The following is a 144,179-nucleotide window of genomic DNA, read 5'->3' as shown; positions in this document are numbered from 1 at the left end:
TAACAAACTCACAAGAACTAAGGTTTTATATATATATATATATATATATATATATATATATATATATATATATATATATATATATATATATATATATATATATATATATATATATCAAAAGCTAACAAGAATGAATAAATCACACTAAACCTATCAACACAATGTCAAAATTCTAACTTAAGCTACTATTTTTCTTATTTTTATCAATTTTAATTAACCTAAAATCACTTAACATTGTCAAAAATAGTAATAAATTCATAGGATACTCACTTAATCATATAAACAAAGTTAGGCTAGCACATAGTCCTTTTCAATTACACAAGCATCATAAATAACATATAATCATAACTTAAAAAGAAATAAGGGATGAAATCTCTTTTTCTTATTTTTATCGATTTAACTAACCTAAAATCACTTAACATTGTCTAAATCAAACTTCTAATTTATTTTCATTTTTTCAAATAGTAATAAATCCATAGAATACTCACTTAATCATGTAAATAAAGTTAGGCTAGCACCTAATCATTTTCAACTACACAAGCATCATAAACAATATATAATCCTAACTTAAAATGAAATAAATGATGGAATTTTTTTCTTATTTTTATCAATTTAACTAACCTAAAATCACTTAACATTGTCTAAATCAAACTTCTAATTTATTTTCATTTTTTCAAATAGTAATAAATCCATAGAATACTCACTTAATCATGTAAATAAAGTTAGGCTAGCACCTAATCATTTTCAACTACACAAGCATCATAAACAATATATAATCCTAACTTAAAATGAAATAAATGATGGAATTTTTTTCTTATTTTTATCAATTTAACTAACCTAAAATCATTTAATATTTTCTAAATCAAACTTCTAATTTATTTTCATTTTTTCAAATGGTATCTAATTCACATAATATCCACTTAATCATCAAACAAGACTAAGCTAGCAAAGAATTATTTTTAACTAATACAAGTATCATAATAAATATATAATCATAACTAGAAATGAAATAAAGGATAGAATCAGAGGTTACCTTTTAATGGGGCAACCTAAAGATCAAAATGAGGATTGGTTCAATCTTCTTCAAGCACCAAACACTTCACAAATCTTTAAACTCCTTTTTCTTTTATTTTTTTTTCTTTTTCTATATGTATATCTTATATTTGTATCTTTTGTTGCTAAGATTTGAATATATAAATCAAAATTTAGCCTTTAGGATGCCAAATTTGAACTCTTTTTTTTCTTTCATTTTTTCTCTTTTTTCCTTTTTTTTTTCGTTTTTTCCCCCCTCTTTTTCCTAAAAATAGAAAAAGAAGTCCCCCCCCCCCCCCCCCCCCCGCCCCTTTCTTTTCTCTCTCAACAAACGTCCCCCCCAAAAAAAATCTACCTAAAAAAAGCTCTCTTTTCTTAATGTCCATCCTTTCTATTTGTAGGTAAGCCAATTTAGAATTCTATGGACAAAAATAGGCCATGTGGCCATAGCTTTTCCCCCCAAAATCCTTATTCAAAATTTCAAAAATCATCTAACTAAGCAAGTAGAATTCTATGGACAAAAATAGGCCACTTGGCCATAGTTTTTCCCCCAAAAATCCTTATCCAAATTTTCAAGATCATCCAACTAAGCATTTAGAATTCTATGGACAAAAATAGGCCACTTGGCCGTACTTTTACACCAAAAATCCTTATTCAAATTTTCAAGATCATCCAACTAAGCATTTAGAATATAGGCACTTGGCCGTACTTTTCCCCCCAAAAAGACCTTATCCAAATAGTACCAACAAAGGTACAAATGGATAAAATCCCCCCCCTTTTTTTTTTTTATAAAAATATAGCATAGTTTTTATATAGTTTTAGGTTAATTAGACTAATACGCCCCTCATAAAATAATATTTTGACGAAATAAAAATTATGATACGTCGTTTTAAAATACGAGCTTCAAAACGAGCCCAATATTAATATACTTCCGAGAAATATTCAAAAATGTGAAAAAATTCGGTTAAAATGAGCCGTAATTCATACGTCATCTTTAATTAACAATTTTTTCGAGTTAGACGGAGCGGGATATGTATCTTCTTTCAAATCACCTTTGTGAAAGTAAATAACTTGTAATTTCTTGTAATTGTTAATTTTTATGAAAATAATAATTAAACGTCAATTTTTGCAATTTTCTTGGGATTTTTAAATTTTTAATTTTTTAAGGGCATCCTAACTCCATCTTGAACTCAGGAAATTTGAAAATTAAAATACGCATTTTATGAGGTGAAAATTAGGTGTCAACAATCTCAGCTGCACATGTAACCATACTTCTGAACTCTGCCTCTGCTGAGCTCCTCGGCACTGTCTCTTATTTCTTTGACTTCCAAGAGATCAGTACTCCTCCAAGTTTTACTAAATATCCAATGACCAATCTTCTAGTCTCCAAACAAGCACCCCAGTCTGAGTCACAGTAGGCTAGAAGTTGATTAGTATCTTCTGCTGGCATAAACAACCCCAGTCCTAGTGCTTCCTTAACATATCTAACAACTCTGAGTGCAACCTCCATATGTGAAGCTTTTGGACAATTCATATTTTGACTCAACACTTGAACTGAGAAGGCCAGTTCTTTTCTAGTCATGGTCAAGTATAGCAACCTTCCTACCAACCTTTATTACTTGTTGGGATCCTGTAGCTCCTTGTCTTCCTTGACTACTTGATCTTTCTTGTTTCCTTGATCATCTTTGGTACTACTGCTTGAAACACATTGATCATATTGGACTGATGTTAGTTTTTTATCCAGCTCAAGTGGTGTGCTAGCAGTTTTAGCTCCTCCTAGGCCAAACTCAGCTATCAACTCCAATGCATATCTTCTTTGTGACTACATAATTCCTTTGCTTGACCTTGCAAATTCAATTCCTAGAAAGAACTTGAACTCTCCGAAGTCTTTCAGTTTGAACCTTTGTTGCAAGTCTTTTCTAGTTTTGCACAATAGTTGAGCATTGTTGCCAGTTATCAGAAGATCATCAACATACACTAGTATAATGACAATGTCAGTTCCAGACTTCCTTGTAAACAATGAGTAGTCAAAGTGACTTTGTTGGAATCCCATTTGCAGTAAGAACTTAGTTAACTTCAAATTCCACTGTCTAGGAGCCTGTTTCAGCCCATAGAGTGACTTATAGAGTTTGCAGACCTTAGTAGTCTCCCCTTGTCTAGCAAACCCTTTAGGAACATACATGTACACCTCCTCAAGTAAATTACCATTGAGGAAAGCATTATGAACATCCATTTGGAAAATGAACCAGTGCTTCGCAGCAACTAAATCAATCACTTAACTGACAGTCACCATTTTGGCAACATGACTAAAAGTTTCTCCATAATCAAGGCCCTTCTTCTGGCTATACCAGTTGGAAACTAACCTAGATTTGAAGCTTTCCACTTCTCCATTGGACTTGTACTTAATCTTGTAAATCCATCTACACCCAATGGGTTTCTTTCCTGATGGCAAGTCAACCAAACTCCAAGTTTTTTTAGCTTCTAGAGCTTCTATTTCTAACTGCATTGCAGCAACCTATTAAGGGTCCTGAGATGCTTCTCTAAATGTAGAAGGCTCAGTATGATTAGAATAAGCAGACAGTACTTACTGATAAGTAGGTGAAAGATGAAGGTATGACACATGGTTAGATAAAGGATATAGACAGGAGTTGCGTGTGGAACACATGACATAATCATGCATCCACAGAGGTGGCTTAACTTGTCTGGAAGATTGTCTGGTGGCAACAGGATTAGGGGCAGGTATGTGAGGAGGTGAAAGTGAGTCACTAGAATCCTGTGAACTTTGTGAAGATGAACTAGGTGTAGGTAAGGGAACATATGAAATTGATATAGGACTAGGTGGAGCTGCAAGAGCATCATCACTAGAGGGATCATGAGAAGGAAAAGTAGAATACAGGTTAGGGGTATAGGAGCAATTTAGTTCAGGTGAAAGTAAGTCTAGGATAGGAAAGATTGGATTTGATGAAGTGTGCATATGCTTGAATGGAAATATATCTTCTTGGAACACCATATGTCTGTTTACAAAGAACTGTTTGGAGTGCAGATCATATAAGACATATCCTTTTTGGTTAGAGGAATAACAAAGGAACACAGCTGGGATGGCTCTAGGTGACATTTTGTCAACTATTTTGGGACAGGCAGCATAACTCAAATAGCCAAAGACTCTAACGTGCTCGAGAGAGGGAGGGTGAATGTACAGGAGTTCAAAAGGAGACTTGAACTTGAGTATTTTAGAAGGAAGTCTATTCAGTAGATAAACAGCAGTTAGAATACATTTACCCCAAAATTTCAATAGAATGCAAGCTTGAAATCTCAGTGCTCTTGCCATATCAAGTATGGTTCTGTGTTTCCTCTCAGCAATGCCATTTTGCTGAGGTGTATACACACAAGTTGATTGATGACATTTGCCAAATTCATTCAACAAGGTCTAGCATGCATTCCTAACAAACTCTCCCCCATTATTTGTTCTCAGAGTTTTGATAGATGTGGAAAAAACTTTCTTAACTTGTGTAAAGAATTGCCTCAACGCTACAACAGTATTTGATTTGCATGTTACCGGAAAAATCCAAGTATATCTTGAGTAATCATTCACTATAGTCATAGAATATCTTTTATTACTATGAGTAGGCACTCTATAAAGACCCCAGATATCACAATGAACCAATTCAAACACAGTATGTGACATATGTGTACTTAATGGAAAATATAGTTTTGTCTGCTTTGCTAGAGGACAAACAGTATAATGTGAATGATCTGCAGGTTTTAACATTCTAAAACATTCACGCTTCTTTATTATATCAACATGAGAATGCCTAAAGCTTCTATACCACAAAGAACTACTAGACACAGATATACTACTAACGACATTGACAACTTCCCTTATTGGTTGAACTGATGCTTGAGCTAGTAGTTGATAATGTAACACTTGCAGTGATGGTTGATTTACTCCTTCTCTTAGTATAGAGGCCATATTATTCTCTACCAATACCCCTGACCTGTCCAGTGTAGAGATCCTGGAAAATACAAAGGTCAGGAAAGAATGATGCTGAGCATTTGAGTTCTTTGGTGAGTTGTGACACTGATAGCAAACTATATTTGAACTCAGGAACAAATAGCACATTAGTAATAACTTGATTGTTACACCTTGTAGTTTTTAAATTTAGATTCGTTGTACGTTAGTTGTCTTAGCTTTGGACATCGGGATTTGTCTTCAAGGTCATACGAGGTTGGACATGCTTAACTTATGAGTATAAGGATTTAAGTTCATGTTTGGTAAGTTGCGGAAAGGATTAGAGAATAAGTGAATCGAAGCGGAAAGGCTTGTCAAAAGTTGTTTCTGAGAAATATAAAATATGGACCGTATAATATGAGATATGATCCGTATTTTGAGATATGGACTGTATTTAAGGATTTTAAAAAATTCCAAAGAAGACCATTTTTGAGGTGGAGAAATATGGCTCATTATACGGACATTATAATTTTATACAGCCAGAAAGTTGGCCGTCTAATATTATGAGGCCACAAATACGAGCCATATTTTTAATGGCGGTGGAATTTTTCTGATTTTATATATCACGGACACTCTTCATTTCAAGTCATTTTTAACATAACCCAAGTTCAAGAACGGTATAGAAACCTCTCCCAACATATGCCAAATTCATTCAACAAGGTCTGGCATGCATTCCCAACAAACTCTCCCCCATTATCTGTTCTTAGAGTTTTGACAGATGTGGAAAAAAACATTCTTTACTTGTAGAAAGAACTGCCTTAATACTACAACAGTATCTGATTTGCATGTTACCAGAAAAATCCAAGTATATCTTGAGAAATCATACACTATAATCACAAAATATCTTTTATTACTATGAGTAAGCACTCTATAAGGACCCCAGATATCACAATGAACCAATTCAAACACAGCATATAGCACATGTGTACTTAATGGAAAAGATAATTTTGTCTGCTTTGCTAGAGGACAAACAGTACAATGTGAATGATCTGCAGGTTTTAACATTCTAAAACATTCATGCTTCTTTATTATATCAACAGCAGAATGCCTAAATCTTTTATGCCACAAAGAACTACCAGACACTGATATACTACTAACGGCATTGACAATTTCCCTTATTGGTTGAACTGATGCTTGAGCTAGTAGTTGATAATGTAACACTCGCAGTGATGGTTGATTTACTCCTTCTCTTAGTATATAGAGGCCACATTCTTCTCTACCCATACCCCTGACCTGTCAAGTGTAGAGATCCTGGAAAATACAGAGGTCAAGAAAGAATGATGCTGAGCATTTGAGTTCTTTGGTGAGTTGTGACACTGATAGCAAACTATATTTGAACTCAAGAACAAATAGCACATTAGTAATAACTTGATTGTCACACCTTGTAGTTTTATACATTTAGATTCGTCGTACGCTAGTTGTCTTAGCTTTGGACACCGGGATTTGTCTTCAAGGTCAGATGAGGTTGGACATGCTTAACTTATGCTTATAAGGGTTTAAGTTCATGTTTGGTAAGTTGCGGAAGGATTATAGAATAAGTGAATTGAAGCGGAAAGGTTTGTCAAAAGTTGTTTCTGGGAAATATAAAATATGGACCGTATAATGTGAGATATGGTCCGTATTTTGAGATATGGACCGTCTTTAAGGATTTTAAAAAATTCCAGAGAAGAAAATTTTTGATGTGGAGAAATATGGCCCATTATACGGACAGTTTAATTTTATATGGCCAGAAAGTTGGCTGTATAATGTTATACGGCCAAGAATACGGGCCATATTTTTAATGGCGGTGGAATTTTTCTGATTTATATATCACGAACCCTCTTCATTTTAAGTCATTTTTAACATAACCCCAAGTTCAAGAAAGCTCTATAAATCTCTCCCAACATATTCAAACACTTCTCCAAGCATAAAGCAAAGATCAAAGTGAGGATCAAAGTACTTAGGGTTTCAAAGTGTGGTTGAAACTTGTCTCATCTAAGCTTTGGAGGGTATTTCAAGGTGAAGTGATCTTGAAATTGAAGTGTTCTTGAGTTCTTGAGGTAATATTTCATCTTATTTTCATGTTTATGAGCTTATGTGGTAATTATGCTAAGATTTGAGGGAAAGAAATTGGAGGAAAGGTTCAAACATGAATTTGATGATATTTTGAGTTGTAAGTTAACTTGAGCTATGATTGTTAGCGTGTTTTGAGCATAATTTTGTTATGAGGGATAATATTAATGTTGAGGAAGTGTTGTATACAAGTGTATGTGGGGCTGCTCAATGGTATATCTTTAAATATGGTGAACATGAGGTTAAAGGAGATCATATGGAGTTGTTATGTAAATTGTTGGTTGTGGATTTTGTGGTAATGATTAAGGAATAGGGGAAAGGCTGTCTATTACACTTTGGAATCGAGTTATCATTGATATACAAGCGTTAGCGCTCTAATGGTGATAAGCTTGTTGGTGGATTACTTGGAAGACCTGAGGTATGTTAAGGTTGTCCCCTCCTTTCTTTTGGCATGATCATATCAATACAAACATATACGAATGATATTCGTAATAACTCCACTCTTAGAAATAGTAGGAGCTTATGTTCTTGATTTTCGTATGATGTTATTGTCACGCCCCAAAACCCACCCTAGACGTGATCGACATCCGATGTCATGAACAACATCGAAAGAACCTTATAGATCAATAACCACCAAGTCCATTTTTAATATTCTTTCATTAATATCTTAAGAGATTTTATAAATAACTAATTAAAGATCATGATCATAATTTATGAAATAAAAATCAGTAATAGTCTTATTCAACATTTAAATTAAAACGTGGCAACATGCCTCCATAAAACATAGGAGACATCCAAGACACTATCCACAAGTTTATAACTATCTATAGAGCTTCTAAGAAAATAAACTAATTCAGGACACAGCCTGAAACTGCTAAGAAGTAATAATTGACTCAATGAAAACCCATGAACAAAGGTGTGGGCTCATCAACAATCTGGAAAGCAGCAAGTACTCCTAATCCACGAGATCTGTCTGTACCTGCTCTTCTTCATTACCTAACATACCATAAAAACAACAATGGTATACCTGAGTACTAGGTACTCAGTGAGTGTCTCAGGGACAATAAGCAATATAACAAAATAATACAATAATGATTGGTGTTCTAATAGAATAATTTGAAATCAAAGACAAGATCAATCGAACCACTTCATTAATAGAAAACCATCATGACAAGTATGTATATTTTTCGATTCAATATACCATTTATTACTATTTGAGTCTTTTCCATTTGAGACCAATATCATCAACAAGCCACTCACAGGCAAACAAGTTCGTTATCATCAATAAGCCACTCATAGGCAACAAAGATACTAAACAAGCCACTCACAGGAAACTAAGATATGAAACAAGCCATTCACAGGCAAATCAACAATCGATACTCTGGGCTAGGAAACCACGGAGGTTAATTGTCCTCTGGACTAGCACAACAATAGATGCACAGGGCTGTATGCCTCAAAGGTCAATTTTCCTCTAGACTGACACAGCAATAGATGCACTGGGCTATACGCCTCGGAGGTCAATCGTCCTCTAGACTGACGTAGCAATAGATGCACGGGGCTATATGCCTCAGAGGTCAATCATCCTCTAGACTGACATAACAATACTCGTATCGATACGTTAGGATCCATAACGGCTAATCATCCCCTGGACTAGCACAGCTTGCCCATACATGCGCAAACACGAACAAGATACCAATCATAGCATATTAGCCGAATCACCCATCATGGTATAGAAGACGGATCCCAAATCATGGCATGGAAGCCGAATCAGGAGTCCTATGATGATAGTCAAATTACTCATTATGGATTATGTTCATCATCCCATTATAGGGGTTCATCGAATCATTTCAGTTAGAAAATCGGGTTCACTTCTTTAAACAAGTTTCAAGTGCAACACAATCCATTATAGAGCATTTACATGAAATAGTCAAGCTATTAAATTATCAAGTTTAAACATCCCTTATGGGGTAATTCAATTCTCATCTTGGCAACTTTCATCTTTTGAACGTGAGAGATCTTAACTAGCCAACACTCCGCCCCATACAACATAGTCGGTCTAACCACCACTTTGTAGAACTTGCCCTTAAGTTTTGGTGGCACCTTCTTGTCACATAGCACTCCGGAAGCAAGCTTCCATTTCATCCACCCTGCCCCAATACGATATGGGACATCATCTTCAATCTCCCCACTGCCTCGCGGGTGCACCAGATATCAACAAAAATTAAAGTCCCAAATCAGTCCGTTTTGTGGTTTTAGCTTTCAGTCACAAATTGATGAGAAGCCATGGATGAACCAACTTGTTGCTATTACCTGTCTTTCTTTAGCTGTAAAAGTTGAAGAGACCCAAGTTCCTTTACTTCTAGATCTCCAAATGGAGCAATCATCAAGATACTTGTTTGAGCCAAGAACAATTCAAAGAATGGAGCTATTGGTACTTTCTACACTCAAGTGGAAGATGAATCCAGTAACCCCATTTTCATTTCTTGATTACTTCTCCAGAAGGCTTGGATTAAATAACAACATTTGTTATGAACTTCTTAGGAGATGTGAGAGTGTGCTTCTAGCCACCATTACTGATTGTAGATTTATGTGTTGTCTTCCTTCTGCTATGGCTGCTGCTACAATTTTACATGTTATTGATATGCTAGAGCCTTGCATTGGAGGGGATTACCAAAAACAACTTTTGGGCATTCTTGGAATAGTCAAGGAAAATGTGACAGATTGTTATAAGCTAATCCAGGAAGTGGCTTCCAACATTGATTTCAACTCAAACAAACGCAAATATGGTGCATTGCCAGGAAGTCCCATAGGTGTTATGGATGTATCATTCAGTTCTGATAGCTCCAATGACTCGTGGGCAGTGGATGCATCCGTTTCTTATTCTCCAGAGCCATCGTCAAAGAAGACTAAAACATAAACGTTACCAGAAGAAAAAGGGATACTGCATTTGGCATGAGATGACAAAGATAGCTTTTTTCCTTACATGGCGAAAAATAGAGTAGACAATGCCGCTGCTAGTAACCTTAAAATCAGTCGATGGATTCTCAAAATTTGTTTATGAATTAGTTTTCCCTAAGGAGACTACGGATACTCAATTAGTTACACATAAATAAATAAATAAAAAAAGGTCCCCGAGACTCACTTGATCAACCCCTGGAGATGCAAACCACTTCAAAAATACCCAATGAATCTGTTGGAACTCTCAAATCACCTACCCGAGGTCGTCTAGATACATATTGACAGTGATGAACTCTTCAACAACAACATACCAGTGTAATCCCACAAAGTGGGGAAGGAAAGGATAGAGTGTACACAGACCTTTCCCTACCTGAGAGCTAGAGAGGCTTCCGATAGGCCCTCGACTCAAGGAAAAAGTTGTTCAAAGTAGTTTGCAAAAGAAGGAAAGAAGGCCATGATTAACTCTTATCTTCCATAATTACTAATTTTCAACTTACGCGTCTGAATCACTCCCTAGCCCCTCGAGGCTCGTCCAATCCATCAAACTAACTCCCAAATATCATACGGACCTATAAAAACTTTCAAACCTCGATTCCGAGCCCGTTAACCTCAAATGTTGACTTTGGTCAACTCTTAAGTTTTCAAATTCCTAGCTTTGGCTTTCTTCTCCGAAACGCATCTGAGTCCCTCGGGACCCGTGCCAACCATTCCCGCAAGTCATAAAACACATAATACACCTACGGGAAATCTCATTTAGGGGAAAAGGTCTCTCATACCCAAAACGACAAGACGGGTCGTTACAAAACAACAACTTATATCAATGACAGAATTCCTTGAAACTATGGCTGTTTCAATTGCACCTTACGTAATTGATGACAGCTTGGTACTATTGCTTAAACTCTGTATTAGATCTATATTTCCAATAATTGAAGGATAATTACCAATATTTTATTGACCTCCGGTGAAATGCTGGGAGAAATAACTTAACTTTGTTTGGTGCATGGTATAGGCTGGGATATCCCAGCACTAATTTTTTATACCGTGTTTGGTAGGAGGTATAAATGTATCCCAGGATAAATTTATACCTCCTACCAAATACGGTACAAAATGAAGCCTTATCCTAAGGGTGGGATATCCCACCTTATCCCACTTATACTGTGATTATTTTATCCCATCTCCCAGATGGGATAAAATAATCCCAAGAAGTGGGATAAATTAGTCCCGGGATTATAATCTCGGGATAATTTTGGCTACCTACCAAACAACCACTTTAGGTTTTGTTCCGTTATATGTTATACTTTTATTCTAACTCTGTAGGGTTGTTTGGTAGACGGTATAAGGCAGGATATACCGGTATTAAGTTTTTGGGTTAAATTTGTACCATGTTTGGTTTGAGTTACTAATTAGTCCCGGCATAATACTATACCACAATCTTGGATAATATTATCTCATTTTCTAGGTGGTATAACTAATACCAAGCACATGCTTTGGATTATACATGGTCTATCCCACCTTTAATCCAACGAACCAAACAAAGAACAAGTACTAAATAATCCAGAGATTATTTAGTCCCAGGATTATAATCTAGGACTATAATCCCAGCATAACTTTGTCCACGTACCAAACGAACCTTTGTGAGTACTAATCTAATGATTATGTTGACAGCATTTGCATGATGAGTGGGCAGGCCACACACTAGTTTGCACCATAGAGGAAGTTCAAGTGCAATTACATTTTCCTAAACAGCTTGTTGATTTCAGATTCAAAATAACTTTGACTTGTTCTTTTGAAAATTCACTCTTCGTTGCTGTCCACATGAATGTCACAATATGTTTTTTATGAAGTTTGCTTGAAGTCTTTAGCTTTACTATTTCTCTTTCTTGCTCCCCTTGTTTACTTGATTATATTTTTATATTCAGATCTTTAATTTTCTTGTTAATGGGTCTCTAAAAGTTCTCTCTCTCTCTTTTTTTTTTTGCTGTTGTTGTTATTATTATTGTTGTCTTTTGGTTTTCCTTATTGAGGGGGTTGGATGAGGAAATGGATGTGTATTTTAATTGGTTAATCTTATATTTGTATGATGTTGCACTGTACATTCTAGAGGAACTAACTCTATTCATGAGAAATCTACCTTTAACTGACAAACGCCTTTCCCGGAGGAAACAAGATCATACCGCGTTCACAAATAACACATTTTCTTTATGTCACCTTAAAATTAGGTCATGAAACTTAGGCTGTCCGATAAGGTCTTTATATAGCATTACGCACTTTGTCAATATAACAGTGACAATAAAAAGATCAACCAAAAAAGATATAACTAGGAGATAATGAAGGTTATCTTAAAGAACCATTGGGTAGTGAAGCCAATAGAGCCAACATGGAATGGCACTGTCTGCTTATCAGAATTTGATCAAACATTTGCTGTAACTCATGTACCAACCATCTATTACTACAAACTTCGTCAGGATTATGTTACATCAACAGACGACATCATCCAGACCCTCAAGACCTCACTGAGCAAAGCACTAGTACACTTTTATCCACTAGCCGGTCGTTTGCGATGGATCGAAGGGTCCCGTCTTGAGCTCGACTGTGATGCCTCGGGAGTTGTGCTCATCGAAGCTGAAACCGATGCCAAGCTAGATGATCTCGGAGATTTCTTGCCATCTCCTGAGTATAATAGCTTGTTTCCCAGTGTAGATTACACGATCCCGATTGATGAACTCCCATTGTTGTTTGTGCAACTTACTAAGTTCCAGTGTGGTGCCATTGCTCTCAGTTTTGCAATCTCACATGCTGTGGTTGATGGCCAAAGTGCTCTCTACTTCCTCTCCGAATGGGCTAGGCTTGCTCGCGGAGAGCCGTTGATGTCTGATCCTTTTCATGATCGGAAAGTTCTCCGAGCCGGCGAACCTGCCACCGCACCTCCAACTTTTGAGCATTTACAGTTTAATCCACCACCCCTTTTAATTGGCAAGTCCGACAGTGATTTCGAGAAGAAAATTGTAACGAAAGGGTCTATGCTAAAACTTACTAAAAACCAAGTAAAATTGTTGAGAGAAAAAGCGAACCAGGGAAGAAACTTAGAGGATAATAAAGAGCGTAGTTACACACGTTATGAAGTTGTGACTTCTCATGTATGGAGATGTGCATGCAAGGCAAGAGGTCATAAATTTGAGCAGCCTACTAATTTATGCATTTGTGTTAACATACGCAAAAGAATGCAACCACCTTTGCCTGAATCCTACTTTGGCAATGCCATCGTTGATGTCATCACTACCGGAGTCTCGGGCGACATCGCCTCAAGGCCATTGGAGTATGCTGCTAGAAGGGTTAGGGAAGCCATTGAAATGGTGACAAGTGATTATGCAAACTCGACGATTAATTTCTTGAAAAATCAAGAGGATTTGTCGAAGTATCAAGATATTCATGCATATAGAAGCACTGAGGGTCCTTTCTATGGGAACCCTAATCTTGGAGTCATAAGCTGGATAAGTTTGCCACTGTTAGGGTTGGATTTTGGGTGGGGAAAAGAGATTCATATGAGTCCTGGAACTCATGAATATGATGGTGACTGTGTCATAATCCCAGGGAGTGAAGGGGATGGATCTTTGACTGTTGCAATCATTCTTCAAGATGCTCATGTGGAAGCTTTCAAGAAATTCTTCTATGAAGACATCGAGTGTTGAAAATAATGCTTTATGAGAGGAAAAGGAACAAATTAAGAACATGTAACTTTTCCTATATTAGCCATATATAGCCAAGCAAAATAAACTCTTTAATTATCTCCATAATTACTTGAATATATTTCTTTTCTAACGGATTTCTCAAATGCTTATTTAATACTCGTAATTGTATGAATAATATAATAGTTCGTAAATGGTTTAAGCACAGTCAATAATTTAAACTGGAACTATATCATTGTATAGTTTTCTATCAAACCATGTTTGTTTTCATTGTTTTTAAAATTATGTTATATGGTATTGTAAACCTGTTATAATTCCGTGGTTATATAACCATGCTCAATTTTTGTAACCACGAATTTGGTGGTTTTGCGTGGTTACGTATTTTATTTCCCCATTATACCCCACCCATCCACTCTCCTCCACACACCCAAACCCACCCAACCCCCACCCCACCCACCATCCACCACCCATCCCCACCCTCCTCCATCACACCCCACCCTCCACCACCCATCCCCATCCCACCAACCCCCACTCGACCACCCACAACCCTCACCACCGCCCACCCCCACCACCCTAGCCCCACCCTACCACACCACCACCCAATGCCCCCACCCCCACCGACCCCTCCACCACCGCTACCAGCCACCCAATGACCAGGTCTGCGTACACTCTACCCTCCCCAGACCCCACGATGTGGGATTTCACTGGGTTGTTGTTGTTGTTGTTGTTGTTGTTGTTGTAACTATATATGATGCAATTATATTTACGTACTTAAGTGTTGATTGTTCATAAGCTGTGCCATGCACAATTTTTATTTTTTTTTGTCCAAAGCATAGTTTAATAGCTAACTAAAACTTGGGCAAAGGTCCAAATTTACCCTTAAACTACACGAAAAAGCAAATATTTTTTTCTTCGCCAATAATTGGGGTCACAAGTTTCATTGTGGTTACCAAATTGACTCAAATTGTTATGACCCATTTTGGCCAAGTCGTGAGGACACTTACCTTTCCCATCTCGATAAGCGAACCCTCAACCCAACGATAATAAAGCATAAATAAATAAATCAGTTAAGCAGAAGAGAATAATTCATGTAAGTCTTACGATAATAATATAGAAGAAAGTGCGGAAATAAGAAATACACCCAGGGTCTGGTCTAATCCATACAAGAGCATCTTAAAGAAAATATACAAGCCTGGAATATAATAATACATCAAGTCTGTATGTGTCTGATCAGAATGGAAAAGTAAGACATAATAAGAGGAGTCTTCAAGGTAGCGAACATCTCGTGCTCACCCTGGAAAATCGAAGTTGTACTGATAGCGACTATCAGCCACGGGGGATGGAAGCAGATACAACCTGAAACGCTACATACATAAGAGAATGCAACAAGTGTAGGTCAGTACAAAACCATAGTACTGGTAGGTATCATCAGCCGACTAAGTATAGCTAACATAATTCAGACAATAAAGCAAGATAGGCAGATAAAACAACAAGTATAAGTCTAACATAATCGGAACCAAGTACACATCATCGCCAAGGTAAAACCATCTAAACCCAAGTGTGCCCAGTCTCAATATATCCAATTCGAATCCAAATAACACAGTAAATCACCAGATCATCACAAGATAAGCCATAATGCAATGCAATAGTGTATGAATGCAAATGCAATGCAATACTGTGTACACATGTACTCCGGACGGAAGTATCGACGTCTCGCTAGCACAACCCAAGGTGACTCACGAAGTCTAAGTGCTACTCGTCCCAGATCTTTGCCCAACAGACAGATGAGACTCCAGATCTTTGCCCACCGAAGATTTTCATCAGCACCGCCTCAGGGGACCCGCGGAGTCCATGCATTCACTCAAGACACGATTTCGGGACAAACATCGGATATCGGACTCTCACATCACTCTCATCCAAACCGAGCCTAGCTCATCACAGTATTTCATCAAGTATCAACAATGTATCAACAATATATCATGAAGGATGAGAATGCATGCAATGTATATGTCAATATCAATAATTGATCAATATCATAAGTACCAAACACGGGTACTCCAACAATATCATGGAATACTTCACAAGCCATATAGAACACTATCCTCATATCAACATCAACAAGTAAAGTACTACACTATCACAATCAAAATGTAACAACAATCACCAATATCTACTATCATCACGTGGCATCAAGCTAATCAACAATAGAACAATCAAGTCACAACACAACGGGTGGCTAGCCCCAATCACACAACAGGTCCCAACCTAAGACAATATCCAACCCAACTTCATACCCGAAGGCTTACATGCTGTCTCCGACAATATCATCTAAATATATGTTTCGCTACATGGAGTCTCACCAAAAGTAAGCTATAACCTACCTGGATGGCCGAACAACAAAACACCAACAATCACTCATTCGCTTTCCCCTTCCGCTGAGCCTCAAGATCAAGAAAGTCTAGGCATATTCGAAATCTAGATTAGAAATCATGAAGATCTATACCTATATTGCTATCATTAAGTTTAGGTCAAAACCCAACCCTAGAATTTGGGAAAACGGGCCCCACAAAGTCAAAACGAGAAAGTGAGGGGGTAATATATCAAATTAAATGCTAGGTGATCAAAACCCACCAACTAATTATTAAATTAACTCAAGGATTCACCCAATTTCGAAATTCAAGCAAAATCCCCAATTTTAGGTATAAATCCTAACTCTTAGATTCAAGAATTCAACACTAATAATGGGAGATATATGATTAGCAACCTTAGATACATCATAATCTAGCATAAACCCAATCAATTTCATCATTAATAAGCCTAGATAGAAAATCCATCAAACCCCACTTTTAATCTTCCATTACTAATGAACTAACAAGGAAAAGGGGTTCTAAGATGATTAGGATTAATGAATTAGCAAGAAGGCTAGGAGGACTTACCACAAAGAATCTTCACCAATAATCCCCAAGAATAGTTCCCAAGAGCTCAAATTTCGGAACGGTATTAAATGATAGACTAAGGGCTTTTAACACTTCATTTAACGAACTAACTGCCCGTCACCCGCTTTTGCGACACTAATACCGCTCCAGCGGTACCATGACCGCTACAACGGTCATTCCCAATTGGCAAAGACTGCTCCAGTGACAGGGTGACTGCTTCAGCACTACCGCAGCCGCGACACTGGTGCCGCCAAAGCCGGCACCAGACACTAGAAACTTCCCCTTCAACTCGAATTTTCGACTAGTTCCCGAGGCCATCTGCTCACAAACCACATACACAGACACACATAAAACACGCTACGAACGTGCTCGTCGGAATTCCCAACGGAAGTCTCATTGACCGAGTCAAGCCCCGATACCTCAATCCCAACTTCCCAACCCAAGTCCCAAAATGCATCCGAGTGCATTGGGAACAGAACCAGATATACACACAAGTTCTAAACGGCCATCCGGACCTCTCGAAATCCATGAATTTTCGAAAAAGGTCCGTTTACCCAAAAGTCAACTTTGAGTCAACTCTTTTTCGCTTCAAGCCCAAATTTCATAAAAGGTCACCCGATAAAAATTTAGACACCTTCGGAAGCGTGTCAACGGTCCCCTCAGGTCAAAAGTGAGCTTACCAATCTCGAAAAGGGTCGAAAGTGTCAGAAATACTATAACGACCAAACGGGTTGTTACATCAGATACCAATTAAACCATCGCTCGTCCTCGAGCGAAGAAGGGAAAAGAGCGGGGAATTACCTGAATCAGCAAAAAACTGGGGATATCGGTTACATATGTCGGACTCAGTCTCCCAAGTAGCCCCCTCAACAAGACGATGCTTCCATTGCACCTTCACAGAAGCAATCTCCCTCGACCTCAACTTTCGAACCTGCCTATCCAAGATCGCAATAGGCTCCTCCTCATAGGTCAAATTCTCATCAAGTAATATCGAATCCTAACGAACAATGTAAGTACCGTCGGCATGGTACTTCTTCAGCATGGAAACATGGAGAATCAGATGAACTCCCGCTAAGCCTGGAGGCAAGGCTAACTCATAAGCAACATCGCCCACACAGTCAACAATCTCAAATAAGCCAATGTACCTAGGGCTTAACTTGACCCTCTTCCCAAACCTCACAACACCCTTCATGGGTGAAACCTTCAATAAAACCTGGTTACCAACCGCAAACTCCAAATCTCGGCCTTCCGGTCCGCATACATCTTCTACTGACTTTGAGCTACCAAAAGCTTGGCCTGAATAACTCTCGCTCTATCAAGGGACCCTCTCAACAGATCCGTACTCCAAGGTCGAACCTCGAACCCATCAAACTAGCCAACCGGAGATCTACACCTTCTACCATAATTAGCCTCAAAAGGTGCCATACCAATACTCGAATTATAACTATTGTTGTATGCAAACTCTGTCAATGGTAAGTGCTGATCCCAATGACCGCCAAAATCAATAACACAGGTTCACAACATGTCCTCGAGCACCTGAATGATCCACTCGGACTGGCCATCGGTCTGGGGGTGAAAAGCTATACTAAGATCTAATCAGGTACCCAACTCCTCATGAAAAGCCCTCTAGAATCGGGAAATGAAGATAGTACCCCGATCAGATACGACAGAAATAGGAACCCCATGCAGCCTTATAATATCCCGAATGTATAACTTGGCTAATTTCTACGCAGTATACGAAATTTGAACTGGAACAAAGTAAGTGGACTTAGTCAACCAATCAACTATCACCCAAATAGAATCAAACTTGCCGAGGGTCTTTGGAAAACCCACAACCAAATCCATAGCAATCCGCTCCCACTTCCACTAGGGAACGGGCATCCTCTGAAGTACACCGTAGGGTCACTGGTGCTCATACTTTACCTGTTGACATTTCCCAAACTTAGCCATAAAATCAACTATATCCCTCTTCATCCGATGCCACCAGTAGTGCTGTCTCAAATCACGGTACATCTTAGGCGCCCCTAGCTGATTGGAATATCGAGAGCTGTATGTCACGACCCAAACCGATGAGCCGTGATGGGAGTCTGACCTCTAGTGACCAAACACCCCTAAATACTTATCTGAGACATACTGAACATCAAAGGCCCATAAATGGCACAAACTAATCTCATAAAAGGGAAACATCAGAACTCCGTACAATCTGCATATATATACACAACATGCGGAAGAACAGTACAAGCCAGCTAGGCTGCTACATATACTGTACACAAAAGAATAGAAGCTGACAAGGCTACATCATCTGACTACTACATACAACCGTCTACAGACCTCTACTGGAATGAAAGCTGTAGAAAGGACGAGACAGGGTCCCGTCATACCCATATGCATACACATCTCAAAAGGGGCATACCAAAATTGACTGTAGCTCTGGATCGAATGGAGCGTACTGACCACTGCTAGATCTAGAGATCCTACTGAGCTGGACCACCAGTCTGTCTCCCTGTACCTGCGGGCATGAACGCAACCCCTCGAGCAACGGGGAGTCAGTACGGATAATGTAAGGCATAAGAACAACATATACATAAATATACACATCAGAATCATGGATAAGATCTGAACTCATAAGCTAAAATGACTGACTTCATGTACTTGTTTGAACTAGTATCTGCCTAATTCTGCATAAACCTGGCACATAATATGCATGCTCATGCCTATCAATGATGGTCGTGCATCTATATGAGTGCGTATATAACGCCTGATATATGTGCGTATATAACGCCTATAAGCCTCTATGGCATCTTGTCATGTCATAATGGCTCCTCTATGACCATAATCAATATCATCATCATAGTAGTAATGCGTATATAACTCCTATGCCTCTTCTCATACTTTGCATATATCTAATATTCGTGTGTATAACGCCTGATATGTGTGCGCATATAATGCCTTCTAGTCACGGGCCAATATACATAATATATAATGAATGTCATGCATGAATAGACTGTATGCACAGAACTGGTTACATAAGACTGGGCCCATGAACCGAAGGATCACTCATAAATGAGGTACCTGAATATCAAAGACTGAAGTACTTCTAATACTTCTAAGAGTAGAGTAATATGAAATCTCACTTACTTTCTTGTTGGATCATATCATAGGATCATGCCAAAGGAAGGAAAGGTTAGTCTTATCATACCTTGAAGTATACGCAATCACCCAAATTCTACCTCTTGAACCTGCAAGTCTACAATTAGGATAACATAGGGCGTAATTAGGCTATTTACTTCGCTTACTAGCCATCCTCAAATGCGCATAAAGCTCAACGAACTATAGACAATAATTTCCTTGTAAGCTCACAACTCTCCAACTTCTCATTCGATCCCACATCAACTACAATACTCACATCAACAATGACAACACACACACACACACACACACACACACACACACACACACACATATATATATATATATATATATATATAAACCCATTTCCAATCATCTCCTAAAATAACCCTATATCACTACATTGCCCTTCATCAACTTAACACTTCCACAATTACCTTCTCTTCACTTAACATCACTAAACTCTTGATAACCAACTTAAATATATGGGTAGAAATCATTTACATACCTTGAGGGGTCAAGAATCCCAAGAATCACTTCAACTTCAACTCCCTATACTCCACAACTTGAAGAAACCCTACAAGCAACCTTCTTCTTCACCGTCTCGAGTTTACGAGCTCTAGGTCTTGTCAAATCTTCACTAATATGATGGAAAATATTGGGAGAGAATATATTAGGGTTTTCTGATTTTTGGAACGAGGAAAATATCAAATAGGGTCGTGGACCATCTATTTATACTTGGAAGCCAAAAAGGCTACAGCGGTCCGGTTCGACGAGCGGGTCGACGGCCCGTCGACGTGTTGACGGTCCATCGACTTTCCCGTCGACCTGCGCCTGTAGATGCATGGCTGCGGGATCCCATCGACGCCGCACGTCGACGGTCCATCGAACATGTCGATGACCCGTCGACGATAACTGGTGTCCTGCAGGTTTTTCTGGTTCAGTTCCGATTGTGTCGACTTAATTCACTCAACTTTTAACTCTATAGATTGCCAGGAATACCTGCTGGTACCCTTGTACATGGGGTAAGACATTTTCTACCTCTAAACTCGGGCTCGGGTCTCTATTCCAAGGGCATACCCGGCTAGAAAACCATAGGTTTTACCACTACGAACATGAGGGGTCTAACACTCTCTCCCCCTTAGGAACATTCGTCCTCGAATGTTCGAACAATCCCGGGTTATAAAATTTTCGGCAGAGTTTCCCCTGTACTTATACCAATCCACTATGCACGCAACTGTTACACCTCAGAAAATTTTCCGTTGATGTACCGTGAATAGACTAACGAAGGGCACAAAGTATACGATGTTTCAATAAGTAATAAATAGTATTTGATGATCCTAATTGAGATTTCAAAGACATTCGAGGAAAGAGAAGAAAGTTTGCAAAGAAAGGCAAGGTATACGTTATGAATCGGAAAAGATTTACGAGTAGCAAGTTAATAATGACTTAATAATGTCTTGGAGAAGAGTTATAGCGTCCCTTAGATTTTTAATGAGGTGTTAAACAAGTGTTAAGAAGGTTCCATAAGGATTGGAGATCAAATGATTCGACGAGAACGAATTTCGGAAAGCTGGGCAATATACGGTCCAACATACGGACCGCATAAAAAACACTAGCCGTATGCTCTGCCCAGAATGGGGAATTTCACTGGACCAAAGATACGGTCAGACATACAGTCCATATAAAAGATACGGACCGTATGTTGGTCCGTGAAACCGAGTCGGGACAGGTTTTAAGATTATTATAAGGGACCCAACTTCATTCAATTCATTTAATTTTTTCACTCCACACTTCAAGAACTCTCTAGAAATATCTCCTCACTTCTTCCACAAGAACTTAAGAGAAATTCATGATCAACTTCATCAAACCAAGAGAATCAAGTGTAAGAAACTCATTAGGGTTCATCCAAGGCAAGAAATCCCATTGGAAGTGAACTAGGGTTTTTGGCTCAAGTGAAGTATTTCCACTCAAGGCTCATTCACACACTATATAAGGTAAGTTTTATGATAATTCCATGTTGTTTAAGGTATTGAGAGGTTGAAAGACTTGGATTGTAGAAGGAGGTAGAAAATGGGTCATGAATGTGAGAATAGTGGCATTTTTGAATAGTAGTTTGGAATGAGTCATGATTCTTGATATGTTATATGTTATAAATGATATTAAGAACATGGGATAAACATTATATTATGAGCAAATGCAATAGTGTACGATGACCATGGTTATGGATGAATTGAAGTGAAATTTGGGAAATGTGGATAATATAGGTGTATGAAGATTGTTGCTTATGATGTTGTGAATGTTATTATAGATGTTTGGGAGTTGATATATGATATGGGAAAGTCGTATAAACAAAAATGCTGCCCAAATTTCTCTAGCTTTAGTCAAGTATGCTAAGCTATCGATTATCTAATGTTGATACGAACTCTCTTGAAGGTAGAATCGTGAGCATTGAAGGAGAACGATCAAGCGATAAAATAGCTAAACGAAAAGGTATGTAAGGCTAGTCCCTTCCTTCTAAGGCATGAATCCCATGGCATGAATTCTCCTATTTTCCCATGACCTTTTTACATTCCGGCAATTATGAGCCTATGATTATAAGGAGCTTAACATGAGATACAGAAACGAGATATGTCATGAGCATGATAGAGATGATGATGAGTTAAGTCTAAAGATCCTAAAGCTAATGATTCTAACTATGATCCATTGATGTTGTTTATTGTATACACTCACCTTATGTGCCAATTCCTTCAAGGTGAGGCAGAATTCTTATGAATGCTCCATAATGGAATCGGGGGTTCACGACCTTATGTCACCCTGATAAAGTATAGTTGTCTTTGAGTTTCTATGCATGCATTATGATGAGTACATGATGATGATATTACACCTCTCATATATGGCCGAACAGACACCGCTAAGGCGGGCAGCGTATACACCATGTCTAGATGGCATGGGCAGACACCACTAGTGGGCGGCATGAGATGGTTACCCCGGACGCGGGAGGCCTGGACGCGGGCTAATGATGATCACACCGTACCTATATGGTCAGGCAACTTATATAGATATGCATACATGAAATGATGATGTTTATGAAGTGAGTTAGCATGCTTTATTTCTATCAAAACTGATAGTCAGTTACAGGTTGTCCTTCACTTGATGTCTCCTTATTTCATTGATGTATTGTTGTTATTTATGCCTTACATACTCAGTACAATGTTCGTACTGACGTCCATTTTCTTTGGACGCTGTGTTCATGCCCACAGGTAGATAGGGAGGCGATCCAGATTCGTATGAGCTATCAGCATACCTTGCGAGCACTCCATTGTTCCGGAGGTGCCATTGATTTATTATTTTGTGTATATATATGTTTTGGGCACGATGGGGTCCTGTCCCGTCCATATGTCTAGTACTCTAGTAGAGGCTCGTAGATACGTATGTGTGGGTAGTATGGTCTCACGATTTTCTCATTGTATATATATTATTTTGAAAGCCGAAGGGCTTATGTATATAAAGGTAATTACGTTTCAAAATGAAAATGGTTTTCCCTATAGTTATAAGCATGAGATTAATGATAAACGCAGGATGAGTACGATGAGTAATAAAATGAGTGGTGCTCTGTGGTTAGCCCCGGATACCCATTATGGCCCCTAGTCGGGTCGTGACAGCAACAACCCCAAATAGTGCCACAGAGGGCCAAATACTATAACAAACAATGCCATGGCATCACACGACCAATCACAACAACTGAAATGAAATAATACCTGGGGGCGATAATGCCTCAGACTGAACCTCCCGTACTACTGGGAACAAATGCTAGTACTCCGTCTTCATTGACTCTTCCGCTTCCCAAGTCATTTCCACAACATTCTTACTTCTCCACAAGACTTTAATCGAAGCTACATCCTTGGTCCATAACCGACGGACCTGTCTATCCAATATAGCCACTGGAACTTCCTCGTATGATAACTGCTCGGTCACCTGGATGTCATTCACTAGTATCACTCTTAAAGGATCTCCGATACACTTACGAAGCATTGATACATGAAATAATGGATGTACCGATTCTAACTCGGAAGGCATTTAGTTCATATGCCACTGTACCCACTATACGAATGATATATATGGCCCAATATATCGAGGGATCAACTTACACTTCTTACCAAGCCTCATCACTCCCTTCATAGGCGAAACTTTTAGGAACACCCAGTCGCCCATCTTGAAATCTAGCTTACGTCGCCGATTATGCGCATATGATTTCTGTCGGCTCTGAGCTGTTAGCAACCTCTCTCTAATCACTTTCACCTTATCAACTACTTGCTGCATTAAATCTGGGCCTAGTAATTGATTCTCCTCGACATCGAACCATCCTATGGGCGATCTGCATCTCCGCCCATATAAAGCCTCATAAGGAGCCATCTGAATACTGGAATGATAACTGTTGTTGTACGCAAACTAAATAAGAGGAAAGTGATCATCCCAACTGCCTTGGAAGTCAAGTACACAAGCCCTAAACATATCCTCAAGGGTCTGTATAGTACGCTCTGCTTGTCCATCTGTCTGAGGGTGAAACGCCGTATTAAGACTCACCTGAGTCCCCAATCCCTACTAAAAAGACTTCCAGAATTTAGCAGTGAACTGTGCTCTCCTATCTGAAATAATGGATGAAGGAACACCATGGAGTCGTACAATCTCCATAAGATAAAGCCTTGTATAATCCTCAGCTGCATAAGTAGTTTTGACCGGCAGAAAATAAGCTGACTTTGTGAGCCTATCAACTATGACCCATATCGAATCACACTTCCGCTGAGTACGGGACAACCCTGTAATGAAGTCCATATTAATTACCTCCCATTTCCATGTCGGAATCTCCATAGCATGCAATAGACCTCCAGGCTTCTGGTGCTCTATTTTTCCCTGCTGACAATTTGAACACTGAGTGACAAATTCTGCTATATCTCTTTTCATACCATCCCACCAATAAACTTCCTTGAGATCATGGTATATCTTTTTTTAGCCTAGATTAATAGAATAGCGGGAGTAATGTGCCTCTCCCATAATCTGCTGACGGAGTCCTGCAACACTAGGGACACACAATCTACCTCGATATCTGAGTACTCCATCACCTGTGATCACAAAGGGTGTCTTTTCTTTCTGAGGGGTTGTATCTCTGTAAAGAACTAGAACAGGATCCTCATACTGACGCTCATTTATCTTAACTACCAAGGATGATACCGCCGTGTCTTGAATAGTAACTCCTGCATCACCCGAATCTAGCAATCGAACTCAGAGGCTAGCCAATCGATGAACCTCATGGACCATTTCTATTCTCTCTGGCGATACGTGAGACAAGCTACCCATAGATTTACGACTGAGGGCATCGGCTACTACATTAGCCTTCCCGAGATGATACAGAATATCCATATCATAATCTTTTAACTTCTCCAACCATCGCCTGTGACGCAAGTTCAAATCCTTCTGCGTAAAAATGTACTGGAGACTCTTATGATCAGTATAGATATCAACATGGACACTGTATAAGTAGTGCCTCCATATCTTCAAGGGATGAATCACTGTCGCTAACTCAAGATCATGGGTTGGATAATTCTTCTCATGCTTCTTCAACTGTCTGGAAGCATAAGTGACAACCTTACCATGCTGCATCAATACACAGCCCAATCTAACACCTGAAGCATCATAATATACCACATAACCATCTGCTCCCTCTGGAAGAGTCAAAACTGGTGCTAAGGTAGCTTATCCTTCAACGTTTGAAAACTCTGCTCACAAGCATCTGTCCATTGGAACTTAGCTGATTTCTGAGTCAATTTGGTCAATGGGGCTGAAAGAGAGGAAAATCCTTCTACAAACCTTCTATAATAACCTGCCAAGCCCAAGAAACTATGTATCTCCGTTGGTGCCGTGGGCCTTGGCCAATTCTTCACAGCCTCAGTCTTCTGGGCATCCACTCTAACGCCTTCTTCAAAAATAATGTGACCCACAAAAGCCACAGAGTTCAACCAGAGCTCACATTTAGAAAACTTGGCATACCACTCTTTACCTCGAAGAACTCCAAGCACTGTTCGCAGATGTTCTGTATGATCGGCCTCTGACAGCGAATAAACCAGAATATCATCTATGAACACAATCACAAACAAATCTGGAAAGGGCCTGAATACACGATTCATCAAATCCATGAATATAGTCGGGGCATTAGTTAGCCTGAACGACATAACACGAAACTTATAGTGGCCATATCTAGTTCGGAATGCCGTCTTCGGAATGTCCTCTTCCTTGACCCTAACCTGGTGATATCCTGACCTCAGTCTATCTTCGAGAAATATTTAGCGCCTTGCAGCTGATCAAACAAATCATCATTCCTCGGGAGCGGATACTTATTGTTTACAGTCACTATTCAATTGCCTATAGTCAATACACATTCGCAAAGAGCCATCCTTCTTTCTCACAAATAACACCGGTGCTCCCCACGGTGACATACTAGGCCTGATAAAGCCATTCTCAAGCAAATCTTTCAACTGCTCCTTTAACTCCTTTAACTCCGCAGGTGCCATCCTATAAGGAGGAATAGATATTGGCTGAGTGTCTGGCAATAGGTCAATAGAAAAACCAATCTCCCTTTCTGGGGGAATGCCTGGAAGCTCATCTGGAAACACTTCTAGGAACTAATTAACCACAGGAACAGACTGAAGAGTCGGCGACTCTGCTTGCACATCTTGAACTCGAACTAGGTGAAAAATATACCCTTTTCTGATCATCTTCTCTGCCTTAAGGTAGGAAATAAACTTGCCCCTAGGCGAAGCAGCATTGCCCTTCCACTTTAAGACGGGTTTGCCTGGGAAATGAAATCGAACCATCTTTGCTCTACAGTCAACATTAGCATAACAAGAAGCCAACTAGTCTACGCCCATAATAACATCAAAATCAATCATATCTAACTCAATCAAATCTGCTATGGTGTGGCGGTCACAAACTATAACAACACAGTCCCGGTATACTCGCCTAGCTATAACCGGATCACCGACTGGCGTAGACACCTCAAAATGTCTAATCAACTCGGGCTCTACCCCAAACTTTCCGTCAACAAAGGGCGTAACATATGATAAAGTGGAGCCTGGATCAATCAGTGCATAAACATCATGAGAGGAAACTGATAATATACCTGTAATAACATCAGGAGACATCTCGCGGTCCTGTCTACCATCTAATGCATACACGCGGTGCTGAGGACCGCTCGAGATGGATGCTCCACTCCTCCCCCTACCTCGCCCTGCTGGCGTCTGAAAAACCTGCTCTGGATGGCGTACTGCAGAAGAAGAGCCAGCTACAGACCCTGTAGGCTAAACCATACCTGTACCAATCCTCATTGGGCACTCTCTCACCCTGTGGCCTAGCTGGTCACAAGCATAACAACCATCTGATCCCAATTGACACTGACCAGTGTGTAACTTGCTACACTTGGCACACCGCGACAAAGGGGGTCTCATCTGGCCTGACTCCGGTCTGTACTGAGAGCCTGATGCTCTAGAACTTTGGCTTGCTCCATAATAAGGAGACCGATCAAATCTCGAACCTGGAAACCACGGAGATGCACTGCCTGCTGAATGGAAAGGATATCGGGGATGCTGCTGTCTCTGTCCCCCCCCCCCCCCTAAACTCACCCCCAATATCAAAAGATCTGGACTTCTTACCATGGCCCCAGTCAGGATCACGATCTGTCCTTCTTTGGCGTTTGCGATCCTCCAAATTCTGCACATATGCCTGTATACGGGAGATATCCATACCTGGCTGCAATAAGGCAGTCGTACAAGCATTAATCAAATATGGCCCTAGACCAGCCACAAAATGCTGAACTCTATCCTCCATCTCAACCACCATGGCTAGAGCATATCTGGCCATAGAATCAAAATACATGCAATACTCCTGGACACTCATACTACCCTGCTCAATATGTAGGAATCTATCTGCTCGAGCTCGCCTCACTTCAGGATGCAAATAATGGCGGATAAAGGCATCTGAGAACTCTCGCCCCACAGCTGGAGGGGAATTCTCTCCCCTAGATAACTCCCAAGTCTGATACCACTATATTGCAATATCACGCAGCCTATACGAAGCCAACTCTACGAACTCGACCTCATCAGCATGGATAACCCTCAAAGTCCTCTGCATACCATCAATGAAGTCCTGGGGGTCCATATTCTTCTTTACCACAGAAAACTCTGGAGGACCTAACCCAAGGAAGGTCCTAACCCTCGAACTACCAGTCCCATCTGCCTGGTCAACACCAACTCCCTACCGCTGAGCCTGGGCGGCTACTAATCTGGTCAACAACCGTACAACATCCCGCACATCCTGGCCCGGTGCATCCGGCTGAGGAACTGGGGCAGGTGCTGGAGGCGGTGTATGCGATGTCTCAGACGACCTCTCACTCTGAATCTCATTCTGGGCTTTCGTGGTCTGTCGAGTGCGGCTAGTGGCCTCACCTGTGGCTTTCTTGCCCTTCTTGGCAGGTGTAGCTTTATTGAGGGGCATCGTTGAAATCATAACAATTCATCAGAAAGTGAACGCCTCGATCGTACAATCTAGGAGAGAAACAATGAATTCATCCTAAATGTCATGTATCCTCTTGTTTATAAGTGTGGTGCACAACACGCTCATAAACAAGACTCTACTAGACACGATCTGCAGACAATGCTAGGACGAAACTGCTCTGATACCACTTCTGTCACGACCCAAACCGATGAGCCGTGACGGGAGTCTGACCTCTAGTGACCAAACACCCTTAAATACTTATCTGAGACATACTGAACATCAAAGGCCCATAAATGGCACAAACTATTCTCATAAAAGGGAAACATCATAACTCTGTACAATCTACATATATATACACAACATGCGGAAGAACAGTGCAAGCCTGCTAGGCTGTTACATATACTGTACACAAAAGAATAGAAGCCGACATTGCTACATCATCTGACTATTACATACAATTGTCTACAGACCTCTACTGGAATGAAAGCTGTAGAAAGGACGGGACAGGGCCCCGTCATACCCATATGCATACATATCTCAAAAGAGGCATACCAAACCTGACTGTAGCTCCGGATCGAATGGAGCGTACTGACCACTGCTAGATCTAGAGGTCCTATTGAGCTGGACCACCTATCTGTCTCCCTGTACCTGCGGGCATGAACGCAGCCCCCTGAGCAACGGGGAGTCAGTACGGATAGTGTACCGAGTATGTAAGGCATAAGAACAACATATACATAAATATACACATGAGAATCATGGATAAGATCTAAACTCATAAGTTGAAATGACTGACTGCATGTACTTGTATGAACTAGTATCTGCTTAAATCTGCATAAACCTGCGTAACTGATAATGCCTCTGTGGGCACATAATATGCATGCTCATACCTATCAATGATGGCCGTGCATCTATATGAGTGCATATATAACGCCTGTAAGCCTCTATAGCATCTCGTCATATGATATTGGCTCCTCTGTGGCCATAATCAATATTATCATCATAGTAGTAATGTGTATATAACGCCTATACCTCTTCTCATACTTTGCATATATCTAATATTCGCGTGTATAACGCTTGATATGTGTGTACATATAACGTCTTCTAGTCACAGGTCAATATACATAATATATAATGAATGTAATGCATGAATAGACTGTATGCATAGAACTGGCTACATAAGACTGGGCCCATGAACCGAAGGATTACTCATAAATGGGGTACCTGAATATCAAAGACTGAAGTACTCCTAATACTTCTAAGAGTAGAGTAATATGAAATCTCGCTTACTCGCTTGTTGGATCATATCATAGGATCATGTCAAAGGAAGGAAAGGCTAGTCTTATCATACCGTAAAGTATACGCAATCACCCAACTTCTACCTCTTGAACTTGCAAGTCTACATTTAATATAACATAGGGCGTAATTAGGCTATTTACTTCGCTTACTAGCCATCCTCAAATGCGCATAAAACTCAACGAACTATATACAATAATTTCCTTGTAAGCTTACAAATCTCCAACTTCTCATTCGATCCCACATCAACTACAATACTCACATCAACAATGACAACATATATATATATATATATATATATATATATATATATATATATATATATATAAAATATACGTAAACCCGTTTCCAATCATCTCCTAAAACAACCCTAAATCATTACATTGCCCTTTATCAAACACTTCCACAATTACCTTCTCTTCACTTAACATCACTAAACTCTTGATAACCAACTTAAATATAAGGGTAGAAATCAGTTACATACCTTGAGGGGTCAAGAATCCCAAGAATCAATTCAACTTCAACTCCCTAAACTCCACAACTTGAAGAAATCCTTGAAGCAACCTTCTTCTTCACCATATCGGGTTTACGGGGTCCGAGTCTTGTCAAATCTTCACTAATGTGATGAAAAATATTGGGAGAGAATATATTAGGGTTTTATGATTTTTGGAAGGAGGAAACTATCAAATAGGGTCGTGGACCACCTATTAAGTCTTGGAAGCCAAAAAGGCTACAGCGGTCCAGTTCGGCGAGTGGGTCGACGGCCCGTCGACTTGCCCGTTGACCTGCGCCTGCAGATGCATGGCTGCGGGATCCCATCGACGCTGCACGTCGACGGTGTGTTGAATATGTCGACGACCCGTCGACGATGACTGGTGTCCTGCAGGTTTTTCTGGTTCAGTTCCGATCTCGTCGACTTGATTCGCTCAACTTTTAACTCTATAGATTGCCAGGAATACCTGCTGGTACTTTTGTACACGGGGTAAGACATTTTCTACCTCCAAACTCGGGCTCGGGTCTCTATTCCAAGGGTATACCCGACTAGGAAACCATAGGTTCTACCACTACGAACATGAGGGGTGTAACACTATGAGCCTTAGACAAGATCAACTGAATTAAATCAACAACACGAGGAACGCACAGGCGTCCTTTAATCCTCAAAATGCCCTCAGAATCAATCATGGCCTCACCCTTCAAAAACCTATCTCGAATCTTACTCAATTGAACATCCTCAAACTGATGAGTCCTGATCCGATCCAACAAATATGACCTCACCTCTACACAAGCCAAGATCCTGCCTGGGGCCGAAATATGAAGAAGGACGAAAGTGTTGGCCAGAGGCTGAACCTCCATGGCTAACGGACGCTCGGAAAGAATCAAACGAGCTAAACTCCCCATACTCACTGCCTTGCAACTCAAGGCATCAGCCCCAACATTGGCTTTCCTGGGATGATAAAGAATAGAGATCTGAGTCAATCTAGTCAAAGACGAAGCAATAGCAGCAAAGCCCTTCACAAAACGATGATAGTAGCTGGCCAAACCCACAAAACTACGAACCTCGATAATAATAGTGGGCCTCGCCCAACCTTTCACAGCCTCAATCTTCTGTGGGTCGACCATAATCCCATCCTTAGACACTACATGACCCAAGAACGCCACAGACTCCAACCAAAACTCACACTTCAAAAACTTAGCAAACAAGTTATGCTTCTTCAACAACCCAAGAACAGTATAAAGATGACTCTCATGCTCCTCTCTACTCTTGAAATACACCAAAGATATCATCAATAAACACAATCACGAAGGAGTCAAGGAATGGCCTAAAGGATCCATTCATCAGAGTCATAAATGCAGCCGGGGTATTGGTAAACCCAAAAGACATCACCAGAAACTCATAGTGTCCATATCTCGTTCGAAAGGCTGTCTTCGGAATATCCTCAGCCCTGATCCTTAACTGGTGGCGGCCTTAACGCAAGTCAATCTTCGAAAATACTGAAACACACTAAAGCTGTTCAAATAGATCATCAATACGAGGCATAGGGCACTTGTTCCGAATAGTAACCTTGTTCAGCTAGCAATAATCAATGCACATCCTCATAGTTCCATCTTTCTTCTTCACAAATAATACAGGAGCACCCCAAGGGGAGATACTCAATGTAATGAACCCCTAGGGAAGATACTCGGTCTAATGAACCCCTTGCTCAACAAATCCTGCAATTGCTCCTTAAGCTCTCTCAACTCGGCAAGTGTCATCCGATATGGCAAAATAGAAATAGGGCGAGTGCTTGGATCCAAGTCAATGCAGAAATTAATGTCGCGATCGGGTGGCATACCCGGTAGATCTGGCGAGAATACCTTGGCAAACTCGCTCATAATAGGAATGGACTCAAAGGGTGGAGATGCAATCGTCGTGTCTCACACAAGAGCTAGATAGGCTAAACACCTCTTGTTGACTAACGTTTTCGCCTGAAGGAAGGAAATGATCTTCTTCAGAGCGGGACTAGTAGTACCCCTCCACTCAAGCCTAAGAATGCCCGGCTTGGCTAAGGTGACTGTCTTGGCGTGACCGTCTAATATCACGTGATAAGGAGACATCAGGACATTCCCAAGATAATATGAAAGTCCACTATATCGAGAATCATCAAATCTACCCAAGTGTCATACCCCATAAAAGTAACCAAAGATGACCGATAAACTCGATCCACGATAATAGAATCTCCAACCGGAGTATACACATGGACATGTATATCTATGATATCACAGGGCAAATCCCAACCAACAACATGATATGCAGACATACACGAATAAGTGGATCTAGGATCAAATAACACAGATGCTGCTCTATGACAGACAAAAATAGTACGTGAGATAACAACATCTGAGGCCTCTGCTTCGGGCCTACCCGGAAACGAGAAACAATGGGCCCCACCACATTCAGTCTTAGTTCTACCTCTCGCACTCTGGGACCCACCTCTAACTGCCTGGATCCACCTCTAGAACCCTGAGAAATAACGTGACCTGACTGAGCACCGCCCCTCTGAGAAGCACCACCTCGACCACCAGATGATGTCAAAGTCTTCTGTGGCTGATAATCCCGTCTGGGCCGGGAACATCTCCTAGCAATATGCCCAACCTCTCCATACAAAAAATAGATCAGAGGGGACGAAGGCTGATAAACTGAAGCTGAGGACCCGGATGAAACAACCCTGTCTACTGGTCAAGAAAATGAGCTCTCGGGAGCTCTCTGTCTAGGTGGCTCACTGGAGGAAACCTGCAAAGATGAGTGCACAGGGCGGCCAGAATATGGATGATACGACCTAGAAGACTTACTAGCACCCCTCGAACTAGAACCACCATAACTCCTAGTCTGATGTGCTCTCTTGTCACCACCATCTCCAAATGCACGGGCCTTAGCGCCCTTAACCAAAGAAGAATACTCGACGATGGACTGGAAGGAAGCTCCCATAACCCCTATCTGAAGTGAACCGACTAGCCCACCAAAACGCCTAATCCTGTCAGGCTCGGTAGGGATTAAAGGAGTGGAAGATAGTGGGTCACATAGGCCTCCACAGACATACCCCTCTGTTGAAGATGTAGAACTCTACGATCCCCATCCTATTTAGCCCGTGACCTAGCCATTCTGAAGTCACATGGGATGCCTTCCAGGAAGCTTTGGACAACAAACTGGATCTTTCAGACACCCTGCTGGATGCCGATGTAGACTTTGTGGTAGCCGAATCCACGATGGAGAACCTCCAGTCCTCCAAGGCGAGTAGCTCGGATAGCGAGGGCCCGGGGACCCTTCCTGCTACCAAGGGTGATCCTCTCTCCTTTTGATTTTAGGTTTTTTAGCCTTTTGGGCCTGTGTGCCCGTGCCCTATTTTTCATTTTCGAACAATTAGTTTGAATGTTTTGTTTTGTAAGGGCCTTAGCAGACCATGGAATCGAGTACATCGGTTCTTTTCACAGGCTCGTGACCTTCTGTCACTAGGTCCTTACGGGCTCAGAGGGTTTTTATAATGAATAACTATCTTTATGCTTTCAATGGTGTGTTCTTTAAATTGCTCCTGTATATCCTGCCTCTTATGGTAAGACTAATAGCCTATTGCATCGAAAGATAAGGCGAATGAATCTGTGAGTTTAATGCCTTAAGGTTTTGATCCGAAGGGTTTTGGTCTTACCCTACCGAAAAGCTAATCGTTTGATTATTTTGCAAACTTTAACTCCCCTTAATGGGGCCTGTACGGTCTCTCGCTTAATACACCCGGTTATCGTACCGGTGAAGATTTGTTCAATCGCTAAAGCAATTGAAATTTAACCTTTTCCTTAGCAAGGTTTTAACTTGATTTCATATAAGAGAGGGCCCTTACTATTACGGTGCTTTAGAAAAGGACATCTCCCGTTGGTTTTAACACAAGTTTTCGGTATGACATAAATAACATCCGTTTATATTTTCTGCTTTAGAGTGGCAAGAAATTCAAGAATTTTTAAAAGAAAGGTAGTCTTTATTGCTTCTTCAGTCTCATAAATGTAATACAAAAAGATACAATCGGATTTCCATCTAGTGTGGTCAATCCTATTACATGTCTTGGAAGCTCCAGTGACCCAGGCAGTCCCCCAGTGAGAGCATATGGCTTTTATTTTGACTTTTGGCTCGGAACTTAGTCTCAGTCTCTGCATAAGTGTAGATAGTCCCCCCCCCCCCCCAGTGTTTGGGAGTAAATAATGAAGTCCCAAGCAATGGATAATACTTCCGAGAAAAACATCGAGATAACCATAAAGTACTGCCTCGTTAAAAATCTTGCCAAAAAAACCCAATTGGGACAAATATCGATCGAAGGAAAAAAGTGTGCAGTCCCGCTAGCCGTGTCTTTCCCAGTCACATGTACTATCGTTTGAGGAAACTAACTTTCCAATTTCTTGGAAGCTTATATCCGTCTTCATCTTCCAGTTGGTATGACCTTTTACCGGCTATACCGATAACTTTATAAGGACCTTCCCAATTCGACCCTAGCTTGCATTTACATCTCTGGTGTCATGTGTTACCTTCCAGAGTACCAAGTCCCCTATTTTAAAATTTTGAAGGTTAGTACGATAGTTGTAGTAATGCTCCATCCGTTGCTTTTGCGTTACCATTCTGACGTATGCAAGATCTCTATACTCTTCAAGTAAGTCCAGTTGTACCAACATTGCGTCCGAATTAGACTAATCATCGGACCGGAAGTACTGTAAACTCGGAGTACCAACTTCTATCAAGATTAACACATCTTCCCCATATACTAGGTATAAAGGACTCTCGTCGTACTAGACTTGGCCATTGTCCTATACTCCCAAAGCACCTCGGGCAACTTGGATGGCCAGGACCCCTTTGTGTCTTCCAATTTCTTCTTCAGATTCTGAATCACCATTTTGTTAGTTGACTCTGCCTGTCCATTCGCACTCAGGTGATTAGGAGAGAAGGTGATTCATTTTATATTTTGATCCTTGAGGAATTTAGTAACCTTGGATCTAACGAATTGAGGCTCATTGTCGTAACCTATTTTCTTCGGGATACCAAAGCGACATATTATATGTTGCCATATGAAGTCTATCACCTCCTTCTTACGGATCTTTTTGTGGGCTCCTGCTTCTACCCATTTAGAGAAGTAATACGTCATTAGCAGCACGACCCGTACCTATCCTGGACCGACAGGTAAAGGCCCAACTATGTTCATCCCTCATTTCATGAATGTTAAAGGGGATATGACCGGGTGCAACTCTTCGCCTGGTTGGTGAAACATTATGTGTGCCGCTAGCATTTATCATATCTTCGAACAAATGCCTTCACATCTTCTTCTATTCTGGGCCAATAATATCCAGCCTTGATTAACTTCCTCATTAGCGACTCTGCTCCTGAATTATTTCCACATATTCCTTCATGGACCTCTCCCATTACGTAGACAACTTCCTCGGGTCCTACACATCGTGCCAATGTGCCGTAATAACATATTTTGGTATAGCAAACAATCAACGATGTTGTATCGGGAAGCTTTTGTTCGCAAGGCCCTCGAACCTTTTGGGTCGTCTGACACCTTTCCATGATTCCGATAATCCAAAAATTCGTTGTGCCAGTCCCAGACTAGGCTGGTGGAATTAACCTCGTCGTAGACTGCCAGATCTAACACTGAATGGAGTAGCTGGACTAATGATTCAGAGTTCTGTCCCGCTGACTCTGTAGAAGAGCCCAATTTGGCATGTTGCATCTGATTCCATATTCTCTTTCCTGGGCACGTGTGCCATCATCCATTCTTGGATCCTGGAAAGTAGTTTCAGCACCTTTTCAAGGTGCCGCAGCATGCGTTTTTCCTTTGCTATAAATACCCCGTGGACTTGACTCACCACCAGCAGGGAGTTGCATTTTGCCTCGATGACTTTAGCACCTAGTCTCGAGACCTGCGATTAAAATCTCATACTCTACTTCATTTTTAGTTAAAGGTAGCCTGCCTCAGAATATCTTCCGTAGAAGTATGTAAGACTACCCCCAAACCAGTTCCTTTTACTTTATATGCTCCGTCAATGTAAAGCATCCAAACCCTACGTGCAGTCCCCGATACCAAGAAAGCCTCATTTTTAGCTTTAGGGGTGGGGGGGTTACATCCAGACTGAAATCAGCGACGAAGTCTGCAAGAACTTGAGACTTGATCGCAGTTCGTGGCTTATATTCAATGTCAAATTCACTTAACTCAACTACCTACCTTGTCAATCTTCCTGAAAGTTTGGGTTTGTGGAGCACGTTCTATAACGAGAACGTGGTCACAACAGCAATCGGGTGGCATTGGAAATACGGCCGAAGCTTTCGTGATGCCATCATTAGAGCGAAGGCCAATCTTTCCAGAAGTGGGTGCTATGTGTCGGCCCCGGACATGACTCTACTGACATAATATATAGGAAACTGCGTACCTTGTTCTGCCCGTATTAAAACAGCGCTTACCCCAACCTCTGAAATGGCCAAATAGGCCAACGAAAGTTCACCATCCCTTGGCTTTAACATGAGCGGAGGAGATGACAGGTATGCTTTCAAATCACGAAGCAGTTGCTGCCACTCCAGTGTCCATTTGAAATTGCTCTTCTTCTTTAGTAACGAGAAGAACTTGTGGAATTTTTTCGATGACCAAAATATGAATCCGCTGAGTGCTGCGATCCGGCTGGTCAATCATTTTACTGCTTTGACATTCTCCAGAGTATCCGGAATGTCTTCAATTGTTTTGATCTTATCTGGATTTATTTCTATCCCCCTTTGAGAGACAAAGAAACCCAGGACCTTTCTAGATCTAGCCTCGAAGGCACATTTTTCTGGATTGAGCTTCATGTTGAACCGTCGTAGGATTTCAAATGTTTCCTGCAAGTGACTAAGATGGCCCCCTAGACGAAGAATATCAACTAGCATGTCATTAATATAAACCTCCATTGTTTTACCTATTTTTTGTTCGAACATTTTATTGACTCTCTGGCATTTTTTAACCCAAAGGACATTATGCTGTAGCAACAGGTTCCAAAATTTATAATGAAGGATGTTTTCTTTTAATCCTCCAGGTGCATCCTGATTTGGTTATACCCGGAGTAAGCATCAATATAAAACTCATTACCTCGTGATCGGCCGTAGCATCCATCATCTGATCTATACTCAAAAGCAGAAATGAGTCCTTCGGACATGCTTTATTAAGGACTTTAAAATCGATGCACATTCTAAATTTATTTCCTTTCTTTGGTACCACGACTACGTTTACTAACCAATTCGGGTATTTGATTTCCTGGATGGACCCCGTATTTAACAAACAAGATACTTCTTCCTTGACAAACCTGTTGCGGACCTCGGCAATGGGTCACTTCTTTTGGCGCACAGGCAGTAAACTAAGATCAAGCCCAAGCTTGTGGGTCACCATGTCTGATGGTATCCCTGTCATGTCTTCATGTGATCAAGCAAAAGAATTACTGTTATCTTTTAAATAACTAATAAATAACTCCCTGAGCTTCGGGGTTAACCCCGTGCCCAGGTATACCTTTCTTTCCGGTAGATCCAGATACAAGGCGATTTTCTCGAGCTCTTCGGCCGTGGATTTAGTGGCATCAAAGTCTTCAGGTGGTTGAAAATATCTCAAAACTCTGTACTCGTCCTCGAGTTTATCCTCCGGAACACCTTGTTCTTATCTCCCAGGGGGGTTTGTTAAGCTGCGTCTGGGATGGGCTCCAGATCCTGTGATTGCTGTCAAACCCTTTTTTCCCACCCCGAAAAGAATGCACAGGTATTTATTATTAAAAGGATGTTTCCAATTGAATTGACAATTTTGAAAAGGGATTATTTACTTATAGAGTCGCCACTTGGAATGGAGCTTTGGTATTCCAAGCCACCTTATTGAATCCCTTATCAAAAGGAAATGACTTTTTTTATTGGTCTGCGAAAAGAAAAGGTCGGGTAAGGAATTTTTTTGACCAGGGAGAAAGTATTAGGCATATCTCGAGTCTTGTGATTCTAGCATGGTAGCTTTTATCAACTTATACTTGGCTAAAATTAATTCTTGGATAAAACATAATTTAATTGTTTAAACCTAAGAGCGTGTATGCACACAAGGTCTTCCATTTTTATACATTATTAGAGGGTAAAGGAGCGAAATGACAAAGACCTTTCCTTAATTATATGCATTTAACCAAGGATCGGGTCCGCACACATGGTCAGACACAATTATTATGAACAAGTGAAGGAACAAGATTGCACACATGACCTTTACTTACTTATATGCGTTCAACCAAGGAACTGGTCGGTACACATGGTCAACACAATTATTATAAATGAGTCAAGGATAGGGATGGCACACATGACCTTTGTTTTAATCATATGCGTTTAACCAAGAAAAAAGTCCGTACACATGGTCAACACAATTAAACACCCCTAAAGAATCTACCGTTTTTTTTTTCTTTTTTTCAGCTCTTTTGGCAATGGGATTTGAATAAATTCGAAGCACATCTCACTCCCTCACAATTGATTTTTCAACTCTTTTCTTTTCCTTTACAATGGTGTTTGAAATAGGTTCTACCCCATCTTGCTCAACTCACATGTAAAATTAACTAGGCTTTCATTTAGGCCCAAAAGACTATAAGGCTGAAAATTAAACCCACACCCACTTAAACCAATAAATAAAATAACAGTCATAGTTTTGAGCCCAAATCCTTTATTTTCAGAATTGTCCTCTCGGCCAAATTTAAAAATTTCCTAAATCACAATTTAGCTTATGTTTAAGAATTACACCAGAGCTTAAGCAAGTTGAAAACGTAATTGAAACTACATTTCATAAAGACAACAGTAACCACAAAAAGCTAATAATATACTCTATCATGCTTTCAAACAATGGCAAATTAGTATGATATCTACCGGTAATCAATGCATATCCAAATAGTCTCATCTTTCTTTTTCACAAGTAGAACAAGAGCTCCCCACGGGGAGATAGTCGGACGGATGAAACCTTTACTAAGAAGATCCTGTAGTTTTTCTTTTAATTCCCTCAACTCTGTTGGTGCCTTCCGATATGGCGAGATGGAAATAGGGTGGGTCCCTGCCTCTAGGTCAATGCAGAAATCAATGTCACGGTCCAGTGGCATGCCCGACAAGTCTGCATGAAACACCTCCGCAAAATCACGCACCACAAGAATTGACTCAAGAGATGGACCGTCAACACTGGTATCACGGATATGTGCCAGGTAAGCCAAAAATCCCTTATCCATTAATTTCTTTGCGTGAATAAAGGAAATGATTTTCTTCGGGGAGAGACTAAGGTTACCCTTCCCCTCAAGTCTAGGCACCCCGGGCATTGCTAAGGTGACTGTCTTGGTATGACAGTACAGGATTGAAGGATAAGGAGCTAGCCAACTCATACCAAGGATGACATCAATGTCTACCATGTCTAAAATCACTAAGTCAACCCTGGTGCCATACCCCATACAAGTGTGACAGTACAAGATTGAAAAACTCTATCTACTACCACAGAATCTCCAACTGGAGTAGATACATGTATAGGGTCATCTGATAAATCACAGACCATATCAAGACCCATAAGGAAATATGTAAACACATAAGAAAAAGTAAAACTTGGGTCAAATAATACAGAAGCCATCCGGTGACAAACTGAGATGTTACTTGTAATAACTGCATATGAACCCTCAGCCTCGGTCATGCCAGGAAAGGCATAACAATGAACCCATCCGCTTATAGCCTGTGCACCACTGCGATCAATATGCCATGTCTAGGCTCCGCCCCTATCGGGATGATTTCCACTTCTACCAGTCTAAAACCCACCTCTATTAGGCTGGTTGCCACCTCTACCTGCCGTGTAACCTCCACGCCCAGATTGAGCGCGATTACCCCAGAAGATCCTCCCGCTCTACCTGATACTGGAGCTCTGGGATCCTGAAACTCAGTACCCTGGCCACCATGCCTAAGTCTGGGATAATTTCTCTTGAAATTCCCCGTGTCATCACACTCGAAGCATCCGCGGTCTAGCGTCAGACCCTAAATAAAAATGGACGAAGCCGAATATCCACCATAATTTGGAGCTCTAGTCTGCGAACCCCCTGGTTGACTGGAATAGTGCTGACTGGCCCCCGATGGACCCCCAACTATAGCCTGCATGGGTGACTGAACAGGGCATCCCGAAAAGACCCGGGAACCCTGACCTTTAGAGAAAGAACCACTAAAACTACAACCCTTTCGAGCCTTCTTCTCTGTATACTTATTATAACCGCCCTACCTCACACCCTCAGCGGTCCTAACATGATCCACTACTTCCTGAAAGGAAGAATCTGTTGTTGCAAGCTTAAGAGCTGACAACTGAAGTGCAGTGTTCAATCCCTTCACAAATCTTCTAAACCTCTCCGCCTCAGTAGGAACAAGCTGGAGGGAATAGCGAGACAATGAATGGAACCGAGCCTCATAAGCAGCCACAGATAAATTACTCTGTTCAATATTACTGAACTCATCACGCCTGCGGTCCCTCAAAGTATGAGGAACATACTTGTCTAAGAAAACCTAATAAAATTGAGTCCATGTCAATGGAGGTGACCCCGCTAGCCTGCACTCTACAAAAGCCCTCCACCATAACTTGGCATCCTCCAAGAGCTGGAAGGTCCCAAATTCTACACCATACTTCTCTACTGCCCCCATATTATGGAGCCTTTACTGTTAGTCCATAATGAACTTGTAAGCATCCTCAACTTTAGTTCCGAAGAACTCTAGAGGCTTCATCTTAGTGAAACTACAAAATAAATCATGCTCATCCCCGGTCAACACCGGACCGTCCACTGCTCTAGGAAATACCTTTATTCCCGAAGCCTCATCCAAACGAGGAGCCACAACTACAACATACTGTAACCTCAGAGCATGAACTCCGCCTGGAGCTGAATCACCCACTCTGGCACCCTGAGAACCTGGAATAGCTGGTAACACACCTGCCTCTGTCAAACCATTCAACAGGTTCAAGACTCGAACTATCACATCTGACAACACTGGAGGAGCTATATAATATCTGGTTGAGTTGGTGCTGCTTCGAACTCTGCTGCCTCTTCTGGAACTACTTGAGGCTCAGGGAACTCAGTGCGTTACTGACCAGCCACAAGAGCCCCGCCCCTGGCTAGTGCTGCTGTTCCCCTGCCTCTACCATGACCACGGCCTCAAGCCTGGCCTCCTCCACGAACCGCGACCCCAGCGGCCTGACCTCCCTCTCGAGTCCTCACCATCTGTGAGAGAATAGAAAGAAAAGTCAAATACCAATTGGAATCATCCAGCTACCAATTGGAATCAAGTAGCACGAATAAAAGAAAGAATTTGAATTTTCCTAGTGTCCCATCGCCTCTCGAAGATACGTGCAGACATCTCCGCACTGATCCGCAAGACTCTACTAGACATGTCCTTGTACAATGCGATCGACGAACCTAGGGCTCTAATACCAACTTTGTCACTACCCAAATAGCCGTGAGTGGCACCCATACTAATTCACCTAGTGGGCGAACCAATTCTCTTAACTAACCATCCAATGATTACTAATTACCTAGCCATTTTAGACATATCAAGAATATAAACAAGTAATAATCATTCAAACGTCTAGTCATGCCATAAATGACTAACAAATGAGGAAGGCTAACTATTACAACCCTAAAATCAGAAAGTCATTGTACAAGGACTCTAAAACATAACTGTCTAAAGAATGAATAACTGTCTGAAATAAACATAAATGTCATAAGTGAAATAGACATCTAAAATAAGAAAGATCTTCAGGCTGCTTGGCATGAATAGGAGTTCACCCTCAAATCTTTCGGTAACTGGCCTCACACTAAATATGAGGTCTGGTAGACATCTCTGGATCACAATCTGCACTCAAGAGAATGCAGCAAGGTAGTATCAGTACAAACACTATGTGCCGTTAGATATCATAGGCCGACTAAGATTAGTATCATGCATAAAATCACGAAATCAATAAAATAGACAGATAGGCACAACAACACATAACCACAAGAAATTATCAACAAGAATCATCCCGCTGAATTAAGAAGAGCCCACATAACCAATAATCAATAAAAGTAACTCAAATCATTTAATCACCAACACAACTATATCTCACGAATTATCTCAACTCTGTCACATATCCGTACACACATTCTAAATGGTATATTTTCCTAAATAGACATGAGCCAATGCAATGCAATAAATAATAGAAGTATCTCAACCGTGTACACACCTGGTAAATGGTAATGTTTTTCCCAGATAGTCATGACCTGCAAAGGACCCATGGTGTCCATGTAACACTCGCTCCGGAACAGACCTCGGATCACAAGCTCATAACTAGGCCACGTCCTCACCCCTGACAAATGTGCCTTTTCATAATTATATTATCTTTCTCTTTACAATGTATTTCTGTTCCATAATCAATTAACGAATGTGACCAATCATTAAGTCAATATCAAGGAACACAGGTCCCCATGCCACAAGTTATATCAGGACTCACGAATCAATTCATCAATAGTATGAATACGGGATTACTTCAAATCAACAAGAAGAGTATTCATTATCTCATTCTTTATTATTTCATAATAGTTAATCACAAAATAAGTCAACCAATATCAATTAAGGAATTTCCAACCACACTTTATGTCTGAAGCCCTAATCATGCTTCTCCTATCAATTTCATAACATATAAAATCAACTAATCAAAGTTTAACTCAAGTAGACCGTACCTACTTCAAATCAGAACTGGGACAATGCAATCACTCTGCGATAGATTTCCCTTTTCGCAAAGCTTCCTAACATTCAAATTCCAGAAATATAGCGCTACATGAGTATTCGAATCATTTATTCAATCAATACAACAATTTGGGAAAAAGAAACCAACTACTTCTACCCTTTTAAATGGGTGAACTATCACTAAGCGTGGATTCATCATAATATCAACCCCAATAATCATATTCTATCTGTTCATGGGCTTTCTATTAGTTCCAACCCTTTTACTAGCAGTTTTTATGCCTAAGTTATCATCTTTATGAAACCCTAAGTCTCAATACATTATTAACATCATGTAATAATCAATTCTCATCCTAGGAAGTCATAATCTATACTCCGAGATGATTAACAACAGTAAAAGTAATAAGTAATAACCCATTCATTAATCATGGGTTTCTTAAGTTCTAGGGTTTTAGCCCTTCCATTCACCATTAACGAACCTTTAACTAATCATGGAATCTAACATGATAATGGAATGAAAAAAGTAAAGAGTTAAGACTTACCTTTCAAGAATACTTTAGCCCTAGCCTTAGAATTTCGCCACAGGAGTTCTTGGAAACTGTCTTGGAGTTGTGTGGGGAATGAGTTCGGAATAATGGATATAAAACAAGGATTCTGCCTCCAGCAGTCTCGATATAGTGGGAACCCTCTCGCTATGATGGACCTCATTAATCCTCGGCTCTCTACAGCGACTAGCCTATCATCGCTAAGACGGACACGCTCCAGCAGTACCTTACCCACTGCAGCGGTCCATTTTGACTAGTAGCTCAGTTTTTCCACCAGTTTTCACCCCAAAATCCCAACACCAATCCGAGGCCCTACAGACACAAACAAAACCTTCACATATACATAAAAACGCACTACAAACTCACTCGCAACATCAAAATTCCCAACGGATGTCCAGTTTTCTAAGTCACTCCCCCATAACGACATGTGTACGAGTATATGCATTGCATATATATCATATACATCTTGCATTGCATACATATAATATACATCTTGCATTGCATCTTATCATCTCTCTTGGTTATTTATGATATGGACTTGTGACTGAAATATGCGTGATATGGTTGTGATTGATGGATTCAGAGTTGATATACTGAGACTTGGCATATATTTCTATTGCGTTTTGTTGTCTCTCTTATATGCTGAGGGTGATTTAAATTGTTGTTGGATTTGATATGGATTGTGTTGGGATCTTTGTATGTGACTAAATGGGGACGGGATACTGCAGTCATAGTTTGGTCTTCGTTGATTATTCTAAAGCTTGTAACATTTGGGCTCAGATGCTATAACATAGGTTGTGATTGGTATTGTGGATACTTGTCTAGTAATGATTTGTACTTTACTGTTTACGTGTTATTCATACTTTATTGTCTTCATATACGTTAGCTAGTCTTAGTCGGCCTATGATTCCTACCAGTACTTGTTGTTTGTACTGACCTACACTTGCTGCATTCTTTCATGGATGCATAGTACTTGCCAGGTTTCACTTTATCTCCTCGTGGTTGATTTCCGAGTTTGCCGTTGAGTCCATTCAGGGTGAGCATGATGACGTTCGCTGCCCGAAGACTCCTCTTCATTGCTTCTCTTACTTCCTATTTCGGGACATAAATTGAGACTTTTGTGTATTATTCAAACTTATAGATTAGTAGAGCTCTTGTATGACCAGTCTACGATACTGGGGGTTGTATTTCACTACTTTCCGCACTTTATATTATTACTCTGAGACTTACATTATTTCTATTTTCTTCTGCTTTACTTATGTTTATGATTGTTGGGTAAGAGTTCGCCTATCGAGGTGGGAAGGTAGGTGCCGGCGCGACTTAGTGAAATTGGGTGGTGAGAGTACACATTGTCAACACAATTAAATGTGCCTCAAGAATCTATTGTTAAAGGTGCTTGTCTCTTAAACCCGGGTTGCTTTTCTTTTTATTTTATTTTTTAAATTTTTTTACAACTAAATCTGCCCACTTAGGAGCACTTGTTTTGTCACGACCTATTTTCATAGGTCGTGCGGGCACATACCTTCCCACCTCGGTAAGCGAACCCTTATACCAACAATGAACTAATACCTAAATTGAAGAAGTTAAGTAGCAGAAATCAATAATTACTTAAGTCTCTCTCTCTATATATAGATAGATGGTGGTAAAGAAAGCGGAAGATAGTAAATAACCCCAGGGTCTAGTCTGAATAATATAAGAGCATCTAGGGAGAATAACAAAATCTGGAAGTACTAATACATGATATCTATGTCTCTGGAATAAAAGAAAGAGATGTAATAGGAAAGTCTTCAAGGTCAGCGGAGGCCATGATCACCCTGGAACTCGAGTGGAAGCTGAAGAGTCGCTCTGACCTGGTACTCTGCATTCATAAAAGAATGCAGAAAGTGCAGGTCAGTACAAATAACAGTACTGGTAGGCATCATTGGCCGACTAAGTATAGTTAACACAATTCAAAAGATAAAGCAAATAAACAAGGTATTTAGCAAGTATAAGACAATATAATCACAACCAGATTTCCCTCATCGCCTACGCAAAGCATCTAAACCCAAATCTGTCAAGTCCGAATGTATCCGATCCAATCCAATCACCACAATAGAATCATCATGATCCATCATCATAATAGAGTCATCACAATCTAATCATCACAACATCTCAATCAAGTCATAATGCAATGCAGTGCAATAATGGTATGAATGCGATGCCATGCCATGAAAATGAGGTTTACACATGTACTCCGGATGGAAATATCGACATCTCAGTAGCACAACCCAGCGTGACTCGCGAAGTCTAGGTGCCACCCATCCCGGATCTTTGCCCAACAGACAGATAAGACCCTAGCTAATTACTCATATGGGGAGTTTCAGCGGCACCATCCTGGGGGACCCGCAGAGTACATGCACTAATAACTATTCTGGCATAACATCGGAATCGGCCATGATACAACGATGCCGGAATAGCTCATCGGACATCGGTTATCTCACAGTCACTCAAGTAAAACAGTCTATCAAATATCCGGTTTACACAATCAATGATTCCGGAATTAAACCTCGGACATCGCCCTTCTCACAATCACTCAATTAAAATAGTTCATCAATTATCAGTTTCATATAGTCAACGATTCCAGAATGGATCTTTAGACATCGAACTTTTTACAATCACTCAAGTAAAAGAGTTTATCAAATATCAGTTTCGCTCAATCAACGATACCGGATCATCACCGGGTATCAACCATGCATGAATATGAGAGAAAGCGTACAATGCATATGTAAATCGATGAAGTTCAATATCACAAGTACCACAACGGGGTACGCCAACAAGTATCACATCACAATACCAACAATGGGTATGCCAACATATATCAATAAGTCAAGTACCAACAGTGGGTACGCCAACAATATAACCAAGTACAAATACCAACCACGGGTATGTCAATTCTATCCAAATCAAGACGACAAGACAGAAGTCGATAATTACTAACTACACATGGTATCAAGCCAACATAATTGAACAATCAAGCACGCATAATTGGGTGGCTAGTCCCAGCACACATCAAGGACTAGCCTAAGGCAATATGCATCCCAACTTCTTACCTAAAGGTTCACATGCTGTCTCCGACCTTATAATCTAAATATGTGATTCACTATATGAAGTCTCGTTAAAGGTAAACCATAGCCTACCTGGACTGCCGAACCGTAACACCAACAAGTCACTCTTTTGCCTTGCCCTTTCTCTGAAGCTCAGAACCAAAGTAGTCTAAGCATAATCAAATTCTATAGTAGAAATCATGAAGAATGATATTAATATTGCTATGATATCAACTAGGTCCATTTTAACCCAAGAAATTAGGGAAACGGGCCCTCAAGGGCAAAACGGGAAATTCATAGGCAAAATATCAAATTAAGTACTAGGCAATCATAATCCCACCCTTAATTGCTGATTTAGCTCTATAATTAGCATAGATTCTGATTTCATGCAAAACCCCCAAATTAGGTATAAACCCTAAATCTCCAAATCCGAAATTCAATGTTAAAAGTGGAAGACCTATGATTAATGAGCCTAGATTAGTCAATATCTAACAAAACACCACCAATTTATTCATTAATAATCCTAGAGCCAATATTCTTCCAAACCCTCTTTCAACTCTTACCACATTGGGTTCATTAAGGGAGAAGGGGGAATCTTAACATGATTATGGTTTAAAGGAAGAATGAAGAAGTGAGTAGGAATTACCTCTAAGATTTTCCTCCAAATATCCTTAAAAGCAGTTTCCTTAAGCTCAAATATCGAAATGGGGCAAAATGAGGGTCTAGGGCTTTTTAACACTTCATTAATATTATTAACTGCCTATCACCCGCTGAAGCGGTACCTGGACCGCCCCAGTGACGTCTGTCCAGCGACCACCTGGCCGCTTCAGTGGTAATAACTAAAAGTCATATGTCGCTCCAGCTGTAGTGCTACCGCGGTGCTGGTGCCGCTAAAGCGGGCACCAGACACCAGAAACTTAATCCAAGATTTCCTTTCGATCTCATTTTTTGACTAATTCCCGAGGCCATCTGCTCACATACCAGACACATAGTCCCACATAAAAATGCACTACGAACACGCATGTGGCCTCAGAATTCCCAACGGAGTTCTCGTTAACCGAGCCAACCCCCGGAACCTTAATCCCAAATTTCCATCTCAAGTCCAGAAATGCACCCAAGTGCATTGGGAACCGAACCAAACACACATACATATTATAAAATACCATCTTAACCTCTCGGAATCGACAGAATTCTGAAAAAGGTTTGTTTGCCCAAAAGTCAACTTTGGGTCAACCATTTTTTACTTTAAGCTTATATTTTCACCAAAGTTGCTCAAATTCGGTCTAGGCACCCCGGGACGCATATCAGCGGTTCTCTCGGGACAAAAGTGAGCTAATAAATGCTCGAGAATAGGCGAAAATGCCAAAAGAATTATAACGACCAAACGGGTCGTTACATCAGATACCAATTGAACTGTTGTTCATCCTCGAACGAAGAAAAGAAGGAAAGTAGGGAAATACCTGAATCAGTGAACAACTAGGGATAACAGCTTAGCATATCAGACTCAGTCTCCCTAGTAGCCTGTTCCACAGGGCGGTGCTTCCACTGCACCTTCAGAGAAGAAATCTCCTTTGACCTCAACTTCCGAACCAGCCTATCCAAGATCGCGATAGGATCCTCCTTATAAGTCAAATTCTCATCAAGCAATATAGAATCCCATCGGACAATGTAGGTACCATCGACATGGTATTTCTTCCGCATCGAAACATGAAAGACCAAATGAACTCCCACTAAGCCTGGCGGTAATGCTAACTCATAAGCTACATCGCCGATACAGTCCACATCTCAAACGGAACAATGTACTTGGGGCTCAACTTGCCCCTCTAACCAAACCTCATAACACCCTTCAAGGGTGAAACGTTCAATAGAACCGGGTCACCAATAGCAAGCTTCAAATCCCAGACCTTCCGGTCCGCATACATCTTTTGCCGACTCTGAGCTGCCACAAGCCTGGCCTGAATAACTCTCACACTATCAAGGGACTCTCTCAATAGATCCGTGCTCCCAGGTCGAGCCTCGAACCCATTGAAACAACCAATCGGAGATCTACACCTCCTACCATATAAGGCCTTAAAAGGCGTCATGCCAATACTCAAATGATAGCTGTTATTGTACACAAACTCTACCAAGGGTAAGTGCTGATCCTAATGACCACCAAAATCAATAACACACGCTTTCAACATGTCTCAAGCACCTGAATGGTCCGCTCAGACTGGCCATCGGTCTAGGGGTGAAAAGCTGTGCTAAAGTCCAATCGGGTACCTAACTCCTCATGAAATGCCCTCCAGAATCGGGACGTGAAAATAGTACCCCGATCAGATAACAATAGAAATAGGGATCCCATGTAGTCTCACAATATCCCGAATATACATTTTGGCTAACTTCTCCGTGGTATAGGAAACCTGTACCGGAACAAAGTGAACGGACTTAGTCAATCGCTCCACTATCACTCAAATAGAATCAAACTTGCCAAGGGTCTTCGAAAGACCCGTGACAAAATCCATGGTAATCCTCTCCCACTTCCACTTGGGAATGGGCATCCTCTTAAGCATACCACCGGGTCGCTGGTGCTCATACTTTACCTGTTTACAATTTCCACACTTAGCCACAAAATCAACTATATCTCTCTCCATATGGCGCCACCAATAGTGCTGCCTCAAGTTACGGTACATCTTAGTCGCTCGTGGATGAATGGAATAACAAGAGCTATGGGCCTCAGATAAGATCAACTGAATCAGATCACTAACACGAGGAACGCACCCGCGTCCTCTAATCCTCAGAATGCCCTCAGAATCGATCACAGCCTCTTTGCCTCCCATCTTGACACCTTATCTCGGATCTTGCTCAACTAAGAATCCTCAAACTGATGAGCCTTAATCCGATCCAATAACGATGATCTCGCCTCTATACAAGCCAAAATTCTGCACGGGGCTAAGATGTCGAGACAGATGAAATTGTTGGGCAGAGTCTGAACCTCTATGGCCAACGGACGCTCGAAAACAATCAATCGAGCTAAACTTCCCATACTCACTGCCTTGCGACTCAAGGCATCAGCTACCACATTGGCTTTACCAGGTGATACAGAATAGAGATGTCATAGTCCTTTAGGAGCTCCATCCATCGGTGTTGTCTGGAATTAAGATCTCTCCGGGTAAACACATTCTGAAGGCTACGGTGATCAGTAAAAACCTCACAATGAACACCGTACAAGTAATGCCTACAAAGTTTCAAAGTGATGACTATGGCTAGCAACTCCAATTCATGGGTAGGGTAATTCTTCTCGTGAACTTTTAACTGGCGGGAAGCATAAGCTATCACTCTACCCTCCTGCATCAACACCGCACCTAAAACCATACGTGAAGCATCACCGTAGACCGCGAAATCCTTACCTTTCTCAGGTAAGGCTAGGATCGGGGCTGTAGTCAAAAGAAGCTTTAGCTTTTGGAAGCTCTCCGCACAATCATCCGACCACTGGAAAGGAACATCCTTTTGAGTCAATCTGGTCAAGGATGAAGCAATAGTAGCAAAAACCTCAACAAACCAAGAACGGTACGGAGATGGCTCTCATGCTCCACTCTGCTCTTGGAATACACCAAGATGTCATCAATAAACACATCACAAAAGAATCAAGAAACGGCCTAAAGATGCCATTCATTAAGGTCATAAATGCAGTTGGGGCATTGGTAAGCCTAGAAGACATCACTAAAAACTCATAGTGGCCATATCTCGTTCGAAAGGCTATTTTCAGGATATCCTCCGCCCTGATCTTCAACTGGTGATAGCCGGAATGTAAATCAATCTTATAAAACACTGAAACACCCTGAAGCTGGTCAAATAGATCATCAATACGAGGCATAGGGAAATTGTTCAGGATAGTGACCTTGTTCAACTGGCGGTAGTCAATACACATCTTCATGGTCCCATCTTTCTTCTTCACAAATAACATTGGAGCACCCGAAGGGGAGCCGCTCGGTCTAATAAACCCCTTGCTCAATAAATCCTGCAATTGTTCCTTAAGCTCCATCAACTCGGCATGTGCCATCCGATATGGTGGGATGGAAATGGGACAAGTGGTCGGGTCCACGGCGCTACAGAAATCGTTGTTGCGATCGGGTGGCATACCCAGCAAATCCGATGAAAATATCTCCGCGAACTCGCTCACAATAGGGATAGACTCAAGGGGTGGAGATGCAACTATCGTATCGCGAACATGCGCCAAATACACTAAACACCCCTTACTTACTAACTTCTTTACCCGAAGGAAGGAAATGATCTTCTTCGGAGCGGGACTAGGAGTACCTCTCCACTCAAGCTTAGGAATGCCCGACATGGCTGACGTGACTGTCTTAGCGTGACAGTCCAAGATCGCATGGTAAGGAAAAAGCCAGGACATACCCAACATAATATCAAAGTCCACCATATCACGAATCATCAAATCTACCCATGTCGTACCCCATAAAAGTAACCAAACAAGACCGGTAGACTTGATCAACAACTACAAAATCTTTGACTGGAGTAGACACATGAACAAGTATATCTATGCTATTATAGGGTAAATCACAACCAACGGCATGAAATGCAGATACATACGAATAAGTGGATCCAGGATCAAATAACACAGATGTTGCTCTATGACGGACAGAAATGGTACCTCAGATCACAGCATCTGAGGCCTCTGCCTTAGGCCTACCAGGAAATGAGTAACAATGGGCTCCACCATGCCTAGTTTGGGATCCCCCTCTCGCACTTTGAGTACCACCTCTAGCTGACTGGGACCCATCTCTAGAACCATGGAAAGTACTGCGGCCTGACTAAGAACCGCTTTTATGAGAAGGCCCTCCTCGACCACCGGATGATACAGGAGTCCTCGGCGGCTGATAATCTCGCCTAGGTAGGGACATCTCCTGGCAACATGCCCGTCCTCTCTACAAGAGAAACAGGTAAGAGGACTCGAGTGCCAAAACACGAAAGCTAAAGACCCGGATGAAACAACCCTGTCTACTGGTCTAGAGAATGAACTCTCAAGAGCTCTCTGCCTAGGTGGCTCACTAGAGGAAGCCAATAATGCTGAATGCACGGGACGACTGAAATAGGGCTGAGGTGACCTCAAATATTGATCGGCACCCTTCGTACCAGAACCCCCAAAACTGCCAGCCTGACGTGGCCTCTTGTCACCACCACTAAAAGAACGGGCCTTGGCGCCCTCAACCATAGAAGCATGCTCAATAATGGACTGGAAGGAAGCCCCCATTGACTCTATCTGGAGATAAAGAATCTGTAGAGAGCCCACCAGTCCTCCAACAAAGCACCTGATCCTATCAGTCTCGATAGGGATTAATAGAGTAGAGTATCGGGCCAAATAGAGGAAACTAGTCACATAGGACTCCAAGGACATGACCCTCTGCTCAAGGTGTAAAAACTGCTCCCTACGAGTCTCTCTCAAAGACCGGGGCACATACTTCTCAAGGAAGGCTTGGTAGAACCGAGTCCAAGTCAAAGGAGGAGAACCCTCAGGTCTGCACACCACGAAATACCTTCACCACATCTTCGCGTCGCTGCGAAACTGGTAGGACACATAATCAACGCCGTGGGTCTCCACAAACCCCATACGGTGCAGCAACTCATGCATATCAAGAATAAACTCATTGGAATCCTCAGACGAAGTACCAGAGAACCTCAGTGGCTCCAACTTCTTGAATCTCCTCACGAGGTCCTGATTCGCAGCAGTCATGACAGCGCCATCTATGGGCCAAATATCCTCACCACGGGCGGGTATAGCATAAATGTGAGTAGCCATAGCTGCGGCAGGATGGGTTGCCCGTGTATGCCCCTGCTCTGGGGTTTGCGCCCCTCCCCTAGTCTGTGAACGCCCGTCGGGAGTAGTAACACCCGCGGTCACTTGCTGGGCATCAAGGTGAAGTAGAATCCTGGCCATAGTGTCATGCATGGCCTGGTCGGAAGTAACCTCAGGCAGTGTCCGTGCTGGGGCCACGCTATCCTCTGCAGCCTAGTCTCTACCCGGCTGATACTTGGGCTCGGGAGATGGAGACCTCTCTCGTCGCTGGCCCACTGCAGGAGCTCTGCCTCTGGCTGGGGTAGCCCCGTAGCCTCTCACTCTGCCACTTCCTCTGACTGTAGCGCGCTATCAGGTGCCAGCCATAGCTACGGGATCTGGCACCTGACCTCAGGCCATCGTAGCTCGAGTCCTCACCATCTGTGAGAGAAGAGATAAGAGTCAGAGACCAATTTTGATCTTTGCAGATACCAAATTGAATAAAGTAGCACGATAGGAAGAAAGAAGGTGAGATTTCCTAAATGTCCCATAGCCTCCCGCAGATAATTACTGAGCTCATTGTACCGATCCATGAGACTCTACTAGACATGCACTTGTATTAAAGACCGGGTAACCTAGGGCTCTGATACCAACTTGTCATGACCTATTTTGCTTAGGCCGTGCAGGCACTTACCTTCCCACCTAGGTAAGCGAACCCTTACACTAACAATGAACTAATACGTAAATTGAAGAAGTTAAGTAGCAGAAATCAATAATTACTTAAGTCTCTCTCTCTCTGTATATATAGATAGATGGTAGTAAAGAAAGCAAAAGACAGTAAATAACCCCAGGGTCTAGTCTGAATAATATAAGAACATCTAGGGAGAATAATACAATCTAGAAGTACTAATACATGATATCTATGTCTATGTCTATGGAATAAAAGTAAGACATGTAATAGGAAAGTCTTCAAGGTCAGCGGAGGCCATGCTCACCCTGGAAACTCGAGTGGAAGCTGAAGAGTCGCTCAGCCACGGGTCAGAGAAGTAGATCCGACCTGGTACTCTGCATTCATAAAAGAATGCAGAAAGTGCAAGTCAGTACAAACAACAGTACTGGTAGGCATCATTGGCCGACTAAGTATAGTTAACACAATTCAAAAGATAAAGCAGATAAACAAGGAATCTAGCAAGTATAGGACAATATAATCACAACCAGATTTCCCTCATCGCCTACGCAAAGCATCTAAACCCAAATCTGTCAAGTCCGAATGTATCCGATCAATCCAATCACCATAATAGAATCATCACGATCAATCATCATAATAGAGTCATCACAATCTAATCATCACAATATCTCAATTAAGTCATAATGCAATGCAGTGCAATAATGGTATGAATGCGATGCCATGCCATGCAAATAAGGTGTACACATGTACTACGGATGAAAATATCGACGTCTCAATAGCACAACCCAGCGTGACTCGCGAAGTCTGCGTGCCACCTATCTCGGATCTTTTCCCAACAGACAAACGGGAACCTAGCTAATTGCTCACAGGGGCAGTCTCACCGGCACCACCCTGGAGGACCCGTGGAGTCCATGCACTAACAATGATTCCGATATAACATCGGAATCGGACATGATACAACGATGCCAGAATAGCTCATCGAACATCAGCCATCTCACATTCACTCAAGTAAAACAGTATGTCAAATATCAGTTTTATACAATCAACGATTTCGGAATTGAACATCGGACATCGGCCTTCTCACAATCACTCAAGTAAAATAGTTCATCAATTATTAGTTTCATATAATCAACGATTTCGGAATGGATCTTTTGACATCGGCCTTTTTACAATCACTCAAGTAAAAGAGTTTATAAATATCAGTTTCGCTCAATCAATGATACCGGATCATCACCGGGTATCGGCCATGCATGAATATGAGAGAAAGCGTGCAATGTATATGTAGATTGATGAAGTTCAATATCACAAGTACCACAACGGGGTACGCCAACAAGTATTACATCACAATACCAACAGTGGGTATGCCTACATATATCAATAAGTCAAGTAACAACAGTGGCTACGCCAACAATTTAACCAAGTAAAAATACCAACCACAGGTATGTCAATTCTATCCAAATCAAGATAACAAGACAGAAGTCGATGATTACCAACTACACATGACATCTGTTACACCTTGGAAATTTCCCTGCAAACGTAGAGTGGGTAGGCTAACAAAGGGCATAGCGTATACGATGTTTTTATAAGAAGGGAACGACGTTTGACGACCCTAAGTAAGATTCCAAAGGCAATTGCAAAAAGAGATAGGTTATGCTCCATAAGGATTGACTATAGTTTCTGAGAATGTGGAAAGTTGCAGATTTGCACTTTGGCCAGTTGAATGTAAAATGAAATACAGACCATAAAGTGGTATACGGCCCTAAAATGCCATGTCGTATTTTGACTTCCAAAACTTCAACTTTCTGTCAAATGTTCAAATGGTTAAATACGACTTGGAATACGGACAGTAAATCGAAATACGGCCCGTAAACCGTGATCATAAATCACCATGACTCCAGCATACCTTTCTGGTTCTGTTATGCTTAAATACGACCACAAAATACGGCCCGTAAACTAGAATACGCACCGTAAACTGGGTTTATGACCACTGTGCACGTTCGACGACTGTTCATTTCAGATCAGATTTTGGGTTATTAAAAAGGGGACCAAGTTTATTATTTCATTTCATTTCATTTCACTTCTACATGACACCCCTTCTCTCTAAAACATATCTCTACATAAATTCCACAAGAATTCAAGGATATTTGGTGATCAACAACATAAACTAAGTGAATCAAGTATAAGGAAACCCATTAAGGATCATACAAGTCAAGAAAGCTTATTGGAGATAAACTAGGGTTTTGCTCAAGTGGAGTATTATCAACCAAAGCTTGTTCCTACGACATCTAAGGTAATATTTATGATGTTTCTACGTTGTTTAAGGTATTTAAGAGTTGAAATACTTGGATTGTAGAGAGGTATGGCAAAATGGGTCATGAATGTGCAATAGTGCCATTTTGAGTAATAGTTTGAATTGAGTTATGAGTCTTGATGTATTGTGATGTAAATATGTTATAAATGATATTGAGAACATGAGATGAGCAATGTACGTGAATGGACATAGTCGTGTGTTATAGCCATGGATATGGATGATTGAAGGTAAACTAAGAAACGTGGATAATGTGGATGAATAATGACTATGGTTATGGTATTGTGAATGTATTATTGACGTTTAGGAGTTGATATACGTTATGGAGGAATGTCGTATAAATAGAGGAGATGCTGCCCGATTTTCTCTAGTTTTGGTCATATATGCTAGCTATTGATTCTAATGATAGTATGACTTTAATGAAGGTAGAAACGCTAGCATTGGAGGAGGACGCGCAAGTGTGAAATAGTTGAACGGAAAAGGTATGTAAGTCTAACCCTTCTTTCATAAGGCATGGTTCTTTGGCCAAATATCTAACTCTTCTATGAGACTATGACGTCCTTCAAATGACTTGATCTCTCGAGCTAGTAAGCTCATGATTCTTGATACGCCACGATTGTACTAAATCCATCGGATGACGAGTCAGCCGATAAAGATAAATGTGATGAATGACGATGATAATATAATGATGTTGGTGACGATGATGATAATGATGTAAATAGTAAAGATGCTTATGAGCTATTATGTATGTGTCTATGTATGACTATTATGGAACCCCGAGCTTATGAGGCTGGGTAAGATATGTAAATAAGTATGTAAATAAGTATGTATATGATTACGTAACACGCGCACACCTTTGCAGATGGTACGGATAACCCTGACGCCTTGGTAGGGCCAGGTAGATGTAACCCTGAAGCCTTGGTAGGGCTAGGTATGAGTAACTTTGAGCCTTGGTTGGCCAAGTATGTATGAAACACCGATACTGCGTCGGGTATGCTATGTAAATGCTATGTATATGATATAATTATGTATATGATATGAATACGAAAATGATACGATATGAATGTGGATAAGGGTATGTATATGAATACGAGTACAAATATGGAACGGATACGATTTGGATGTAAGTACACAAATACGCATTAGAAATGGGAAAGCCCTATGAAAGGCAAGTAAGTGCCTATGACGATGATATCACCATCTCCCATCTTGTGCTATTTCTTATGTTGCTTATTATGCTTCTATATTGATATTGATCATGCTTTACATACTCAGTACATTCTTCGTACTGACGTCTTTTTTTTTGTGGACGCTGCGTCATGCCCGCTGGTGCACAAGGAGACAGGCTCGATCCATAGAGGTATTCTCAGAGACTACATAGCACAACTCCATTTTATTCGGAGCCATAGCTTTTGGGTACTTATTCTTTTGTGTATATAATTATGGGCATAGCGGGGTCCTGTCCCGCTTATGTGATATGTTATACTCTCCTTAGAGGCTCGTAGACATTTGTATATGGTTATTTATGTCTGGCCTTGTCGGCCTATATTTTGTATATCGTTTTGATAGCCTCGTCGGTTCATGTGCATTGATGTGGCATAGATGCCAATGATGATATAAAATAATTGTTGTCCAATGGGACTAGTATGATGAATGAATAGAAATGTATGTTTAATTGTATGGCCCACCTAGACGTAAGTGAAGTGTAAGCCATGGGGTGCCCGGGTGGGCTAGCACCGGGCGCTCGTCGCGGCCCTCTAGACGGGTCGTGACAAAAGTGGTATCAGAGCAGTTCAGTCCTAGGGTGTGTCTACGAGCCGTGTCTAGTAGAGTCTTGGTTATGGGTGTGTTGTGCGCCACATTTATAAACAAGAAGCTGCGGACATTTTAGGAATAAATGACCTTCTTTCTTCATAAGAATCGTGCGATAGAGTTATGATATAAGAAATTCTTGTCCCTTAATCGTGTGTTATGTATTTCAGAAATACCTGTAAAGAGAAAGGCTACAGCAGCCCAAAAGGGCAAGACTGTGGCAGAAAAACGGGCTGAAAAAGCACCACCACCGGTAGTAGAGGAAAGTGAGTCCCAGAGTGCGGCTCAATCTCAATCCTCCCGTTCAGTACCTATATTAGAGTAGCGTGAGGGAGCCTCAGCCCCAGCTCCAGCACCTCCAGCTCCTCCACCGGATGCTTCAGGCCAAGATGTGAAAGAGGCCATACATTTGCTTACCTAGTTGGTTGCTGCCTAGACTCAACGACAAAGTACAGGGCAAGGTGAAAGGGCTGTTAGTGCAAGAGCCCGTGACTTCATTACTTTGAACCCTCTGGAATTCTTTGGGTCAAAGCCAGAGGAGGACCCTCAGGATTTTATTGATGGTATGTTGAGGACGCTTCGATTGATACATGCTTCGGACACCGAGTCGGTGAAACTAGCGTCATATTGATTGAGGGATGTCTCGATCCAATGGTATACGGTTTGGATGGCTTCACGTGGGGCTAATGCACCTTCCCCGGTATGGAAAGAGTTTGTTGATGCTTTTCTCCGACTTTATATGCCTCCAGAAGTTCGGCGAGCTAGGGCCGGTAAGTTCTTAAATTTGAGGTAAGGTAGCATGAGTGCTTTAGAGTATAGTCTCTGCTTTAATTCTTTGGCTAGGTATGCTTCGGCCATGGTAGCGGACATGGGCGATCGGTTACATCGATTTGTGAAGGGCCTAGGGCCACATTTGATGGATAGGTGTTTGACTGCGTCCCTTCAGGACAATATGGATATTGCACGCATTAAGGCTCACGCTCAGAACTTAGAAGAAAGCCTGCAACAGCAAAGAAGCGAACGCGAACATGATAGGGGACATAGCAAGAGGGCCAGATCTTCTGGTCCGATGAGTGAGTTCAGAGGCGGGCACAGGCAGCAGATGTCCAGGCACTCAGGCTATTCTATGACTAGTGCGCCTCCACGGTTTTCAGGTCAGAGATTCGACAGATCTACTCGTTCCGGGCCGAGTCAGAGTTATTCGGGGTCTCAGTTTAGAGATGATTCAGGTCTGGCAAGGACACCCGTACCACGATGTTCCCAGTGTGGGAAGTTGCATTAGGGTCGATGCCGAATGGGTTCAGATGTTTGCTATTCATGTGGTCGACCAGGCCATATTATGCGTGATTTCCCCTCAATTCATGGTAGAGGTAGGACCCCGCCTTCAGGGTCGGTAGGCGGATCTTCAGCGTCTGTACGCCCTATGGGGCCAGGTTCACATGCGCCAGTCGGCCATGGTAGAGGCAGAGGGAGAGTTCCCAGTTTTAGCGGTTCTCAGCACCGTATTTATGCTTTGGCTGGACGCCAAGATCTTGAGTCTTCTCCTGACGTGGTCACAGGTATATTATCGGTATTTTCTCATGATGTATATGCTTTGATTGATCCGGGCTCCACATTGTCATATGTTACTCCGTATGTTGCGGGTCGATTTAGAGTCGAGCCGGAATCGATTAAACCTTTTGAGGTGTCTACACCCGTTGGTGAATCGGTAATAGCTAGCCGAGTATATAAAAATTGTGTAATTGTGATTTATGATCGTCGTACCATGATTTATTTGCATGAGCTAGAAATGGTGGATTTTGATGTTATTATAGGCATGGATTGGTTGGCTTCTTGTTATGCCAATGTTGATTGTAGAATGAAAATGGTTCGTTTCCAGTTTCCGGGAGAACCAGTCCTAGAATGGAAATGGAATACGGCGTCACCAAAAGGTAGGTTTATTTCCTATCTGAAGGCAAGGAAAATGATCACAAAAGGGTGTATCTATCATCTAGTTCGGGTTCAAGATGTAGAAGCTGAATCGCCGATGCTTCAATCAATTCCCGTAGTAAATGAATTTCCGGACGTGTTCCAGGAATAGCTTCCAGGCCTCCCTCCCTAGCGGGAGATTGATTTTGCCATTGATGTGTTTCCAGGAACTAAGCCTATATCCATTCCTCCTTATAGAATGGCTCCCGCAGAATTGAAAGAGTTGAACGAGCAATTGAAAGACTTGCTTGAAGAAGGCTTTATTAGGCCTAGTTCATCCCCGTAGGGAGCACCCGTATTGTTTTTCTGAAAGAAAGATGGCTTCTTGAGAATGTGCATTGATTACCAGCAATTGAATAAGGTGACAATTAAGAACAAGTATCCTCTTCCGAGGATTGATGACTTATTTAATCAATTGCAAGGTGCCAAATGGTTTTCAAAGATTGATTTGAGTCCGGGTATCATCAAGTGAGATGTAGGGAGAAAGATATCCCTAAGACAACCTTTAGAACAAGATATGGTCATTTTGAGTTCCGGGTGATGTCATTGGGCTAACTAATGCGCCGGCGGCATTTATGGATCTGATGAATAATGTGTTCAGGCCTTTTCTGGATTTATTTGTGATCGTATTTATCGACGACATCTTGGTATATTCTAGATCCGAGGCAGAACATGCGGATCATTTGCGTACAGTCCTCGGAGTTCTTCCAACTCGAGAGCTGTTTGCAAAGTTTTCCAAATGTGAGTTTCTGTTGAACTCAGTGGCATTTCTGGGGCATATTGTGGCAGCCGACGGTATTTGAGTGGACAGTCAAAAGATTGAGTCCGTGAAAACTTGGCCAAGGCCCACAACTCCTACGGAGGTTCGTAGTTTTCTGGGCTTAGCAGGTTATTACAGGAGATTCGTTGAAGGTTTTTCTTCTATCTGCACCACTCACCAAGTTGACCCAGAAATCAGCAAATTTTCAATAGACAGATGCTTGTGAGCGTAGCTTCCAGGAGTTAAAAAGTAGATTGACTTCCACCCCAATCTTGAAACATCCAGAGGGATTGGAAGGATATGTTGTTTATTGCGATGCTTCAGGCATTGGGATAGGCTATGTATTGATGCAACATGGCAAAGTGATTGCGTATGCTTCGAGGCAGTTGCAGAAACATGAGCAGAATTATCCAACCCATGATTTCGAATTGGCTGCAGTTGTTCGTGCGTTAAAGATATGGAGACATTATTTATATGGTGTCCATGTGGATATTTATACAGATCATAAGAGCCTACAATATATCTTCAAGCAAAAAGAGCTGAATTTACGGCAACGACGATGGTTAGAATTGCTAAAAGATTATGATGTTGATATCTTGTATCACCTCGGAAAGGCAAATGTTGTAGCTGATGCTCTTAGCCGTAGATCTATGGGAAGTTTGTGTGATGTACGACCTGAGAGGAGAGAAATGACTCGTGAGCTCCAGCAGTTAGCTAGCCTAGGAGTTCAAGTAGCGGACTCAGGTAGCAAGGGAACTACTATCCAGAATTCGACAGTTTCGTCGCTAGTAGCAGAAGTGAAAGAGCGAAAATACGAAGATTCCATACTAAGGCAGTACAGAGATACACTCCCCCAGAAAGAGGAGTCATCATTTGAGCTTTCAGGAGACGGAGTTCTCCAATTTCGAGGCAGATTGTGTGTTCCCGATGGGGCAGGTCTACGCCACCAGATATTGAGAGAAGCTCATTGTTCCCGTTATTCTGTTCACCCCGGAGTGACGAAAATGTATCATGATCTTAAGTCTGTGTATTGGTGGAATGGAATAAAGAAAGACATAGCAGAATTCGTAGCTCAATGTCCTAATTGTCAACAAGTGAAAATCGAGCACTAAAAGCCGGGTGGATTGTTGCAAGCCATAGAAATCCCAACTTGGAAGTGGGAAGTGATTAACATGGACTTCATTACAGGCTTACCCCGTTCTCGACGTAGGTATGATTCCATATGGGTGATCGTGGATAGACTCACCAAGTCAGCTCATTTCTTGCCAGTCAGAACGATGTATGTGGCAGAAGATTATGCAAAGCTCTATCTTAAAGAGATAGTAAGACTCCATGGTGTTCCAGCATCTATTATCTCAGACAGAGGAACTCAGTTTACAGCCACCTTTTGGAAGTCTTTCCAAGAGGGTTTAGGGACTCAAGTGAGACTTAGCACGGCATTTCACCCGCAGACTGATGGGCAAGCTGAGCGCACCATTCAGACTCTTGAAGCTATGTTACAGGCATATATGATAGATTTTGGAGGTAATTGGGATGATCATTTGCCACTCATTGAATTTTCTTACAATAACAGTGATCATTCTAGCATTCAGATGGCACCGTACGAAGCTTTGTATGGGCGAAAGTGTAGATCCCCAATTGGGTGGTTCGAAACAGGAGAGGCTAGATTGATAGGGCCAGACTTGGTCCAGCAAGCCATAGAGAAAGTCAAGCTCATACAAGATCGGTTGTTAGCAGCTCAGAGTCGTCAAAAGTCCTATGCGGATAATCGTCGAAGAGACTTAGAGTTTCAAGTTAAAGATTGGGTATTCTTGAAAGTGTCACCAATGAAGGGCGTGATGAGATTTGGTAGAAAGGGAAAACTTAGTCCCCGGTATATTGGGCCTTATGAGATTGTGCGAAAGATAGGCAAAGTGGCCTATGAGTTAGATCTACCTCCAGATTTGGAGTCAGTCCATCCAGTTTTCCATGTCTCGATGCTTCGAAAATGCGTTGGAGTTCCTACTACGATCGTGCCAATAAGTGATGTGCAAGTGACAGAAAAATTGACTTATGAAGAAGTTCCCATTGCCGTACTAGATAGGCAAGTACGGAGGCTTAGAAACAAAGAGGTAGCCTCAGTTAAGATTCTATGGAGAAGCAGTAAACGAGAGGAAATGACATGGGAAGCGGAAGAAAGTATGCGATCCAGATACCCGCATTTATTTCAGCCCTTGGAAGAGATCCAAGATTACAAGGTATGTATGTTTTCCTTTTATGCTTTTGGGTCATGAGTGGCCATAGACATGTTGATATTGTGATGTAGCCCTGTGAGGCGATGATATTATGGTTGTTGTGGCAGGTTGGTAGTGCCAAATTACAGGGGAAACTCTGGCGAAATTTTCGCAGGATCCCGAGTGTTTAACATTCGAGGATGAATATTCCAAAGGGGGGAAGAATGTTACACCTTGGAAATTTCCCTGCGAAAGTACAGTGGGTAGGCTAACAAAGGGCATAGCGTATACGATATTTTTATAAGAAAGTAACGACGTTTGACGACCCTAAGTAAGATTCCAAAGGCAATTGCAATAAGAGATAGGTTATGCTCCACAAGGATTGACTATAGATTCTGAGAATGTGGAAAGTTGCAGATTTGCACTTTGGCCAGTTGAACGTAAAATGAAATACGGATCGTAAAGTGGTATACAGCCCGTAAACTTCCATGTCGTATTTTGACTTCCAAAACTTCAACTTTCTGTCAAATGTTCAAATGGTTAAATACGACTTGGAATACGGACCGTAAATCGAAATACGGCCCGTAAACCGTGATCGTAAATTACCATGACTCCAGCATACCTTTCTTGTTCTGTTATGCTTAAATACGACCACAAAATATGGCCCGTAAACTAGAATACGCACCGTAAACTGGGTTTATGACCACTGTGCACGTTCGACGACTGTTCATTTCAGATCAGATTTTGGGTTATTAAAAAGGGGACCAAGTTTATTATTTCATTTCATTTCACTTTTACATGACACCCCTTCTCTCTAAAACATCTCTCTACATAAATTCCACAAGAATTCAAGGATATTTGGTGATCAACAACATAAACTAAGTGAATCAAGTATAAGGAAACCCATTAAGGATCATACAAGTCAAGAAATCTCATTGGAGATAAACTAGGGTTTTGCTCAAGTGGAGTATTATCAACCAAAGTTTGTTCCTACGACATCTAATGTAAGATTTATGATGTTTCTACCTTGTTTAAGGTATTTAAGAGTTGAAATACTTGGATTGTAGAGAGGTATGGCAAAATGGGTCATGAATGTGGAATAGTGCCATTTTGAGTAATAGTTTGAATTGATTTATGAGTCTTGATGTATTGTGATGTAAATATGTTATAAATAATGTTGAGAACATGAGATGAGCAATGTACGTGAATGGACATAGTCGTTTGTTATAGCCATGGATATGGGTGATTGAAGGTAAACTAAGAAACGTGGATAATGTGGATGAATAATGACTATGGTTATGGTATTGTGAATGTATTATTGACGTTTAGGAGTTGATATACGTTATGGAGGAATGTCGTATAAATAGAGGAGATGCTGCCCGATTTTCTCTAGTTTTGGTCATATATGCTAGCTATCGATTCTAATGATTGTATGACTTTAATGAAGGTAGAAGCGCTAGCATTGGAGGAGGACGGGCAAGTGTGAAATAGTTGAACGGAGAAGGTATGTAAGGCTAACCCTTCTTTCATAAGGCATGGTTCTTTGGCCAAATATCTAACTCTTCTATGAGACTATGATGTCCTTCAAATGACTTGATCTCCCGAGCTGGTAAGCTCATGATTCTTGATACGCCACGATTGTACTAAATCCCTCGGATGACGAGTAAGCCGATAAAGATAAATGTGACAAATGACGATGATAGTATAATGATGTTGGTGACGATGATGATAATGATGTAAATAGTAAAGATGCTTATGAGCTATTATGTATGACTATTATGGAACCCCGAGCTTATGAGGCTGGGTAAGATATGTAAATAAGTATGTATATGATTATGTAACACGCGCACACCTCTGCAGATGGTACGGATAACCCTGACGCCTTGGTAGGGCCAGGTAGATGTAACCCTGAAGCCTTGGTAGGGCCAGGTATGAGTAACTTTGAGCCTTGGTTGGCCAAGTATGTATGAAACACCGATCCTGCATCGGGTATGCTATGTATATGATATGATTATGTATATGATATGAATACGAAAATGATACGATATGAATGTGGATAAGGGTATGTATATGAATACGAGTACAAATATGGAACGGATACGATTTGGATGTAAGTACACAAATACGCATTAGAAATGGGAAAGCCCTATGAAAGGCAAGTAAGTGCCTATGACGATGATATCACCATCTCCCATCTTGTGCTATTTCTTATGTTGCTTATTATGCTTCTATATTGATATTGATCATGCTTTACATACTAAGTACATTCTTCGTACTGACGTCCTTTTATTTGTGGACGCTGCGTCATGCTCGCTGGTGCACAGGGAGACAGGCTCGATCCATAGCGGTATTCTCAGAGACTACATAGCAGAGCTCCATTTCATTCGGAGCCATAGCTTTTGCTACTTATTCTTTTGTGTATATAATTATCGGCATAGCGAGGTCATGTCCCGCTTATGTGATATGTTATACTCTCCTTAGAGGCTCATAGACATGTGTATATGGTTAGATATGTCTGGCCTTGTCGGCCTATATTTTGTATATCATTTTGATAGCCTCGTCGGTTCATGTACATTGATGTGTCATAGATGCCAATGATGATATAAAAGCATTGTTGTCCAATGGGACTAGTATGATGAATGAATAGAAAGGTATGTTTAATTGTACGGCTCACCTAGACGTAAGTGAAGTGTAAGCCAAGGGGTGCCCGGGTGGGCTAGCACTGGGCGCTCGTCGCGGCCCTCTAGACAGGTCGTGACAACATCAAGCCAAGACAATTGAACAATCAAGCACGCATAATGGGGTGGCTAATCCCAACATACATCAGCGACCAACCTAAGGCAATATCCATCCCAAATTCATATCCGAAGGTTCAAATGATGTCTCCGACCTTATAATCTAAATATGTGATTCACTATGCGAAGTCTCGTTAAAGGTAAACCATAACCTACCTGGACTGCCAGACCGCAACACCAACAAGTCACTCTTTTGCCTTTCCCTTCCTCTGAAGCTCAGAACCAAACTAGTCTAAGCATAATCAAATTGTATATTAGAAATCATGAAGAATGATACTAATATTTCTATGATATCAACTAGGTCCATTTTAACCCTAGAAATTAGGGAAATGGGCCCACAAGGGTAAAACAGGAAATTCGCGGAAAAATTACCAAATTAATTACTAGGCAACAATAATCCCACCCTTAATTGCTGATTTAGCTCTATAAATTCTGATTTCATGTAAAACCCCCAAATTGGGTATAAACCCTAAATCTCCAAATCCGAAATTCAACGTTAAAAGTGGAAGATCTATGATTAATGAGCTTAGATTAGTCAATATCTAACAAAACATCACCAATTTATTCATTAATAATCCTAGGGACAATATTCTTCCAAACCCTCTTTCAACTCTTACCACCTTGGGTTCATTAAGAAAGAAGGGGGAATCTTAACATGATTATGGTTTAAAGGAAGAATGAAGAAATGAGTAGGAATTACCTCAAAGATTTTCCTCCAAATATCCTTAAGAGCAATTTCTTCAAGCTCAAATATCGAAATGGGGCAAAATAAGGGTCTAGGGCTTTTTAACACTTCATTAATATTATTAACTGCCCGTCACCCGCTGAAGTGGTACCTGGACCGCCCCAGCGGCGTCGTCCCAGCGACCACCTGGCCGCTTCAGTGGTAATGACTAAAAGTCATATGCCGCTCCAGCGGTGTCGCTGCCGCGGTGCTGGTGCCCCTAAAGCGGCCACCAGACACCAAAAACTTAATCCAAGATATCCTTTCTATCCGATTTTCTGATTAATTCCCGAGGCCATCTGCTCACATACCAGACACATAGTCTTACATAAAAATGCGCTACAAACGCGGCTATGGCCTCGGAATTCCCAACAGAGGTCTCGTTAACTGAACCAACCCTCGGTGCCTTAATCCCAAATTTTGCATCCCAAGTCCCGAAATGCACCCAAGTGCATTGGGAACCAAGCCAAACACACACACAGGTTCTAAACAACCATCCGGACCTCTCAGAATTGACGGAATTTTGAAAAAGGTTCATTTACCTAAAAGTCAACTTTGGATCAACCATTTTTCACTTTAAGCCTATATTTTCACCAAAGTTGCCCGAATTCGGTCTAGGCACCCCGGGAAGCATTTCAGCGGTTCCCTCGGTTCAAAAGCGAGCTAATCAATGCTCGAGAACGGGAAAAAATTCGGAAAGAACTATAATGACCAAACGGGTCGTTACATGTTTCCCCTTGTTTTTCCTTGGAAACAATCAAATTGTTGTAACACTAACTTGCACAAAAGTGTTATTTTCCTCCACACTTTGCTCTAGCTAAAATTTTCCATTAGTGGACAATGGTTCAAGAACATTTTGAGTTGGTATAATTACATTAGTTCGACACACAACTGAACATTCCCCGTCACACCTCTTTCCCGACTTGGTGAGTTATTTCAACTAGCCGAGGAACCAATACGATTTTCCCACTGAATTTTTGTGTGCAACCAATTTCCAATTTCAAATTGCATTCTCGTTTTCAACTTGCAATACAAGTTTCCTAGAATTTTCAGCTGCTTCAACATCAACTATATCAGTTAGTTTTTGCCCTGGATCAACTTGCGATACATCGACCCCAACTCATGGTGTTGCCCCTGATTTTTCGATTGAATTAATACTTAATTTCTTCCCAGATTCTCGCATATCAGTAGAAGCAACATTAAGAGCCACCAATGGAACTTTTTCTAATGTAGCATCGACTGGTTTTGATGCTAAAATAGTAGTCAAGTCCGCCTCCAATGTGGCTGCACAATTTTGCAATGGAACCTTTTAAATGCCTTTTTTTTTCCAGAAGTTATTTTGTGAAAAAAATTACCTGTATCAACTTGCATTGTGGTTGAAAGATTTTGCTCAGAATTGAAAGCAACCAGTGCATCAAGTTGATCGACGTTTGCGACTTTGGATTGCTCTTTCACAGCTTCTCTAATTGTCGTCAACTGCTGCCCATATTTTAAATTCAACACCTTATAACCTTTATTGTGCTAAGGCACCTCTGAAATACCTCTGTTTCCAAAGTTTTCACCTGATGAAAGTTTTTTGCTTAGAAGTTGCAGCAACCAGTGCACCAGTTTCTTTATATCCAGTTTTTGAATTCAATCAATGCATTACTAATAGTGGGACTGGAATCATCTACTCATTTTCCTACCTGTCAAGCCCTTATTTTTTTTTTATCTAAAATTGTACGCATCACCTTGAAATTTTTGAACACTTCCAGCCTTATATTCCCCATTAACTTATGGACATCTTCTGAGTAATACCACTACACTTCTGGTGCTTGTACTTCACTTGTTGATAATTCAAATACTGAGACACATACTCCACTATGTCCCTATACATCCGACACCATCAATAATATTGTTTCAAATCCCAATACATCTTTGTAGCCCCCGGGGGAATAGAGTAACTCGAACTGTGGCCCTTTTCTATGATCAACCTAGTCAAATCACATGTCTAAGGAACACATATGCAATCTTTGATCCTCAACACACTCTCATCATCAAGAATTGCCTCCTTGGCCTTTCCTTGCAACACATTGTCCCAAATCTTGCACAACTTCTCATCATCGAACTGTTGAGTCTTAATCTGCTTCAATAAAGAAGACCTTGCCTCCATACAAGAACTAAAACCTTTTCAGGTTCCAAAATATCAAGTCTCACCAAATTGTTGAACAAAGACTGAACATCCATAGTGAAAGGACGTTCTCCCACCTGTAACCAAACTAGGCTTCCTATATGTACTCACTACCTTCCAGCTCAAGGCATCCTCCATTACATTGGCCTGCCCCCAAATGTAAAGGATAATTATGCCATAATCCTTGAGCAACTCCAACCACCTCTATTGCCTCAAATTGAGATCCCTCTGATTAAATATATGCTGGAGACTATGATGATCGGTACCTCACAATATACACCATATATAAAGGTAATGCCTCCAAATCTTCAATACAAACACTACCGTCGCGAACTCCAAATCATGAGTGGGGTAATTCTTTTCTTGCACCTTAAACTGCCTCGTCGCATAAGCTATCACCTTTCCTTTATGAATCATAACACAACCAAGTTCAATTCTTGAAGCAACATAGCATACGGTAAAGCCCTTTTGCTCCATAGGCAAAGTCAAAATTAGAGTTGTAGTCAACAAAGTCTTGACCTTTTGAAAGCTTGTATGACACTCATCCCACCATTGAAAATTCACATTCTTTTGAGTTAATATGGTCAATAGGGGATGCAATCGACAAAGCCCCTCCACAAAATGCCAATAATAACCTGTGAGGCCAATAAAATTCTAGATCTCTGTGATCGAGGTAAATCTAAGCCAATCCCGAACTACCTAAATCTTTTTGGGATTCATCATAATACCATCCTTAGACACTAGATGTTCTGAGCCAAAATTTACACTTCGAAAACATGACATAAAGTTGCTTCTCCATCAGAATCCCAAACACAATCCTCAAATGCTACCTATGCTCCTCTCTGCTACAAGAGTATATCAAGATGTCATCGATGAAGACAATAACTAACGAATCCAAATGTGTTCTGAACACCCTGCTACTATAGCATTGGTCAGCCCAAAGAATATCACCAAAAACTCATAATGGCCATATCGAATCCTGAAAGCCGACCTAAGGATATCCTCCGCCCTAATCTTCAACTGATGTTAACTAACCTCAAATCAATCATAGAGAAGACCAAATGCACCTTCAAGCTAATCCAAAAAGTCATCAATGTGAGATATCAGATACTTGTTCTAATCATCATTTTGTTCAACTGCCGATAGTCGATAAACATACGCATAGTTCCGTCCTTTTTCTTCACAAATAGCACGAGACCACCCCAAGGAGAAACACAAGTTCTAATGAATTCCTTGCTCAATAAATCTTGTAATTGTTCTTTTGATTCCTTAAACTCAGCTTGTACCATTCGGTGCGGTGGACTAGAAAAGGGCTAAGTGTTCGACTCCAAGTTAATGCAAAAATGAATTTCCTGATTGGTTGAATGTCACGACCCAACCACGGGGCCATGACAGGTACCCAGTCTTGGCTACCGAGCACCCCTTATCATACTATCATACTATTTATCGTTCAATCCGTACTGTCACGACCCAACCCCTTAGGTCGTGACTAGTGCCCGAGATGGACACTCGTACACATTTGCTAGCCAAAATCTACTTGCGTTTAGCATATTAAGGGCTTATATACATACCAAACAAAACGTCATTTAAAACCATCATGTATAATATCACACACAAGCCGGTCAGGCTGTCGTAGTGTAGGGAAATGCCAAACGTAAACCATTCTAACATAACTGGACAATAACCACCCATGACCCACATACATGTCTACAGGCCTCTAAGAGTAACAACATTGTCATATGGAGGGACAGGGCCCCACCGTACCCTAATTAGACATATATATATATATATATATACAACAGAAGGATCTGTACCAAAAGTATAGGCTCCAGAGCAAGGGAGCACTTCAAAGTAGCAGAATGGATATCCTAGGCTGGCGGGTCACCACAACGAGCGTCTGTACCTGCGGGCATGAAACGCAGCCCCCGAAGAAAAGAGGGTCAGTACGGAATATGTACTGAGCATGTAAAGCATGAAATGCAGTAAAGAGGATCATAACTAAAATGGAGATTTACCGGAAACAAGTATGACTTTTAAAACATTAATACACTTGCCTTATGAAATGAAAGTCATGCATGTCAACATCATATATCATATACATGTATAACGTGTCCCGGCCCTCTAGTGAGGGACTCGGTGAATAGAGTCATCATATGCCGTCCTGGCCGCCACCCCTGTATCATCATATCATCATGTCATCATATGATCATATACATATACATATAACGTGTCCCGACCCTCTAGTGAGGGACTCGGTGAACAATGCAGTGGAGTACGCACGAGAACGTGTCCTGGCCCGGGACTCAGTGAAGGAAGTATTGACAGCATGCACGAGCAGAGTAGTGAGAAACCATATGCATATAAATCAATTTTTAGGAATCAACAGATAGGACACTAATCGACACTTGAAGGATCATAGACAGGTTTCGAGTCAATCTTAGTTAACATAAGAAAGTTATGGACGTTGTTCATTACAGAAACCTCTACGAACGTACCAAAGCAATCCGAGACCGTCTATGAAAGTTAGGGACATCAATCCTTATAGAACTCTTTTAGGAATAGGGACTCTTTATGCTTTACTCGCTATTCAATCATACAAAAGGCTCGACCATACTAAGTGTGCTAATGTCAAGAATTGAATAAGAATCGTAAACAACCTCGGAACTAAAGAATAAAGTTACCCCAAGGTGCGTGTCATATCTTACTTACCTCTAGGACATGCCAAAAGAAAGAAAGGGTAAGCCTTACATACCTTGCCCGCTTTCTAAGCTAATCCGAACTTAAGTCTCGGCTTTCCTAAGATCTACAACAACGTCAGAAGATAGCAACCATTAGCTATAGGTATTTAGGAATCCGATTCTAAGCTAGCAATTCACCTACAGAAATTCGGGCAGCATTTCCCCTGTAAATTCAACAACCCCGAGAATTCCACTCGGCCAATTCATCAACAACAATACCAACAATCATATTAACAACTTCAACAATTAATTCAAAATGCATTCTAACGTTAGCAACCCTTTCTACATAATTCGACGGCATTCTATTTACATTCAAATTAACCACAACAACCCAACTTACAATCTTCCAAGCTCAATAAGAACAACAACAACACATTCCTCGCTTCCAAGTTCATGAATTATACCAACAACCACACGTTAACAACATCATTCATGCAAATATAAGAAACCATACTAACATCACATTAACTTCCACAACAGACCACAACGATTACTACTTCATTTTAAGACATCAAACCCTCATTTTCATCATGGAATCCACAACAACAACAACCAAAAATATTAAATAAAATCAATTCATCACATCTTACCAAGGTAGGCCCTATATAGCCACAACCCACACACACATATTTCATGAATTTTATCCATTTCTACATACTATAACACTCACAAATCATCCCTAACACATAGAAAAGGAGATTAAATCTTACCTTTACCCTTTAACTTCTCAACTTGGCTAGGGTTGCAAATTGCACAAATGAACGCTTTGCTTGCTCCAACAACTACTCCACGTCAATAACGACCTTCGAATTGGTTGAAATGCTAGAAGAAAATTATTTTTCGATCAACCCCAAGAGCATCAAATTCGGCCAACCATGGCCGAATACTTTTTTTTTTCCTTCTCCAAGCTTCTTGAATTAAAAAGATGAATAATTGTCTTGCTATGTCATCACTTGTCCATATATATACATAGCTCCTACTAATAAAAAGTGGACACATGCCCCCACTCATGGCTTGAGTTAATTGGCCAAGCCATGGGTGGGACCCACACGGCCATAGGTGGCCTTATCATGAACCCTCTTTTGAATTTCCCTTTTTACCCCTAGCCTTTCTCAATATTTCCATACCACTAATAACCAACTTGTGTATTAAAATAAAATTGGAAGGAAAATAATAGCCTTGCCCTTAACTTATCGCGATTATCTTGAAACATTCGAATGTACAAAATACGGGATATAACATTGAAATACTAGGTAGATCCGTCGAAAACACCCCTGAGATCTCACTCACTACTGACACTAACTCAAGAATAGGAATAACGATGCCAGTATCCCAAATATGAGTCAAATATGCCAAGAATCTCTTCTCCACCCATCTGTTGAGTCCTGAGAAAAGTTATCACCCATTTCAGTGCATGACCAAGGGCACCCTTCCACTCCAACTTAGGAACTCCCAGCATAGCTAACGATAACCCTATTGACATGACAGTCCAAGATTGCATGATAAGAGGATAACTAATCCATGCCTAGAATGATGTCAAATTCTACCATGTCTATAATCATCAAATTTTCCCAAGTGTCATACCCCATCAAAATAACCACACAAGATCGATACACTTGATCAACCACTACAGAATCCCCAACAAGAGTAAGAACACAAATAGGAAAATCAAGTGAATATGTAGAGCCTGGTTCAAATAATATTGTAGCTGATTGATGACAGATATGAATAATACCTATAATAACTATATCAGAAGCCTCTATCTCCAGTGTGCCTGGAAATGCATAGCAGAGCACATCCATCCTCAACTTAAGAACTTCTACAACGACCACCTTGGCTGGACTGAGAATCACCCCTACCAAAATGAGCACCACATCTATTGATGTGTGCACTACCTTTAGCCGACTGTGTTGCTGCCCTAGGTATAGAACCCTGACAACCTGAATGTGACCCACTCTGTCTAAACTTGGGGTAGTCCTTTATGTAATGATCCAGATCACCACACTCATAATATTCCCGATGTGCCATAGTCTTCTGAGAAGGGACAGAATAGCTCAAATGACCACCACAACCTGAGAGCATAGAAGAAGAACCATGGAAACCCTATCCCAAATTGAGCACACTGCACCCAGAAGAACCACCTATAGGTGTCTGCATCACTGCCTGAACTGATTTTTGACACCTAATTTTTTACCTCCAATAATTTTATTAAATTATTCGGAGTTTTTGAATCACAAACGAAGTAAAAATGTACATTTTACAAACGAAAAATGATTTTACAAAATCGTTTCGGTGATATTTTTCCATTTCATTTGGTAAAATATCATCCAATATATTAATATATTTCATCTTGTATATTTGGTATATTTTAAGAATTTCAAACATATTTATCAAGATTTGAATTCAAAATAGTGGAAACAATTAATTAATTAAAAACTATTAATGATCAATTGATAAATAATTTTACTCCTTTAGATCAAGAAAATTGATTAATTAAATGGATAATCAATTAAGTCTCAATTTTATGATTTATTTGGCTATATTACAATTATTTCCAAAAACTTGATTAAAATTTAATTTCTGTTACGGCTATAATTGAAATAAGCCAATTAGTTGCTATGTTTTAACTAGGGCTATAATTGAAATAATTAATTTATCTTATGCATTGGCCATATTTTAAAAAGGGCTAATTGGTTTTACATTTAAATGTGGCTACAATTAAAATGATAATTAGTCGTCACACCTTTAATATGGCTATCTATTAAACTAATTAACCATATATTTGACAAACATTACCCCTTTATGAATATGTATACGCGTGTATATACATGTATTTACACACATATGTATACACATCTAGCCCAGACTTTTCTTCACTTGTTATGTTTTGGCTGAGCCCAGTCTATAATGGACCATACCCAGCCCAAACACACTTATAAGCGTGACATACACCAAAGGCCCTTATTTCTTTGTTGGTAAATGGTTTCAACGAGAAACCCTAGCCACCACAGGCTCCCTTTCTCTCTCTCTGGTCGTCATGGCCTGAAAATAGCAAATTTTCAAGTGTATAGCTTTGTATTAGTGTTGACTATCCAAAACAGGTAAGGGCATTAATTGGTATTCTCTTACCATTTCTCCATCGAAGAACCACCGCATAAGAGGTAAAAACCCTTTTCTCTCTCTTTTCTTTTTTTGCACAACAAGGACGACCATTCTTAATGAGTTTTGTCTTGTTGTTCATCTAAAAGTCTCAATTTCTATTGGCTACCAATGAATTAAGAGGATTCAAAGATAAATCCCTTGAAATATCTTAGTCCCACATCGAAATTGAACCAACTTTGAGGGTTTATAGGGTTCTATATAAAGAACCCCATCATTCACATTTACTGAGACCGAAATATGTACACAAATCTCATTTTAGAGCAAAAAATACTCGAATTTCCTAGGGTTTAGCATTTCTGCTGAAACCTTTAACTATTCGAGTTTTTCATAGTTTAAAATTTTAATTTTCTTTTTTTTTTGTGGCTGAGTGTGGGTTGGCAAGGAGCAAAGGAAGTCTCCAATTCCATTCTTGATCAAGGCTACACCTGAAAAAGGTAAATGTTTTTCCTTTTAGTTGTTTTCTTTGATTTTTTAATATCGTCTGCATATTTGCTAGCTTAGTTTAGTTTAGCTATGTTGTTGATTAGTTAGATAGCATTAGTCTATTTATGCTTAATCAGTAGTTTACATGTGTTCAAGATATAGCTTAGTCATATTTTAGTGTAAGTTTAGTCATTTTCCTATGCAAGCATGCCTATTAGTCTGGTTTCACTATTAACGAGGGGTAGTAGTAGTGTTAGCATGACATCCCTTTGTCTCAGTTTGATCATTCATCTATGATATGTGGTTTTACTTAGCATGATTTTTGCTTATATTTAGTTGAAGGTGAATTTGTATGTTTTTTTGTTTAGATGTTAGTAGATTAGTCATTAGCATTCTAAATTTGATTAGATCAAATGCATAATGTTGGTTAGATATTGTTGTTGAGATATTCTAATTGACAGTGCACCTATATCATTTATGATTGATGAAACATTAGCTCAGTATGTTAGTATCAGTAAAGCTTAATCTAAAAGGGGTTAATTCTTTACCAAATTCTTTGACAAATTAAAGTTAAGAATTATCAGTGGTAATGCTGATTGGTTCATGATCCCCTCTCAGTTAAATTGATGATAAAACATTGTCATTGTCCAGTTTCATTTGTTCCTCAAAATATTGGTATGTTATAGCTTAGCCTAAATGTTATTTGAACAAACGTGTGTCAAGTTGGGTAATCTCTATTATCAGCATACTTGTAACCGGTCTAAAGATTGAATATGATCTAAACCTTTGAATGTTGGTCACTTGTTGATTCATTGGTATAACCCATAACTGACTGTGTTTAGCTATGGGCCATGAATGTGCTTAAATTCAGGAAATGCTTCCATTATTGTTTACCATCATGCATATTGTTTTAAATGTGAACTTTTCTGCGTATTTTATCTTGATGTTGCTGTATGCTCACAAAACAATTCAATATGGCAGCTTTGCTTAGATATTCATGTTCTGATGCATTAGTTGACACATGTAGTATTTGTTTGTGACATATGAAGGTTGGATTGAACTATTTTTTGACCTTATGTGATTAATCTGTCTGGCCCAATCACTTTCAACAGGTGTAACCAATAACGGAACCAGTTAGTATCCTTATGCCCATGTTAAGCTAAGTCTGAACCATGTCAAGTTTCTGCCTGCTGTTTCTATGTGTGTATCATTCAGATTCAATCTAGTGAGGAATATTCTATTTAAGTGATTTATATGCCTAGAGAATTAGTGATATAAGGCATGAATTGTCAAATGTAAGTATGCTTACCTTTATAAATGTCTGCTTAGGTTAAGAATGGTTTTCCCATGAGTTGTGATAGCATTATCTTATTTTTAAGAAGCCTGCCTTGCCTTATGTATGACCTTTCATGTTTATCTTTATTTTTATTATATCCACCTGGTCCACATACTTGGGTTTGTGAATCAGTTAACTTTGGTTAAATTCATGATTGTGCTTAAAGACTAATTAAAGGACGATGTTAAACTTCTTATACTAGTTGGTTTGACTTGACAGTAGTTTTATGGCATATGTTGGGTACATATGAATTGAAATGTCCAAGATTGATTCTATGATGGTCATTGTGAGGAAAACCTAGCATTGATTTGTTTCTTTCTTTGAAAGTATTTTGAGAGAAACAAAGTAGGATTGATATGATTAGGTAATTTAGTTTAAGGAGTATAAACCTTGTTTTAAATCGCCGTCTCTGATAACAAAATGATAGATTGTTTGTTTGGAATATTATAGCACTGATTTGCTTGCTAATACGAAATGTCGATTGCTTATGAAAAGAAGTTTGACCGAAGTAGCTCATCATGACTAAATTGAGTTAAGATAGTTCATTTAAAGGTGAGTGGTAACACTATTTGTGATCACACTGAATGTAAAGGAGCTTAAGAGATTGTCACTTGGGGTATGACCAGGCAATGAGTGACTTACCCAGTGCTAGGGAAAAGTCTGGAAAGACTTTGAGTTTCATCTAACTCAGCCTAGTACAACTGATCCTAGGTTGTTGGAATTCTTTTTTGTTGAGTCATGTTCCTATGGGATCATCTAAGGTTTCATGATAGGAAAAGGGAATATGCTATGTAAAAAATGACATGTAGAAGTGAAGTACTGAAATTTAAGTATAGTACTAGTACTACTGAAAAATGACATAGTTTTGTTTTCTGTTTGGTATTTATACTCTAATTTGTTATTTCTTGATGTCATGGATTTGGGGAATTATAAAGCTATTTCTTATTTTGAAATAGTTTAGGCTATGACACATTACTACTTGGCAATTCATCATCCTTAAAACAATGTCCCAGTAGCTTGCACTCTTGTGTCCTTTAAGGAATAGAAATGTCATGCCAATAAGTGAACTACTCTTCATTTTAATAGTCCTCAAGGAATATATGGAATGTATTGGTATATATCATTTGTACATGTGTATACATGCGTATATGTGGTTTGATTCAAGTTGCATACTCATTCCTTGCTTACTCAAATTGCTTCTTCTTCTTCTCTTTTCTTTACCTATGTTGTTTGGTGCCTTTGGAATCAAATATACACTAGGTATACAGATATATATATATATATACACACACACTCTTTATATACCTCGGTATATATCGAGTGGTATATCAGGTACACTTATGGTATATCATGATAATTCCGAGGAATTAAGATGATGTTTTAACTAAATTGGGCATGTTCGTTAATTTTATCCCTATAACAACTAGTTTGGGTTCACTTTGGCTTTGTTTGACACCCAACTTAGATTTGGGCTTTCCTTATTTAATGCGACTGATTGGGCCTATTTACTATGTTCATTTTTTATATTGAGTCTTGTCTGGACATTCACTTTGGTAATATATGTTATATGCAATCGATATATGCTGATTATATGCAAGTCATTTAAATCCATGCTAAACTATCATGTACAACGTGGGCCGCTTGGCACGAAGCTGCAAAAACGCTTGCTGTGTTGGGCTAGAGGCCCAACCCTTCTTTTTCTTTCTATCGAGTCTGAAATCAATTGAAGGCCAAACCATGGGTAAAAATGGTTGTGCCCATCAGCATTCCTTCTCCTTTATTTTTATATAGCTATATTGTAAATATACTTTTAAAGGATGTTTGTACATGTTCAAACCCTTATGATTACGAACTTAGACGTTTTAGGCAAACGATGCGTATATCATTTGGAATGGTTAAGAACCTTTAAATGATTTTTAAACTTAGACCCAACAAGGATAAAAAGGGTAACATTTCCAAGAGTTTGAAACAAAATGATTTTTTAAAAATTAACGATTTAGATATTGAATTTCGGTGGTAAAAGTAGAAAATCGTTTGGGCTGTTTTGAGATAGCAAAATCTGCAGTGTTTTGATTTAATAGGTTATAAAACTGAAACTGTTTTTTTATATAAAGTGACAAATGATAATAATGGGTTTCATAATGACTTAAGGATTAAAAAATATAACTCTTGGGCCAAGCAAGTATTACACCTCGAAATTTTTTGCGTCGTTTGCGTTGTAAGTAAACTAACGTAAGCTCGGAGAGACCATAGAACTCTTATAAGATTAAGGAATACTCTTAATAAGTACTAAGCAAGGGTCTGAAGGTCCCAGGATCAAGCAAATTGAAGAAAAATAAGTTTGTCGAAAATTTGGGAAAATTTGGCAGAATTTTGGACAAAATTTTTGGGTAAACTTTAGAGAGGTATATTTCCTAGAATACGAGGAGTTATCGAATGCATAACCTATGTAAATTGAAGTTCAGCGAGTCTTCTTTCCAATGCAACTGACATATCACAAATCGAAGACGTACAATGGAAGATACATCCCGTACAATGTAATTCGATGGTTGCACATTGACGAACTGTCGACATGTTGACGGTCCGTCGATGCTGTCGTCGAATTGAGGCGGTGGAGATTTATTTTTTGATTATAAATAAGAGGGGCACGACCTTGGTTCATTTTATCACCAAAATCAGACCTTCAAGACCTTTTCAACTCTCTTTCAACCATCCTAAACCTTCCATAAACATCCAAAGTTATTTCAAGAGAAGATCAAGCTTCAAATCCACAACTAGTTTATAAAAGGTGATTGTTCTTGCTTATACTTGGAGTTGTGATGAACTTAGTCTTAAAACGGGTTGTGTGAGTTGAAGTTTTTCAAGTATAAGGTATGTTCTTCGTTTTTTTGCCTTATGTTGAGTTGATTTGAAGGTTTAGCAAGTCCTAAAATTGAAAATAGTTATGGAAAAAAAGTCATAAAGGGTTGCATTGTAGTTGTTGGGTTCATGGGTTGTTTTGTGCATGTTGTGGACAATATCTAATGTTGCTGATATTGATGAGGTTATTCTCCTTAATTTGGAAGAAAGGAAGTGTATATTGGTATACTTTGGGTTGTTTGGTGTATATTCTTTGTATGGGCAGTGAAAGGAGTATTTAAGGACTTTTGTAAGCTTGTTATTGTTATTGTGGGATTGTTGTATATGTTGGGGTGATTGGAGAGTAAGGGGAAATGCTGCCCGATTTACTTTAGAATCAAGCTATCATTGATATACGTGATATACTAGCGCCATCTAAGCTTGTATGTGTATTTCTTGTTATAGGATTGACGTACTAGTTGTAATTAGCTCGATTATTGGATTGCTTGGACTACTTGAGGTATGTTAAGGCTAACCCTTTTCTTTCTTAAGTCATGATTCCTTGTTGTGAACCTACACACACCATCCATAATATCCTTATTCCTAAAAAAAAAAATGCTCAAAGCTCATGATTCTCAAGGTTCTTATGATATTAATGATAAATGTTCTCCATGATGATGATGATTCCATTTCTAGAGATACCAAAGCTTAGAGTATTGATGTAATTATGATATTATTGAGCTTGTTTCATGATTATTGATTTTATTCATTATCGTTGATCTCACCTTATGATAATTGTTCATTCAAGGTGAGATATAGCGATGATGATAATTCCATAATGATAATCGCAGGTTACCGACCTTACGTCACTCTGATAGACTTATAGCTTTCATTTGGGCTATCATGTATGCTTTATATATATGTATGTATTTTCTCATACCGCGCCGCGCTATAGTCGACTAAGCAGGCACATAGATGTGCACACCACTGCAGTGGGCAGGATATGATGATACCCTAGACGTAGGATGATATGATATATGGATCGGGCTGCACATTCCGCAACACTAACATTTATGGATCGGGCTGCACGTTCCGCAGCACTAACACTTATATTATATATGTATGAAAATATTTTTTTTAAAAGCTGAGCATGCATGACATCCGCCTTATGAGGCATTCGGAGGTTCAGGTTGATCTTTCTTATCTTATGTTATCTCCATATTTTCATTATGTTGTTGCTCATGCCTTACATACTCAGTACATTATTTGTACTGATGTCCTTTTGTTTGGGACGCTGCGTTCATGCCCATAGGTAGACAGGGAGATGGTTCAGACTCATAGGCTGAGTTCTCAACGGTTGTACAGGAGCACTCCACTTGTTCCGGAGTTGCAGTCCAATTGGTATGATCCCTTGTGTACAGATGGGTACGGCGGGGTCCTTTCCTGTCCTTATTATGTTATGTACTCTAGTAGAGGCTCGTAGACAGATATGCACAGTTAGATGTTCTATGACCTTCTCAATCCTTATTTTGTTGTATACTTGGTTTCAGCTTGATGACGTTTATGTATCCTTTGGGCTGGTGTCCCTTACCGCTAGAGATATTTATGAGTTAGCAAGATGGCCCACTCAGGTATGATTATATGATTAGATGCATGTATAATTTGTGGTGCTCGGTAGGCTAGCTCCAGGCGCCCGTCATGGCCCTCTGGTTGGGTCGTGACACCAAGCCCAAAATTAAGTTAAACAAATAAGGGAAATACACTTAAACTTTAGTTTGAGGAAAGGTTTTGAAGTAGGATATGATTGACCGTCATATTGACTTAAAATGGATCAATTACATCTTGAAAGAAAACATTTTTTTTCATATTTGTATAAACCCATGGCATATTAGTAAAGGAGATATATGCGAACTTTTTAAATAAAATTTATAGGGAATAAAAGGCATAACATTGGACCAAGATAGTTGAACTCTACCTAAGAGAAATCTTAAGTGTATTTTGATCCGAATGAAATGACCTTAAAACCTTATGTGTATTTTTCCAAGAAAAATCCAACTCTTTTTTATTTTCAAATAAAGGAAACTTTGCCAAAGTATTTTATGATATGCCATGACAAGTTATACAAGAAAGAAAACTGTTTTAGCAAATAGTTACAATAATCACACATTGAAGCTTGAAGGTCAACCGTATTCTACGGATCCTTAATACTAGGTTTTTTAAAACCTTACGTAGGGGATCACTAGAACCCTTACCTCGAACTCTGATTTAAAAAGGATTTACCTCTTGTTTGACTAAACCCTTTTCAGTCGTTTTTCCTAATTTCCCTTAATAAATTAGGTGGCGACTCTAAAAAAATCCAAAATCCAAATAGAGTCCACAATTATGAAGTAGCTTTTATGCCTCACATAAAAGTGAACCGTAACATTGGTTTGCTAGAATGGAGGTGATAACCTCGCCCAAAGTGACCCCTACCTCCAAATAAGGTACCACTATAACTACCTGAAATGCGGGGCTCCTTGCTCGCTCTCCCTTCCAACTCCTAGCGCTTAATAAGCTCAACATTTCTAGTAGTATCCACCACTTTCTGAAAAGTGCCTCTTGAATCCGCTACTTGTTTTGCAACAACACAAATAGGATAAATCAGCCCTCCAACAAATCTCCTTACCCTCTCGGCCTTGTCGCGAAAAATCATCAACACATGATGAGATATGGCATGGAATCTCATCTCATAGTCTTTCACGGACATCCCATCTTATCACAACTTATCAAACTGATCCTTTTTGTCCTCACTCACATAATGTGGGATAAACTTCTCTAGAAATACTCCAGTAAACTCAGCCATGTAAGAGGATGCGACCCAGCTGGCCTAGTCTCAACATAGACCCCCACTCCTGCTTAGTGGGTCCAATCATCCAAAAAGCTGTGAAGTCAACTCCATTGGCCTCAACTAACCCCAGTTTATGCAACCTCTCATGGCGACTAACCAATAACTTATAAGCATCGTCCATCATACTGTGGTGGATTCATTTTCTCAAATTGATCAAACCACTTCTGTTCTTCCACAGTCATAGTAATCTAAGCAACTGGGTGTGGAGCAATACCCAGAGCTGACATGCCCATAAACAAAGGAGCCACAACAGCAGCTGGTTGTGTCTTTGGATCCTAAATTCTGGAACAACTATTGGATCGGGAGACTAAGCTCCAGCCCTCCTGTAAGAACCATCTAGAGTAACCAGTAGTATGGATGCCTGGGTGATATCTTAATAAAACCCAACATGCACACCATAGTATCCTGAAGGACATGAGTAGCAATGAACTTGAGGGGTACCTGTGCGGGTCCAACCTCGTCTGCCTGAATCAGCTACTCCTCCGAAACATCCTCTGGGTCTAGAGACACATCCCTAACACGACCCTTAACAGCTAATGGTAATCGGCCTCTAGCTGGTAAAGTAACAAGGACTTTCCCCTTGCTTCGCCCCTACTATGTCCCATGCCTCATCCATGTACAACAACCTGGTAGTCGGTGCAGGCTCATGTTCTCCAGCTGCAGTCGATCGTGTCCTCGCCATATATGAGAGAGTGAAACAAAGAAACTTTAAAATCTACTATAACCAATTACGCACGATAATAATGAAAGAATATAATTTTCCTAAATGTCCTATAACCTCCTGAAGATAGGTATGGAGCTCATCATACTGATCCTCAAGACTCTACTAGACATTGCTCTTGTAGTCGTGTCTTATACCAAATTGTTATGACCTAAGTTCCAAGTTGTGAAGGCACTTACCCCCACCCGGTGAGCGAACCATCCACAAGCGATTTACCAAATTTTCAAACAAGTATAATATGCGAAAAGAATGAAGTAAAACCAATTCAAAGTCATAACTAAGTCTCATAATCATAAATAAGTGGAAGAAGTACTACAACCTAAAACCTGGTTTCATAGTACCAAAACTACTAGAATAAGAAGTACAAGTCTGAATAATCATCCCGAGTACACTGTCTAAGAATGAAAAACAAGAAAGAAAGTATAGAAAGGGAATTCGGTGTCGCGGATCAAGCTCACCCTGAATCCCCCAAATAGTCGCCTCAATGGTTGGTGAATTCTCGTGCTCCGCTAGTACTAAGAACAAACTCTGCATACAAAAGATGCAGCAAGTGTAGAGTTAGTATGAGAAGACAACATGTACTCAACAACATCATTGACCGACACTAAACTAAAACGGTGGCAAGGGTTGTTCTTCTGAATGCTTACTTCCACACTTAACGACTATTAGCTTTTGAAATGGAATAATCATAATCCGACATACAAGGGTTAAGTAATTGATAAAGTCCAACAAATATCCAAGTAATCAGTTAAGTCAGATAATCACATTTCAACCAAGCTTTCAATTAAGCATTAACAGAGAATCAATGAAATGGTATGATATGTTATGCAAAGACCGTCTAACAATCGGTATACACACACTCCTTTATTAGGGATGTATGACAGATGGGGGACTCGTGAGGTCCATACACCACCCGAACCATTTTCCATCGAGTTCTCAGCCAATTCGACTCTCAATCTCAATACTTAGTCAATCCGGCACTCATTACCTGTATTTAGCCCAAATTCGTCTATCATCTGCATCACTGCACCCAGAACCATTTCATATCGAGTATCACATATGAATTCTTACACGTAATACGCATGAGATACCATATGAAAGCATGAAAATGACATGCACACAACATAAGCAACAAGGTTATAAAGTAAAGGCTCAATTTAGCTATTTTTCATCCTTAAACGAGAACTATGGAGTGATAAGGACACATAATCAACGAGTAAGGGATTCATATCTCACGTGACGATTAAATTAATCAAAGTCAACTACCAGCTAATGCCCACACGCTTTGGAATTTTTACAATGGAGATAAATAATTTGATTATAATACAATTCCCCTAATCATGGTACTGATACTCGTACAAGTGCTCGTCTTCTCCTAAGTATGGGACCTCCTTTTCACCTAATTCTCTTAACATTAGTAAATTACCAACAAAAATGCTTTAAATATAGTCAATTAAGATCTCAACTTGTCTAAATACGAAGTCTGAAGCTCACAATGAAGCCTTGCCTTTTCTTAAAGCTTCCGAACGATCCCAATCTTTTCAAATAAGAATTCTACATTAGCATACGAGTTCGTCGATAGCCATATTGCTGTACTAATATTTCGAACCCAAAAGTCGACCCCGAGCCCCTGATGGCAAAATTATAATTTCGTCCAAAAATCAGTTTACCCATAGCCCATAGAGTCAGAATTTTGGAAAATGACTCAAACGCGACTTCAAGTCGACTTTCAACTTGAAGAATTGCATAATTTCAATTTAGGGCTTAAAATCCCCATTTTGTAACCCAAATCATGACTTAGAAGACTAAAATCCGCAAGATTGCATGATTAATTAGTAAAAGGGAGGTTAGATTCTTACACCCATGCCAAAACTCAAAAATCCCTTTAAGAATCTCCCAAATCCAAGGTCTCTAGCTCAAGTTATGAAATGAAATGTCAAATCCCCTTTTCAGGAATTAAACACTGCTAGGAATAGTCCTCTCTTTGCAATCACAGACCCTCCGCGCAATCGCAAACACCAAACCGGACTTGGCCTAGAATTTCCCTTCCCTATTGCGCCCTCAGGCATCGCGATCGCGATGACCAAACACTCAAAACACCCATTCAAGATCATTTTGACCCGATGTTAATCATGGTAAATTCTAATTCAGCACTTTAACTAGTTTCTCAACCAAGAGTCTAAAACATACCCGAGCCCCTCGTGATCCTTGCTAACTATCCGACTAAGTCATAAATCATGTTTCGAACCTAATCATATTGTGCAAACCTACATTCGGTTCGCTAACCCCAGATGTTGACTTTAGTCAACCCTTTTCATTTTTTCAACATAAGAATTTCCATAATTAGTTTTTCCACTCTGGTACTCACCCGAATGCCTCAGAAATCGTGTCACCCATTCCCGCAGGTAAAAAAAACCATTTTAAAGTTATGGAAAGGGTCATTTAGGAAAAAGGGAACCTAGAGCTCAAAACGACCAAACAGGTTGTTACATTCGTCTTTGTGGAAGACACACTTGAAATATGAAACCTCCTTATTACATTTCTTATCTATATCTCTTGTGTTATATTATTTTATTTATTCTGTAATGACCCAATGGGATGTGCCTTTTGACCATTTTACCTATGTTGACCAATTCCTGAGATTATAAAGCGTTTCTAGTGAAAACTGAAGGATTTAGAATTCTTAAGTGAAGGCGTTTGACCTGTAGTTGACTTTAGGGTAAACAGATATTTTTCGAATTTCTACCAATTCCGTGATGTCCGAAGGGTCGATTATGACTTAGTGGGAAGGATAGTTCGGTTCCTGAGATATTTGGTTTCACTTTGGGTACTTGGTTGGAAACTTAATTTATCTGTTGGGTGTTGACTTGGTAAATTAGAATACCTCTAGGAAATCCGAGGCCACGGGTGATTTTGTAGTATATTTTTATGTGTGCGCATATATCTAGTTCGTGTGGAGGGGGGGGGGGAGGTGGGGCTCGAATTGATGTCAGGACTTCGGAAAAGACTTGCAAAAAACCAGATTTTTGCTGGTTCTGCTGTGACCGCCACAGCTGACTTGGTGCCGCTGTAGCGAGACCGCCTTGGTGGGGTTTTCACCGTCATAGCGGTGGTATGGACATGTTTTGATTCTGCCATGGCGGATGGACTGACCGCCATAGCGGGATCACTATGGCACAGTCTTGGCTGCTACGACAAGAGATGGCCTTTGTTGATTTATTCTATAGCAGAAGCCCCGACTGCTACGGCGGGATCACCATGGTGATCTTGGTGACCGTTGTAGCGGATCGACCGGGCCAGAAACTCATTTTATATTCCTATGTTTGAACCATTAGTCCAACACTTCTACAACCTAATTCTAAGAGCTCAGGGAGGCGATTATTGAAGAAACTTGGTGGTATCATCTTTGGGGATAGGTTCCAACCCATAATCTTACTTATTTTCCGTTCTTCTTTGAGTTTCTATGGTGGTTTAAGGTGCTAGAATGGTGGGTGATGAGACCTAGGCTCCTAATCATGAAACCCTTTGTATAAATTGATTATTGTTGAGTAACTTGCTGTTTATATCATCTAGAAGTGTAGATTAACATATTCTATAGAATTGCTTGATAGTCCAAGAATCTAATTATGAGACTTAGCGTTTCACCCAAATTTAGGGGTTTTGACTAATTGATGAAATTGAAGTGTCTAAGGTGATTAGAAACCCATGAATTTAAAGATTATGATTGTTGGGACTATTGGTAAGGTAATTTCACCTTAATATTCTGTTTTGCCTTCGTGACTCATTAGGGGTATTTTGGGTATTTTGAGTAACCTTTCCCGAATTGATTTCTCGTTCGATTAGTTGGTTGTCGGGGTCATTTACTTGCGATGTTATTTACTAGCCTACAATCGTTCTGCGGTGCTTCGAAAATAGAAAGCTTATGTGGAGTATTTTGTGGCTCCTGTTCTGCATTCGAGGTAGGTTAGGCTTACCTTAGTTAGACTTTGATTAGTGAAACGTATATATTGTGTAGAATTGATGGGAGAACGCATGACTAGTTCTTTAGACATGATGCCTTGTTGGATATTACCTAGGTTTGTATGACTTCTAACTGTGTGGCTTGTCACCGTTATTTATGCATTGTGATGGTGTATTTGTATTCGTACTGAGGTGATCTGGGATGGTATTCTACTAAATTGGTTGATTTTTGCTTGGCTTGTTGCCTTAATTGCTATGTTGTGATACGTGTTGCACTCATTTCTCTCTTACTGTGTCATTTATCAACAGAGAAAGGAAGGATAATGAGATTAGGCCTGAATCGTGTTGTATAATTATGATGATATCATGCATGGCATACATTCTTATTTCACATGTATATTGATATCGAATTATGACTTGGTACTGATCATGATACATGAGAAAATGGAGCACTTTGGTGACACAAGACTTAGTTGTGAGGTGTACTTGTTATATTTAGATGTAAAGGGTGGCACAGACTCTTTATATTAATTGAGATGGTTTGTATGATTCATTCCATGGTTGAGGTGATTTATCTAAGTTCTGCTATGGCTTATGACAATGTGACTCGTACTTTCATTGGCATTTAATTTCACTGATTTATCATGCTTACTTTTGAGTTGGTGTTTTATATTGGGTTCTAGACTTGAACCATATTTTGAATATTCATCTTGCATACAATATATGTATATAAGGCACATCTGACAGAGGGTGACGATGTGGACTATCTTGTGATATATATGTATATATAAGGCACATTTGACGGGGCTGAGAATGTGGCCTATTTGTGAATCGGTGGTCCGAGGTCTGTTTCGGAGTGAGTGGACTCGTGATCTGAGGTAAATTCTAGCGCAAGGGGTACATGGACTTTGCGGGTCCCCCATGGGTCGTGACAATTATGCGAACAATGCCTTTAATATGTGTACACATGTTTGAGGTATTTGGTAAGTGCATTGCATTGCACATTAATATATTTTATTTTGTATCATCATATGGCTCTCCACGTCTGATTTGGTATGGTCTGTTTGTATCAGTATGCTGTCATAGGTCAGAATATGGTCTGGGTCAGATTACAGAGTTGTTATTCTGCCTAGGTTCAGAACTTGGATTTGTGATTATCATTTGAGATTATTCAGACTCGGCAGACTTGTGGTTTAGAAGCTTTAGCTTAGGTTCTGATTCGGTTATGGGATATTCTGTGACCATGGTTTTGGTATTATGTGCCCATCTGTTTATCTTGTTGATTTTATGCTTATATGCGTGAACTAATATTAGTTGGCCTATGATGCTTACTCAATACCTGTTGTTTGTACTGATGCTACTCTTCTTTTTAGTGCTGAGTCTGTTACGTGTTCTATTTCTAATTCTCGAGAGTGTTTCCCGAGAAGGTGTTGTTGGAGACTTAAGGTGAGCTCTTGCCAAATTCGGAGCCCGAGTTTCCATTCTTTGTATACTTCTCATCTATTTCCAGACAATATTCCTTTTAATGTTACGAGCCTTATATGACAACATTCAGATAGTTCTAGTTATATAGTCAGACCTATGTGTTTATTAATAGCTCTTATGCTGACTTAGACCAGATGCCTTGGGTAGAAGATGTATTCCGCACTTATTCTCTTTTAATTGATCTTGAGATATATTATTATTACATTGTTCTTCCGCATTGATAGATTGCATGTTAGGTAAGGGAAGGGTTCGCCTACCAAGGTGGGAAATGGTAGGTGCCCGCACGACTAAGCGATTTTGGGTCGTGATAAGTTGGTATCAGAGCCTTTTGTTACCGGTCTTACAAGTACAAGAGCATGTCTAGTATAGTCTTGCGGATCTGTACGAAGTGCTCCGTATTTATCTACGAGAGGCTATAGGATATTTAGGAAACTTCCAATTCTTTCATTCTTTCTTGCTACTTCATTCAAATTGGTATCTATTCTATTCCAATTGGTATATGAAATTCCTTGTATTATTCTCCCACGAATAGTGGAAACTCATTTCCTAAACTCTTATGCCAGCGGTTTTGTTTTGACATGGCTTGGTATAGAACTAGATGTGTCTTCCTGATTCGGACGCGTGACTAAGTTCAGTATCCAACTAGGACTTGAGGTTTTCGTTTTGTGGGATGGTTGTTGAGACTCATTCATTGTGTGGGTTTTCTCTAGACATTAGAGAGATGGTACAAAGGGTCACATGATATCCATGTTTTCAGTGTTAGGTTGCTCAAAAGCCGCATAAGTGCATTTATGACATAACAAGTATGATTTGTTAGAGATATGATTGGTTTTGGGAATGAGTTTCAACTTCGTCAGGTTATTATGATGGTGTGCGGGGCACGAGTGTAAGTTAGGTAAGGAGCATCACATTTTGGCAAAAGTATAGTGACCGCGTGTAATAAAGAAGAGAAGTTGAGAATAAGGACATACAGGACGACTTTTGTGGGAAACGTATAGCAAAGTAAGATTTCTTAGGGTATTTGGGTATGAACACTTTCATGTTAATGGAACGGAGGTGTAAGAAAGAGGATTGGGATAGATTAATCTCTGCCATTAAGAAGGGAACAATTTGTATCTGACGTGCTCGTCAGGTTAAGGTTGCAATTTGTACGAGAGTGGATTTCGTATTCGGTTGTGAAAAGTTAAGTTGGGTTTCGACGTGACTATATGGTAGTGGTTTATGGGTTCTTTTAGGAAGGTGGTTATCAGATTTAGCTCGGAAGAAATGTTACTTGTGACGAGTGGAGACTTAAGATGTTGGGCAACTATGGTTCCAGTCCTTCAGTAAAAGGTATGCTCACCGGTTCTTCGTGTTTAGAGGAATGATAAGGATATTGAGGAATCGAGAGCTAGTGATTCAAGGATTATGTTACGGTCATGCATGGTAGAATAGACATAAGGGTTTAGTGTCGTGGGCAAATGGGAGCCGGTGGTTGACTAATAAGAATGACTTTAGTGTTGGTCAAGTGCGAAGTATTTAGTATTCAAGTAACTATTAGGTGTTGGATATAATATTTGATTAGGGTTGAGAGCCTTGTACCTATTGTGTAAGTTCGGCTAGTTCCTACTGCTACTAGTATTACTACTCGGTTGAGTTGATCTAATGAAAGGGATAATCGCGCGAATGGTTAGAGGTGTTCCAATTTGGCAAGGCAAGAGATGATTCTTCACGGGTGTCTAGCGTTTAAAGGCATTGAAGTGGTTTACTAATGATGAGGTTCTAATTATCGAGTTGTAGAGAACATTTCGGAATTTGGGTTAAGGGAATTTGAGCAAAGGCACCTTGGTGGTTATACGTCAGAGCAATAGTAGGATTGTTTATGTGATATGTTGGATTTAGAAAGTTTTTAGTTTTAGAGTTGAGTGAGTTAAGGGATCTCTAGGGTGTAGAGTGTGTGACATGCTACTATCTCCAGGATTGACTCGGCTAGTTTGCAAGACTTATGATTTTGCGGTATTATATTGAGTGGATTCTAGAAATGGTTAGATGGTGAATATGATTGTGATTTGATTGGAATTAGGGGATTGAAGTGTCGGAAAAAAGTATAGTTGATCGAGAATCAGTAAAAATAAGGTACATCTTCGAAATTACTTGGGTCAGTATAGGTTGTGGAGATGTTGTCTTACATATTTCAGATGAGGTGTGATTGTGAGTACGCTTAAAGAAGGGAGTCCACAGAAATGGACTAAGTGATATGATAGCGTTTCGTGATCAGCGACTATTAAGAAGTAAATTTCAGGTAACTGGCATGTTCAGGCTTATGGAAGTAGCTTGTGTGATACACAGTTGGATAATTTCATAACACTCTACAGTGGATGAATTAGTGTGGGTTAAAGGAGAGGATTTATGAAAATCCCTATAATGTGAAGTTTAGAGCTGTATTTTCGAGGTGAGACTATATTTGTGGTAGTGTGTTATATGGTGGGTATTACTAATCAGAGAGCTTGAGTGAGCAGTTTCAGAATATTAACGGACTAGAATTAGTCGCCCTTGAAGGGTGATAGGACTGTGATTGGTTTTCGAAAGGTTTGGAGTCAGTTCGAGTGACTATTGGTGGTATTTAGGGGTTGTGCATTTGTTCAGGGTCAGAATTGTTTGAATTATGCTTGATGGACTATGTATATATTTTCCTGAAGGACTTATGGGTTTCCCATTAAATCACCTTCACGGATTCGATGGGTCAAAGTTCAGATTTGAGGTATGGCAGGTTTATCGAGCTTTATCGGGGTTTGCAAGCAGAGTTGATGATATTTTACAAGGTTCAGTTATTTGGACAGTTATAATGGTTTACGTCGGGATTAGTAATGATTCAAGGAGGTACTATGGTTGTTTGAGGTCTTTAGAGTGATCACATGGTTTTCCTACGGACTTGGCTCAGCGAGGTATTCAGTGGGTTCCAGTATGGTGATTTGAAGGTTTAAGATGACTTGGAACTAGAGAAGTCGGCTATGAGTAAGCTAAGTTCGATAGAATGTCTTAAAGTTGCTTCGATAAAGAAATTATTCATTTCTGGCTAGAGTAAGTCATGGTTTCAGGCTTGTGTTCGTGTGTTTCCAAGAAATTGTGGTGCGAAGAATGGCTCTAGAAGGGTGAAAGAAAGGTTAGCAGAAAAAGAGTATTTTACTAGTTCAGAGTGGGCTATGAGTGTGTTTATATCTAAAGGTTCATGTTATTTTGAGAAATGTTGTGGGACTTATTGGTCATCTTTAGAGGTACGAATTTATCGAATCAGAGAATTCCAGTAGAAGCAGTTCTAATATTCGGGGATCAGTTGTGAAGGAAATTCGAGTATGGGAAATTGGATCTTGAGCTAATTAAGGAAGTTTGATTGATAAGGCAAACAGGCAGTGTTTTGGCTTACTTCTCATCGTAGAGGCTTTTGGGTAGTTATAATACAAGTTCCTTGGTTACCGTCTGCTTTCGTACTCTCTTTCTTCATTCGAGGATGAATGATTGTTTAACTGGTATCTGATGTAACGATCCGTTAGTTCTCGATGTGCCTTTTGACCATTTTACCCCTGTTGACGAATTCCCAAGATTATAAAGCATTTTTAGTAAAAATTGAAGGATTTAGAATCCTTAAGTGAAGGCGTTTGACCTATAGTTGAGTTTTGGGTAAATAGACATTTTTCATATTTTTGTCGATTCTGTGAGGTCTGGAGGGTCAATTATGACTCTGTAGGATGGATGGTTCGGTTCTCGATGCATTTGGTTGTGTTTTGGGTACTTGGTTGGAAACTTGATTTTATTCGTTTGGGGGTTGACTTGGAAAATTTGAGGCCATACGTAAATTCATAGCATGTTTTTATTTATGTGTGCATATCTGGTTTGTGTACGGGGGGCCTCGGATTGATGTCGGGATTTTGGGATAGACTTGAGAAAAGCCAGATTTTTGCTGGTTCTGGTGTGACTACCACAGCGGGATTTTGACCGCCATAGCGGTGCATGGACTTTCTTTGATTTCGCAATGGCAAATGGTCTGACCACCATAGCGCAGTCTTGGCCACCATGGTGTGCCTTGAATGATTTCCGCGATAGCGGAAGGCCTGATCACTACTGCGGGATTGCTATGGCGATTCTGTTGACTGCTGTAGCGGATCGACGGGACCAGAAACTCATTTTATATTCCTAAGTTCGAACCATTAGTCCAACACTTCTAAAACCCAATTCCAAGAGCTTGGGGAGGCAAATATTGAAGAAACTTGGTGGTATCATCTTTGGGGGTAAGTTCCAACCCATTATCTTGCTTATTTACCTTTCTTCTTAGAGTTTCAAAGGTGGTTTAAGGTCCTAAAGTGGTGGGTGATGAGACCTAGGCTCCTTATCATGAAACCCTTAGTATAAATTGATTATTGTTGAGTAACTTACTGTTTATATCATCTAGAAGTGTAGATTAACACATTCTAGGGTTGAATTACTTGATCATCCAAGAATCTAATTATGAGATTTAGGGTTTTACCAAAATTTGGGGTTTTTAACTATTTGATCAAATTGAAGGGTCTAATGTGATTAGAAAAACCCATGAATTTAAGGATTATGATTGTTGGGACTATGGGTAAGGTAATTTCACCCTTAATATTTCGTTTTGCCCTCATGACTCATTAGGGGTATTTTGAGTAACCTTTTTCGAATTTACTTCTCGTTCGATTAGTTGGTTGTCGTGGGCATTTACTTGCTTGTGATGTTATTTACTAGACTACCATCGTTCTGAGGCACTTCGAAATAGAAGGCTTGTGTGGAGTAGTTCGGGGCTCCTGTTCAACATTCAAGGTAGGTTATGGCTTACCTTAGTTAGACTTTGATTAGCGAAACGTATATATTGTGTAGAATTGACGGGATAAAGCATGATTAGGTCTTCGGACATAATGTCTGGGTGGATATTACCTAGGTTGGTATGACTTCTGACTATGTGGGCTTGTTGCCGTTATTTACACATTGTGATGGTGTATTTATATTCGTACTGTGGTGATCTGGGATGGTATTCTATTAGGTTGGTTGATTGTGGCCTGTTGCCATGTTATTGTGATTAGTCTTGTTGCTTTAATTGCTATGTTGTGATATGTGTTGCACTTATTTCTCTCTTGTTGTGTCATTTATCATCAGAAAGGAAGGATAATGAGATTAGGCCTGAATCGTGTTGTATAATTATGATGATATCATGCATGGCATACATTCTCAGTTCACATGTATATTGATATCGAATTATGACTTGGTACTGATCATGATACATGAGAAAATAGAGCACTTTGGTGACACAAGACTTAGTTGTGAGGTGTACTTGTTATATTTGGATGTAAAGGGTGGCATGGACTCTTTATATTGATTGAGATGGTTTGTATGATTCATTCCATGGTTGAGCTGATTTATCTAAGTGCTGATACGACTTATGGCATTGTGGCTCGTACTTTCATTGGCATTTAATTTCATTGATTTATCATGCTTACTTTTGAGTTGGTGTTTCATGTTGGGGTTCTGGACTTGAACCATATTTTAAATACATCTTGCACATAATATAAGTATATAAGGCACATTTGACAGGGGGTGATAATGCGGCCTATTTGTGAACTCGTGATCCGAGGTCTGTTCCGGAGCGAGTAGACTCGTGATCCTAGGTATATTCCAGTGTGAGTGGTACATGGACATCGCGGGTTCCCCATGGGTCATGACTATTGTGCGAACGATGCCTTTAGCATGTGTGTAAATGTTTGAGGTATTTGGCCAGTGCATTGCATTGCATTAATATATTTTATTCTGCATCATCATATGGCTCTTCATGTCTGATTTAGTATGGTCTGTTTGTATCATTGTGGTGGCATAGATTGAATTATGGACTTGGTTAGATTGCGGAGTAGTGACTGCCTAGGTTCAGAACTTGGATTTGTGTAACGAACCGCTTCGTCGTTATTGTGACTTCCGTGAAATTCGCAGCCTTGACCCCTTCAAAATCCTTTCAGACCATTGAGCTCTTAAAAATTGCTAACTTGATCGGACCAGTCATGCGAATTGTGTGTAAATTATCGGATTGGGCCACCAGGCCTAGTCATACCATCATAGCGACAGTCCTGCCGCCCCAGCGCTGGCGCCACAATGACAGGAAGCTCTGTTGAAGTGGAGGTGTAGAATCATTAAATGACCGCCCCAGCGGTGGATCTAGCGTTGAAGCGGTGCCGCCACAGCGACCGCTAGACCGCCACAACGGTTGATGGGCAGTTATTTCCTTATTTAAAGCTCATTATTGACTTGACCTAATATTCATTTCCCCAAATTAGTAGTAGCCATTGAGCGCAAATTCCAACCCTAGAGACTTATATGTTGGGAAGGTAAGCTATTTGAATCCCTCATTCCATCTTCTTTTAATTCCCTCTTTCTTCTTGCACCATTTATGATTATATTAGTACATTAATGAGTGTTCTTTCTCTCTTCTTATAAGTCCTCTGGGTAAATGTGGTAATGATTAACCTAGAACAATTAGTAACTTCAAGATGGTTCTTTTATTGCAAACCTTGACTAAATAGCAAGTTCTAAGCCGAAATCATTCTATTTTCCTAAATGGGTTAAATTGTTAGAGCCTAATAATGTCTTATGTGAATTAGTAAGGTAAGTTTGACTTAGGTAAACCTTGTTTCCATAAAAGAGGTGTAATAGCATAATCAAGAATCTAGATTGATTATTTTAGAAATGACGATTTTACCCCTATGACCTTGAATTCTGCAATCACCGCTTACTTGAATGTATCCATCATTCCTAGACATCTCGAATCTGCAAGTTCGCTACAAATATGGAAGATGGAATCCAAGTGGATGTTCGCGCACTTGTTCGACCTCGAGGTAGGTTACGACTTCCTTTCTTTGGTAGACTCTGGTTAGAATTACATATACACGTATTAGATGAAACGGAGAATGCATGTATAGGATTTTGAAGATTAGGATGGAAATCTTAGGTTGATACTGTTATGTGATTTATGTGTTCGGCTTGTGGCTTGTAGGTTCTCTAGGTTCATGTGTTGGCGTGTCTTTGAATATTAGGGGATTCTAAGTGACCGGGGAGACTAGTTGTATGGTACTTGACTTATTACATTCTGTTGATTAGGATTTTCGCATGAAATGCATAATCAGGTTATATGTTTATTAATATTGAATCATAATATAGTACTGAAGATGATAAACGAGTTAATGGAACATGGAATGATTGTAGATTGGATGCTTAGTGGTTGACCTTATGAGTTAGAAAGTGTATTTATCATATGTTGATGTCGTTAGGAAGTAAAGGAATGAGGTGATGTTGTTGTTTTGATATTGTCCTTGTTAGGTATTGGTGACTAGTGTTATATCTTGTTATGATATTGTAGCACCTTACTTGTTGGTAATGAGTTGACGTTTGTGATCCTATTGTGGCTTATTGTGTAGCCTTTTATTCATATTGTTAGTGTGTCCATGTGTGGTACTGTTGAGATTTATTTTATTACTGATATTGAACTCATACATTGTACGCATTCTCATCCTTTATGATATACTGTTGATACATTGATGATATATAAGGAAACACTGTTATGGGCTGGGCTCAGTAGGCTGAGAGTGACGTGAGCACTGATGTCCGATGTTTATCCCGGAATTGAGGTATGAGTGCTGGTAGCGATTACTGAGGTCTTTGCCGGAATCGTAAGGGTGCATGGACTTTGCAGGTCCCCTATGGGTTGTGCTGCCATGATGTGATGTTCCATCATAGGAGTACATGTGTACAGTGCATTTGCATTGCATCCATATTTCATACATTATTGCATTGCTTGGTACCTTTTTAGCTTCTCATGATATTCTCGTGATATTCTTGTGATATGGTTGTGATATACGGATTCAGATTGGATGTATTAAGACTTGACACAGTTGGGTTTAGTCACTATAACTAGAGGCCGTGATCTTTAATTACTTATATTTGCTACTAGTTGTCCCTGTTGTATATGTTTGGTTCCTAAGTTCAAGTGAATAATGAACATCTGAATAACGAGATAACTTCCCGATACTAAGAGTGAATAGTGCAATGGTAGCTGACTTGTGATACTTGAGCCAAATTGTCTATCGTATGTTAGATGAGTTAGAAGGGAGTATAAGGCAAGCTAAGCAAATGAATCACTAGGAGGAGAGTTGATGAGAATAAGAATCATTATTGTTGGGACGAGTGGAAGGTAATATGTACTGTTGACCTAGCTTACCTACCATGCTTATTTGTAAATTTTATTTTCGTTATTTTTTCTAACAATTGATGGCCTATGATGCTTACCAGTACTTGTGTTGTACTGATGCTACTCTTGCTACATCCCTTTTGGGGTGTAAAGGTTTTTAGGATATTGATTGATTGAAGTATTCCGGAAAATGCACAGTCCCTATCTTGAAGGTCTCCATCCTTCTCATTCTGAGATGGAGGTTGAGTCTTAGAATTGTTGTTGTATTCGGCATTCAAAATCTTAGTCGTTGTTGCACTAGTCTAGGCCAGGTCATGGGAAAATGAGTCAGTGTATTTATTAAATTGTTGTAAACACCTTCCGCTATTTTGTTTATTTATATATTGGTTATGTTATATCTTGAAGGATAAATGAATTTCGTTCTTTATTTGTTTATGAAACTGTTTTGGGTTCAGGTTTCGCCTACCGAGGTGGGAATGGCATGTGTCCGTGCTATTCTAAAAGGGGTCATGACAATTTGTGATTATCATTTTAGATTATTCAGACTCGACAGACTTGTGGTTTAGAAGCTTCAGCTTAGGTTATGATTCGGTTATGGGATATTCTGAGACCTTGGTTTGGGTATTATATATGTGCCTATCTACTTATCTTGTTGATTTTATGCTTATATGTGTGAACTAATCTTAGTTGGCCTATAATGCTTACTTAATACTTGTTGTTTGTACTGATGCTACTCTTATTTTTAGTGTTGAGGCTGTTACGTGTTCTATTTCTAATTCTCGAGAGTGTTTCCCGAGACAGTGTTGTTGGAGACTTAGGGTAAGCTACTGCCAGATCTGCAGCCTGAGTTTCCATTCTTCGTATACTTGTCATCTATTTCCGCACAGTATTCCTTTTAATGTTATGAGCCTTGTATGGAAACATTCAGATCGTTCTTGTTATATATTCAGACCTATGTGTTTATTAGTAGCTCTTGTGCTGACTTAGACCAGATGCCTTGGGTAGAAGATGTATTCCGCACTTATTCTCTTTTAATTGATCTTGAGATTTATTATTATTAGATTGTTCTTCCGCATTGATAGATTGCATGTTGGGTAAGGGAAGGGTTCTCCTGCCAAGGCGGGAAATGGTAGGTGCTCGCACAACTAAACGATTTTGGTTCGTGACATGTTCTCAATTTACAACATATTTTAATTAATTAGTTATTTTTATTGTCTACTATAATTTACATAGCTGAAAATTGTCTGTAATAATGAAGAAGATTATCGATCCTTCAATCTCTCCTTACCACAAATTCGTTTTACATAGGTTTCAAAGTTAAATATTAAATCCAATATCATGAACTAGTAACTATCTATAATGGAAGACGGACACTTGGACGGTTTGAGAGGCTAAAGTTCCTGAAAACTTGCTTTATAATAACACAAACTTTAGAATTGGGACATTTTACATGGTGCAATTAACTAGCAATTTTGTGAGGAAAACACATGGTCTATTTAATGTATATACATCCAATTTAAGGCAATCACACCAAGTTTGAAGTGGAATTTTAAAGGTCCATTGTATCTGATTGTTTTTCCAAGAACCTGTCGTTTCGAAGCATAATATGAGATGAAGTCTCCCAATTGGCGTCAACACTAACTAATTTCACCCACAAGAACATGTTGAAATTAGCATTCATAGGTTTAACCTGTACAATGCTAATTATTTTCATTTTATTTCGAATCTCAAATAATCCCATCCTCTGTGAAGCTCCAGTACTAGTGGGCCCGGGGATCCTCCCGGACCACAACTCAACAACAGAGGATGACACAGTATCGCGGCATCTCCAAGTGGATGCCGTCCTCCACTATGCCACGTCGCGTGTGATACCACAACAATCGAGGGACGAGATCAAGGTATCCTTCGACGTCCTCAAATCTCTAACCCCTTGTAATTTCCTCGTATTCGGTCTCGGTCACGACTCGTTCATGTGGTCGTCCATAAATCCACGTGGCATGACGCTATTCCTAGAGGAAGATCCGAAATGGATCAGGGCCATACTCATGCACCTCCCATTCCTCCGTGCCAACACCGTGAATTATCGGACAAAGTTGTACGAGGCAGAGAAATTAATCGAACACTACCATAAGGAACCGGATTGTTCCGCTAGGAAATCGTTTTTACGAGGTAACAAAAAATGTAAGTTAGCATTGGATATGTTATCAGATGAAGTGTACGATAAAGAATGGGACATAATTATGATAGATGGTCCTAAAGGGTATTTTGATAAAGCACCAGGAAGAATGTCAGCTATTTATTCTGCTGCTGTTATGGCAAGGAATAGGAAAGGATCTGGGGTTACACATGTGATTTTGCATGATGTGGATCGTGATGTAGAGAAAGTTTATGCAGAGTTATTTTTGTGTAGGAAAAATTTGGTGAAAGGTGTTGGAAGGCTTTGGCATTTTCAGATTCCACCAGCTTCTAATGGGAGCAGCGATTTTTGTTAGAGTATTTTTTTTCCTTTTGTTTTTTTGGCTGGGAAGAGTGCTTTAATTTGCATTTTATTGAGTGTTGTATAACTGATTTTCCTTTTCAAATTACCCCACTGTTTCTTCAAGTTTCAGTCTTTTGTGGCTTATGTTTAATTAGCATAATTGAAGCATGTTTGGTCAAAATTTTAAAAATTGCTTATTTCGAGAAGTGCTTCTATCAAAATAACTTAGAGAAATAATTTGTGTTTGATCAAATCATTTGATAAATTCTTTTTAAATATTTAACAAAAAGATAATTATGTCTGATAAATCTTTTGTTAAAGTGCTTTTGAATGGCAAATTATGAAAAAATAGTATTGAAGTTTATTTTAAATTAGCATTATTTAAACCAACGCTATTTAAATACGTGACGGTGAAAACGAATATCACTCTCAATCAGTTTCTAAACATCAAAAAGTGAAAATTTTATTCTCAAAGAAGAATTTCAACCGTGGAGCTTTAAGTTTGTCAATTCCTAAGTGGATTTTTGTCAATTTCCTCAGACTTTTGCTCAACCCACTCGTCATAAATTAGTAGCTACATGAGATGTAACTCCATATTCCAGATCCAAATAAAATTTTGATTCGATGAAACAACATTCGAATCACATAGTTTGAAGAATTTCAAACTCCTCTGTTATTGATGGCTTTAGCCGTTTCAAAACCACACCAATTTCTAATATGCATAAAAAAGTCATATGCTCAAACAACAATTTCAACCATGTTGTAAATATGATAATATGGATGTCCATAACTTCTAGGAGTTAATTCACCATTATGTGCATCATTATATATATTTATACCACACCTCCACTATTCCCTCATTCATCTCCCACAACCACATATTCTTCCCACCTTCTCAAAGGGTTAATGTCATATTCAAGACAATCTTGTAACCCCCTCTCTATGGAGTAGTATAAATAGAGATATGATATGTGATGTACTACACACTTGAAAGAAAAGAAGAAAGTCATCTTTACATTGTTTTATTCAATATTGTTCTCTTGTTCTAATATTTTATATTGTTACTTTGAGCTTGTTTTACAACACGTTATCAGCACGAGTCTCTAACTTCATTACCGTCGCTCCAAGTTGAGTCTACTCTTTCATCTATTTTGATCATCATGTCGAATTTGTCGAAGCTTGAGTTTGTAGCATTTGATATCTCCGGAAAAAATTACCTATCATGGGTACTTGATGCTGAAATTCACCTAGACACCAAAGGTCTTGGTGCCACTATTACTCAGGATAATACAACATCGAGTCAGGACAAAGCCAAGACAATGATTTTCCTTCATCATCATCTAGATGAAGGATTGAAGGTTGAATACTTGATAGTGAAAGACCCACTTGAATTATGGACTGGTTTGAAGTAAAGGTATGACCACATTAAGGTAACGATATTGCCCAGGGCTCGTTATGAGTGGATTCACTTACGGTTACGGGATTTTAAAACTGTATGTGATTATAACTCTGCAGTTTATAGAATTACTTCCCAATTGAAGTTATGTGGGGATAATATAACTGATGAGGATATGTTGGAGAAGACTCTTACGACTTCATGCCTCCAATTTGGTATTATAATAGCAGTACCGTGAGAGGGTTTTAAAAAGCATGCTGATTTGATCTCATGTCTTCTTGTGGCTGAGCGACATAATACCCTTTTATTGAAAAATCATGAAGCCCGTCCCACTGGAACTGCTCGAATCCCGGAAGCGAATGTGGTAGCAGGACATGGCCCAGTTGAAAGAAGACAAAATAATAGGGGCCATAATAATGAGCGTGGGTGTGGCAAGGGCAAGGGACGATATAATAATTGTCGTGATGGTGGTCACCATAAAAGGGAGAACAATATGGGTTATCAAGGCAATCCTTCAAGGAGCAACTGTCATCGTTGTGGTTTGAAAGGTCACTGGAAAAATGAATGTCGGGCGCCTGAACATTTTGCCAGGCTTTATCAAAATTCCTTCAAAAGAAAGGCAAATAGAGATGGTGCCTCTTCTACTAATGCCCCGGTGGAGTCACACATGACTTTAAAGAATGATGATGAGATAGGGCCTTCACGAAAATATGATGATAATGTTGAAGCTACTTTGGCTTTGAAAGATGATGATTTTGATGGACTTGATGATATTACTCATTTGGAAGTTGACTTCTTTGGAGATCAAAATTGAGATTTGATCATTTCACTGGGGAATGTGTTATGTTGTTATTTTTTATGTGTTTTAAGTTTTCCTTATGTTGTTTTATTTTTGAGTAGTACTTAAGTTCTCTATGTTGTTTTCTTTTCAAGGATTAGTACTTAAGTTTTCTGTTGTTAGTTTCCGTAATTCATAGGATGTATTTTTATTTTTATGAAGATAAATAAAATTCCCCAGTCTTCAATTGGATCCACGATGAGTAATGGAGATATGTGCCTTTTGGATAGTGCTACAACTCACACTATATTAAGAGAAAAGAAATATTTCTCTCATTTGGTTATGAAAAAGGCCTATGTTAATACAATATCTGGTAGTACAAAATTAATTGAGGGTTCTGGAAAAGCGACCTTATTACTACCTGGAGGAACAATATTGGCCATTAATAATGCATTGTATTGTAGCAAGTCTCAAAGAAACTTATTAAGTTTCAAGGTTATTCGCCAAAATGGCTATCATGTTGAGACTGCCAATGAAGGACAGGTTGAGCACCTTTATATTATTACAATGAAAGCGGCAGAAAAGTTTGTGCATGAAAAATTATCCGCACTTTCTTTTGGGTTGTACCATACAAGTATTGGTGCGGTTGAAACACATGTTGTAGTAAACAAAAAATTTAATGGTTCTAACAATTTTATCATTTGGCATGACTGGCTGGGCCATCTCAGTTCTAATATGATGCGTAAAATAATTAAGAATTCACATGGGCATACTTTGAAGAACCAAAAGATTCTTCAATTTAAGGAATTCTCTTGTGCTGCTTGTTCTCAAAGAAAATTGGTTATTAAACCATTAGCAACTAAGGTTGGGATTGAATCCCCTGCATTTCTGGAACGTATACAGGATGATATATGTGGGCCAATTCACCATCCATGTGGACAATTTAAATATTATATGGTCTTGATTGATGCATCTACAAGATGGTCACATCTGTGCTTATTATCAACTCATAATATGGCTTTTGCGAGATTGTTGGCTCAAATAATAAGGTTAAGAGCACAATTTCCAGATAATGTGATAAAGAAAATTCGTCTTGATAATGGTAGTGAGTTTACCTCTCAAGCCTTTAATGATTATTGTATGGCCATTGGAATAACAGTTGAACATCCGATTGCTCATGTTCATACTCAAAATGGTCTAGCAGAATCAATGATTAAACGCCTACAATTGATAGCTAGACCATTGCTAATGAGGACAAAACTTCCTGTTTCGGTATGGGGACATGCTATTTTGCATGCAGCAGCACTTGTGCGCATAAGGCCAACCAGTTATCATGAATTCTCCCCATTACAATTGGCTTTTGGTCAAGAGCCAAATATTTCCCATCTTCGAATTTTTGGATATGCGGTACATGTTCCAATTGCTCCACCACAATGCACAAAGGTGGGTCCCCAAAGAAGGTTGGGGATATATGTTGGGTATGAATCTCCTTCAATTTTAAAATATTTAGAACCGATGACTGGAGATTTATTTACAGCAAGATTTGCTGATTTTCATTTTGATGAATCAGTATACCCAACATTAGGGGGAGAACATAAGCAGTTGGAAAAGGAGATAGATTGGAATGCATTATCACTATCTCATTTAGATCCTCCAATAAATCAATGTGAGCAAGAGGTTCAAAAGATGATTTATTTGCAAAATGTCGCAAATCAACTGCCAGATGTATTTACTAACCTTCCAAGAGTTACTAAATCTCATATTCCAGCTGCAAATGCCCCAGTTCGAGTTGATGTCTCGGTAGGACAAACGGTTAATGCAAATGAGTCCAGGCCACGTCTGAAACGTGGTAGACCAATCGGTTCCAAGGATAAAAATCCTCGAAAAAGAAAAGAAATAAATGATCAAGATCATAATGTGAGGGAAATTTCTCAAGAAGAGCCCCGAGACATAATAAATGATAAACCCATAGAGGAGGTCCAGATACTTCAATGATAGTGAAGAGATCTCGATAAGTTATGTCTCGACGGGGAAAAGGTGGAACCGAAATGATATTGTGGTCGACAATATTTTTGCATATAATGTTGCTGTTGAAATAATGCAACAAGATGAGGATCTTGAGCCAAAAATTTTCGATGAATGTAGACAGAGAAATGATTGGCCAAAATGGAAGGACACAATTCAAGCAGAATTATCTTCACTTGAAACACGTGAAGTTTTCAGACCAATAGTCCGAACACCTGAAGATGTCAAGCTAGTGGGGTACAAATGGGTGTTTGTGAGAAAACGAAATGAAAAAGGTAAAGTCGTAAGATATAAAGCACGACTTGTGGCACAAGGATTTTCGCAAAGGCCTGACATTGATTATGTGGAGACATATTCTCCTGTGATGGATGCAATTACCTTCAGGTATCTAATAAATCTGGCAGTTCGTGAAAAGCTTGATATGCGACTGATGGATGTTGTCACAGCCTATTTATCTGGCTCATTGGGACCACAATATTTTTATGAAAATCCCTAAAGGATTCAAAGTGCCTGAAGCATACGAAAGTTCGTGGGAAACTTGTTCAATAAAGCTTCAAAAATCTTTATATGGATTGAAACAATCAGGGAGGATATGGTACAATCGTCTTAGTGAATATTTGCTAAAGGAAGGATATAAAAATGATCCTATTTGTCCTTGTGTTTTTATAAGAAGGTCTGGGTCTGAATTGTCATAATAGTTGTGTATGTTGATGACTTGAATATCATTGGCACTCCTAAAGAGCTTTCAAAAGCTGTAGAGTGTTTGAAGAAAGAATTTGAAATGAAAGATCTAGGTAAGTCAAAATTTTGTCTTGGCCTACAAATGGAGCATTTGACAAATGGAATATTTGTCCATCAATCAACATAAACTGAAAAGGTTTTAAAGCGTTTTTTACATGGATAAATTACATCCGTTGAGTTCCCCGATGGTTGTGAGATCACTTGACAGAAATAAATATCCATTTCGACCTCAAGAAAATGATGAAGAGCTCATTGGTGATGAAACTCCATATCTCAGTGCAATTGGGGCACTGATGTATCTAGCCATTAATACCCGACCAGATATATGTTTTGCAGTGAGTTTATTGGCAAGATTCAACTCCTCCCTAACAAGAAGACATTGGAATGGTGTTAAGCATATATTCAGATATCTTCAGGGAACAAATGATATGAGATTATTTTATTCTTATGAATCCAAGTCAGATATGATCGGTTATGCAGATGCAGGATATTTGTCTGACCCACATAAAGCCCGATCTCTAATAGGCTATTTATTTACATATGGAGGTACAACTATATCATGGCGTTCAGTGAAGCAAACAATAGCTGCCACTTCTTCAAATCATGCGGAGATAATAGCCATTCACGAAGCTAGTTGGGAGTGTGTTTGGTTGAGATCAATGACTCAACATATTCAGGAAATGTGTGGTTTTCTTTTGAAAATGGATGTTCCAACTATATTGTACGAAGATAATGCTGCATGTATTGCTCAACTAAAGGGAGAGACATTAAAGGAGATAGAACAAAACACATTTCACCAAAGTTCTTTTTTACTCATGATCTCGAAAAGAAAGGTGAGATAGATGTTCAACAAATTCGCTAGATTGATAATTTGGCGGATCTGTTCACTAAAGCATTACCAACCTCGACATTTGAGAAGCTGATATACAAGATTGGAATGCGTAGTCTCCGAGAACTAAAGTGATCTTTTCATCAGGGAGAGAAAATACGCGCTGCACCCTTTTTTCCTTGGTCGAGGTTTTGTCCCATTGGGTTTTCCTGACAAAGTTTTTAAAGAGGCAGCAAATAAGGCGTAATGAGACACATTATCGGACATCCGAGGGGGAGTTTTGTAAATATGATAATATGGATGTCCATAACTTCTAGGAGTTAATTCACCATTATGTGCACCATTATATATAGTTATACCACACCTCCACTACTCCCGCATTCATCTCCCACAACCATATATTCTTCCCACCTTCTCAAAGGGTTAATGTCATATTCAAGACAATCTTGTAAACCCCCTCTCTATGGAGTAGTATAAATAGAGATATGATATATGATGTACTACACACTTGAAAGAAAAGAAGAAAGTCATCTTTACATTGTTTTATTCTATATTATTCTCTTGTTCTAATATTTTATATTGTTACTTTGAGCTTGTTTTACAACAAACCATCGATTTTTTATTTTTTTGAAGGTGAAGATATTAGTTGATTAATACTTTGAGAGTCCGACTCCACTATCAGTGGATATAGATTCTTAATGAAAGACGATTTTAGTCCTTCGAGAAGGGCTAGTATTTCAGCATGAAGTGCTAAGTTTGGTAATGTATGACTTAAGTATCCTTCTTTCCAATTCCCATTGGAATCAAGGATAACTCCTCCAGCTCCTTCAACATTGTTGATGGTGTTAACAGGATAAGACGTGTTATTAAAAGTATTATCATTTCGAGTTAACCATATGTTCCACAGCAGTGGAAGCAGAATAGACAGTGGAATGGAAATATTTATTAGGAAAGGAGATGAGATCTTTAATTATGAAAATATTTTTTCCTCAAATTAAAAGTGATAATTATCAATTGGAGTGTTTAATTATATTAAGAATGTTCCATATGCGTGAAGCTTTAGAACAACGGAAGGATTTATGGTTAACATCTTTGTTGGTATGGTGGTGAGGGCAGTTATTAGTAGTGATAATATTGCATTGAAAAAGCATACATTAATCAATCTTTTGTCCCTAAATAAGCTAATTTTGCCCTACCATAAGCACCCCTTAGTCGCATTTATACTTTTCAAGGTAGTATATATTGATCGGGAAAATATCATATGTAGCAAGATTTTGCAATAAATAGCGATATTGTTTTTCATAACGTAGCAGTATTATTCTTCCAAAACATAGCATATACACTGATACATTGTATATACACGGATAGGATATACATTTTATGTGTGAGCATACAATAATTACGCCTATAATTTAGACTTAAATGTATCAATGTATATCTGTGATATTTATTCAAAAATACCGCTATAAAGTGTGTTATGGTTCACTTTTACCCGAGGCATAAAAGCTACTTCATAATTGTGGACTCTATTTGGATTTTTGTATTTTTAGACTCGCCACCTAATTTATTAAGGGAAATTAGGAGAACCGAGTCAAAAAGGGTTTATTCAAACAAGAGAAAAATCCTTTAAAACCAGAGTTCGAGGTAAGGGTTCTGATGATACCGTAGGGATGGTTTTAAGCGCTCTAGTATTAAGGATACGTAGTGTACGGTTGACCTTCGAGCAATGTGTAATTATTATAATTATTTGTTAAAAAGAGTTTACTTGCTTGTAAAACAGCCATGGCATGTCATTTAATACTTTGTTAAAAAAGTTCCCTTTTGTGTAGACAAAGGGTTGAATCTTTCTTTAAAAATGTATAAACCCTTAAAGTCATTTCATTTTTGGACCAAAACTCACTTAAGATTTCTCTTAGGTAGAGTTCCACTAAACTTGGTCCAATGTCATGCTTTTAATTCTTTATAAGTTCATAGAAAATAGTTTGAGTGTATCTCCTTTGTAAATATGCCATGGGTTTTGTACAAGTGTGAAAATATTTTCTTTCAAAGGGTAATGTATTCATCCATTTTTAATTACTTGACTGCCAACTATATCCCATTTTTAAACCCTTTCCTCAAACTAAAGTTGAAGTGTATTTTCTCTTTTTTTTTTTTTTTTTTTTTTTTTTTTGACTTAAGGTTGGCTTGGACCCAAAAAGGGTTTGCGAAATCCTTAAGTCTTATGGTTTTGAAATTCATTTTTTCTTCTACTACCTTATGAAATCAGTTTTTTTCAATTTCTTTTAAATGCCATAAAATCATTTCAAATCTTTACCTAAAAAATAGCTCAAATAGTTTCAATTTCAAATCAATAGCCAAATGTTGCTCTTTCTCCAAATTCATATATACAATCTTAATTATAAAAGAAATTATCAAGTTGGAAAATCATGTACCATGTTTCATGCATCATTTATCTTTTGTTAATTCTAAGTTTGAAAATCATTTTGAAACTTTCCTAATCCATTCTACATGGCATATATATACCTAAGTTCTAAGCAATGGGTTTCAACGTTTATACAAACGTTCTTTACATATACATATACACAAATATGAAATAAAAAGAGAAACGTTAGGCTGGTGGGCCTACCAAGCCCACCAGTCGCCATTTTCACCCATGGTTGGGCCTTCAAAGCGTCGGAATAGATAGAAGAAAAGTGTTGGGTCTCTGGCACAACAGAGGTTCGTGATACCTTCGCCCGAGTGCCGAGGGGGGGGGGGTGGTGGTGTTGGGGTTGGGGGAAGAAAATACCTGTTAGAGGGCATCTAAACTTACTAATTATTTTAGCATAAACTAAAAGGGGAAATACTCAAGCATGATCACATATACAAACATACATGTCGCGTATAATTCAACTGTATATGGTCAATAAAATGAAAGAGATCAACACATAAAGCGGACATGCCCAAACATCACTAAGAGAAAGAAAAGAAACAGGAAACATGCCCAATATGAAAACAAGTGTAACTGGCAGTACAGGAAGAGCCCAAAAACTGTTGTGGTAAAGATATCACTTAAGGAATTAGGCCCAATTTAGCAAATTACAGTTTTATTCCTAAAACAACAGATAATATACCATGGGTATACACGATATACCTGTAACATCCCGCTAGGTCATTATGGGGGTGACTTGGTAAACTAGACCTCCGTTGAGAATTGCAAGGCAGCAAGTGAGTCCGTAGAATATTTTTATGTATATATGCATGTTAGGTTTGCGTCTGTAGGGCCTCGGATTTGTGTTGGGATTTTTGGGTGAAAAACTGGTGGAAAAACCCGAGCTACTAGTCAAAATAGACCACTACACCGGTTGTGAAACCGTTGTAGTGATTCTATCGTAGTGGGTAGGGGACCACTGCCGCAGGGTGGGGGAAATTACTGAGGTCCGCCATAACGGGACCGTTGCAGCGAGAAGTCGACCGCTGCAACGGTCGACGGGAGGCAAAATTAGCATTTTATATTCTTATTTCTGAATCGATTCCCCACATAACTCCAAAACAATTCCCAAGAACTCTTTTGGCGAATTTCTGAGGCTAGGGCTAAAATACTTTTGAGAGGTAAGTCTCAACCCTTTACTTTGTTCATTCCATCATCACATTAATTTCCATGATTAGTTCAAGGTTCGCTAATGGTGAATGAAAGGACTAAAGCCCTAGAACTTAAGAAACCCTTAAATAATGAATGGGTTAATGATTTTATTGTTGTTTATTCATCCAAGGTTATAGATTATCATTTCCTAGGGTGGGAATTCAAGTTCTAATGGATGAGAATGATGTATTGAGACTTAGGGTTTCATAAAGATGGTAACTTTGGCATAACAACTGCTTGTAAAAGGGTGGAATTGATTAGAAAACCCATGAATGGGAATAGTATGATAGTTGGGGTTGATTTTATGATGAATTCACACTTACTGATAGTTCATCCATTTGAAAAGGATAGAAGTAGTAGGGTTCTCTTCCCCAATTGTTGTTTGTTTGAGTAGATGATCCATTACTCACTTAGTGTTATGATTGCTAGACTTTGAACTTTCTGAAGCTTTGCGAAAGGGGAAAGCTATTGCGGAGTGATTGCACTGTTCCAGTTTTGCTTTGAGGTAGGTTACGGTCTACTTGAGTTAGAATTTGATTAGTTGATTGTATATGTTATGAAATTGATAGGAAAAGCATGATTAGGGTTTCCGACATAAAGTTTGGTTGCAAATTCCTAATTTTGACATTGATTTATTTATTATGTGATAAATTGTTATTATATGATAAAGAAGAAGTTAATGAATACTTTTCTTGTTGACTTCGAGTAACCCCTTATTCATGCTATTGATGAACTGATTCGTGAGTCTTGATATGACTTGTGACATAGGGACTTATGTTCCTTAATTTTGATTTATTGACTGTTTATAATCCCTTATTGATTGTTGGGACGAATATACAGTGAGATGAGAAAGACCATATAAATATGAAAAGGCACATTTGGTAGGGGGTTAGGATGTGGCCTAGTTATGGGCTCGTGATCCGAGGTCAGTTCCGGAGTGAGTGGTACATGAACACCATGGGTCCCCTCCAGGTCATGGCTATTTGGACAAACAATACCATTTAGCATGTGTGTACAGCTATGTGACACAGTTGAGATAATTCGTGAGTTACGGTTGTGTTGGTAATGACATAGGTTGAATTACTCTTATTGATTGCTGTTTGTGTGGGCTTATCTTATTTCGATGTTTGATGATTTTTGTTGATAATTTCATATGATTTTGTTGAGATAATTCATGAGTTACGGTTGTGTTGGTAATGATATAGGTTGAGTTACTCTTATTGATTATTGTTTGTGTGGGCTTATCTTATTTCGATGTTTGATGATTTTTGTTGATAATTTCATATGGTTTTGTTTTGTTGTGCCTATCTGTCTATTCTAATGATTTTATGATTTATGCATCACACTAATCTTAGTTGGCCGATGATATCTAGTGGTACACCGTGTTTGTACTGATACTACCTTGTTGTATTCTTTTTAGAGTAGATTGTGATCCAGCGACATCTACTAGACCTCATAATTAGCGTGAGGCCAGTTTCCAACAGATTTGAGGGTGAGCTCCTATCCATGCCAGGCTGCCTGAAGATCTTCTTTTATTGATGTTTATTTCCACTCCAGACATTACTTTGTTATTTCATACAATTTTTATTTCCTTAGACGGTTTATCTTTTAGAACCCTTGTACTATGACTTTCGGATTTCTGGGTTGTAATAGTTAGACTTCTGCATTCGTATTCATTTATGGCAAAACTAGACATTTTGGGTTGTTATTACTTTTGTTATATCCTTGATTTATCTATAAGTTGTTAAGTAATTGGTAATCGTTTGGATGGGTGGTTAAGTAGATGGTTCGCCCACTAGGGGATTCGTGTGGGTTCCACTCACGGCTACTTGGGTCGTGACAAAGTTGGTATCAGAGCCCTGGGTTCATCGATCTCGTTGTACAAGGAAATGTCTAGTAGAGTTTTGTGGATCGGTATTGTCACGACCCAGCCCCGTGGGCTGCGACTGGCACCCTACCTGGGTACCCAGACCAAACCGCATATTCATTTACCAAGTTCGAGCATATTCCAAAAATTCATAAAAGTCATATCAACAGAATTTATATCAAAATATGTCTTAAGCGGTCGCACAAATCAAAATGTCATATCGAATCCAAACTGAGCGGCGGAATAGACATCGCCGGTCAAAAGTGCAACATAAGCATAAGGGCCATTTAGGGCCATCAAAACAAACGGACCGCTTTAAGACCAGAAAACAAACTCAAACAAACATATATAGGACCCTCGCCCCACATATATGACTACAGGCCTCTACGAACTCAAAACAAAGACTTATGGCGAGACAGGGCCCCGCCGTACCCAAATCGTCAAATATACAGAGCATATACATAGCAAAAGATGTCTGTACCAAAAGTGGACTCCGGATCAGAAGGAGTACTCTGAAGTAGCAAAGAGTGAAGCCTACAATGGAGGATCACCAATATCTGTACCTGCGGGCATGAAACGCAGCCCCCGAAGAAACGGGGTCAGTACGAAATATGTACTGAGTAGGTAAAGCACGGAGTACAGAAATATGGATCAAAACTGAAAGCAAATCAGATAACAAAGTGGAGTACAAATCGGGATGTCAAAATCCGTATTAAAATCATATACGTATACATAATGCAAACGAAATCATGCAAACGCTTAGGAACGTGGTCGCCACTCCGACGCTGGCGCCACACACAGCATAACACCAGAAGGTTTCAAATCTTCGTATCTCCGAACACAAACACAAACATAGGTGAGCGTATAGCATCACGAGCCATATCACAGCATAACTCCAAACGGAACCCGGCCCTATGGCGAAGCCTCGGGAACGTAACACAGCATACGGTCGAATTATTGTAAGGCGCACGAATCATAACCGGCCCGGGAACCGGTGAACGAAGTCATAATAAGGCACGAGCGGAGTCGTGAGCAAACAAATGCAAATCATACTTCAAAATAGCCTTTCAAAACTTAGTAGTCTCATAAGTCATTTCACAGTACAAAATAATCGAATACCTAGTCGATACAAAGTTTCATTTCACAAAACGTTTCCAAAATATTACGTATGGCTCAAAACATAACTTAGCATATCATAATATCCAAAACATATCTCGTAGGAGGAAGTTCCAAAACCGAAAGTATCATATCAAACTTTATTCAAAAGGACAGCCCAATAAGACAAATAGGGCGTCTCGGGGTTAGCGGGTCCACCTCGAGTCGAATTGAGGTGGCGAACATAATTTACGAACATTTAGGGGCCAAAAGTTCATACATAATCATTTCTAAGATACCCGACCACATTTCGATAGGTTTCGGACGATTGGTGGCATTCTAGCCAAAATAGAGCCCTTAGGCTTTAATTGAATTGAATGAATAGTAACTTTTCTGTGGATCGGGTTTCGAGGAGCAGAAATGCTCCGGAGGTTCCAATATTCACCTAACATACTAAGACATGCCAAACGAAGAAGTGGGAAGCTTTACATACCTTACAGACGTCGTATGCTCTCCCAAAAGTCAAGTCCCGTTTCGTCTGAAATCTGCAAATTGTCAAAGTTACCAATTGAAATTCTTAGGCTTAAAAATGCCATTAACTTCATTTTTCGCCTACCGAAATTTCGGCAGCACCTCCCCTATAAATCTAACACCCCCGAGACCTAACTCGGCTCAAAATACATCAACAACAATAGCCCACACATCATCAAACAATACAAATCACTCTAGCTTCAAAGTTCTACTTTATTACACAAGTTGGCAACTTTTCATTCAAACTTCCAAAACTCCAAATCTATATCCACATCATTATATTCATTTACTCATTCAAGATCATTCAATCACATCCCAAATATATTCCACACCATATACGAAAGTTCCCGAAATTCATTATTTCCCATATTCCGTTCAAAACACCAAAAGTCACGACGAACATTCTAACTTGCGTCGTTTCATTCCGAATTCATTAACATCAACCATAAATCACATTTAAAGTCTTTAGCACCCTAGATATACAATGATATACACAATTATACCAAAGGTATACACTTTCCGATAACGTTCCGAAATCATTTTCCAACGCCAATCCAATTCATCAATCAATCATTTACGACACGAATGTCACAACGACACATTATACAAACTAAACAAGATCAATTCACATCACTTTCTTCTTCCTAGGGCTCATGGCCAACATGCAATATATACACACACTCACGGCTTTCTATATTCATCAAGGTTACGGGATTCTCGTCTATTCTCAATCCTTAGCACATTCATCTCAATTCTATAACATTAGAGGGGCAAAATTCTTACCTTTTCTTGAATTTCTGACTTGTCGCAAACGAGGCTCTTGTGCCAAACTAATTATACCCCGTTGAAGAGGGTCTTGAGCACTTCACAACTATGTAGAAACTAATATTTTTGGATCAACAACAAAGCTTGGAAATTTTTCTTTCTCTTTCCCTTTAGCTTCGGTCGAACCCCCTTTTGTGGTGTTCTTGAATTTTTTTGCTTTGCGTCTTGATAACTATCAAGTGTAACATGATATATATCCTTTTAAGAGTCATGTGCTATGCACATGACATCAAAATAATGGGTTTGGGCCATGGCTAAGGCCGGCCACCCTCCATTCTTTGGGCCTAAATTTTGTGTTGTATTTTCCTTGGCCCAATTCATAAAACGTCCCGTTTTGTAATTCCCGAAACTAATTTCCGAAATTCCAAATTTATTCTCGGCCTTCCCCGATGTCTTAACATTAAAGATTCCACAACCAACATAGTCATATTCACTGAAATTAAATTATGTCCTTATAACACACAAGTCGTAATTATTCCTCGATTTCCAATTATACGAAAACACGGGACATAACATTCTCCCCCCCTTTAGAACATTCGTCCTCGAATGTTGAATCGACCTTATGGGGCGTCATACTGCTCCGGGAGGGTTCTCTTTATAGTTGTCCTTTTTTTTTTTTTTTCCGACACGGCTCCTTTACTAACTTTAGGGGGGGTAAATTTTTCACATCACCGATTCAAATGCCTTCATAATACATTTTCTCATACCCCACGTAATCATCGAACCATAAGATATATTCTTATAACAAACGAACGCTTTCCAGACATCCTAGTATCATTCCTTATTGCACTGCTGAGTTCCCTACCACATTATCGTAACCCCTCTTCATACCAGACACTTCATGCCAAACAGATTCAGAACTAGGGCCAGACGCGTATAAGCATATCGGACGGATTCATAGTCAACATCAGAGGTACGGAAGTATATCAGACAAATCTGAGATCGGAGTCAGACGTACGAAGGCGTATCAGACAGATTCATAGTCGGGGTCAGACGTACGGAATCATATTGGACAGATTCGAAATCAAAATCAAATGTACAAAATTGTATCATACAGAGTCGTGATCAGACAGACCGAAATGTATCAAACATACGCGTGGTCAAAATCAAACGCACAGAAACATATCAGACGGATTTATATCCAGAGTCAGACATACAGAGGTGTGCCAGACAGAAACGTATCCAGAATCAGACGCACAAAGATTCATTAGACGGGAACATAATCGAGCTCAGAAATACAGAGGCGTACTAGACAGAGCCTTATCGAAATCGGGAGTGCAGAAGCACAACAGATAGAATGTCGAATTAGAATCAGATCACTCCTATTAAGGCTCCAATAATTCACGAGAAATTTCCCCTTTATTTGCAAACTTATTCACCAAGTTGTCACACAAATCGTTTTGCGTGTCGCGTATAGACTCTTTCAAAGGTTCCACTTATTCACACTGCTTACCTTTCATCTTTCCTACCCTCCATACTCATTTTCTCTTTCAGACATCGTCATTCCAAACTGAGTTATAATGTACTTAGGGATTTTCCATCCCTTGACAACTTTCGGATCGTCGCCCCCCGCTTCGCTTCATGTATTCGGTTTAGTAAAACCTTCCGTCTATCATAACATTAGTTGCCGGGTCTCGGCTCTTAACCCACATGGGCACCAAACGAAAATCATACATACACACATACACATACACATACACACATACACACATACACATACATTTACTCATATCTTACTGGCGGGCGTCTCTGACCGTTATTCGAATTCGCTCAATTCCTCGAGCGATGTTATCTTTACCTTTTTCAAGAATTTGCACTTGATAAAAAAAAGTACTCTCTTGCCTCCAAATTTGTATCACATTGAAGAGGGTTTCCAACTTAGTAGGAATTCAAAAGAGATGAATTTTGAACCAAAGATTTGAGCTCCAAGAATTTTTTTTTCTCCTTGGCCGTGAGGCCTTTCATTTTCTCCTCTCAAATTTGTTGTTCTTGAATCTTCCAAATAATATGACTAGTTGTGACCCCTTATTCCTTTTTAATACATGAATTTAATTAATTTATGGGCCTGGGCCCTTTTTAATTGACTATGGCCGGCCACCCTCTATTTGGGCCTCTTTGTTCTTTTTTTTTTCCATTTCATTTAAGCCCAACTTGTTGCGGGTCTTATCTTGAAATTTCCGAAACTAATTTTTAAAATTTCCCATTTTTCCCTTGACCTTCCTCCATGTTTCCACATCCACATTTCATGAAAAACACCCATATATTGAAAAAAATCAAATTATGGCCTTATTTCTTACAAGTCAAAATTGTTTCGAATTTTCCGTATATGCAAAAATATGGGATATAACAGTTTGTGGAGTGCAGGCCAGCGGGATCACCTCTGCGGACTTGGACACAGTTCTATCAGGTGTTTCTAGATAAGTATGTTTCTCGTACTTTGAGGGACCGCAAGCGTGATGAGTTCAACAATATTGAGCAGGGTAGTTTGTCTGTGGCTACTTATGAGGCTCGGTTTCATTCGTTGTCTCGCTATGCCCTTCATCTTGTGCCTACTGAGAAGGAGAGGGTTAAGATATTTGTGAAGGGGTTGAACACTGCCCTTCTGTTGTTGGCTCTTCAACTTGCAGTGACAGGTGCTTCCTTTCAAGAAGTCGTGGATCATATTAGGACTATCGAGGGAGTTCGGTCGGAGGGTTACTATAAGCACCCGGAGAAGAAGGCCTGAAAGGGTGGTGGTTACAGTGGATCTTTCTCTAAGGGCCAGAGTTCCCAATTTTATTCGGGATGCCTTGTTCAGTCAGCTATGCAGGTTTCCGCCAAAGGCCCATCAGGGGTTAGTCAGCACTATTCCAGTCAGCCAGGGCGTTCGCAGACCAGAGCTCCAAATTATGGTGGTTACTCGGTTGCATCATTTATGTTCAGCATCCGACACTAGATCGTGGATGCTTTGAGTGTGGTGATACCGGGCATTTGAAGAAGAATTGTCCCAGACTTAGGCAAGGTGGTCACGGTACTCAGTTTCAGACTCCCCGAGCCCCAACATCAGGTAGAGGGGGAGGATCTTATTGTTTGAACCGTGCTCTGTCTGGGCATGGCGGTTACATAGCTGGTAGAGGTAGCCCCCAGCCTAATAGAGGTAGGTTGCAGTATGGTAGAGGTGATCATCAGCCCGGCAGGGGCGGAACTCAGACAGGGCAGGTTGGTCGCAATGGTTCGCAGGCTACTGGCGGACGGGGTCATTGTTAGGCCTTTCCTGGAAGGACATAAGTTGAGGGCTTAGATGCAGTTATTACAGGTAACATCTCAGTCTGTCGTCAGATGGCATCTGTATTGTTTGACCCGAGTTTGATGTTTTCTTATGTGTCTATTCTATGGGTCTTGATATGGTTTGTGATTTACTTGATGCCCTTATACATGTATCTACTCCAGTTGGAGATTCTGTGGTTGTAGATAGAGTTTTTCGATCTTGTACTGTCACACTCATGGGGTATGACACCTGGGTTGACTTAGTTATTTTAGACATGGTAGATTTTGATGTCATCCTAGGTATGAGTTGGCTAGCTCCTTACCATGCAATTTTGGACTATCATACCAGGACAGTCACCTTAGCTATGCCCGGGGTTCCTGGACTTGAGTAAAAGGGTAACCTTAGTCCCTCCCCAAGGAAAATAATTTCCTTTATTCGTGCAAAAGAGCTAGTGGCTAGGGGTGTTTGGCTTATTTGGCATATATTCGTGATACTAATGTTGAAGGTCCATCTCTTGAGTCAGTTCCTGTGATACGGGAGTTTGCGGAGGTGTTTCCCGCAGACTTGCCAGGCATACCATCGGACCGTGACATTGACTTTTGCATTGAGTTAGAGCCAGGAACACACCCTATTTCTATTCCACCATATCGGATGGCACCAGCAGAGTTGAAAGAATTAAAGGAAAAAAATTCAAGATCTTCTTAGTAAGGATTTCATTTGTCCGAGTGTCTCCCTGTGGGGCACTCCCGCTCTATTTGTGAAAAATAAAGATGGGACTATGCGAATCTGCATTGGTTACCGCCAGTTAAATAAAGTCACAATCCGGAATAAATACTCCATCCCTCATATTAATGAATTGCTTGACCAGCTACAGGGAGCTTCTGTGTTTTTGAAAATTGACTTAAGGTCGGGGTATCATCAATTGAAAATTCGGGCAGAGCATATTCCTAAGACTACTTTCCGGAGCAGGTATGGGCATTATGAGTTTTTGGTTATGTCTTTGGGCTTACTAATGCCCCAACTGCCATTATGGATTTGATGAATCATATTTTTAAACCATACTTAGATTCCTTCGTGATTCTGTTCATCGATGATATTTTGATTTATTCGAGGAGTAAGGAAGATCATGAAAAACACTTGAGGGTTGTTCTTGGGTTGCTAAAAGATAGGGAGTTGTATGCCAAGTTCTCTAAGTGTGTGTTTTGGCTTACTTCTGTGTCCTCCTTAGGACATGTGGTTTCGAAGGACGGGATTATGGTGGATCCGAAGAAAATTGAGGCAGTGAGGGATTGGTCCAGGCCCACGTACGTGGTAGAGATCCACAGGTTTGTGGTGTTAGCTTGTTACTATCATCGCTTCATGAAGGGGTTTGCTTTCATTACATCGCATTTGACGCGGTTGACTAAGAAAGAGGTAACTTTTCAGTGGTCCAACGAGTGTGAGGAGAGCTTCTAAAAGCTCAAGACTTTATTGACTACAATTCCTATTCTATCTTTGCCCGTGGAGGGAAAGGACTTTGTAGTTTTTTGTGATGCTTCTCGTTTTGGTTTGGGTACTATTTGGATGCAATAAAAAAAGGTGATTGCTTATGCTTCTAGACAGCTGAAGATTCATAAGAAGAACTATCCTACTCATGATTTGGAGTTGGCAGCGGTGGTGTTCGCGTAGAAGATTTGGAGGCGCTACCTCTATGGTGCCCGTTGCTAGGTATTTACTGATCATTGTAGTCTTCAGCATGTGTTTACTTAGAGGAATCTAAATTCTAGGTAGCAGAGATGGATAGATTTGCTTAAGGATTACGACATTACTATCTTGTAGTATCCCAGTAAGGCAAATATGGTGGCATATGCCTTGAGCAAGAAATCAGCTAGCATGGGCAGTTTAGCTCATTTGATTACGTCGGAGCGTCCGTTGGCCAGGGAGGTTCAGACTTTGGCTAATAGTTTCATGAGGCTTGGCGTGTCTTATTCAGACAGCGTGTTGACTTGTGTTGAGGCGAGATCATCATTTCTAGAGCAGATAAAGGCTACACAGTTTGAGGATGAGAGTTTGAGTAAGATTCGCGATAAAGTCTTACATGGTGAGGCCAAGGAAGCCATGATTGATGATAAGGGGGTCTTGAGAATCAAGGGGCGTGTTTGTGTTCCCCGTTTTGATGATTTGATTAGGACAATATTAGCGGAGGCTCACAGTTCTAGATACTCCATTCATCCTGGTGCTACAAAGATGTACCGAGACTTGAGGCAGCGCTATTGGTGTGCTGGGATGAAGCACGATATTTTTTAGTTTGTTGCACAGTGTTTGAATTGCAAGCAGGTGAGATACGAGCACCAGAGACCTGGTGGTACACTTCAGAGGATTCCAATTGCATGGTGGAAGTGGGAGAGGATAGCGATGGACTTTGTGGTTGGTCTTCCGAAGACCTTGGGCAAGTTTGATTAGATTTGGGTCATTGTTGATAGATTGACCAAGTCTACCCATTTCATACCGGTTCAGATTGCCCATACCGCCCAGAAGTTGGCCCAAATTTATATTTGTGAGATCGTTTGTCTGCATGGGGTTCCTATTTCAATCATATCCGATAGAGGCACGACGTTTACATCTCAGTTTTGGAAGAATTTGCATTTGGAATTGGGTACTAGATTGGACCTTAGTACAGCTTTCCACCCTTAGATAGATGGTCAGTCTGAGAGGACTATTCAGGTCCAAGAGGATATACTCCGAGCTTGTGTGATTGACTTCGGTGGCCATTGGGATCAATTCTTACTATTGGCTGAGTTTGCTTATAACAATAGTTATCACTCGAGCATTGATATGGCCCCGTTTGAGGCTCTTTATGAGAGGAGATGTAGGTCTCCTGTTGGATGATTTGATGCTTTTGAGGTAAGGCCATGGGGTATAGATCTTTTGAGAGAATCATTAGATAAGGTCCAGGTGATTCAGGAAAAGCTCTTGGTTGCTCAGAGTAAGTAGAAGGAGTATGCGGATCGAAAGGTCCGAGATCTTGAGTTCATGGTTGGGGAGCAGGTATTATTGATGGTCTCACCCATGAAAGGTGTGACGAGATTTGGGTAGAAAGGTAAGCTTAGTCCAAGATTCGTTGGTCCATTTGAGATTCTCAATCGTTTGGGTTATGTAGCCTATGAGTTAGTTTTTCCCCCAGGTTTGTCAGGTGCCCATCTAGTGTTCCATGTCTCTATATTGAAGAGATATCATGGAGATGGTTCGTTTATCATTTGTTGGGATTCTTTCTTGTTCGATGAGAATCTGTCCTATAAAGAAGAGCCTACTACTACTTTAGATAGGGAGGTTCGTAAGTTGAGGTCGAAAGAAATAGTGTCAGTTATGGTTCAGTGGAAGAACCGTCCTGTTGAGGAAGTTACTTGGGAAAAAGAATCCGATATGCGAAAGAATTTTCCCATCTTTTCACTGAGTCAGGTATCTTCCCCTTGTTCCTTCTTTTGTCCAGTCCGGGAAACGGTTGTTTAATTGGCATTTGATCTATCAGGTACTTGAACGCCTTAAATGCTTTTTCATTCTGATCCAATTGAATGTTCAATTCTTTCTCATTCTTTTCTAACCAATTGGAAAGAGCTTATAGGTACTGCATAACTTCAGGTGCTGCTCCGCCAGTACGGGCTCCACCGCTGCCTTTTCTTTGTCTGCCTTTGTATTAAGTGGATTTGCACCAACATTGTGTCTCCCTGCTTGTAAGTCAGCAATAACTTTCTACTGGTTTTCTAGCAGTTCCAATATCTTTTCTATCCACGGGTCTTCTTTGTTTACCACTTCTTCTTCATGGTCATCATTAGAAATCTGAAATGACCCACTAGGTCGTTATGGGGGTGACATAGAAAACTAGACATCCGTTGGAATTCTGAGGCTGTGGGTGAGTCTGTAGCGTGTTTTTATACATCTGTACATGTTTTGTTTGCGTCTGCAGGGCCTTGGATTGGTGTTGGGATTTTTGGGTGAAAACTGGTGTAAAAACTCGAGCTACTGGTCAAACTGGACCGCTGCAAGGGGTGTGGGACCACTACAGCGGGTTCATCGTAGTGGGTTGCGGGTCGTTGCCGTGGGAGGCGAGACTTTAATAAGGTCCGCCATAGTGGGAGGTTTCCCTCTATAGCGAGACCGCTGCAGCGAGACACCAACCACTGCAGCGGTCTATCGGAGGCAGAATCCATGTTTGATATTCTTTATTTCGAACTGATTCTCCACATAACACCAAAATAGTTTCCAAGAACTCGTGTGGCCAAAATTTATGGCTAGTGTGAAAGTGCGCTTGAAAGGTAAGTCTCAACTCTTGACTTTGTTAATTCCATCATTATGATAGATTCCATGAATAGTTAAAGGTCCATTAATGATGAATGAAAGGGCTAAAACCCTATAACATAAGAAAACCCTTGATTAATGAATGGGTTGTTGATTTTATTGTTGTTTAATCATCTAGGAGTATATATTATCGCTTTATAGGATGAGAACTTGTCTATTAATGGTGGAACTTGTTGATTGAGACCTACGGTTTCATAAAGATGATAACTTTATCATAAAAATTGCTAGAAAAAAAAGGGTTATATTGATTAGAGAACCCATGAATAGGAATAGTATGATGGTTTGGGGTTGATGTTATGATAAATTCACGCTTAGTGATAGTTCACCTACTAAAAAGGGTAGAATGTAATTGGGTTCTTTTCTCCAAGGTGTTGTATTGTTTGAGTAGATGACTTGAATACTCATATAGCTCTATATTTCTAGACATTGAACGTTCAGATTCTTTACGAAAGGGGAAAGCTATCATGGAGTGATTACATCGTTCCAGTTCTACTTTGAGGTAGGTTGTGGTCAACTTGAGTTAAACTTTAAATAGTTGATGGTATGTGATACGAAATTGATAGGAGAAGCATAATGTTATACCTTGTAATTTTGTACGTTGAAATTCGTTAGATGCTAGCAGCTCAATTGTAAACGCTGGAGTTATTTTCTAGGATATGAGGTTTTATGCGCCTATCTTATGGTTATGATGGTTTAAGTTTATCTAATAGGTAATGGAAGGATTGGAGAACAAGTGAAGTAAGGAAAGTAAGTTTTTGGAACTTTGGAGAAAAGATGGGCAAGGTTTGTATGACAATTTTGGTCTAACTCGAGGAAGGAATAGCTCCAAGTATATTAGGAGTTTTGAAGAGAAACAAAAGCCTAAATTGAAGTTCGGGAAGTCTAGTTTCCAACGCAATAAACCGCGCGTTGATCCGACATCGGAATCAAAAGTTATGAGCATTTTAAGACGGACTGCCAAAGTAGGGATTAACCCTGGGCGAACGCACCTGGAGGTGGTGCGAATGCACAGGGAAGCAACTGGGAAACTCTGCTACGTGTAGAGCAAAAATTAAGTCGGTGCAAACCGACTCTAAACCAATATAAAAAGGGGGTTTACCCCTTATTTTCATCCAACTACCCCTAAAAAACATCCCAAACTCTCTGGAACCTTCTCCCAATTCCCACCCATAAAATTTTAGCCCAAACCAAGTCGAATTTTGGGATTTAGTATCGGATAGCGTACAATTGTGATTATAGTATCGCATTGCGGTAAATCGTGGCTTGAAATCAAGGTGAATATTGAAGATATTGCGATTATAGTGCGAACAAGGAATGAATCTCTCTTTATTGATATTGATTTAGTTTTATTTACGAAGATAAATCTATTAAGTGATCGTATAATGAATTTGTTGGTTCAGAAATCGAATAAACATCGTGTGGGATGTTTTATGGAATATTTTGGTATTGATGATGATGTTGTAGATGTTAGTGTTGTTGTTGTTGTTGTTGGTTGTTGGTATTGTGATTTTGGACTAGGGATATAAACAGGGGAGATGCTGCCCGAATTTCTGCAGATTCAAAAAGGGGTTTAATTTGAAGGCTTAAGATAAGCATATGACGATAAGCCTAACAATAGTATAAATTCTCTTGAATGTAAATTTTACGCGCTTGGGAGGATAAGCGTTAAGTAGTTAAAGAGACCCAAAAGGTATGTTAAGGCTGTCCCCTTTCTTTCTAAGGCATGATTCTTTTCTTATAAATCCATACATGCTTTCCATAATGTCCTTATTTCCAAAAAGCTAGAAGTTCATGATTCGCAAGTTCTTGTGATGCTTAAGATAAATGTTTTCTATGATGATAATGATGATGATGATGATTCCATTTCTAGAGATTCCAAAACTTATGGTTTTGATGCTATTATGAGATTATTGAGCTTATTTCATGATTTTCTTGATTTTATTCATTGTTGATGATCTCACCTTATGTTACGTGTTCCTTTGAGGTGAGATATAGCGATGATGATTGTCCATAATAGAAATCGGAGGCTACTGACCTTACGTCACTCGGATAAGAGTACAAACGTTTCATTGGGATCCCATGCATGCTATATGTATTTATATGTGTAATTTTGATAACACTGTGCTTACGTGGCTGGGCAGTATAACACCACGCCGCCCTATAGGCGGCCGGGCAGACATACCACTGCAGTGCGAGGCTTATGATATCATCCTAGACGCGCGATGCCCGGACGCGGGATAATGATGATTACACCGTGCCTATATGGCCTGGCAGCATGACACCGTACCTATATGGTCGGGCAGTTTACTTATTTATATTTTTCTGGATGTTATTTTTGGAAATAAAAGTTAGCATGCATGGTATTTGCCTTAAGAGGCAATCCGATATACAGGTTATCTCTTTATCTCATGCTTCTTTATCTATTGGTTATGTTGTTAGTCATGCCTTACATACTCAGTACATTGTTCGTACTGATGTTCTTTCCTGTGGTCGCTGCGTTCTTGCCCGTAGGTAGACAGGTAGACAGATCTGATCCTTAGGAGCTTCATCAGAAGAGTTTCAGAAACGCTCCATTGCTTCAGAGCTGCAGTTTATTCTTACTACTCTTTTGTATATATGATTGGGCATGGCAGAGTCCTGCCCCATCTTTATGGATTCTTGTATTCTATATAGAGGCTCGTAGACAGATGTGTGTAGCCAGAAGTCCTATATCATTATTAGTTCATATTGTTGTATAATATTTTAGGAGCCTTATTGGCTTATGTTTATGGGCATAGTTGTTGATGATTATATAGAGATGTGCCATTATCTTGTGCTATATGCCCTTACAGAGTATGATACCCATGAGCTATCTTTGTGCTCCACCTAAAGAATATTATGAGATGTAAGATAAGAGGTGCCCGGTAGGTTAGCACCGGGTGCCTATCATGGCCCTCCGGTTGGGTTGTGACACATGATTAGGGCTTTAGACATCAAGTGTGGTTGATAATTCCTACAGTTTGATATAAATTGATTAATTATATGATAAATTGATATGAAATGATAAAGAAGGAGTTCATATATACTCTTCTTGTTGACTTGGAGTAATCCCTTATTCATGATTATTTATGAATTGATTTTTGAGTCTTCACATGACTTGTGATATGGTGACTTGTGTTCCCAGATATTGATTCTTGATTGTTTAGATTCCTTATTTATTGTGGAATAAAAATACATTGTGCTGAGAAAGATATATAAATATGAAAAGGCACATTTGATAAGGGGTCAGGATGTGGCCTAAGTTGAAAGCTCATGATCCGAGGTAAGATTTCGGAGTGAGGGTAAATGGGCACCATGGGTCCCCTGCAGCTCATGGCTAATGGGTCAAACACTACCATTTAGCATGTGTGTACGGATATGTGACAGAGTTGAGATAATTTGTATTTTACGATTCTATTTGTTGATTACGTGGGTTGGTTACTCTTATTGATTTCTATTTGTGTGGATTTATCTTATCACTGTGATGGCTTATATTTTGGTGTTGGATGATTCTTGTTGATGATTTCGGGTGTGGTTATGTGTTGTTGTGCCCATCTGTCTATTTTTGTATGCACGATACTAATCTTAGTCGGCCTATGATATCTACCGGTACATAGTGTTTGTACTGATACTACCTTGCTGCATTCTTTTGAGTGCAAATTGTGATCCAGAGACTTCTACGAGGCCTCATATTTAGCTTGAGGCCAGTTTCCGACAGATTCGAAGGTGAGCTATTATACATAACAGGTCGCCTGAAGATCATTCCAATTTTAGATGTCTATTTCATTTCAGACATTTATGTTACTTTTAGACAGTGTTACTTTCTTAGACAGTTATGTTAGAGTTCTTGTATGATGACTTTCGGATTTTGGGGTTGTAATAGTTTAGACTTCCGCAAATTTTATTTAATTATGGTATGACTACACTTTTAGAGATATTTATACTTTTTATATCCTTGAATGCTTTAAAATTGGCTAAGTAATTTGATAATGGTTTGGATGTTTGGTTAAGTAGATGGTTCGCCCACTAGGGGATTTGGGTGGGTTCCACTGAGGGCTATTTGGGTCGTGACAGAATCGAATAGTCTCCCGTGTGCTTGGATCCACAAGGGGGAATCGGGGTTCGATCGTTCCTCGCCCTGACTTCTCCTGCTGCCGAATCTCTTTCTTGAGTATTCAGGTTGTTCAACACTCCATCAGCTTGATTTGTAGTGTGTCATTGTCAAAAACTACCTGGTGACAAAGATTTAAAAGTGATAAGTAAAGTAATTAGAGAAATAAAGCAATATCACTATTATCCTTAGCCCCAACGGTGGACACCAAACTGTGTACCCTAAAAAGCGAACAGTTGAATTTGTTTGTGGTTTAAAAGTTACGTGAATTTATTTGTTATAATTAATGAATAAAAGCCGATAACAACTATAGAAACAAAATGAATAAATAAGTATGAAATTATAAAGTGATGATGAAATAATTAACCTTAGGCTTTATTGATCCTTGAAGTTAATCCTCTGATGGGTTTTCTTCCAGTGGAACAATTATACGTTTTGGCCTTGAAGAATAAATATTAATCTGGTACAAAAGAATGACAAAATAACTAATTGTAAAGGAATGACTTGTATGAATGTGAGTAAGTAATTGTTATTCATTGCCCCTTTCCTGAGGCTTTAAGGCTTCTTTTATAGTACAAATTCCTCAGCACTTCGTGATTTATTTCTAATAATGAGTAATAATAGACAATAAATGCTAGTTTAATTCTAAATCGTAAAGTTTGCTTCGAATCTAGACCGGTTATATAACGTTAATCTTCCATTAATGACCCGAGATAACTCCGTCGGAAGGGTTGCTCCAAGTTTATCCGGGGCCTCTCATTCCGACTAAATCAAATGACTAAGAAATGTTTCAACCTCCCCCCCCCCCCCCAACTACCACGCGTTCCGTTCCCATCATGCCACGTGTTGAGCTTTATCTTACCATGCATACAGATAGTCCCCCCACTCTCCAATGGAAAGAAGTGACACTGGCGAGTGGACTTGAAACATCATTGGACCTATCCCAACTTAATGGCGGGAAAACGAATCGTCTCGGCATTCCATTCAAAAAGGCAACCATCAAATCCGAATTCAATGCTTTTACTGTGAAGTGCCAACAATCTTTTAATCGAGATGACTGACATAAATTTGCCGTTCATAGAAAATTATGTCCCTTTGAATTCCAAATAATTCATCTTCCTTAGTTGAGTATAATTAAGGCAATAGATTAAGCCCAAATTCAACAGACTCTTTTCTTTAATTAAACGAGAAAGAACTTCTCTTGAAACCTTCCTTGTCTTCATCTTTTATACTTTTGCAATGTTTCAAACATGTCTTCTTCCTCATCCCCTAGTATTTCTTCTCATAATGCTACTCCAACTCCCGGACATCGTCTTGGGAAAGCCCCAATTTCACAAACAAGTCAAAAAATCAACCTTAATTCCCTTGCCACTGATATCCTCCCTACTAGGTTCAAGTATCATCAAGATTTTAGGGCCGTACCAATCATCAATCCGTTGCATAAAAATATCCCTTCATAATTGCTGACACTATTGCCATGGTTCGAGAGGACTGCAACTTCACACCTGAAGTTTAAATTGTTGCTGTTAATTCTAAAGCCAGGATGAACCATCATTTTGAGGGTTTCTCCATGGTGTACACCTATCATTTTGCGATAGGTTTCAAGCTCCCAGTTCACAAGATTATTGAAGACCTCTGTCGCTGATATCGAGTTTGTATTGGCAAAATTTCCCCTCAAATTTGGCGCCTAGTCTACTTCATTCAACTTCTGGCCAACCAGACCAGAGTTGCATTCTCCCTTGATTACTTGTATGCTCCTCAGGGTTTCCGAGGAAGGTTTGTACATTTATATCCTCGTGGAAACCAATGCCTGGTTAATCCGGAGGCATGGAACATTACTCGTAAGCCTTTCCATGGAAGCTCTACTGCCCCAGTTTGTGAACCATCGCAGAGGAGCTTCATTCCACCGGTTGAAGCTAGAACCTCTGGCTCATCTCCACGTCCCAAACCTCCGGTTGCCAGCTTGGAATCTTCACTAGCTCACCTGGCCAATCTATTCCTTCAGATATCTATTCTGCCTTCCTTGTGAATTTTTTGCAAGTCCCTAGTGTTCTCGATTGACCCTTTTATTATCCGTCTTTCAGGGTCACGTGGCTGCTACCTGCACTGCTGAGCTTGTACGATCCATTGCTCGACTATCTGATGGTTGAAGTAAAGAAGCTCCAGACTGAAATTTGAGACTCTGATTCTCTCCAGGCCTCCCTGAGAATGCGCTTGGATGATGCGACTAATTCACTAAGGGCCGGGAGAATTCTTTTTAGATTCTGACTTCCTTGTATGTAGGTCTTCATAATAAAGCTGCTAGGCTCGAGGATATTTTTGACAACATCCGGGGCTAGATTTTAAATGTTGAGGTTTCTAGGCATCGCCTTCGAGCCTGATGCCAAACATTATGACTTCGTCGTGATTTAGCTTTTCTTAAAACTCAGAGGGATACGGTCGAAGAGGCAAGTGCTCCTGATTTTGATCTTCCTACATCGTTGCTTGAAGTGGAAATTGACTTGGAGGTTGCGGAAATGGATCTCGAGGACATCCAGGAGCCTAAGGGTAATAGACCGGGGAGTGAAGAATTTGGGTCACCACCTGCTGATGGAGCTACTCGGGATATTTAACCCACATACTTGCTCTAAATTTTTTAAAATAGGATTACTATTTGCCTTCCTTTTTTTTGTTTCAAACAATTGTTAGCTTTTAATGGAACCTCTCCAAGTTCTTCGTTTAAGCCCAAAGCGGACCATGGGACTGGACATACTAGTCCTTTCCGCGGTAATGTGGATAGGTTGATTTTTACTGTTGTATCTCAAAAATTTCGGATTTGTCATCTTCTGAATAGAATAAGGTGAGCTTAAGATGAACACGAGGTTCTTACGAGATTAAATAGGGTATCTAATAGTTTTAAGAGCATGCCAAAAGATTTTGAAGTTATATGAATCGATGGAACTAGGTTCGTTGAAGGAAGTGAAATGTAAGTCGTGTTTGGAAAGGTTTTCGCGATAGTTGACTCGATACATATTTAGCGATGTCTTCAGGGGCTGCTATAGGGCCTCTTAGATGATTAATAATGTGTTACATAAGTACCAAGAAGGTTCCACAAGGATTGGATGTCGAACGAGTCGACGAAAACATATTTAGTGATGTCTTGAGGGGCTGCTATAGGGCCTCTTAGATGATTAATAAAGTGTTACATAAGTACCAAGAAGGATCCACAAGGATTGGAAGTCGAATGAGCCGACGAAAATGAATTTTGGGAATTTCCAGTTTGTACGGCCATTTGTACGGACCGTATAATTTATACGGCCCATATAAATGGTCCGTAGAATGCTTCCAGAGAAGGGTGACTTTCTAGTAGAATTATACAGTCCAATTGTACGGACCGTATAAATTATACGGCCCGTACAATTGGCCATATAATCGGGTCGGGTCAGATTTTTCTTTTTATATGCATGGACGACCCTTTCTCGTTTTTCATTTCCCACACTTCCTCCAAGCTCTCCAAAGCTCTAAATCCCTTCTCCAAGAATATTACACCCAAACCCAAGAGAAAACAAAGATCAAATAGCAAGAATTATAGTGTTCATGTGTTGGAAGGCTCACTAGGGTTAGTAGACTTCAAGAGTAACTTGGGTATTGAAGCTAGAGATTTTTTACAAGTTGATAACTTTCTCCAAAGCTCATTCTTATGAGATAAAAAGGTTATTTTTCATGCTTATTTCATGTTATCAAGAATGCTTAGTTGTTGAACAACTTGAGTAGATGGAGAAAGTAGAAGATGAGGTCTAAATGCAGTTTTCATGATGTTTTTGAGTAGTAAGCTAAATTGAGTCATGATTATTATTATGATATGAAATATGTTCTTGTTATAAAAGGTAATAATAATGATGAAGAAGAGTTGTATGAAAATGTGCTAAGGGTTGGAATGAAGTTGCATTTGAGAATGAATTTTGGAGACTTAATGGAATGTGATTACGTGATTATGATATTGTGGATGTTATTATGGTTGTTTGGGAGTTTTTTGTAATATGGTGAAAGTCGATGAAATAGGGGAAATGCTGCGAAAATTTCCTTAACTCATAAATTGTTCTAGTTTGAATTTGAGAGTATCTTCAAGGCTTAACCAAGGTATGAATCCTTTTAAATGTAAATTTCTCAAGCATTGGCAGTGAACGTTAAGTAGTTAAGAAGACAAAGAGGTATGTAAGGCTAACCCTTCTTTCTTAAGGCATGATCCCATTGATGTATACCTTCATATGAAATCCATAGTATCGCCCATGATGATTTTAATCCTAGAATCACAAAAGCTCATCATCTTGATATTCTCACGATACCATTGGCCCCATCTTATGATAGTTGATCTTCTAAGGAAGGATATAATGAAAATGACGATGACGATGATAATGTTGAGGTCATATATGTACTCCTATGTATACATATTTACACATTAAAGTATGACTACTAAGAACACTGAGCTCAGATGGCCGAGTATGATATCTATCGCGCGTACACTACTACAGTTGGGTACGAATAATACTGAGCCTTGGTAGGGCCAGGTATGTATAACACCGAGTCCTGTCATGGCCAGTTATGTGAGACACCGAACCTCTATGGTCGGGTATAGTACTATTATATAAGTAAATATTAGAAATGGAAGGTTCCTAATAGGAAAAGGGTAAGAAAATATGATGATTGTCGCTAAAGGTACAAAAGGCTCTATCATTTCCATGACTCTCCTATCTTATGTTATTTCTTATCCTTATACTATGATGTTGATTATGCTTTACATACTCAGTACATTATTCGTACTGACGTCCTTTTGTTTGTGGACGTTGCATCATGCCCGCAGGTGGACAGGGAGATAGACACTATCCTTAGGGTTCTTATCCAGAGATTGCTTAGAGGAGCTCCATTTGATCTGGGGCTGCAGCTTGGGTACTATTATTTTGTGTATATATGGGCATGGCGGGGCCCTGTCCGGTCCTTATGATGATGTTTCATGCTCTTCTTAGAGGCTCGTAGACAATCGTGTGTAGTAGATACCTTTTGCATTGCCGGCCCATACTTTTGGCATATCATTTTGTTAAGCCTCGTCAGCTTGTATATATGTATATGGACGTAGTTGTTGATGTTGATATATAAAAGTATTTTAGCCGTTAAAAATGGTATCATTGAGGCATAGAGTTTGTTGATAAGCCATGCGGCTCATCTAGATATGAATGTGAATATACGATGAGAGGTGCCCGGTGGGTTAGCTCCGGGTGCCCGTTATGGCCTTCCGTTTGGGTCCTGACATTTACGATCTCCGAATATCTATCTTTCAATAACATAACTTGTTTCCGGCTGCATCAATCATGTGTTCACTCTGATTTTTTTACTCTATTTTTTATATAATCATCTCTTCCCTCTTCTGTTTATTTACCCTAGGTATCTCTATTCCTCAGGCATTTCCCATAACTACCTCAATGGAATATGAAGGCGAGGTCACTAGGCATTAGCCAAAGAATAAAACGTTTAATAAGTTTTATTTCTTGATGCTCTTCTTGACATGTCTACTGATAGACATGCAAGTTGTTCCATGCTTAACCTCGCAGAAGATTTTAGAGGGGTTTGAAGAAGAAACATGTAGGTTAATTCTACCGTAAGCACATAGGAAGAGTTTTTATTATTAATGTAATTTTGATGAGAACAGTGGATGCTCTGAATGATAATTAGTTTGAGACTAATAACTTCCTAATACATTGTAAGCCTTTCAGTTTTTGCACTTATCTTGAGCCCTTTGTCATTCCTTTTAATCCTTCAATGTGTATTCCCAACTTTTAATTTAATAAATATGATTCTTCTTAATCGACCTACTTCCTTGTCACAACTCTTTTGTTTTATGTTATAACTGCGGTAATTGTTTGTTATTTTAATGTAATACAAAGAAAAGATACGAAAACAATCAAGATTTACCCGGACGCACTGCTTATAACTCGTGTATGTGCAACTCTCAATCAAAGTTTTTCTTGAAGAGAAAAGAGTCTATTTGACTGATACATTTCTCTTTCTGTAGTAAATCAAACTTTAGGAAATAATTCCAAAAAAGATAGCACAACCTTTTGACTAACCAACTTAGATCTTGGCCCACAGTCCCAATTTTTCCAATACTTAACTTTAATAAAGTTGTTTCAGCTTTGGGATTTGAAAATTTTAACTCCTTCGTTCTTCGGCCAATCCTTAGTTCCTTGCCGCGACTAATCTTCTCTAAATCTTTTTTGGATCTGTCCTGACTTCTTGCTACCTATGTTGACCAATCAATCATACTTACTATCCAAAGTAACACGTTTGTAGTTGCCTCATTAAAACCCTTACCAGAAAAACCCTTTCTTTGTTTTAGGGGATCGATAAAAACTAGACGAAGGGAAAAAGAGTGCAGCATATGTTTTCTAAATCCTCCAGATAACTCTGCAATCTTCCTGTGCTTCTGTTACACCTCGTAGTCTGGTACGTTAAGACTTGTTAGGTGTTAGCTGTGTAATTGTGGATACTGGAGAACCTTCTAAGATAGTATGAATTCTCTTGAATGTATATTTACGAGCATGGAAGGATAAGCGGTAATAGTAGAAGGCCGAAAAGGTATGTTAAGGCTATTCCTTCTTTTTATGGCATGATTCCATATATGGTAGGAGCGTAAAGAACCTTATGACTAGAGATTTGTCAAAGTAGAGTGTGTCATACTGTGTCATAGTTTCCGAATTTTATGTTGTTCTTTCGGAGGGGCCATATCCCCTCCCCGTGTCCTTGAGTTTATAGAGAGGCAGAAGAGACATGTTACAATATCAGTGTTTTTTAGCATATGCATGATATACTGCATGATATACATATATGTTCTTTAGCCTTGCCACTTAGTCAGTGAGACACTTTCTTTAGCCTGGCCACTTGCTCAGTGAGACATTTTTACTTTGCCTGGCCTACGTGTCAGTGAGACAAATATGCCTAGCCTACGGGCCAGTGAGACAGATTGCCTGGCCTATGGGTCAGTGAGACAGATTGACTGGCCGACGGGTCAGTGAGACATATTGCCTGGCCACTTGGTCAGTGAGATTTTTTTGTTGCCTTACCACTTGGTCAGTGAGATTTGTTTGTTGCCTTACCACTTGGTCAGTGAGATATGTAATTGTATTATACTGCATTTCATATGAGGCCGGTCAGGTGAGATATTTAGGGCATTCTTTGGCCTCCAGATTGTATTGTTTCAGTTATCGTTGCCTTGCATACTCAGTACATTATTTCGTGCTGACGTCCCTTTTGTCAGGGGCGCTGCATTCATGCCTGCAGGTACCGATCGACATTTTGATAGGCTTCCCCAGTAGACAAGAGTTGACATTAGCTGATTGGTGAGCTTCCTTGCTGTTCGGAGTTACCAGGTCCTTTGGAGTCATTGATTTTTTGTTCCAGATTGTATGGTACAGTCATACATCTCCCTAGAGGGTTGTAGACGAGTCCTGTATACAGTATGTCGGTGTGATAGCCTTGTTGGCTCGTATATGTCTGTTAGATGTTGTTCGTTTAGTACGATTAAAGCAACCTCCTTGGCTTGCTCAGTTATATATATATTTTGGGTGTGCGCCTAGTTCGGACGAGATGGTTAGTATTTTTGTATATCTCTGGATTAGACATTATCAGTTTAAGTTGGGGTTCACTCCCTAGAGTTTCAGAGTTAGGCTGGTTCGCTCAGGCCTAGTTGGGCTTCAGGTGTCGATCACGTCACTCCGGAATCGGGGCGTGACAAACTTGGTATCAGAGCAGGTATGTCCTAGGCAATCTACAAGTCGTGTCTAGTAAAGCATTATTTATAGTTGTGTTGTGCACCACATCATATAAACAGGAAGCTACAGGGCATTTAGGAATTGGTTACCCTTCTTCCAGATCTAAATCGTGTGATAGAGCCAAGTCATAGGAGATTTGATTTAAACTTACCCTTCCGTGTTTCTGCACAGCTATGCCGGTGACGAGGAAGACTGTAGCTAACTGGAGAGGTGATGCAGCAGCTGGTGAGGGGAGCAGTAGGGCACACCCCATAGCTGAGGCTCGGCCTGAGGGCCAGGTTGAGACCCTATCCCCACCATCATTGACGACCCCACCGCTTGAGGAGCCCCCGAGGGAGGCAGTACCTCCAGTACCCCCTCCCGCACTGACGATGCAGGATCTTTGGAGGGCAGTGCACTTATTGACCCAGATTGTGACGACACAGAGGCAGCCGAGAGCACTTGCTAGGGTAGTGACCGCTGATGGGCCCCAAAGTTCGAGGGTTCGTGAGTTTTTAGCACTTGACCCTCCAGAGCACTCAGAGATTAAGCGAGATGAGGATCCACAGAACTTTGTCGATAAGCTTAAGCATATTTTCAGGGTCATGTATACTACTGCTACTGAGACCGAGGCAGTGGAATTAGCGGCTTTCAGGCTACGCGATATAGCGGTCTTATGGTATAAGAGGTGGGAGCATGTCAGAGGTCCTGAGCCACCTCCAGCGCGTTAGTCTGAGTTTTTAGAGGCCTTTCTTGATCATTATTTACCGTTGGAGGTATGAGAGATGAGGTTAGATGAGTTCTTGACTGTGCAGCAAGGTAGTTCCAGCGTCCGAGATTATTGCCTCCGATTTGATTCCTTGGCCAGATATGCTCCATCCTTCTTTGATTCAGCAAGGGCCAGGATTCACAGGTTCATATCGGGTTTGCACCCCGACTATGTTAAGACTTGTACTACTGCGGCGGTGAATGATAATATGGACCTTTCTCGTATTCAGGCGTTCACACAAAACTGTGAGGATCGTAGGTGTCAGCTGCGGGCGGCCGACAACATGGAGAGGGAGTATCATGAGGGAGCTAGGACTACTAGTCAGCAAGGTGAAAGTTGGTGGAGTTTCAAACCCCAGCACTAGTGTAGGCCATTTAGGCCACCCTCAGCTCAGTCCTAAGGATACAGACCTGGGTATTATATTCCATCGGGACCGGGAGAGAGTTCTCGTGCATCCGTGTCACAGCAACAGAGGGGTCCGGGACAGGCTAGATCATTACCACAGCTGTGTGGTAATTGTGGAAGAGCGCACTATGGGCGATGTCAGTATGGATCGAGAGCTTTTTATACTTGTGGCAGCCCAGATCATTTCAAGAGGGACTATCCACAGGAGAGGCCTACTGGTATGGCGCAGCCGACGCGTTCTATGGCAGGGTTATCAGCATCTGTACGCCCTCCTAGGCGCGGGCCCCAGTCTTCAGCAGGCAGAGGCAGAGGTGGGGAGGAGCCACATCTACGCTTTGGCAGGTCATCAAGACTTGGAGTCCTCACTAAATGTTGTGACTGCGGTCCAATTTGTCCTACGTCACTCAATTTATTGCGGAAAATTCGGTATAGTGACAGAATTGTTGAATAAACCATTTTCTGTGTCTACAGCTATTGGTGAGCCTATTATTGCTAGAAAGATTTACCGTGGTTGTTCTGTAGTTCTTTGTGGTCGTCAGACCATAGCAAATCTTGTAGAGTTGCAGATGGTCGACTTTGACATCATTATGGGAATGGATTGGTTAGCTTCCGTTTATGCTAGTGTGGGGTGTTGGACGAAAACTGTTACGTTCCACTTTTTGAGGGAAATAACTTTGGAATTGAAGGGCAATACGGCTTCGCCAAAAAGTAGATTCATTTCCTTCCTCAAGGTGAGGAAGATAATTTCGAAGGGATGTATCTATCATATAGTTCGAGTCCACGAAACAGAAGCAAAACCGCCAACCCTTTAGTCCATTCCTGTAGTTAATGAGTTCCCAGATGAGCTTCCAGGTCTTCCGCCGGAGTGAGAAATTCACTTCACTATAGATGTACTACCGGATACTCAGTTGATATCCATCCCTTCTTATAGGATGGCCCCTGCTGAGTTGAAGGAGTTGAAAGAACAGTTGAATGATCTATTGGAGAAGGGCTTTATCAGACCTAGTACGTCACCGTGGGGAGCTCCAGTTTTGTTCGTAAGAAAGAAGGACGGTTCGCTACGGATGTGTATCGACTATAGACAGTTGAATAAGGTGACGATTAAGAATAAGTACCCACTTCCGAGGATAGATGATTTATTTGATCAATTACAGGGTGCTAGATATTTCTCGAAGATAGACTTAAGACTGGGATACCACCAGGTAAGATCGGGATACCACCAAGTCAGGATCAGAGGGAAGGACATTTCGAAGACAGCATTTAGGACTAGATATGGTCATTTTGAGTTCCTTATTATGTCTTTCGGCTTGACTAATGGTGCAGCTATATTCATAGACCTGATGAATCATGTATTCCGACCCTTCTGAGACCTGTTCGTGATTCTGTTTATAGATGACATTCTGGTTTATTCCTGATGGAAGACCGAGCATGCTGACCATTTGCTTGCAGTACTTAGAGTCCTTCAGGACCAGAAGTTGTATGCGAAATTCTCCAATGCAAATTCTGGCTAAACTTTGTGGCTTTTCTAGGCCATATTGCTTTAGACAAGGGCATCCAAGTGGACACTGAGAAGATAGAGGCTGTGAAGACTCGGCCTCGACCTACGATGCCGACAGAGATTCGTTTTTTCCTGGGTTTGGCAGGATATCACAGAAGATTTGTAGAGGGCTTCTCTTCACATTCTGCCCTGTTGACGAAGTTGATCCAGAAGGCAACCTACTTCCAATGGACGGATACTTCCGAGCGGAGTTTTCAAGAATTGAAGGATATGTTGACTTCAGCACCGGTTATAGCGCTTCCAGAGGGATCCGAGGGTTATACTGTCTATTGTGACGCTTCGAGGGTCAGATTGGGTTGTGTATTGATGCAACACGAAAAAGTGATTACTTACGCTTCTAGACTACTCATGAAGCACGAGAAGAACTATCTGCCTCACGACCTAGAGTTAGCAGCCGTGATTCATGCTCTCAAAATCTGGAGACATTACTTAAATGGCATTCATTTTAACATATATACAGATCATAAGAGTCTTCAGTACATTTTCAAGCAGAAGGAGCTAAACTTGCGACAAAGGCAATTGTTAGAATTGCTGAAAGATTATGATGTTGATATTTTGTACCACCCAGGAAAGGCGAATGTGGTAGCGGATGCCCTCAGTCGCAAATCTATGGGTAGTTTAGCACACCTACGGGCTGGAAAAAGGGAGCTGGCTCATGAGCTTCTTCAGCAAGCTAATTTGGGGGTCAGAGTTATAGATTCAGGAGATACCGGAGTTACTATTTAGACTACAGCAATATCATCCCTAGTAGCCAAGATAAAAAGGCGTCGGTATGAAGACCCTCCACTGACCCATTACAAGGATACAACTCAGCAAAAGAAGAAATCACCATTCGAGACTACTGGAGAGGGAGTCCTCAGGTATCGACGCAGGTTGTGTGTTCCCAATGTTGCGGGGTTACATCAGAAGATTATGGCAGAGGCTCATTGCTCCCGTTATTCTATCCATCCTGGGTCAACAAAAATGTGTCGTGACATTAAGGAGGTTTATTGGTGGGATGGAATGAAGAAGGATATCGCGGAGTTCGGGGCCCAGTGTCCTAATTGCCAACAGGTGAAGATTGAACATCAAAAGCCCGGTGGATTATTACAGGCTGTTGAGATCCCGACCTGGAAGTGGGAAGTAGTTAATATGGATTTCATCTCAGGCTTACCCCGATCTCAGCGTAAGTTTAATTCTATATGGGTAATCATTGATAGATTGACAAAATCAACACATTTTCTACCCGTCAAGACTACTTACACCACCGAGGATTATGCAAAGTTTTATGTTAAGGAGATAGTCCAACTTCATGGTGTTCCCGTATCCATTATCTCTGATAGGGGCATGCAGTTTGCGGCTAATTTTTGGAGATCTTTTCAATAGGGTTTAGGGACTTAGGTGAATCGTAGCACAACATTTCACCCTAGACAGACGGACAGGCTGAGTGTACCAATTAGACCCTTAAAGATATGTTAAGGGCATGTGTGCTAGTTTTTGGCGGAAATTGGGATGACCACTTGCCTCTTATTGAGTTTGAATACAATAATAGCTACCACTCCAGTATTTAGATGGCCTGGTATGAAGCTTTATATGGGAGGAAGTGCAGATCACCAGTTGGGTGGTTTGAAGTAGGAGAGATGAAATTAGTAAGGCCGGACTTAATCCAGCAAGCGGTGGATAAAGTTAAGCTTATTCGAGATCGATTATTAACAGCCCAAAGTCGACAGAAGTCTTACGTGGATAATCGCCAATGAGACTTGGGGTTCCATGCTAATGATTGGGTATTCCTAAAGGTGTCGCTGATGAAAGGCCTCATGAGATTTGGTAAAACGGGTATGCTTAGCCCATGATACATTTGGCCTTATAGGATTATTCCCAAAGTGGGTAAGGTAGCTTATGAGTTATATCTACCTTCCAACTTAGAGTCCGTACACCCAGTCTTTCATGTATCCGTGCTCCGTAAGTGTGTTGGAGATCCTTCGAGAGTTGTGCCCATCAATGATGTTCAGGTTACTGAACAACTATCATATAAAGAGGTTCCTATTGCAATCCTGGATAGACAAGTTCGGAGGCTAAGGACTAAAGATGTAGCCTCAATGAAAGTTCATTGGAGAAACAATAATAGAGAAGAAATGACTTGGGAGGCTAAAGAGGATAAGAAGTCCAGGTACCCCCATTTGTTTCCACTCCCAGAAGAAGTGCAGACAGAGGCGTCATTGTCTTCAGGTGTGTAACACTTTCTTTCGTACAGTTCCTTGGTCGTGTAGGTCTATTGTTATCATTGTTGTTGTAGCCCTGTGAGGAACTGTATATTTGGGTTGTTGTGACAGGATGGCAGTGGTACAATTACAGGGAAAACTCTGGCTAAATTTTCGTAGAATTCCTATAAGTTTAACATTTTAGGACGAATGTATCTATGGGGGTGGGGAATGTTACACCTTGTAGTCTGGTACGTTAAGACTCGTTAGGTGTTAGTTGTGTAATTGTGGATACTGGAGAACCTTCTAAGATATATAAGGAGTTTCGTGTTACACCCCGTATCTTCGAAGAAGCACTTATCAAATTTAAAACATAAGTACGTTGAGTTATGGCTAAGTAAAACCACTTTGGAATGTAAGGAGCAAGCATTATTAAGTATATATAATGAGTGAAGGATGTATATAAGGTATAACGGAAGGTTTTCTATGGAAATGAGTGGAAGAAATGGAGTAGTATGACTTTGGAGAAAGGATGGGTGAAGTTTTGTGTGAACATTTTGGTCCAAATTGAGGGACGAATATCTCTTAGCATATGAAGTGTTTTGAAGTGAAACTAAAGCCTAAAATGAAGTTCGTCGAGTCGAGTTTCCAACGTAACAAACCGCTTATCGATAGGACATCAGAGTAGAGAATTATGGACGTTACAAGTTTGGCTGACAAAGCAAAAATGTGTGCTACAGTACTGCTACAGCACTGACTTGCTACAGAAAAATGCTACAGTGACCCGTCCCGAATTTGACCCCTATATAAAGGGTAAAAACCCCTTTCTTTCACTAAAATTTGCCCAGAAATTTCCAGAAATTAGTAGAGAGAGTGAGGGTATCATAAAGTGAGAAATTTTCAAGTGGCGGAATATTAGTTTAGGTCCGGATAGCGCGTGGTTATGATTGTAGTCTTGTTTTGCAGTGCATTTTGACGTGGATTCGAAGCGGATATCATAGATATTGCTACTTCGACAAGAGTAAGGTATGGATCTCTTTCTATTTACGCTAATACCGGTTCATTCATGAAGATAGAGTGGTTAAATAATTGTATACTAAGTTGGTTAGTTATGGAACTTGAAAAATAGCGTGTGGCCTGTTTTATGGTATATATTGGTGTTGGAAATGATGTTATTGATGTTGGTATTGTTTTTGTTGTTGTTGGTTGCTGAGTTGTGGTTTCGGGCACGGTATATAAGCAGGGGAGATGCTGCCCGATTTTTGGCAGGATATAGAACAGTTTAACTTGAAAGCTTAACACAAGTATACTATGATGAGTATAGCGATAGTGTGAACCCTCTTAAATGTAGACTTACGAGCTCGGACGAATAAGTGTAGATAGTTGGAGGCTGAACAGGTATGTTAAGGCTCGTCCCTTTCTTTCAAAGGCATGATTCTTATGTTATGATCTCGTACATGTTTCCATAACCACCTTGTTTCCAAGAGCTAGAAGTTTATGACTCTTAAAGCTTCTTATGATGTTAAAGATTAGAATGTTTTATGCGGATTATGATGATGATGATTTTATGTTTAAAAGTTTCAAGTTATGATTTCAACGATGATATGAAGATGTTGAGCTACTTCATGATTTTGTCGATTCTATTCCTTGTTGTTGATCTCACCTTATGACTTGTTCCTTCGAGGTGAGATATAGCGATAATGGTTATTCCATAATATGAATCGGAGGTTACCGACCTTACTTCACTCTGATAAAGTTGTAGCTTTCATATGAGCTTTGTTGCATACTATTTACATTATGTATATGAACATGGTATATATGAATCGGGCTGTACATTCCTCGGCACTAACTTATATGGATCGGGCTGTACATTCCTCGGCACTAACTTATATGGATCGGGCAGTACGTTCCTCGGCACTATCTTATACAGATCGGGTCGTACGTTCCTCGGCACTAACTTATATGAATCGAGTTGTACGTTCCTCGGCACTAACTTATATGGATCGGGCCGTACGTTCCTCAGCACTAACATATGATGATTATGGATCGGGCTGTACGTTCCATAGCACTAACATTTATGGATCGGGTTGCACGTTCCACAACACTAATATTTTTATGTATATATATATATAATATATATATATACATATATATATATATAGGTGCTTGTGTACATATGATTTTAAGATGTACAAGTTATCCCTCCCATTCCATATTACCTTTCATATCCATATATGTTGTTATTTATGCCTTACATACTCAGTACATTATTCGTACTGACCCCCTTTCTTCGGGGGCTGCGTTTCAGGCCCGCAAGTACAGACGCTCAATTTGGTTATCCTCCAACCTAGGACTTCCATTCAGCTGCTTGGAGAGCTCTATTGTTCCGGAGCTTGAGTTATCTTGGTACAAATCCTTTGACATAGGCTTTGTTATACTCTTAGAGGTCTATAGACATATGTGAGTTGTATATATGGTTTGGTCAGCTATGCGGATGTAGTTCGTTTTACATTTTCTCGCGTATAGTGGCAGCCTTGTCGACTTGCATATTTTGTTATATTTGGTTAACTGTTACTCCTCAGGAGAAAGGTTCATTTTGATATATGTCATTATGAGTTGACAAAAAGTTTTTGCAAATTTTCCACGTTTGCTTAGTATCAGTTTGATTATAACTAATAGGTTTGTATACGAGTGTCCAGTTCGGGCACTAGTTATGGCCCATCGATTTGGGTCGTGACAAAAGTGGTATCAGAGCAGGTCATCCTCGGAGTGTCTACAATCCGTGTCTAGTAGAGTCTTGTTTATCGGTGTGTGGTGCACCACATCTATAAACAGGAAACTACTGGGCATTTAAGATGTCATCTTTCCTTCTTACTTTAGATTGTGCGATAGAGCCAGAGTCTAAGAGAGATTGCTTGTTACCCTTTTTCCTATAGGTAAGCACAGATTGATAAAGATGAGAGAGATGAGGATGGCCAGACTAGCCGGTGGTAGGAGGATAATAGAGAGGACACCTCACTACATAGCCCTCCAGACCGAGCCCAGGGTAGGTGGATTACAGGTATATGAGTTCTTATTGGAATTTCCTATGTGCGTATGTAATCACTTCAGAGTAATACTAAATAGTGATGAGCGAAAATCCTAAAGGGGATCAGTGACTTATGTATTTGGAGGTAACTGCGATTAAGGTGTTGTCACCACCATTGGGAATCTTGAAATCTAGGATGGAAGATAGTCATATACACGGATGAATGGTGAATATTGAAGATTGAAAAGGCCAAAATAGCATTTGTTTAATCGGAAGAGTAAGAGATCCTTTCTAATTCGGAGAGAGATGCATTACGAGAATGTTTTGGAATCTGTTAAAACTTCAACTTACTCTAGGTTATGTGAGGAAGGTCGCGCACTAAGGTATATACGATTATACCAGCACTAACGCGCTGGATTTCATTAGAGTTTCAACGTTAAGCGCGCTGGGGTGAGAAAAATACTAGGATGGGTGACCCTTGGGAAGTGTACTAAGAGTCCTCAAAGTCAAACATAAGGGGCAGATGAGAAATTAAAGTAAATTAAGGGAGATTGGAGTATATGGAGGGGTTGGAAACTCTAAAAGATCGCGAAGGATAAGGCAGACTAGACCGGTAAAGAGAAAGAAGGTGCATCACAGCTTGAGAATTAGGACAGGTTTGAAAAGTATTTAGAGGTATGTACGCGTATGATATCCCATATGTGACTGTATCAATGGGTATGTGTATCCCAGCAACCGACGTTGCGGTATATTGAAGGCATTAATCGAACAGGGTAGTGAAGTTCAAGTGATAAACGTTACCAGGTAAGTTGATGATAATTTCACCACAGGTTAGAGTTGAAAAGTCCTAATGCAGTAACATTAGGGAAAGGAAGAAAGTGAGTATACGGAAAGTAGGGAGATCAAAATGTAAGGAACAAGCGTGAGTGAAGCTTCCGAGAGAGACGATTGGCAAGGCAAGGGACTATTTGGATAAAATTTGAAGGTAGGCATGCGAAAGGGATAACGTATGGTAGTGTGAAACAAAAAATTAATGTGTGGTGTCAGAAAACAGACTTCGATAAGTGGGACTAAAGGAAAGTAATCACAAATAGGGATGTGAAGTAAGAGAGAGAATGATCAGGCCTTGCAACGATGCTAAGAGATTTCCAGTTCTCAAGAGGTAGATAAAGGGATAAGTATGTGATCATATTGATACGGTTGCTTCAGACACGGAGAAGTTTTCCTGAAAGATGACTTAAGAATAGAACGTATTTGCACGCTTAAAGGAATATTTCATGAACTTCAGGGTCGATACTATAAAATAACAAGTGGAGAAGGGTGCTCGGGGAGGAAGGAATTCAAGAAAGGTTTGAGGATGAAAGTAGGAAAGGTATACTAATGGGCTGATCGAAAGGAGAGGAGAGAAGAGAAAGGAAAGACTGGGCAAGCACCAAGGACAAGCGAGAGAATAATGAATTAGCAAGCTAAACAGAAGGTAGCGCATCAATAACTTAGGATGAGGATAAACAACACCGAGATTCGATTATAGAGGAAACAAAAGAGTGTATGTGAAATATTCATTAGTATAGAATAGCCTTGGTGGCAAGAAGGAGAAGAAAGAAGATAGTATATTGCAGGGATTTCACGACACGAACAAGAGGTGGCAGAACAGTGGAAGAACGACAATGTATAGGTGGGGTGAAAATAAGTAGTCAAGGAAAATCTCGGATAAGTGAGCTAATGGAATAAAAGAATTGATGGTGGAAGTGGAAGGTTGTAGCATATTAACTCTCCATGATATATCGTGGACGTAAAGTTAAACCAGAAACTCAGAGTGAGAAGAATTTCAATGATAATAGTTGTGGAGGAAGACGAGGGGTAAAAAGAGAAAAGTGTGACCAAGAGTTCCGTAAAAAGTTTTGATGGATTCCAATGTCCCCATTAACCTATGGATTTCAGTCACAAAAGGTATAAGTAGAAGGGCCTTAAAGAAGGTAGCGAGAATAGATCGGTAATGCATAAACACTTTGTTCACATACAAGCCCTCGATTAGCAGAGAAGAAAGTAAGTCAAGCTATACGGTGGGAGAACTCCGGTATTATAAGAGACTAAAAGAGTTGGAGGATCATTAGGGTTGGCCAATGAATACCGGTACTTCGGAGTTGTTAGTGTGTAAGAGAACCCTTAAAAGGGGGGAAAAGCAGATTTAATTCTAAAATAAGGTATAGCATTGTCAAAGTCCGAAGAAAGAAAGATGTTAGCTTAAAGAGGCCAAAATTCAGGACGTAATGGCATATCAAGAATGTATTAAGAGGGATTAGAAATGAATTAAAGATAAGCAAACCATAAGCAGGTATGAAAATAAAAAGAATTACGATGGATCAAGAAATACTTCATGCGGACGTGAGATGTGATATTTCTAGGCCCGATGTATTCTAAAGAGTAATAAAGAGAATAAGAAAGGTCTCTAGGATAATTTCACAGAGAATAGTGGAAAAGACGACATGAGGGAATCTTAGTGCTAGAAGAGGTGACAATTGTAGCAAAAGGAGTAATGGTTGGCAGTTTGTCAATTTCCAAAGGAAGGAAGAGCGTTGTTCGGCCATATCACCGAATATTAGAAAGCACCTCTCGGATCACTAATTACGCTGGATAGGACAACATATACTATTGGAATTTTAGGAACCATCAACGAGAAGTTCTGCCCAATTAAAATAGGAAGAATAAAAATTTCCATAGGCCTATGCTTCTGGAATTTTATCGCGAGATTCAGGAAAGAAAACTTGGGGAAAAATGTTGGTAAGAATTAGAAGACGTGGTGAGCTATGGAATTAGTTTGAACTCGGAGTATAGATTGTCCTAAGCGATACACATTGAAGAATAATAATTGAGGAGGATAGCTTAAGGAACATAACCATTATGCATACTAGCAACAAGGTAATGTTGAATAAGCATTTGGGGTGTCAGGGTAGAAGAGATCGTGACAAGGATATAAAGGATCAGAAGCCTGACTAATGAACGATATGGAGTCAATACTGTGTATATCTAAGATCACCGGGTACAAAAAGGATAGCCTAAGATGACACCGAAGGAGTAAACACAAAGAGGGCGTCGTAATTAAGAAAGGTAGCTGCCCACTAACAGGAAACAAGGAGTGAGAAAAGGGGGTACTCGTAAAACGACGAGTAGTTATGGCATGGCAAGGCAAAACTACGATAATGGAAAACGAACGAGAGCGGGATACGAGTTGATATCTGATTATGTACATAAGAAGAAAGAGGTGATGGAGTGCATAGATGAGTCCAATGAAAGAGTTAATAGCGAACGGGAAGAAACTGATCAATGTATAGCATAAAGGTACGACGATCGGATTCTAAGAGGAAGGCAACGAACAAATGGAGGTGTTATGGGTTGTAAACTACAATATTCGAGGAAAAATGCTTTTAAGGGAGGAAGGATGTTACACCCCGTATCTTCAAAGAAGCACTTATCAAATTTAAAACATAAGTACGTTGAGTTATGGTTAAGTAAAACCACTTTGGAATGTAAGGATCAAGCATTATTAAGTATATTTAATGAGTGAAGGATGTATATAGGGTATAACGGAAGGTTTTATAAGGAAATGAGTGGAAGAAATGGAGTAGTACGACTTTGGAGAAAGGATGGGTGAAGTTTTGTGTGAAAATTTTGGTCCAACTTGAGGGACGAATATCTCTTATCATATGAAGTGTTTTGAAGTGAAAAAAAAAAGCCTAAAATGAAGTTCGTCGAGTCTAGTTTCAAACGCAACAAACCTCTTATCGATAGGACATCGGAGTAGAGAATTATGGACGTTACAAGTTCGGCTGACAAAGCAGAAACGTGTGCTACAGTACCGACTTGCTACAGTACTGCTGTAGTGACAAGACCCGAATTTGACCTCTATATAAAGGGTAAAAACCCTTTTTTTTTACTAGATTATGCCCAGAAATTTCCAGAAATCAGTAGAGAGAGTGAGGATATCAAAAAGTGAGCAATTTTCAACTGGCGGAATATTAATTTAGGTTCGGATAGTGCGTGGTTGTGATTGTAGTCTTGTTTTGCGATGGATTCTGACGTGGATTCGAAGTGGATATCGCAGATATTGCTACTTCAACAGAAGTAAGGTATGGATATCTTTCTATTTACGCTAATACCGATTCATTCACAAAGATATAGTGGTTAAATAATTGTATAGTAAGTTGGTTAGTTATGGAAGTTGGAAATCATCGAGTGGGATGTTTTATGGTATATATTGGTGTTGGAAATGATGTTATTGATATTGGTATTGTTGTTATTGCTGTTGGTTGCTGAGTTGAGGCTTCGAGCTAGGCATATAAGCAGGGGAGATGCTGTCCGATTTTCGGCAGGATATAGAAGAGTTTAACTTGAAAGCTTAACACAAGTATACTATGATGAGTCTAACGATAGTGTGAACCCTCTTAAATGTAGACTTATGAGCTTGGACGAATAAGTGTAGATACTTGGAGGCTGACCAGGTATGTTAAGGCTCGTCCCTTTCTTTCAAAGGCATTATTCTTATGTTATGATCTCGTACATGTTTCCATAACCACCTTGTTTCCAAAAGATAGAAGTTTATGACTCTTAAAGCTTCTTATGATGTTAAAGATGAGAATGTTTTTATGAGGATTACGATGATGATGATTTTATGTTTAAAAGTTTCAAGTTATGATTTTAACGATGATATGAAGATGTTGAGCTACTTCATGATTTTGTCGATTCTGTTCCTTGTTGTTGATCTCACCTTATGAATTGTTCCTTCGAGGTGAGATATAGAGATAATGGTTGTTCCACAATATGAATCGGAGGTTACCGACCTTACTTCACTCCGATGAAGTTTTAGCTTTCATATAAGCTTTCTCGCATACTATTTACATTATGTATATGAACATGGTATATATGGATCGGTCGTACGTTCCTCGGCACTAACTTATATGGATCGGGTCGTACGTTCTTCGACACTAACATCAGATGATTATGGATTGGGCTGTACGTTCTACAACACTAACATTTATGGATCGGGTTGCA

General features: G+C 39.9%; 4 protein-coding genes across 6 annotated transcripts; all 4 read left to right on the top strand.

Moving 5' to 3' along the window:
• The first annotated feature begins 7,470 nt into the window (after positions 1-7,470).
• Positions 7,471-10,039, top strand: LOC132601428 (cyclin-D3-3-like). Its single transcript, XM_060314507.1, has 2 exons — positions 7,471-7,511; positions 9,350-10,039. The coding sequence occupies exons 1-2, from the start codon at positions 7,471-7,473 to the stop codon at positions 10,008-10,010; spliced, it is 702 nt and encodes a 233-aa protein (XP_060170490.1). The 3' UTR covers positions 10,011-10,039.
• Positions 10,040-12,356: 2,317 nt separating this feature from the next.
• On the top strand, positions 12,357-13,942 carry LOC132602218 (spermidine hydroxycinnamoyl transferase). The gene has a single exon (XM_060315180.1). It carries the CDS (start codon positions 12,379-12,381, stop codon positions 13,738-13,740), a length of 1,362 nt encoding a protein of 453 aa, XP_060171163.1. The 5' UTR covers positions 12,357-12,378; the 3' UTR covers positions 13,741-13,942.
• A 59,525-nt stretch (positions 13,943-73,467) lies between these two features.
• On the top strand, positions 73,468-98,179 carry LOC132603324 (arabinogalactan O-methyltransferase 1-like). 3 transcript variants are annotated; one of them, XM_060316324.1, is made up of 3 exons: positions 73,468-74,076; positions 78,705-78,759; positions 96,257-98,179. In XM_060316324.1, exon 3 carries the CDS (start codon positions 97,172-97,174, stop codon positions 98,000-98,002), a length of 831 nt encoding a protein of 276 aa, XP_060172307.1. In that variant the 5' UTR covers positions 73,468-74,076; positions 78,705-78,759; positions 96,257-97,171; the 3' UTR covers positions 98,003-98,179. The 3 variants fall into 3 exon arrangements, with proteins under 3 accessions (XP_060172307.1, XP_060172308.1, XP_060172309.1); XM_060316325.1 differs by lacking the exon at positions 78,705-78,759; XM_060316326.1 differs by lacking the exons at positions 73,468-74,076; positions 78,705-78,759 and adding an exon at positions 84,831-94,161.
• Positions 98,180-99,149: 970 nt separating this feature from the next.
• Positions 99,150-100,199, top strand: LOC132601427 (uncharacterized). The gene is made up of 3 exons (XM_060314506.1): positions 99,150-99,390; positions 99,505-99,600; positions 99,709-100,199. Exons 1-3 carry the CDS (start codon positions 99,150-99,152, stop codon positions 100,197-100,199), a joined length of 828 nt encoding a protein of 275 aa, XP_060170489.1.
• Positions 100,200-144,179: the final 43,980 nt, after the last annotated feature.

This window comes from Lycium barbarum, chromosome 7, assembly GCF_019175385.1.
Source record: "Lycium barbarum isolate Lr01 chromosome 7, ASM1917538v2, whole genome shotgun sequence".
NCBI lineage: Eukaryota > Viridiplantae > Streptophyta > Magnoliopsida > Solanales > Solanaceae > Lycium > Lycium barbarum.
This window is presented reverse-complemented; position numbering and strand designations above follow the sequence as displayed.

Coding starts and splice junctions, on each gene's coding strand:
- LOC132601428 (XM_060314507.1), top strand. CDS start 7,471: ATGGTGATAAGCTTGTTGGTGGATTACTTGGAAGACCTGAG. Junction 7,512..9,349: donor GATTACTTGGAAGACCTGAG/GTATGTTAAGGT, acceptor TTGTGGTTTTAG/CTTTCAGTCACAAATTGATG.
- LOC132602218 (XM_060315180.1), top strand. CDS start 12,379: ATGAAGGTTATCTTAAAGAACCATTGGGTAGTGAAGCCAATAGAGCCA.
- LOC132603324 (XM_060316325.1), top strand. CDS start 97,172: ATGTTGAAATTAGCATTCATAGGTTTAACCTGTACAATGCTAATTATT.
- LOC132601427 (XM_060314506.1), top strand. CDS start 99,150: ATGTCGAATTTGTCGAAGCTTGAGTTTGTAGCATTTGATATCTCCGGA. Junction 99,391..99,504: donor CCCACTTGAATTATGGACTG/GTTTGAAGTAAA, acceptor ATAACTCTGCAG/TTTATAGAATTACTTCCCAA. Junction 99,601..99,708: donor GACTTCATGCCTCCAATTTG/GTATTATAATAG, acceptor AAAATCATGAAG/CCCGTCCCACTGGAACTGCT.